Source organism: Bos javanicus, chromosome 20 (genome assembly GCF_032452875.1).
Source record: "Bos javanicus breed banteng chromosome 20, ARS-OSU_banteng_1.0, whole genome shotgun sequence".
NCBI classification, from domain to species: domain Eukaryota; kingdom Metazoa; phylum Chordata; class Mammalia; order Artiodactyla; family Bovidae; genus Bos; species Bos javanicus.
In genome coordinates, this window is record NC_083887.1 from 39,606,998 (window position 1) to 39,728,893 (window position 121,896).

General features: G+C 43.7%; 4 protein-coding genes and 1 non-coding gene across 8 annotated transcripts; 3 read left to right on the forward strand and 2 right to left on the reverse strand.

The window, feature by feature from the left end:
• The first annotated feature begins 2,072 nt into the window (after positions 1 to 2,072).
• Positions 2,073 to 34,643, forward strand: C1QTNF3 (C1q and TNF related 3). 3 transcript variants are annotated; one of them, XM_061393772.1, is made up of 6 exons: positions 2,073 to 2,608; positions 11,712 to 11,823; positions 14,163 to 14,317; positions 19,900 to 20,029; positions 30,551 to 30,650; positions 32,509 to 34,643. In XM_061393772.1, the coding sequence occupies exons 1-6, from the start codon at positions 2,306 to 2,308 to the stop codon at positions 32,666 to 32,668; spliced, it is 960 nt and encodes a 319-aa protein (XP_061249756.1). In that variant the 5' UTR covers positions 2,073 to 2,305; the 3' UTR covers positions 32,669 to 34,643. The 3 variants fall into 3 exon arrangements, with proteins under 3 accessions (XP_061249756.1, XP_061249758.1, XP_061249757.1); XM_061393774.1 differs by having other exon boundaries at positions 2,073 to 2,389; XM_061393773.1 differs by having other exon boundaries at positions 2,102 to 2,569.
• On the reverse strand, positions 26,926 to 27,032 carry LOC133233842 (U6 spliceosomal RNA). The gene has a single exon (XR_009731890.1). It is a non-coding gene; the product is annotated as a U6 spliceosomal RNA (small nuclear RNA).
• Positions 34,644 to 47,261: 12,618 nt separating the features above from the next.
• On the forward strand, positions 47,262 to 62,683 carry AMACR (alpha-methylacyl-CoA racemase). Its single transcript, XM_061393778.1, has 5 exons — positions 47,262 to 47,622; positions 50,103 to 50,246; positions 54,230 to 54,390; positions 57,776 to 57,962; positions 62,231 to 62,683. The coding sequence occupies exons 1-5, from the start codon at positions 47,376 to 47,378 to the stop codon at positions 62,638 to 62,640; spliced, it is 1,149 nt and encodes a 382-aa protein (XP_061249762.1). The 5' UTR covers positions 47,262 to 47,375; the 3' UTR covers positions 62,641 to 62,683.
• An 8,601-nt stretch (positions 62,684 to 71,284) lies between these two features.
• SLC45A2 (solute carrier family 45 member 2) lies at positions 71,285 to 107,253 on the forward strand. 2 transcript variants are annotated; one of them, XM_061393776.1, is made up of 7 exons: positions 71,285 to 72,281; positions 74,111 to 74,287; positions 92,728 to 92,813; positions 97,308 to 97,451; positions 98,112 to 98,235; positions 103,508 to 103,713; positions 106,970 to 107,253. In XM_061393776.1, the coding sequence occupies exons 1-7, from the start codon at positions 71,753 to 71,755 to the stop codon at positions 107,192 to 107,194; spliced, it is 1,491 nt and encodes a 496-aa protein (XP_061249760.1). In that variant the 5' UTR covers positions 71,285 to 71,752; the 3' UTR covers positions 107,195 to 107,253. The 2 variants fall into 2 exon arrangements, with proteins under 2 accessions (XP_061249760.1, XP_061249759.1); XM_061393775.1 differs by having other exon boundaries at positions 71,286 to 72,281; positions 92,728 to 93,053.
• A 5,456-nt stretch (positions 107,254 to 112,709) lies between these two features.
• Positions 112,710 to 116,654, reverse strand: RXFP3 (relaxin family peptide receptor 3). Its single transcript, XM_061393777.1, has one exon. It carries the CDS (start codon positions 116,642 to 116,644, stop codon positions 115,268 to 115,270), a length of 1,377 nt encoding a protein of 458 aa, XP_061249761.1. The 5' UTR covers positions 116,645 to 116,654; the 3' UTR covers positions 112,710 to 115,267.
• Between the last annotated feature and the right edge of the window lie 5,242 nt (positions 116,655 to 121,896).

Sequence of the window (121,896 nt, forward strand, 5' to 3'; positions counted from 1 at the left end):
AAAAATTGGCTTAAAACTCAACAGCCCAACATCCGGTCCCATCACTTCATGGCAAACAGATGGGGAAACGATGGAAATAGTGACAGACTTTATTTTCTTGGGCTCCAAAATCACTGCAGATGGTGACTGCAGCCATGAAATTAAAAGATACTTGCTCCTTGGAAGAAAAGCAATGACAAACCTAGACAACATATTAAAAAGCAGAGACATTACCTTTCTGACAAAGGTCCATCTAGTCAAAGCTATGGTTTTTCCAGTAGTCAGGTATGGATGTGAGAGTTGGACCATAAAGAAGGCTGAGCACCAAAGAATTGATGCTTTTAAAGTGTGGTGTTGGGGGGAGACTCTTGAGAGTCCCTTAGACTGCAAGGAGATCATACCAGTCAATCCTGAAGGAAATCAGTCCTGAAAATTCATTGGAAGGACTGATGCTGAAGCTGAAGCTCCAATACTTTGGCCACTTGATGTGAAGAACTGACTCACTGGAATAGACCCTGATGCTGGGAAAGACTGAAGGCAGGAGGAGAAGGGGATGACAGAGGATGAGATGGTTGAATGGCATCACCTACTAGATGGACATGAGTTTGAGCAAGCTTCAGGAGTTGGTGATGGACAGGGAAGCCTGGCGTGCTGCAGTCCATGGGGTCACAAAGAGTCGGACATGACTGAGTGACTGAACTGACTGAGGGGGGAGTGGCCTGCTTGGAAGAAGCATTACTCCAAAGACCCCTGTGTTTGTGAACCAGTGAACTTTTGTTTTACTGACTCTCTCGCTCCATCCTCCATACCGAATCCTTTCTATGCCGAAGTGTGGGCTCTAGAAGCCGCTGTTCAGGCAGAGGCAGGAATGAGGCGTCCTGCAGCGAGAGATGGCTTTTGGTTCCCAGGCCCCTTTTGCTGAGTGAGGAGGACAGCTGTGAGCAGCTCCTCCCCTCTCTCCAGTGGCTGTCACCTCATCCTCAGGCCTGGCTTCCCCCACTGTGGCTTCTGACAGTGCTGCCTTTGTCCTCTTAGCATCACACATACTGGCCACTCATTGCCTGTAAGTCCCAGGGTCTCTTCTCACGGGGGAGGACAGTGACTTTGTGCTATGTGAGTGAATGAGCACTATTAAATAAAATGATGCGAAAATAGAGGCAGTTTTTAACGGCAAAACTATATGAGTTCTCTTTATTATCACAAAGAGCTTAGCGAGACTTCCCTGGTGGTCCAGCGGTTAAGAATCCACAAGAAGACGTGAGTTCAATTGCTGGTTGGGGAACTAAGGTCCCACACGATGCAGGGCAACTAAGCTGGTGCCACAACTCCAGAAGCCAGCTCACCGCAAGGAAGACCCAGCAGGCCAAGAGAAAAAAAAAGAGTTAGGAAAGTCCATTCTCTTTGGCTGAATTCATTAAAATGTGGCAAGCATCCTAAAGGCAATGACAGTTTTCTCCAGCCTGATCTACTTGGAGGAGGGTGTTTGGTTGGAATCTTTGCATTTCTTTCATTTTAATCAAGAATGTGTCAGAAGGAAGAGGAGCCAGAGACAATTTTCTTTTAATATGAAGCAGGATGTCAGATATTCATCTGGCCAGAAGCGACTTCATCCACTTTGATCTAACTCTGGCTTTTGAAAACTCCAGGGAAAAGGAAATGAAACCTACGATGGGGAGATGCTTTTGCTAAACCCAGAGACTCTGAACCTGAATCCAGCTCAGTGTTCTGGAGTCACCCAACTACCTTCTGCTGCCGGAGCCAGAACGGGAAATTAGTTCCTTTAAGTGGGGGAAATATGAACTGTATAATGAGAGTGCATAGCTCTCTCAATGGCCCTGAACACGTTCCCACTGCCATTTCAGATGGAACTGATGCAGTTAAGCCCGAATTTCCTGGCAAGCCCGGGAGGAGTTTTTTCCAAAAGACATCTTAGACCACAAAGGAGCAGCCTTTCCATGTCTAATCGCAAAAGCAAACCGCTGGACACATGCTGCCTGTTTCCAGCTGGTTGTGTATGTTCCCTTCACACTTTCACAAAAAAACGTGCCAAGGTGTGACATTTATGAACCCCACCAACTGGGAGCTGTGCACACAAATCGTTTTGCCTGTGGTATGGGAAAGTGATGAATGGGGCCCCTTCTGCCCGCGGAGGAGGACCGCTCTCCCTCTGGCTTGCCTGCTGCCTTATTTATTACACACTGAACTATAAAAACCGCCCGGCCGGAGGCAGCTCTGATCTCCAGCCCCTGGCGCTTGCCCGAGGAGACCACGGCGGCCAGAGCCCCAGCCGTCTTCCCCGGGAAGCTCTGTGGCTCTGTTGAGAACCATGCTGGGGAGGCAGCTCGTCTATTGGCACCTTCTGGCTTTGCTTTTCCTCCCTTTTTGCCTGTGTCAAGATGAATACATGGAGGTGAGCGGAAGAGCTAATAAAGTGGTGGCGCGAATAGTGCAAAGCCATCAGCAGACTGGCCGTAGCGGCTCCAGAAGGGAGAAAGTGAGAGAGCGGAGCCATCCTAGAACTGGGACTGTGGATAATAACACTTCTACAGACCTAAAATCCCTGAGGCCGGATGAGCTACCGCCCCCCGAGGTAGATGACCTAGCCCAGATCACCCCATTCTGGGGCCAGGTACTCGGAATTCTCTTTTAAGGGTTACTGTCAAAGCTTCATGAGTTTTGTTGTCTTTGCTCTTTTATTTTATTTTTTTTTCAGCTGTGATTCCCGGGAACAGTGCTTTCCAGAAGCTGGCTGAACTGCTCGCGGGTCTGTCTCTCTGGCTTGCTGTGGGATGCTAGGGGCGCTGGCAGTGTGCGTTAGACACTCAGCAGATGTAGCACTGATGTACTGAGATAAAGAGAAGCCACAGACGCCCCATCAGAAAGGGGAGTGGAGCATCAGCCCTGCTCTGCTGTGGTTTTGTTTCTTTCTTGCTCTGTTGGTGTGGAAAGGAGGAGGAGAGCTGACCTTTGCCGATAGACGGGTTGCTGGAGATAATCATTTACAGATCATAAATTGGACTTTCTTAATTCTTCCTGGCAGAGAGAAGCTGCCCTTTGAGTTTTTCATTTGATTTGCGAGTTTACTGTGACATTTCATGCCAGGCTTGATTATTTGATTTAATAGCACTCTATTTTCACTTTGTTTTAAAAAGGAGTTAAAACAAAAACATATATCTGTATTTAAAATGCAGACCTCATGCTATTGTATGACCCAGGGCCTACTAATCAGAGGATTTGTGTAAAATGCTGAGTATAAGCTCAGCATCTAAGGAGGCATCTTTAACTCTTTGAGGGTGGTATGGGAGTGAGTTCATGTTTTAGTGTAGTGAATAGCAAATGGATGAAACTCAATTTCGTTGAAAACATTAAGAACAGGAAGACACAGGTTTTTAACTGTCTATTTTTTTTATTTAAAAAATTTAATTGAGGTATATATAACATGATATTAGTCTCAGGTATACAACATAAGGAAGAAGAAGATTTTGATTTGCCTTCCAGGAATCAGCATGATGAAATCAGATGAGGGGGCAAGGAGAGTTACTCTGAATTATATGATTTTTGAACAGATAAATTTTACTATAAGAATTAACTGCTTCTGGTAGCTCAGCTGGTAAAGAACCTGCCTGAAATGTGTGAGACCCCAGTTCGATTCCTGGGTTGGGAAGATCCCCTGGAGAAGGGAATGGCAACCCACTCCTGTTTTCTAGCCAGGAGAATCCCATGAACAGAGGAGTCTGGTGGGCTACAGTCCATGGGGTCACAGAGTGGGACACGACTGAAGTGACTGAGCATGCAAAGCAATTGAGCATGCACACACACATGCATTGGATAGGCCCTGAAAACGTCCATGCAGCTGAAATCTCAGCCTTGCCAACCACAGACTGACGTGTGGGTTGAGACCGGTAGAAGATCACACCAAGATCACAGGCAGAAGCAATTGTGGATCTGAGACAAACCTGGACTTCTGACTTGACCACAGATACAGTTGTTCAAACCGTTCTGTGGGGCCTGGTTGAACTGGTGGAGCTGCGGGAGAAAAGATAAACTCCATACACAATCCTGTTTGTTTATTTATTTATTTTGGCCATGCTGTGTGGCAAGTGAGATCTTAGTTCCCCAACCAGGGACGAATCTGTGTCCCCTGCAGTGGAAGTGAGAAGCCCTAACCACTGGACCACCAGGGAAGTCCCCAGTCCTGTTTTTTGAAGGCCACTTTTAGAGATTATCCTTTCATCTGATAGTCTTTTGGCTGAAGAGTGATTAATACTGATTTGTGTTTATCAGTGGTGAAGATATCTGTGCTTTTGTCTGAGCCTTGATCTGGACTTTCCACTTCAGTAAATGGGCTCTCTGCTGGATCCTTCTTGGCCATGGCTGTGTGAGCCCCCAGAGGCAGCAGAAGGCAGATGAGGGCTGTCATGGGTCATTATTTCTTGGCATCCAGCAGGCCACTGAAATTCAAATTTCTGTTCCATGCTGCCTGCTAGCGGCCCTAGGCATCTAGCATATTAAAATCAGATGAGGTGGGTAAGAAGCCTTTTTGAGGTTTCCTTTTTTTTTTCTTTTGAAGGGGGGTGCTTTTAAACTCCCTTGGATTCCTACAGTATTTCCAAATCAGCCCCCAACAAGAGTCACTGTGGAGATTTAGCCACTGATACTCTAGAAGTTTTAGTACCATTCTCTGCCCATGGATATGGAGCCCCGTGTTGAATTTAGGATTTTTCTGTGTGCTTCCTTCTTTCCTCACTCCCCCAACTTCCCACCTCTTCTCTTAATCCTCATTCACTCCTTTACTAATCTTTTTTTTTTTTTTTTCCTTCACCAATCTTTTCCTGTGCTTCTCTGTGAGTCACATTTTAGGATGGGGATAGATACACTCAAGCTTCTATTGCTGAACAGTTCTGAAGGGCTCTCGTGGGGATAAATTAACAGATAATTCAATGCCATGTGATAAAGTTCACACACAAAAGACTGTTGGGAGGAAAGGGTCAAAATGGTGGTGGCTGTTGAGTTGAATCTCAAAGGATGAGACAAAAAGGATGGCTATTCACAGAAAAGATAAAATAAATTTGTGTGACAGGAAGAGCCTTGAGAGAGCCTGGAGGAGTGGGTGTCAGTGGAGTGCCTGGGCTGTGGGAGGAAGACACCCATGATTTTAGTGCCGTTTGATGGATTCTGTTGACCGGTTAAAAAGCTTAGACCTTATTTTGCAAGCAGAAGTTTTGTTCGTGCATAGCAGGGCAGTGAAGTCAGGGTTGTGTTCTAAAAAGAGGACCCTGGCCATAGGGTTTGTGCAAAGATGTGTAGAGGTGGGGGACCACTCTCCCAGGGAGACCTGCTCTCCCTTTTCCTGGCATTTTCTTCTCTGCAGCTCTTCACCATTTCCAGCTTTATCAACCTTCCCTGCTCTTCCTAGGCGCCTGTCTCTCCCTCCTCCACTTCCCTTCACTTTCTTTATCTTCGCTTTTCCCTTTCCACAGAAGGAGCCGTGGACCCTTTTTCCTGAAGTCATTTCCCAATAGTAGAGCTTCATTCTCGATAGCTGCCCCTAGGCCTCCATCTACAGAATAGATGAAACCCGTCTTAGGGACTTTCTTCCTCTCATACCACACATTTGCATGATCTTCGTGCTCAAATTTGACCTAATTTTGGGAAGAGTCAATAGCAAGGTGACCTGCAGAACTACCTAGAATGTGAATCTCCCTTGCCTGGGAGAAAACTTCTCAACTAACACATCCTGTCTAATTTGTTCCAAGGCTCACAGACATTGTTCCATTTGATTGATTTTTCAAAGACCAGGCCAGAGGGAGGACCGTGTTGTGAAATGTTCCAAGAGGGTTCTTAGGAGGGGGCCCACATAGTGATCAGAAATCTCTCCCTGTTTTGGTGGCAGCTCTGTGCTCTCAACTTCCCTGATGGCTCAGTAGTAAAGAATCTGCCTAGCAATGCAGGGGATGCAGGAGACACAGATTCAATCCCTGGGTCGGGAAGATCCCCTTGAGAAATGGCAACCCACTCCAGTATTCTTGCCTGGGAAATCCCACAGACAGAGGAGCCTGGCAGGCTACAGTCCACGGAGTCGTAAAAGAGTCAGACTCAACTTAGCGGCTAAACAACAACCGTGCTCTCCAAGTGCTTGGGTGTGCACCTCATCTCCTGGAGCTGATTTCCTGTGCCCAAACACTAGCCTTCAAAACAAAAGCTTTCTAAGTCACCATCTGAGGCTTTGGGAAAGACTTCAGTATCATTGTTTGTGTTATAGAGCTGGAAGGAAATTTCATGACCATTTTTACCCTGTCCTCTAATTTAGTGGACAAGAAAAATGATGTCTGGGAGAAAATGACTTCATGAAAGTCACACAGACCTGTAATGGGAGTTCTGGTCCCAGTCCAGTTCTCTTTCTGACATTCTTGGTTGTCTCAGTTTTTAAATTCTATTTTTAAATAAATGGTTCCACTTCAGGATTTTCCCTCATCCCCACCCGTCTCCTTCCCTTAAATTCATTATTGGCAGAGCTTAGAATTTCTTGGAGCTTAAAAATCTGTATTTCATATTAGCAAAATTATACCAGGAAATTACAGAATACTTACTCCTCAGATTTCATCTTTGGATTAGAAGGTGGGGCAGTCTGCAGTGTCTGACTTCCCAAGTGTCTGAAATCCCTTGTCTCCAACCAATTGCTTTGGCTAATTTTCTTTTCCTCTACCGGCTTCGTAGAAGGTTTTCGTAGACTCCCATACCTGTCCAGGGTTGGGTCTGAGGGACTGAAGACTAGACCAGGAGATTGGTCCAAATCCTAGCTCCTGAAACCTTGAGTCTGGGCTCTCAGCTGTTGCAGCTTTTGCTGGACTACAGATGAGGCATTTGTTTCTTAATATTATAACTAGGTGGGAACCTGTTTAAATAAAAAAGAAATAAGAGTCAGGGAAAAAATTCTAGCTTGTTTTATGTTTTGTTTGTGCAAATTTAGTTTTTAAAAATAATTTTTATCAGAGTATAGTTGATTTGCAATGTTGTGTTACTTTCAGGTGTACAGCAAAGTGAGTCAGTTATACATATACATGGGGTTTTCCAGGTGGTGATAATGGTAAAGAACCTGCCTACTAATACAAGAGACATATGAGGCTCTGGTTCAATCCCTGGGTTGGGAAGGTCCCCTGGAGGACGCGAAATGGCAACCCACTCCAGTATTCTTGCCTGGAGAATCCAATGGACAGAGGAGCCTGGAAGGCTCGTAGGGTTGCAAAGAGTAGGCCATAACTGAAGCAACTTAGCACACATACACTCTTTCTTAAAAAGTTATTTATTTATTCATTTTATTCTGGCTCCACTGGGTCTTCATTGCCATGCATGGGCTTTGGCTAGTTGCTGTGAGCGGGGACTCCTCCCTAGTTGTGGTGTTTGGGCTTCTCACTGTGGTGGTTTCTCTTGTTGCAGAGCATCAGCTCTAGGGCACGTGGGCTCAGTGGTTGCGGCGCACAGGCTCTGTTGACCCACAGCACATGGAATCTTCCCTGACCAGGGATCAAACCGGTCTCTTGCATTGGCAGGCAGATTCTTAACCACTGGACCACAAGGGATGTTCTATCCATTCTTTTTTAGATTCTTTTCTCATACAGGCTATTACAGAGTATTGAGTAGAATTTGCTGTGCTGTGAATGTCTAGAGGTGCAACAACGTGAAGCGCTGATACATTGTTCTGCTTGGATTTCTAATGGCAGAGAAAACTTGAATTTTAAATGACTTCTTCCTCCCTCCTTTTCTTCATTTCTCTCTCTTCCTTCCTTCCTCTCTCACCCCATCCCTTCCTTTTAAAAAATGAATCCCTTAGCAACAACATGCTATTTTCAAAAAAACTTTGATTTTTAATTGGTGTCAAGGAAAGTTTCCACAAGTTTTTTGTATGCTATCTATAATTAAAAGTTGCCCATTTAGAAGAGACTCAAAGTTTTATGAATGACTCTAACTCTTTTGCGGTTCAACTTCTGCAAAATCTCTACCTCCTTGACAGTAAGCCCAAATTTTAGACATTTATCATTGATACGTAAGTGTTGAACTCAGAGTCATATCTGAATACATTTAATATTCATTAAGCAAGGCTTCAACAGTACGTGAACCGAGAACTTTCAGATGTTCAAGCTGGATTTAGAAAAGGCAGAGGAACCAGAGATCAAATTGCCAACATCTGTTGGATCATAGAAAAAGCAGGAGAGTTCCAGAAAAACATCTACTTCTGTTTCATTGACTACACCAAAGCCTTTAACTGTGTTTATCACAACAAACTGTGGAAAATTCTTCAAGAGATGGGAATACCAGACCACCTTAGCTGCCTCCTGAGAAATCTGTGTGCAGGTCATGAAGAAACAGAACTGGACATGGAACAACAGACTGATTCCAAATCAGGAAAGGAGTACGTCAAGGCTGTGTATTGTCACCCTGATTATTTAACTTATATGCAGAGTACATCATATGAAATGCCAGGCTGAATGAAGCACAAACTAGAATCAAGATTGCAGGGAGAAATATCAATAACCTCAGATATGCAGATTACACCACCCTTATGGCAGAAAGCGAAGAAGAACTAAAGAGCCTCTTGATGAAAGTGAAAGAGGGCAGTGAAAAGCTGGCTTAAAACTCAACATTCAGAAAACGAAGATCATGGCATCTGGTCCCATCACTTCAAGGCAAATAGAAATGGGGAAACAATGGAAACAGTGACAGACTTTATCATTTTGAGTTCCAAAATTACTGCAGATGGTGACTGCAGCCATGAAATTAAAAGATGCTTGCTCCTTGGAAGAAAAGCTATGACATGGAGAAGGAAATGGCAATCCACTCCAGTATTCTTGCCTGGAGAATCCCATGGAGGGAGGAGCCTGGTAGGCTACAGTCCATGGGGTCGCAAAGAGTCAGACACGACTGAGCGACTTGACTTCACTTCACTTTCTAGACAAAGTGACAGATACTGTCGGTCACGAAGCAAGATACGTGGTGTGGGTCTTCTCCCCCCGGCTGTCTCTCATGTGGACGTCCCGACCCCGAGTGTGTCCCAGCCGCCTGACTCGGCCTGTCCGAGCAACTGGTGCCTCTTAGGTCAAGATCCTTGTGGACAGAGGGGGACATGCACGATTACTTGAATTAAGTGATGGTTACAGAAAACAGAAGATGCTCAGTCGCTGGAAGTCTGGAGGCGGGCTTGCTGTGCACATGGGCTCCTGAGGACCCAGTGCCCACGGCTGAGCTGCCTCTGGGGTCACAGCCCTGGAGCCACTTTCATTCTCGAAAAGTTCACCAGCTGCGCCCACTGGGTCTCGGGCTGCTGTCAGACAAGGCTGGTGGTCTGAAGGGAGCCCTCCTGAGCTGAGGGCAGGAGGTACCATGTGGACGGAGTCTTCAGTCCTCACTGCACTTCACCTCCAGTGCGTTCTCCTGACACTGCTTCCAGCAGAGCATGCTCTTCCCAGAGCCGAGCTCTGCGCCTCCCCTGACGACAGGCACAGACGCAGGTGAGGGGAGAGCACAGGGGCCTCGGGCAGGAAAGGGGCCACGTCTCACCTCAGCACTGAGGAGGGGTGAGGGGTGGAATCCAGAACACGCCAACCTCCGTCAAGGAGGCACAAAGAAGCACTTTTACTCTGAGGAAATGGACAACTAAGACATCAGGAGAAACAGGAGGCCCAGGAAAACAGCGAGCTGCTGTCTGTCCCTTTGGAGCTGGCAAAGGACCCAGCCCCTCCAGACTCAGTGGGCGAGGAGGTGTCAGCCTGCCGTGGGCAGGAGGCGTCAGCACGCGCTCTGGCCGTGGGTCACACTTCAGCCTCGCGGTCTCCCGTGAGCGTGTGCCCCGTGCATTGGGAGGGCCCCGCAGGACACACCAGTGCCGCATCTGACACCAGACACAGGCGGCGGTGCTGACGTCCCGGAGGCACCCTGGGACCAACCGGGCTTTTGCGGGCCCAGACTGCTACCAGTTACCACAGAGAACATAAATCAGCATTCTTTAATTCTGGTGTTTTCCTCAAGAAACCTTGAGTGGCTTTCGCCAAGTGATCAGAAGTCATGACATTCAATAGCACATTAAGACTGCCGGAGACCCACCAACCAGAACCAGCAAGGGCTTGGAACAGAGAAATCCCCGCTCAAAGGCAAAGCCGCCTGGGTCACCACTGAGCACTGCGCCCGGCCCGCCTCACTCCTCCTGCCATGGAGGACGTGGACCCCAGATCCCAGCCTCCGCCCGCTGCTCACAAGCAACCCGGCTCCCATTGGAGCTTCAGCACCTTCAGCCAGTGGGTTTGAGGATCCAGAGTTTAAAAATGTAAACGCTGGAAGGAAAGCGTTATAAAAGGGAAAAGGACGATGCCCATGCAGCAGACCACACGCGAGGAGGAAGACAAGCTCCAGGACAGGAGCCCCACCTGCTCTCCTCAGGCTCCTCAGTCCAGATGCAGAGCTCAACACCTCCCTCCCCAGGAGTCACAGGGCACGCCTGGGGCAGTGCACACACACACGCACATGGACACACATGTGCTCCAGGCCCTTCTGGCCAACTTGTAAACAGTACTGCTTTAGGAAGATTTAATTTCAAAAAATAAAAATAATAAAGTGCAAAAAAAAAAAAAAGAAAAGAAAAGCTATGACAAACCTAGACAGCATATTAAAGAGCAGAGACGTTACTTTGCCAGCAAAGGTCCATCTAGTCAAAGCTGTGGTTTTTCCAGTAGTCATGTATGGATGTGAGAGGTGGACCATAAAGAAAGCTGAGCACCAAAGAATTGATTCTTTTGAACTATGGTATTGGAGAAGACCCTTGAGAGTCCCTTGGACTGCAAGGAGATCCAACCAGTCAGTCCTAAAGGAAGTCAACCCTGAATATTCATTGGAAGGACTAATGCTGAAGCTCCAATACTTTGGCTGCTTGATGCGAATAACTGACTCATGTAAAAGACCCTAATGGTGGGAAAGATTGAAGGCAGGAAGTGAAGGGGATGACAGGGGATGAGATGGTTGAATGGCATCACTGACTCAATGGACATTCAATCCTGATTCAAACAATGCAATAATCACTTAAATTTTCAAGTGGAATATGAAACAGATCTGCATGTTAAAGGCAGAAGTTTAAAAAAGTGAAATTGCTTCAAGTTGTAAGTAATTAATAATAACTTTTTGGAGTCATGAATCTTAATTTTCTAAGGCAATTTTTGTGTGCTGTGACTGTTGGAAAAACTAGAGTTGCAATTTAAAATTTCTAAGAACTTTTAACATAGTAGTATCATGAATATACATAGTCTTAATTACTGTATTTGATGCTGGTAATTTTATCATTTGTGGGTCATCTACTCAGTTTAGCTATGTCTGAGACTATAGACAGTTGGAAAAGAAAAGGAATGTTTCCAAGTCTACTTCTGAAGGAGATTTCTCTTTTCCCATAGCTTCTGGAACATACTTTCTTGAAACACTGCCCCCATCCTCCACTCCCACTCCCACTTTCCAAGGAGCCTGTTCTTCTACCCACTCTGTTGTTTCCTTTGCCTTCTGATCATCACCTCACCTGAGCTATTCCCTGACTCCTTTGCCATTGACATACCCACCCCACACCTTCTTTTCTGATGTTGTTGTGGGTTGTTTGGAATTAAACTTACCTAGGCACCAAAGCCAGAGGAAATTCAAAAGTTCTAAGTACTCACATGTGCCTTTCTTTGAAGTTTCTTTTTGTGTCTTTTTTTTTTAAGTCTCCACAAACCGGAGGACTGCCCCCAGACTGCAGCAAGTGTTGCCATGGAGACTACAGCTTCCGAGGCTACCAAGGACCCCCTGGACCTCCCGGTCCCCCTGGCATTCCAGGTAAGGATGAGAGAGATGCGTTATCTCCAGTCTACTTGCAGACCATACCAAATCAGGAGCCAGGGGTGAACCTCAGTGATCTGGGATCACTTGTGTATGATCCAGAGCTTGCGCATGGAAAATCCAAAAGAGAGTGGGGTAGGCAACTGAGTTTACTGAGTCCATGAGGTAGAAGTATATAAGATATAGTATTTATTATCCATACCATGCACAGAATCCCACAGGCATTAGGCATACTGGGACCTCAGCCTACATGCCAGGAGGCCCTTCACCAGCGTGGAATGTGGAATCACTGGAGCTTAACAGGTTCATACTTTTGTTTCAGTGTTTCTGCCACTGTGTGCTCCATAGGGCACTCTAGATCTAGCCTTCTGGGGATTTGGGAAGTGAGAGTGGGGAGGAGAGATTGCTGGTCTGGGTTATAGTCATCTTCACAGTCCTTTTCACTGAATGACACATCCTTCTGTTTGATTCTAGGTCTAGCTGAGTTTGTCTTCCTCTAGCCTCTAGGCGCTCCATGCTCAGCTATCTCTCAGTTGACCCTTGTACTTCTCTTGGACTCATGGGAACATTTTTGGGCTAGAGCACCATATGGCGGCACGGGGTGTGCTGTCGAGCTCCACTGGGACCCTCTAGAGCCACCGCTCAGCCAAATCTACTCTACTGAGTGGGGCTCCAGGCATGGATCATTTGGGGAACTCGCTAGCCTCCTGGGTCAGGCAAGGAGAGGGCAGCCAGGTCCACGACCTCCAAATCTGAGGGCCTATGTGACTCTGTAGTCTCCAGGTCAATTCCTGGGAGTGCAACCTTTTCTCAAGGTTTGGCAAAAGTCCTCTTACTCTTCTCTTACTCCCATTGATGTTAGTAGTTAAAAAACAATGAGACTTAATTTTTCTTAATACCTTTGAGAGGCTTCTCAAACAAAACCAAATATAGAACGAGCAAGTGCTCTGTTAGACTTTATGATTAGTAGCTTGGAACCTATGTCACTGACCATCATGGGCAGCAGGCAGCAGGTGCAGTGATTAGGGGTAGGGAACATTCAGACCCTCCTAAAATCTTCTTAGGTCTACACTCTTCTGAGGCCAGAGGATGGACTGGCTTTGACCTCATGTTTCCCATCAGAAACAGTTTTGTCATCAGCACGTTAACCTGCAAATACAGTCAAAGTTCATCAGCATGGAAGAATTGCAAGCTTGTTATGAAACCTGACCAAAGGTGGCACACAAAATAAATGGCAGAAGGGCCTGGAATTCAACAAGTGTAAAAATAAAGGAAGAGGTGTAGAAATTCCCTCTGAGTAAAGAGTTGAAATCATTATCCAAGTCTTGCTTTCAAGATTATTGTTATAATTTTCATCAATGATTTACTTTTCCTTCAGTTATAAAAGTGGTACATATTATTGTAGAAATTTTTAAAAATGCAGAAAGTTATATAGGATAATACAAAAATCACTTGTGTTCCATCCACTTAGAAAAAAGATTGCTATTGTTTGGTTGCTAAGTCCCGTCCAACTCTTTGCGACCCCATGGACTGTAGCCTGCCAGGCTCTTCTGTCCATGGGATTTCCCAGGCAAAATGAATCACTGTAAAATATTTTTATGTAATTTGTTATAGTTTTTCCCCCTTTGGATAAAGCATGTTATATATATATACATATATATATGTATATGTAATATACATACCTACACGTAGTATCATGGGAACCCTGTTGATTCGTAGCCTCTTTTATCTAAAACATATGTTATTTAATATTTTTCTTCATCATTATTTTTTTTGTGACTATATAACATTATTTACTGGGATATATATATATATATACCATTTTTAAACAATTCTGTTTACAAATCCTTTATTATTATTATTATTTTGGCTGTGCCATGCAGCTTGCAGGATTATAGTTCCCTGGCCAGGGATAGAACTCATGCCCCCTACGGTGAAAACACAGAGTTTTAAGCACTAGACCACCAGTGAATTCCCTACCATTTTAAAATTTTACCCTTTCAGTATTGATGGACATTTAGGTGGTTTCTAATCTTTGCTATTATAAAGGATCCTTTGATAATCAGTCTTCTATGCAACTATTCTTCCAAGTCTTGCTTTATAGGAAAAATAGGCTTTAGAATCTGGAGACTTAAGAGTATTTAAGTCTGTTTTCATTGTTCCATTTAAGAGAGATCCTATTCCATGATGACCTCATGGCTGTGTTTAGGCTTGTTTCAAATGGTCCCCTTATGCCATTGAATCTGTATTATTGAAGAAAGGAACTATGTTTCTATAGAAATAGACAGTGAGTATGAGTGACTAGGCTTTCTCATGATGATGTCTGGTTGTTTAAGGAAACCATGGGAACAATGGCAATAACGGAGCCACTGGCCACGAAGGGGCCAAAGGTGAGAAAGGAGACAAAGGCGACCTGGGACCACGAGGGGAGCGTGGGCAGCATGGCCCCAAAGGAGAGAAGGGCTACCCGGGGATTCCACCAGAACTGCAGGTAAACCATCTTGGCACGTCTCCAGGTGACCCTTAGGGTCCAGGAGTCAGAAGGCTTGAGTGTTTTTTCATCCTCAGTGTTGAGTAAACAAACCCTGTCTCAATGTGTTCATCTCAGTCTTTTCACCACAGGATATTTGCCTAAGACCAATGCTGTCAAAGTGCTTTGAAATCATTCTTAGGGAGAAGAGAAATGTACGAAGGGTGAAATTCAGCACCCTCTTTAGACCAAATACAGAGTAACCCTGAACATCAGCTAATTTCCACTTTCCAAATGAAAACATATGTGCAATAAAAAGGTTTTTGGCAACTTGAATATATAAACTTTTAGATGCATGAAATATTATTAGACACTTGACCATCCCATTTATTTATCAATTTTGTTACATTTGCATGTTTAGGTCACACGGATAGATATTAATGCACAAATACTGCTGTCTATCAAATCAGCCATTAACTGCCATTGTGCCATTAACTTTTACTTAAATTTTCTCATCAGTATCTTCTTTATCACTAAAGACATTCTGAGCCCTTCACCTACATATTTCCAGACCAGACCATATTCACTTCAACTTAAAGTTTTTAAAATTCATTTATGAGGCTGTCATTGGACATTTTAATCTCAAGCCCAACTACCCATTTATCTGTTATTTCTCTTTTAAGTGATCTTCCGAAATTCTCGTTGTCAGTAACACCTAAAACTCGCAAATGTGAGATTAGGTCACACCAAGAAAATTACTAAGTCTGAGTTGCTTATTTATTTATTTATTTGGTTAATATTTTTAAAATGGACTCCTCCAAGAAACACCTATCAACACTGAAATCTAGCATTTTATATTGCTTGTTTCTGGCTGAAACGTCTTCCTGAAATAATAACTTGTGATTAAAATTAAGTAATTGAGAGAATATACTGATGAAATAAAACTTATATTTTAAAGCAAGTCAAGGAAAATTTATACATAATATTTTCTCTGCCCATTTGGGCCTCCTCTCTCCCCTCTAGTGTGCACTGTACATCTGCATTATGCATTAACCAGACCACGCCAGTGGCAGAAATACCTACTCGACCATAAAGCTCAATTTCTCTTCTTTTGACAGCAGACATGTAACTCCTTAGAAGATAACACTACTTACTTACAACCTTATTAATGTTACTAGCGATATTACTTGTATTCTGCCTATTTTACAAGATTATTGTTTCTTGCATTACCAGCAAGTGACTGAGTCTCTGATAAAAATAGTGATGACTAGGGACGGGGGAGCCTGGTGGGCTGCCGTCTCTGGGGTCACACAGAGTTGGACACGACTGAAGCGACTTAGCAGCAGCAGCAGCAGCAGCAGCAGGGAACTTGAAACAATTGACCAAATAAACAGTTCTGTAAGATCAATGATTGTAATAGATACGGAAAGAAGCAACAAGGAGGAACCATTTCTTGGACCATTACAGACTAGTAAGGCAGGTGGTCCAGAGGCTGTTGGCTACTGTTAAGTGGGCCTCATCCGGTAACAGTACATGGAGTGTCTTATCAAGGAAATCTTGGCTTGGCCTTGGAATGAGCATCCCTAGGGCAATGGGACAGTTGGTCACAAAATGCCTCCCAGACCGTGGTTGAAATTAAGGGCAAAAGGGAAAGGATTATAAAATAAAGAGTGTTGCCCACCAGCCAGTTCTATAAGAACCAAGTTGTTAGCCACTGCAGTCGCCGATCTACAGTATACCCTGAAAGGAATTCAAGGTGAAGATCAGGATGAAGTACTTTGTGCTCTTGGAAAACTGGCAGAATTGGCCATCAGACAGTTAAATCTTTTCAGGAGAGAATCTCATGGACCCAGTTTCCTGGATCTTCCCACACTTAGAAAAAAGCACTGAAACCAGTGACTAAGACGTCTGGTCCTCGAGAATAGCAGTCACCTTCTACTGAGATGCGAGTATGACAGCATGCACTCCTTCACCAAAACCACGTACACGCTGGTCTCTGCCCTGACCCCCTTACCTCTTCACAACAGTCCTCACGGCTTTCTGAAAGACTGTCTCCTGGGTTAGAATCCTCAGGTTGGCTCTAATAAAACTTTCCAGTTTCTTTCATAGATTATTAATGTTTTCATGGACAATACTATAACATGAGAAACTTTTAAAGAACTAGAAAGTACAGTAACTATCTGAAAGATCAGTGGGGGAAAACTGCCCTTTATTTGAGCACATGTGGTAGTTGATTACCCTTGGATAAATTCCATCATTTTTCTGGGTCTCAGGTTTTTTTTAAAGGGTGAACTAAGAGGTCCTGTGTGTTATTCAACCAGTGTTTGTGTTTTTGTAACTTTTTAATGAATGCTGTTTAATAATTTTAATAACCTGGGGTCTGGGTGCCAGTATAAATTTAGAAAGAAAAGGAGACAGATACGGCTGCCCAGGTTATTGTTAGTGTTATTCAGTTGCTCGGTTGTATCTGACTCTTTGTGACCCCATGGACTGCTGCACACCAGGCTTCCCTGTCCAGGTTATAGGTACCTAATAAGATGGATGATAAACATTCTCAGGGCTAGAAATTAACCCAAATGTGTGAATGGTTATATTCTAGTTAAGGGGCCCTGTAGTAGCCAGTTTAAGGGAGAACACCTTGGCAACTGTTACCTTTGCTCTGTCAGCTTCTTGACCCTAAAACCATAATATGATCATTTGGGAGAACTACAGTCACACATTTTGAAGGAAGCCTTAAAGAGGATAGAAGATTGGTCTTAGGCAGATTGTAAAGGAGGGTAACTTCTGGCCCTTGATCCCCATTCCTAAATCTTTCGTCTGACGTCACCCCTTCTTCATCTTTCTGCATCCAGTGCCCTCATGTGGTCCTTCTGACTGCCCAAATCCTTTCTGTGTTGATTCTCCCAGGCTTGCCTTCCCACTCTGCCCCAAGTCTTCCAGAACTTCACGTTATTTGCTCTTTCTTCTCTCACTCTTCTCACTTAAAACTTCCATTCATTCAAGAAGATAACCCCGCAAATGAAAGAACTTACTGATCTAGGGGTTTCTCTGGTGGCTAAGTGATAAAAAAATCTGCCTGCCAATGCAGGAGACGAAGGTTCGATCCCTGGCCTGGGAAGATCCTACATGTGATGGAGTAACTAAGCCTGTGTTCCACAACTACTGAGCCAGCATTGTAGAGCCCACGCTGCAACTACCAAGCCCCCTTTTTTGACTTCTGAAGCCTGTGCGCCCGAGAGCCCGTACTCTGCAACAAGAGAAGACAGTGCAATGTGAAGCCCACGCACCACACTAGAGAGTGAACCTCAATCCTTGGCTCTAGAGAAAAGAACATGCAGCAACGAAGAACCAGCACAGCCAAGAAATAATAATTTTATTTTTTAAAAAGAAATTATTGATTTAATTCACACTCAGTTTCAATGACTCCTTTGGACAGGGGATTGGCGTTGACTTTCAAATGTGACTCTCTAGTGGTGGCACCATTTCCACGTGTGGGTTATTCCCACATCACTGAGCACTTCCCCAGCACCACCTAGATGTCCTATGTGTGTGTGTGTGCTGTCACTCAGTCGTGACTCTTTGTGACCCCATGGACTGTAGCCCACCAGGCTCTTCTGTCCATGGGGTTCTCCAGGCAAGAATACTGGAGTGGGTTGCCATTCCCTTCTCCAGGGGATCTTCCTGACTTAGGGATTGAACCCACGTCTCCTGCATTGGCAGGTGGATGCTTTACCACTAGTGCCATCTGGGAAGCCGATGTCTTACAGTTCAGCTCAATTCTGACCCTTAAGAGTTCAGCCCTTTGAGACTGCTCCACCTTCCCCTACTTTAGGCACCAATCCAAGTTCAGGCTGTCACCTGTGCTTCTGTCTGGCTATAGATCAAAGGTTCCAGATGAGCCCCTCATTGGGTTTGATTAATGTACTAAAGAGGCTCATAGAAGAACTCAGAGAAACATTTTACTTACTTTCTCACCAATTTATTATAAAAGGATATAACTGAAGAGCAGCCAGATAGAAGAGATGCATAAGGCAAGATGTGGAGAAAGGGGGCTGAGAGGCACTCTCCCCAAATCTCCATGTGTTCACCAACTTGAAAACTCTCTAAAACTTGTCTTTTGGGTTTTAATGGAGGCTTCATTATTCAGGCATAAATGATTAAATCACTAGCTACTGGATTCTCTGTCCAGGCCCAGTCTTCTCTGCAGAGATCTGTCAGGGAAGGGCTGGGAGCAGAGAGGTATGGGGGATGGGAGGCACAGCTCAGTTCAGTTCAGTCACTCAGTCGTGTCCGACTCTTTGCGACCCCAAGGACTGCAGCACTCCAGGCTTCCCTGTCCATCACCAACTCCCAGAGCTTACTCAAAATCATGTCCATTGAGGTGGTTATGCCATCCAACCATCTCATCTTCTGTCGTCCCCTTCTCCTCCTGTCTTCAATCTTTCCCGGCATCAGGGTCTTTTCCATGAGTCAGTTCTTCACATCAGGTGGCCAAAGTATTGGAGTTTCAGCTTCAGCATCAGTCTTTCCAATGAATATTCAGGACTGATTTCCTTTAGGATGGACTAGTTGGATCTCCTTGCAGTCCAAGGGACTCTCAAGAGTCTTCTCCAACACCACAGTTCAAAAGTATTAATTCTTCAGCTCTCAGCTTTCTTTATAGTCCAACTCTCACATCCATACATGACTACTGGAAAAACCATAGCTTTGACTAGACAGACCTTTGTTGGCAAAGTAATGTCTCTGCTTTTTAATATGCTATCTAGGTTTGTCATACCTTTTCTTCCAAGGAGCAAGTGTCCTTTAATTTCATGGCTGCAGTCAGCATCTGCAGTGATTTTGGAGCCCAAGAAAATAAAATCTCTCACTGTTTCCACTGTTTCCCCATTTATTTGCCATGAAGTGATGGGACCAGATGCCCTGATCTTAGTTTTCTGACTGTTGAGTTTTAAGCCAACTTTTTCACTCTCCTCTTTCACTTTCATCAGGAGGCACTGAGAGTTCAAAACTTTCAGTTGGCTTTACAGGCAACCAGACCCTCCTGAGGGGCTTTTCCAAAATTACCTCATTAACGTAACAAAACACACCTTGATTGCCCTTAACACTTAGGAAATTCTGAGGATTTTAGGAGGTCTCTGTCAAAACTGAGGGACAAATATAAAATATATATTTATCATAAATCATAATGTCACAGGTGTCTTTTATGGAAAAAACACAAGGTAAATAAAATTAAAAAGTTATTTGGCTGAAGGACTTTTCAGATCCTTTAGTATATGCCAATGGGCATTTAATAACTGTACATAGAAGATTTCGTCAAAATTTTCCAGTATTATTTGCTAATAGAATTTTAATATCTCAAAAAGCCTTTTAAAGTCTAATGTTCACTGAAACCCATGCTCACAACTATTGATATATACTGTCATTCCAGTGGCTGCATAGCATTAAAATGTTAAAAATCACCATGATTCAATTTTTCTCCATAGATTAATGTTCATATTATTCCCACTCTTGCTGTTACAAATATTGTTGAAATAATACTTGTTCTGAAACCTTGTTTCTCTAAGATAAATTGCCTTTTACTTAACCTCTAACTCTTTCCTTAGATTGCGTTCATGGCTTCCCTGGCAACTCACTTCACCAATCAGAACAGTGGGATCATTTTCAGCAGTGTTGAAACCAACATTGGAAACTTCTTTGATGTCATGACCGGGAGATTTGGGGCCCCAGTATCAGGTGAGAGGTAAAAATAAATGAGTGGATTAATCAATCTAGCAACCAAAATGGGGAAGGAAGGAAGGAGGAAAGGAAGGGAGGGAGGGAGGAAGAGAGGGAGGAAGGGAATGAGTTCTCTGTATTTCTGGTTAAAACATACATATATATATAAAACACATACACATATATATATACACATACACACATATATGTGTATACACATACATACACACACATGTAAATATACACATATATACACATACATGGGGCTTAGACAATAAAGAATCTGCCTGCCATGCAGGAGACTCAGGTTTGATCCCTAGATCAGGAAGATCCTCTGGAGAAGGAAATGTCAACCTGTTACCGAAAGGGTGGTGGGTGGGGGAGTCTGGCTGCTTGCCACCAATAAACAGGCCAGGGGTGGAAAGGAAAATTAGCTTTATTTCAGATGCCAGCAACTGCCCATCCCCACCCCCACCCCAGGCAACCAATGGGGCAAGAGCTTTTATATACAGAAGGAGAAAGTTACCTGCAGAAACAGCACAGTCAGCTCTGACAGTCATCTTTAGTCATCTGACCAACATCATCTTGATTGTTGTAGGTACAGTTAATCTTCAGTTCCTGGTTTCCCAGGTGGCACTAGTGGTAAAGAACCTGCCTGCCAATGCAGGAGACATAGGAGATGCGGGTTTGATCCCTGGGTCAGGAAGATCCCCTGGAGGAGAGCATGGCAACTCACGCCAGTATTCTTGCCTGGTGAACTGCATGGATAGAGTAGCTTGGCAGGCTATAGTTCATGGGGTCGCAAACAGTTGGACATTACTAAGAAACTAACACTTTCACTTTTATACATACACATATGTATATGTGTGTGTAAATACATATACACATATGTGTATATATGCTATATATCTATAATATATATATAATTTTTTCCCTGTTGGATTTCAAAATAAATGAATTAGAATCTGAAAAGACAAAAATATTTTTTAAAATGATGACCATGTTTACTTACATTCTTAACTCTCATTTGAACTGAGAGTTCAGTGAGAGGGCACAGTTATCTCCGACTTGAAAAGACCCTTTAGATTATATTCTCACAATTTAAATATGTTATAACTGAGTTCATTGCAATTTAAACATGTCATAGCTGTGTTCATCCCTTCGCCTTGACCCCCAAGGAAGTTCACATAATTTTTTTAAAACATTAAAAAAATTTTTTGAGTACTTCTGTACTCAATTCCTATTGCTACTGAAACAAATTACCACAAACTACGTTTAAAACAACACAAAATTATCCTCTTATAGTTCTGGAGATTGGTAGTTCAGAATGAGTTCAACTGGGCTAAAGTCAAGGTGTGGCCAAAGCTGGTTCCTCTGGAAGCTCTAGTGTCTTGCCTCTTCCAACTTCCAGAGGCTGTCACCAGCCCCACAACATCTCAGGCTCTGCTTCCATTGTCACGTCACTTTGTCTTCTCAGATTCTGACCTCCTTGGCTCTTTCATAGAGATGGTGTGATTACTTTGGGCCTACCTCGACAATCCAGGATAAGCTCCCCATCATAAAACCTTAAATTTAATCATACCCACAAAATCCCTTTTGCCATATAAGGCAACAGTCACAGATTCTGGGGATTTTAGGACGTGAGTATGCATGCCTGCATGCTAAGTCCCTTCAGTTTTTCCCACTCTTTGCAACCCCATGAACCATACCCCACCAAACTCCTCTGTCCGGGGGATTTCCCAGGCAAGAATACAGGAGTAGGTTGCCATGCCCTCCTCCAGGGGATCTTCCCAACCCAGGGATCAAAGCCAGGTCTCTTATATCTACCTTCTGCATGGGCAGGCAGATTCTTTATCACTCGTGCCACCTGGGAAGCCCAGACATGAGCATATGTGGAGTCTATTATTCAGTCCCCAACAACTTTTTTACTTCTTGTGCCACAAGCTGCTTCAAGCTCATATTCCATTTTCTTCTGTCCCAGCTCTAGCAATACTCACTTTTCCAAGGAGCCGTGGTTCCTTTTGTTGAGGAGCGGTATTTAGAAGGAGAAGGAAATGGCAACCCACTCCAGTGTTCTTGCCTGGAGAATTCCAGGGACAGGGGAGCCTGGTGGGCTGCTGTCTACGGGGTCACATAGAGTTGGACATGACTGAAGTGACTTAGCAGCAGCAGCAGCAATATTTAGAAACAAAGACCCATGCTAAACATACTCATTGCTCTGAAGATGTCACTTCTTCTGGGTCCTATCCATGGGCAGGGCTGGGAAATACTATAAACTATAAAACATAACTATATTTATTTTTCTATCTATCTATCTTGTATGTTAAAAAACAGAAAGAAACATGAGTTAATTCTGATACCTCTGACTCAAATCCAGCACCACTGGCTTCATCCTAGCATCCTCTTTGTTTCTTTGCAGCTTTTTTTTTTGACAAGGAGAACCCCAACCCTCTTAATCTGTAATATATTTACTTATTTGTTGAACCACGGTCTATGGGATCACACAGAGTCGGACATGACTGAAGTGACTTAGCAGCAGCAGCACCAGTATACAAATAAAGTAGTTCAAAAATTGCACACCCATGTCCCATGAAAAATAAATTTACCAACTAAGGTGCAATGTTTGTATACATTTTTTTTCTTTTTATGGTATCTATTCAAAATGCCATCTTTAAAACCCTTGCTGTTGTTGTTTAGTGGCTAAGTTGTCTCCAACTTTTTTGCAACCCCATAGACTGTAGCCCACCTGGCTCATCTGTCCACGGGATTTCCCAGGCAAGAATAATGGAGTGGGTTGCCATTTCCTTCTCTAGGGGATCTTCCTGACTTAGGAATGAAACCCACTAGTGCTGCATTGGCAGGCAGAGCTGAGCCACCTGGGAAGTCCTTAAAACCGATCATCTTTTTTCTTCATGCCATTTAGTTCTGTTACTTCATTGATTTCATAATACAGTTAGATTCATTTGTCGTAATCTTATTTTGAGATTCTCTGATATTCTACTTGAGCTTTTAAAATTCTTCCTGCAGCAAAATGTATTCTTTGTGATGTACAGTTCTACGAGTTTTGACAAGTGCATAGAGGTATGTCTCCATCACTATTGTTTCAAACAGAACAAGCTTTCATCTCCCCATTTCCCTTGTGCTATCTCTTTGTAGTCAACCCCTGACAATGACTGATTGATTTTCCATCCCTAGAGCTCTAAAATATCATATAAATGGAATTGTCATATAGTCTTCTGGTATTAAATAGTAGAATATAAGTAACTTAACAAAATTAATTTAATATTTATTCATGTCTATGTATTAATCAGCAGTGTGTTCCTTTTTCTGATTATGTATTTCACTGAGTGGTGATATTAATTTATCCATTCATGAGTTAAAAAACAATTTAGATTATTGGTGAATTGACCCTTTATCATCATATAATGTTTCTATTTGTCCTTAATAATATTTCTGAGGTCTACTTTGTTTGTTCCCTGGTGGCTCAGCGTTAAAGAATCCACCTGCCAACGCCTGCCAAGCAGGAGACATAGGTTCAATCCCTGGGTCAGGAAGATTCCTTGGAGAAGGGAATAACTACCCAGTATTCTTGCCTGGGAAATCCCATAGACAGAAGAGCCTGGCAGGCTACCATCCACAAGGTCTCAAAAGAGTTGGACACGACTTTGCGACTAAAAAACAAAAACTGCCGGGGTCCAGCCCCGGTGGATCCAGGGAATTCGAAGGGGAGACGGCTTTGGCGATCAGGATACAATAGAATTAAAGATATAAAGAGTGGTTAAATAAGGATAGCTCAGTGAGAAAATTCAGTGGAGAAAAGAGGCTGAATAACTTGGTTTATGTGGAAAGCTAATAAAATTCCAAGATAAGGAATTTGTGTCACCTACGAAGGCCGCAGGCATCCTCCCGTTCTCCTGAAGGAGAGGAGACACTAAGGCCTCCCCGGTCGGATCTTAGAAGCCCAGGCAAAATTAGTAGGCTTGATGAGTCTCCATGCTACAGATGGGAATTCAGCCAGAAGGTGAGAGAAAGAACGACATGGGGAGACCAAGCTTCGGTGAACAAGGTCCGCACTTTATTTTCCAAAGTAGTTTTTATACCTTAAGTTGTGTATAGAGGATAATGGGGGAAGGGGTAGAGTCATGCAAGGACAGCAGTCCTTGATCCTAATCGAAGCCAGGCTTTCTTCCTGCAAATTTATCATATGCAAAAGTTTAGGTGATTTACATCATCTTCTGGCCAGGAGGCCTGTTAACATTTTATGACTCTTTCTTCAGAAAACTAATTTTTCTCTAAAGGTGATTATTCTAAAGTTAGGCGCCACCCTCTGAAAGCATTAGATAAAGTTGCATTCCTATAGGCCAAAGGTGTGGTGGGCTGTAACAAGAAAAGAATTAACTCAAGGGTTCAAGGTTACAAACATTAAAGCTACTACTTACATTCCTATACACCAATTATATTAATCAATACACTCCCAGGGACACAGTAGGTAAGGGATATGGAAACTTAGCAGCAAACATTGGCCCAACAAGTGAAAAACCCTTCACCAATACAATTTCTAATCAATCTTTTAATTGCTCAAAGGAATCTGTATTCCTTTGTAATCAGTGTAGAACATCTCATGCCTCTCATGGTTGGGAGGCTGTGAATAATCACATGTGGCCAGAAGAACCTGTTCAGGCAGGCTAGAGGACTTCCAAAGGAGTTTGTAGGTTGAAACACTCTTGTCACACCCAGGAACTTTATTAACTGGAGCTGTAAGTTAACTCTTTTTCAGAGAGAGGTGGTGGGGGACAGCCCCCTGTAAATCAGAGGTGTAGGTGAGAACACAAAGCAGTAAAGTAGGCAGACTCTGGTTTTTGGGGTAGATGCTCAAGAATTTCCAGGGGGACTCCTGAGGCTCGATCCCGCCTTTGTGTATGCTGAGCCTCCTTCCTCATGACCTTTGCCACGGGTGGAGTTCCTCACGCTGGCTCCCGGCAAAAAACTACTTTGTTTAATACATTACAGCTTCTTCAGTTTTCTTTTGGATAGTATTATGTATATATGTGTGTGTGTGTATATATATATATATATATATATATATATATATATAATATGTAATATTATATATATTATTACAAATAAGCCAGTCAATGAACTTATTCTATCTTTCTCGCTTTCTTAATTTTTAACTTTTGCCAGTTGAATCATTTGTACATTGTCAAGGTATAAAATAATTGCATTTTAGTTTATCAACATTATCCTCTTCTATAATTTGAACTTATCCTGTAGTTATATATATTCATTGTTCACCATTGGTCATTTTTCCAAAGTTTCCCAAACATCTCTTTATTAGCTAAACTTTGTCCTTTAATTAGAGATTCCCTAATAGCTCAGTTGGTAAAGAATCTGCCTGCAAAGCAGGAGACCCTGGCTCAATTCCTGAGTTAGAAAGATCCCCTTGAGAAGGGTTAGGCTACCCACTCCAGTATTCTTGTCCTTTAATTATTTTCTCAAAAAAGCTTATGACATCAGTATTCTCTAAGACTTTACCTGCTTTAAACTGTTATAACCTTGGCTGCAAATAAAAACGTTAGTTTATATATTTTTTTCTGGTCCTGTTTTCTGGCATTTGGTCTGGAGAACTCAGACATAAATCTGAGCTTTTTCCTCTTATAAATGACTTAATCTTTTTCTTGACTTCCCAAAGAATTCTTTATCTTCAAAGTTTAGTGATTTTTCCAGAAGAAATGTTAATCATTCTGGATCAAATTTTCCTGTTGTGTCTCTTCATTATGTGTATGGAACCCTTCTTTTTGTCCAGGAGAGTTTCTTTGAATTATATCTTAAAATATAAATACAGTTTTTTCTTCTCATTGTTGTACTAAGGTGAGGTGGCATTGGGAGCAGTTTGTCTTGTGTTAGGAAATCAGGCAATAATGGGCTATATTGTCTATAGCATATTTCAGTTATAATAAACCCAATTAAAAGTCAACTAGGTTTTTATCATCATAGACTGGCAGTTCCGAACAATGTCAGATATAAGATATTCTTACGTGCTCACAAACAGTACCCCGTCCATCTTAGTACAACACTTGTTAACTTTTTTAAGAACTCTGATCACACTTTGTTTTGTTTTTAACTTTCCTCTGTCTTCTACATGTATTATTTTCTCTAATTTTTTGGTGTTCTTTACTTCCGTTTCATGTTTGCTTTTTTCCATTGGTGGCACTAGTGGTAAAGAACCCACCTGCCAATGCAGGAGACACGAGATGCAGGTTCCATCTCTGGGTTGGGAAGATCCCTTGGAGGAGGTACAGACAACCCACTCCAGTATTCTTGCCTGGAGAATTCCATGGATAGAGGAGCCTAATGGGCTACAGTCCGTGGGGTTGCAAAGAGTCAGACACGACTGAGCGGCCAACACACACACATCCTGCATAGGCTTAATTGCTTCTTCCTAGGATTAATTCTCCTTTTCTTCTCCCAGTTCCTTCTCTCTTCTGCCTTGTTTCTGTGGTACTATTTTAACCTTTTCTGTGTTTTACATTAGTCTTGTCATCCTGGTTTTCAGTTCTTCCTCTTGTCTGATCATTTCTACCATGGGTTTCCACATTCTGTCTTACAATGTTCTTTCATAGAGGGATTTCCTTCATTAATATACTTTTAAACCCATGATGGAACCTTTGGTTTTATTTTCCATCTCCCACATGATGACATTTCTTCTTGTGGAGTATTCTTTATCTATTGATAATTTTTGTTCTTTTCTACTTTCTAAAATTAACTGATGGTTGATGGGTTTCCTAGATCAGCACTATGCCATAGTTTCTTGAAGAAGGGAAGGGACCTCAGCATACTTCTTGGCTTGGTAATTCAATGTATCCTCCCTTGCTGCCAGGGGACTCCTCATCTCTCTCTCTCTCTCTGTCTTTTTTAATATAGAATGCTTCATAAATGTGTGTGTCATCCTTGCACAGGGTCCACGTTAATCTTCTCTGTATCGTTCCAATTTTAATATATGTGCTGCCGAAGCGGGCACTCTCCATTTCTTTCAACTACAGCAGCTCTGTGTGTTTTCTGTGTGGCCACACTCTTCTGTCTTCCCAGACTACACCGGGTCTAGAAAAACATGAAGCCAGCCTTGCGCTTGCCAGTTCCTTTGCCTCCTATCTGCTGGCAGATCCCAGGATCCACCATTGCAGAAGGACTTTTCACACTTTCTGTACTTTATCTGGCAAACTTCCTCCCAAACATCACTTTTGCTTTATCCCGGCTCTGCTCAAGGGAGCTTCTTTTCAGCATCAGTACTTCAGAGTGACCCTTCTGTACTGGGGGTTAGGGGAGGGCACTTTCCTGGGAATTGTTTGAGATCTGCTGCCACTTGGCCTCCTCAAAATTCCTTGCCCAACCTCCATGTTGCCTCCGTGTGACTCTGCCTGCTATCACTGACATAGGACAGCACTTAACTGATACTTCAAGTTGATTGATTTTCTTTCCGGTCTCCTAGTTTTGCAGAGCATGGATATTTTTGGTGCTTGTTTTCAATTTTCTTTGTCTCTGTCTATGCCATTGAGAAGGAAAAGAAGAATATTCTGATGGAGGCAGTGGCCATGTTAGATTTGTCACAAATACTTTTAATGTGTGCTTTGATTTATTTTTCTACCCAGCTGAAGTCAGAAATGAGCTGACATATGAAGTGAAAGAAACGATCTTTCATCACCCTTCAGTTAGCTTTAAACCTTTTTATGTGATTTTCTGCTCTGAAGATTTGTGTTAAATTTTCCTATAACTGTTTTGTTAAACACTTCTAGATATGCCCAATGAGTGGTTCCATTGCTTTCAATGATTTTATAATTGAAGCTCAAGGATTTAGTTGTTTTTTAGAATTTTCTTGGGCTGGACATAATTTGGACAATAACAACCATCATTAGACTCCCACTTTACTGTTTAAACTTTGAGTTGATTATAAATGACCATATGAGAGTTATGGGACAGAGAAGGTTGAATTTCACATGAAGATGTAAAAACCAGAGTGAAAATATATTGTCTCTGATTTCAGTATGTTCCCTTGCAGAGAAAAGCCATGTGTGGATGTAATATAGATGCACTTTTATATTTCCAATTCTAGTCATTTCATTTATTTGCCATCTGGTTTCTTAGTGTTTCTAATATACCTCTACATCTATTTTTTTTTAATAGCAGTCATCATTTTTCTTCAGGAAAAGTAATATTTTTTTTCTGTCATTTTTATTCCCACTTTATCTTCTTGAGGCATTGAAAGTTGTGTGTGTAAGTAATAAGTTTTGTAAAATGCAAAAAACTGCACACGTAGAAATTATTTTATTTGAGTCTCTGATTTCTATCTGCCTTTATCTTTCATCTATAGATCCACCTTTAGGCATATGAATGGATGTGGCTTATTTTTATACTGTATCTTTTATTCTCAGCGCATTGAAAATGCAAGCCTGGCTCCAAATTAAGCAAAATCATACATCTCAATGGACATGAGTTTGGGTGAACTCCGGGAGTTGGTGATGGACAGGGAAGCCTGGTGTGCTGCAATCTATGGGGTCACAAAGAGTCAGATACGACTTAGTGACTAAACTGAACTGAACTGATAACATCTGTATGTGGTTCAACTTGACTCAGAGGCAGATGGATCAACATGGTAGCCTTATAGCTTCTCTTTTACTTGATTGCACCTTTGGAAAACAGCATAGAACTGTGTGGTGCTTTTTTTTTTTCCTTCCAGATGTTTCTGGGTTTTTCTTTCACAAAGTATACTATGGTCTGATTGTGTTCCCCCAAAACTCACATACTGAAAACCTGATGCCCAAGATGATGGGGTTAGGCATCACAATGAACTCTCATAAATGGAATTAGTGCCCTCAGAGAAGAGACCCCACAGAGTCTATAGGGTCCAGTCTGCTATGAGAGGACACAACCAGAACTCAGTGACCTGAAAGAGGGCCCTAACCTGGTCTTGGAATTTCAGCCTCCAGAAATTTATTTCCTGTGAGAAATAAATGTGTTGCTATTTCTAAGCTACTAAGTCTGTCTGGGGCTTCCCAAGTGGTGCAGTGGCAGAATCCACCTGCCAGTGCAGGAGATGCAAGAGACCCGGGTTCAATCCTTGGGTTGGGAAGACCCTCTGGAGGAGGAAATGGCAACCCACTCCAATATTCTTGCCTGGGGAATCCCATGGACAGAGGACCCTGGTGGGCTACAGTCCATGGAGTTACAAAGAGTCAGAGCAACTGAGCACGAGCTGTCTGTTGTATTTGGTTATAGCAGCTCAAATACATTAAGGCAAGGCTATTAGTTTAAACATGTAACATGGAAATCAGTAAGAATGTGCTACTTTATGTTCATTCATCTTTCTAAAATGCACTCTCAAAACCAAGATCATTTGAAGTTAGGAAGATTTTCCTTTTCATTCATCTCTCTACTATTGGATTCCTCTTAATCTTTCAGTAAAAGTATTTTCTAAACTGGTATTTAAAGTGAATCAGGTATATTAAGTTGCTTTCAATTAGCAACCCTAGGCCCTTACGAGAAAACTAACATATTTTAAAGTGTGTTGGTCTTTTTTAAATGAAAAGTGTTCATATTTTTAGTAGTAAGGTCACGCTGCTCAGTCAAAGTTCAATCTATTTATTGTACATAATTTCACCTACTTACAGTGAATAACATGAGAAATCGCTGCAGTCATTAGAAGTGATGAACGTTTCTCTGTGCCATATGACTTCCTTATCTTTGGTTAATGGTAGTGCTGTCCTTGGGTCATTTTGTCAGGCCACAGGAGGCCATGGGTACCTTCATGCTGGGCTCTCTACTGTGTTCATATATGTTCTGAGGAAGGTGCTGCTAATGGTTACTCTAAACCTAAGGGACAGGCTTTTATACCTTATTCTATGCACTGAGAAAGTCTCATAAAAATTTAAAGGAGTTTGAAGGTGCAAGCAGATAAATGGATACTCATAGGAATAAAGGCCAAGAAGAACCTACATAACAGGAATTCTCCAGTGGTCCAGTGGCTAAGACTCTGTGCTCCCAGTTCAGGGGCCTGAGGTCCAATCCCTGGTCAGGGAACTAGATCCCACATGGCACAACAAAGAGTTCTCATGCTGAAACTAAAGATCTCACATGCCGCAATGAAGACTGAAGATCCTGAGTGCTGTAACTAAGACCAAGGACAGCCAAAAAAAAAAAAAAAAAAAAACATGAAAAACACAAGCTTCCCTGATAGCTCAGATGGTAAAGAATCTCTTTTCAATATAAGAGACCCAGTTTCAATTGCTGGGAAGGGAAGATTCCCTGGAGAAGGAAATGGCCTGGAGAATTCCATGGACAGAAGAGCCTGGTGAGCTACAGTCCATGTGGTTGCAAAGAGTCAGACAGAACCAAGCAAAAAAAAAAAAAAAAAGAAAGAAAGAACCTACATACCACTTAGAATAGCAATAAATGAAATGTGAAGTCCAGTGACATGAATGTGAGGTCCCAGTCCTCAGTGTTCAATAGTTAACATAAGTGTGGATTCATATCTGCCTCTTCCAGGTGTGTACTTCTTCACCTTCAGCATGATGAAGCATGAGGATGTGGAGGAAGTGTATGTATACCTCATGCACAATGGCAACACGGTCTTCAGCATGTACAGGTAAGTGGTCTTTCCTAGCGTAGGTATGCACGCTGCCATTGTTTGCTCAAAGGATAGCCAATGTCGGGACGTGAATAGGATTCAACAGAGGCCAGCACAAACTTTGTTATCCAGAGCTCCCATACACAAGTACATGGTCAGATTACCGTTACTCTTTGTGGGGCAGTGAATCTGATAAACTTGAAAACATGCAGGTTGATAAGAGGTCTTAAGTTGATTACTAGCAACGCTCATCATAACTAATTATTTGCATTCTTTTCTTAACTCTTTCTTTCCTTCTCTCTCAGGCTTTCCTTCTCTCTCAGGCTTTCCTTCTCCTTTCCTACTCTCTGCTCCGTTTGCCTAGAGTTTAGCTCTCTTGATGGCCTTCTCTATCATCCCTGGAGCTGGCAGATTAAGAGCTGGGAACCAGTCTCCCTCTTTAGGCTGTGTTGCAATTCTGATGTTTATCTTAGCAACCTGGCCCTAAGGCTCCTTGGAGAAAAGTCCATATAAAAAAGAAAAAATGCACTTTGCTCTGATGTAAGCTTAAGATGTCGGAGAAGGCAATGGCACCCCACTCTAGTACTCTTGCCTGGAAAATCCCACGGATGGAGGAGCCTGGTAGGCTGCAGTCCATGGGGTCGCTAAGAGTCGGATACGACTGAGTGACTTCACTGAGTGACTTCACTTTCACTTTTCATTTTCATGCATTGGAAAAGGAAATGGCAACCCACTCCAGTGTTCTTGCCTGGAGAATCCCAGGGACCGGGGAGCCTGGTGGGCTGCCGTCTATGGGGTCGCACAGAGTTGGACACGACTGAAGTGACTTAGCAGCTTAGCAGCAAGCTTAAGTTGTAGAGAAGAGGCAGAGAGCCAACACCTTTCCCATAATTAAAGAAATGGGTGTTGAGAAACTGTGAAAAACTTTATGTTTGCTTTTTTTTATTTTTGATGATTTGTGGGGATTGCCATCTTTTTTTTCTTTTGGAACCTGGCCTCTAGTAAGATAGTGTATTTGAAAAGCCAAAAGAGAAAAGATGAGTTAGATAGGTGAAACTGCTACAACAAAGAGATCTAGAAGACTGTGGCTTGAACATATTAGAATTCTATTTTTCTTGGCTGGTTCCAGGTTGGGGAGCAATGGGGTTGAAAGAGAGGAGGAGAATGTGTGGAAGTTGGATGGAGGATTGCTCCAACAGGTTTCTGAGGGATGTGGGCTGGTAAAAGCTTTTCTGCCATCTGTAAAACTGACTCCCAAATTTGCACTGGTCATTATCATTGCCATAGTCAGAAGGTGGAAAGAACAACAAGCTTTGATGCATCAGACATTCTACTCCAAGTCACCACATTTTCCCAGATGGTTTTCTCTAACATGACAGGGATCTCCAGCTTTGAAGCCCACAATATCTATTTCCTCATTGCTCCATCCCTGACCATGAGCTGATGCAACATGTTTTAGTTTGGGTTAGGGCAGCACACTTCTTTAGATACAAATTCTATTGTTAGTTAAGGTGGATTGAACTGCTCTAACATTGACCCAAGGGCTTGAACATGATAGAAATTCCTTTTCTTTTCATGCCACAATCTTCAAGCACTCAGGTTTCAACAAAAGGTTTCCAAGTTCATTCTGGTCATTGTCATTAGCATTCCACACAGTCGTAATGAGGAAGGATCAAGGGGGATGGTTTGTGGGAGTTTTACTGGCCAGTTCTATAAGTGGCACATGTAATTTCTGCTCATGTGTCATTTAGAGAATTTAATCCAGATTATACCTAAATGTATGGGACTCTGGGAGAGAGCGGGGATAGATTTTGGTTAAGATCTGACTGTTCTCTTCAAAGACTAAGTAGTTGGTGCATTTTCTTTTTCCTTTTAGCTATGAAACAAAGGGGAAATCAGATACATCCAGCAACCATGCAGTGCTGAAGCTGGCCAAAGGGGATGAGGTGTGGCTGAGAATGGGCAATGGCGCTCTTCATGGGGACCACCAGCGCTTCTCTACCTTTGCAGGCTTCCTGCTCTTCGAAACTAAGTAAAACTATCAACAGACCAGCTCCACTATGGGGAAGACTTATCGCTGAGATGGTGTTGTCATGATCCAAGGGATTTTAGAGTTGATGGCTCTACATGTTGTATTTAAAAACATTTTTATTGGTTACATTGCTAATCACAGTACAGGTACATCAAAAATGTGGGATGACTCAGGGGCTCAGAAGAATAAACCACGAAACAGTCTTCCCAAGAGACCTTGACTAATATACCCAGCAACCTTTATTGCTCTTTTCTAGGCACCTAAAAGGGAATTCCCCTCTTCATACAGGTTAGAAATGATTGTTCCCATCAGAAAAGTCATTTGCAAAGAGTTTTGGCTGCTCTAATAACAGCTTTCAGGAACCCTTGAGGTTTGGGGTTCCTTATTCTTTGGAGCATTTCAGAGAATAGGGTGCAGTGATTATGGTGGGGACAAGAAAAGAATAGGGGGCACTTGCCTGAATCAAGGTACGAGAAATATTTGTAAAGTCTAAACTGGGGAGTAACACTTTGATCCAGTGGGTCAATATTCATGAATAAAGTAGATATTTTTTAGTAATTTCAGATAGCTTTTAGATAGCAGAAGTATTCACAATGCTCACAAATAATTGACTCCTTTTTAATAAGGATACTGCTATAATTAAATCTTGACTTCTAATAGCATTTATTTTTGGAAATAGAATTTTCCTATGATCCAAAATTGGACTTATTAGGTCAGATTATCAGATGGACCCTTTTTCCATTGGGTTTCTTGCATAACAATAGAGCTCTGTTGACTCTGGCCGGCAGTGAGTGCAGGTTCATATTGTGCAAATGTAATCACCTACTTTTCTGTCCGCTTAGAAATTAGCCTAATATTCTTTACACACACTGGCATGGAGTATTTAAGAATTGTAAACCCAGTCATATGCAGTCAAACTGATGTGTACAAAATATAAGGGCATTTCACTCAGCAGACATATCATAAAATTGCTTAAGCTTTTTTAAAAATAGAAAATAATATGGGAATTTCCTGGTGGTCCAAAGGTTAGGACTCAGTGCTTTCATTGCCAGGCCTGAGTTCAATCCCTGGTCAGGGAACTAAGATCCCACAAGCTGCATAGTAGGGCCAAATTTTCTTTAAAATCTGTGTATTTTAAAAAGTTATATGACTTCTTTGATTACCATATTTAATCCATTTTCATGGAGCAGCCATTCAGCTAGACTTTTGCCTATTCCTTTCCCAAAATCAATTCTGAAAGGATTAAATTTGCCACGAAAACTATACTCATGAGAATGTGCCATAAATTCTGATGATAGAACCCCAAATGAGTTCACTTTAAGCAAAGAATTATTGGAATATGAATTTACCTTGATGTTGAATCATATTTAAAATGCACTACAGAGATGTCCATCTAACAAATATTACATAATGAATTCCCTTAGAAGTAACAAACCCTTAAATTTATTTTCTGTTACAATTTGAATATTCACAAAGGCTTTTTAACTGTAAATTTACTTGTATTTGATTACCCCCCTATAGCTAGAAATGGAAATAATGAATGAGAGCTACCCTGTTAGCTAATTTAATGTGTTCCACATTCATGTCAGTCTTTGACTCTTTCCTTTTGATCTTCAAATACTTTGAAATTCTTCCTGAATCCATATGCAATGCTATTTTAAAGTGAAATGGATATTAGCTCTAAGGTGCTTGACAGTAATGTCTTTGTGATTTTGTGTATATTTTCCCCGTCCCACCTCACCCTGGTATGGGGTCATGGGGTTGAAGTTTATTTTTACCAAATTTCAAAACTTTCCTTGAAGTGCATTGCCAATAGGTAACTGAATGTTGCATGTTTTCCAGAAGGACTTTATATCTAAAGAGCATGCATTACTAATAAAGTGATTTAGAGTAAGATATTGACCTGGCTTTAAATAAAACTGAGGTAAGAAAAATGTAATAAGTATTACATGGAAATAAACCCACTTTTGTTAAATGTACTATTTTAGAATGTTTTTAATTAAGTTGAATAATCATGTAATTATAAGTCAGTATAGCATTCGGTCCCATCACTTCATGGGAAATAGATGGGGAAACAGTGGAAACAGTGTCAGACTTTATTTTTCTGGGCTCCAAAATCACTGCAGATGGTGACTGCAGCCATGAAATTAAAAGACGCTTACTCCTTGGAAGGAAAGTTATGACCAACCTAGATAGCATATTCAAAAGCAGAGACATTACTCTGCCAACAAAGGTCCATCTAGTCAAGGCTATGGTTTTTCCTGTGGTCATGTATGGATGTGAGAGTTGGACTGTGAAGAAGGCTGAGCGCCAAAGAATTGATGCTTTTGAACTGTGGTGTTGGAGAAGACTCTTTAGAGTCCCTTGGACTGCAAGGAGATCCAACCACTCCATCCTAAAGGAGATCAGCCCTGGGATTTCTTTGGAAGGAATGATGCTAAAGCTGAGACTCCAGTACTTTGGCCACCTCATGCGAAGAGTTGACTCATTGGAAAAGACTCTGATGCTGGGAGGGATTGGGGGCAGGAGGAGAAGGGGACGACAGAGGATGAGATGGCTGGATGGCATCACTGACTCGATGGACGTGAGTCTCAGTGAACTCTGGGAGTTGGTGATGGATAGGGAGGCCTGGCGTGCTGGGATTCATGGGGTCACAAAGAGTCAGACATGACTGAGTGACTGATCTGATCTGATCTGATCTGATGGTTTTATCTGGGGAGTGTGTAATTTCTCGATTCTGTCTCACTGCAGCAAAGATTTGAAATGGTAGACTAGTGTTACAGCTTGGTTACAGCTCAGATTTATTTGGCAAGCAAAGGAAAATACATCCATGAGGCATGAGGGCAGGCCAACCCAAAAGAAGAGAGGGGCTCAATTTTGGCTCCTCTTTTTATGTTTTTTCTCCTCTCCTTGAGCCTGCCCTCTGTAAATTAGGCTAGCCAGGAGGGCTGTTTGTTTCACCTGAGGTTCTCACTCAGGTCCTCAGATTTTACTTTGTTCCATTTTCGTGGGTTTCTTCCTTTTTTTGTCTTTTAGCCACTGCCATTTTGGATTCCTTTCTCCTATTCTAATTATATAACATTCCCCCCTCTAGAGATGGGAGGCCCAATTCTTTCGAATAGGGGCATCAAGGTCTCTCTGGGTACTTCCTGCTGAGCTGGGATGGTGAGGGGCTTTGGGCCTCCCCCTCTTGCTAGTCTCAAGCCTCAGAGTCTTTATAGTAGTGTTCATCTAAGGGTGAGTGATATTTTCTGTGGTCGGCTGTAGTTTTATATATCCTTATTGAACTGTCACTGCATGTTGTAGCTTGTTGACCTGGGCAGAGACAAAATGGGTTAGACAGTTGATAATACATGGAGCAATCATAAGCAGCATCAATATGGTGATAACAGGGATTAGTAGGGGCATTAGCCACAACCAAATTCCCCCTCGTCAGGAGAAGGATTTCCCAAAGTGAGATTGTAGCCACCCCGAGAACTCTCCAGCTCATTCTTTGAGATCCTGTAGGATCTGAATGTTTTCCTTGAGGACCACGAGACTTTCTTTAATTTAGCTGGGTGTATTTACCCAGAAACAGGACGTCTCATTCAAGATGGCTCAAGTCCCTCCTTGTTCAGGGATCAGATCTGTCTCCTCTCTATTTTGGAGTACAACACCTGCCAAGCTGTGTTGGCTCTTTAGAGCTATCCTAAGATATCTTATCCCTGGAAACTTAATTTTGGGGGTGTTCATTAGAATGGCACTCATTTGTAGTCTTGAATAGGTATCTGAGAGCTCCCAGGGGCTCACAGGTATATTGAGTGTGCTGTTATGTTTTCTTCCATGGCTTGACTCATGAGTAGTGAATCCAGGAGTCTTGTCCTGGTACCTTGACTTCTGTGGGGATAGAAAATACTAAAGGGTAGGGGCCCTTCTGTGTGGGCTGGAGTTGAGCCTTTGGGGACCCATCTTTCCAGACTTTAATTAGAACTTGAGTCCCTGGAGCATAGTGGCTCTTTAGAATCTTTTGGGTCCTGGTTGACACCCCACAAGCATATATCTTGTTGGAATTGCCCAGTGGCCATGGTATAAGACTGGAGGGTCTGAGCCTCTGGATCTAGGAAGAGGTCATTGACATAAACAAAAGGTCTCCCATATAGCATCTCATAAGGACTAAGACCAACCTGTTCCTTAGGGGCAATATGGGTGCAGAGGAGAGCTATTGGTAAAGCCTCCTTCCATCTGAAGGAGGTCTCCTGGGTTATCGTTTTTATTGCTGATTTTAAGAATTGGTTGGTTCTTTCTACTTTTCCTGAAGACTGAGGCCTCCAGGCACAATGGAGGCAAGAAGTAATGCCAATGTTTTAGAGGCCCCTTGGGTGACCTTACAAGTAATGATGTCCCACTCTCACTTTGTAATGACCCGGGCAGACCAAATCTCAGAATGATTTCATGGAGCAATATTTTTACCACCTCCTCAGCCTTCTCAGTCCAGTGGGAAAACCTTCCATACATCCTGTGAATGTACATATCATGACTAGGAGGTATTCATACCCTTGAGAAACTGGCATCTGGGTGAAGCCCATCTGCCAGTCCTCTCCTGGGTAGGTCCCACACTGTTGGATGGGCTGGGCCAGCTGGAGTTTTTGAGCTCCTTGGGGGTTGTTTGATTGGCAAGTAGGAGAAGAGGAGACTTCTTGCCTTGTAGTTGTTTGGAGGCCTGTTCCTTTGAAAGACCTTTCTAGTAATCTTCGGAGGGCCTTCTCCTCTAAATGAGTGGTGACATGTAAAGAATTAACCAACTTTCCACTAGACGGCCCCAGGCAGAAAAAGGAGTCCCTCCTTTTGGAACCACCCCATATGATCCTCTTGAAAGCCCTCACTCTTAGCTTTAAGAATCTCACCTTCAGTATATGAAGGAGTTTCTGGCAAATTAGTCTGTGGAACTAAGGTGGCAATGCTTATTAGGTCATTGTTCTGTAATGCTGCTCTCTTAGCTGCCTGATCAGCTGCTTGGTTCCCTCATGCCACTTCCATGCTCTCTTTATGCTGTCCTTTACAGTGGGAGACTGAAACCTCAGCAGGCAGATGGACTGTCTCCAGGAGTCTAAGGATTTGATCACCATACTTGATCGGGGACCCTTGGGTGGTCAAGTGGCCTCTTTCTTTCCAAATAGCAACATGTGCATGTAGCACCAGAAAGGCAGATTTGGAGTCAGTGTAAATGGCTACTTCTTTTCCTTTTCCCAGCTCTAAAGCTCAAGTCAGGGCTATGAGCTCAGCCAGTTGGGCTGAAGTACCTGGTAGCAAATGTTTAGCCTCTATGGTCTCAAAATTGGAGACTATTGTATATCCAGCTCTTCTTTTTCCATCCAAGACAAAGCTGCTTCCATCAGTGTACCAGATTTCCTCAGGATTGGTCAGAGGATCTTCTGACAATCCCTCTCAGGGTTTTGTCCAGTGGCCCAAGGTTTCTAGGCAAGAGTGAAAGGGGAGAGAGCCCTCGGGGGTAGGTAGGAAGGTAGCTGGGTTAAGAACCTCACAAGGGGATATAGTGAGGCCTGGATTTTCCATCAGCACTACTTGATATCTGAGGATCCTTTGAACAGACATCCATAAATGGCCTCTCTGATTCAGGAGTTGTTTCACTTGGTGGCTAGTAAAAATAGTTTGCCCTCAAGGGAGAGTTTTAAAACATCTTCTATCAGGACTGCAATAGCTGCAAGATTTCGAAGGCAGGGAGAGGTCTCTTCCCAATAAGCGAGTAGGACACTCAGGGACCACCAGAAACCGGTGGGAAAATATTTGTCCACCCCAGCAACAAAGTGCTCAGGTGAGTGTTTTTGTAATTGTTTTTCCTGTAGCACCCAAAATGGTACAGGTTTGAGAGGAGAAGGAGCAGGAGGTCAAGATAGAGTAAGTAGCAGCCTGTGTCAGTCAAGAAATTCTCAGACCTACCTGCCACATCCATTTGCACCCTTGGCTCCAGCCCCTTGATGGTTATCTGTGACAGGTGGGCTGGCTATAGTGGGCCACTTCAGTCCTGTTGAACCATCATGAGGGTAGGCTTGATGCTTGACCTTGAGGCTCTTGGCTCCCAAGGGCAAAGTGCTGCCCAATGTCCCATTTGATGACATTTGTAGCAAGCCATTTTAGGAGACTTGTCACAGTTTGGACACTTTTTGGCCCATTGTCTGGCCTGTCTACAGATTAGGCATTTGCCTCATGCCTTATCCTTCAAGGACTCGGGATTTGCCATAGGAGGCAAATCCTTGGAGGGCGGCCAGCATCTGAGCTTGCATTGTCTCTTTCCTTCTCTCTGTTTCCTGGGCCTTGGCCTCCCTCTCCTGTTCTCTGTTATAAGAGGTATTGGTGGCTGTCTGGACCATCTCATCTAAAGATGGAGCAGGGCCCTGCTGCTATAGCTGTTGTAACTTTATTCAGGTGTGTGATGCACGTTGGGACAGGAATTTGTCCATTAAAATCACCTGTCCCTCATAAGAGTCGAAGTCCAGATTGATAAACTTTTGGAGGGCCGCCTTTAGGCTTTTGAGAAAGTCAGTGAGGTTCTTGTTGGGCTACTGAGTTATTGCTGAGATAGGGCACAGTCCCACAAGTAATAGGCTTCCTTCTATTTCCATGGGTGGACTTCCTTAAGGGTGAGTCTTTCTTAAGCTTATCCTACCCAGTACTGTTGCAACTTGACAGTCAGGAGTCCCCGGGTCAGAGTGCAGATTCCCCAGGCAGGTTGAGGCATGACAACCTCCTGGAGATTGAATCCCCGGGTAGGTCAAGGCATGTCAGCCTCCGGAGAATTGGGTCCCTGGGCAGGTCGAGGCGTGATAACCTCCCAGGGACCAGATCCCTAGGTAGGTCAAGGCAGGTCAACCTCCTAGGACCCTGAGTTGGTGGATCCCAGAGCAGACTGAGGCGTGACAACCTCCCAGGGACCAGATCGCTAGGCAGGTTTAGGCAAGTCCACCTCCTGGGACCCCCAGGCTAGAATTAGGTATCCCCAAGGTCTCCCAACTGAAACCACAATCACAGAAACCAACCAGTCTAATCACATGAACCACAGCCTTGTCTAATTCAACGAAACTAAGCCAAGCTGTGTAGGGCCACCCAAGACCGACGGGTCTTAGTGGTGAGTTCTAACAAAACATGGTTCATTGGAAAAGGGAATGGCAAACCACTTCTGCCTTGAGAACCCCATGAACAGTATGAAAAGGCAAAAAGATAGGACACTGAAAGATGAACTCCCCAGGTCAGTAGGTGCCCAATATGCTACTGGAGATCAGTGGAGAAATAATCCCAGAAAGAAAGAAGAGACAGAGCCAAAGCAAAAACAACACCCAGTTGTGGATGTGCCTGGTGATAGAAGCAAGGTCCGATGCTGTAAAGGGCAATATTGCATAGGAACCTGGAATGTTAGGTCCATGAATCAAGGCAAATTGGAAGTGGTCAAACGGGAGATGGCAAGAGTGAACATCAACATTTTAGGAATCAGCGAACTAAAATGGACTGAAATGGGTGAATTTAACTCAGATGACCATTATATCTACTACTGTGGGCAAGAATCCCTTAGAAGAAATGGAGTAGCCAAAATAGTCAACAAAACAGTCTGAAATGCAGTACTTGGATGCAATCTGAAAAACAACAGAATGATCTCTGTTCATTTCCAAGGCAAACCATTCAATATCACAGTAATCCGAGTCTATGCCCCAACCAGTAATGCTGAAGAAGCTGAAGTTGAATGTTCTATGAAGACCTACAAGATCTTTTAGAACTAACATCTGAAAAAGATGCCCTTTTCATTAGAGGGGAGTGGAATGCAAAAGTAGGAGTAACAGGCAAATTTGGCCATGGAGTACAGAATGCAGCAGGGCAAAGGTTCATAGAGTTTTGCCGAGAGAACGCACTGGTCATAGCAAACACCCTCTTCCAACAACACAAGAGAAGACTCTACACATAGACATCACCAGATGGCCAACACTGAAATCAGATTGATTACATTCTTTGCAGCCAAAGATGGAGAAGTTCTATACAGTCAGCAAAAACAAGACTGGGAGCTGATTGTGGCTCAGACCATGAACTCTTTATTGCCAAATTCAGATTTAAATTGAAGAAAGTAGGGAAAACCAATAGACCATTCAGATATGACCTAAATCAAATCCCTTATGATTGTACAGTGGAAGTGAGAAATAGATTTAAGGAACTATATCTGATAGACAGAGTACCTGATGAACTATGGACTGAGGTTCGTGACATTGTACAAGAGACAGGGATCAAGACCCTCCCCAAGAAAAAGAAATGCAAAAGAGCAAAATGGCTGTCTGAGGAGGCCTTACAAATAGCTGTGAAAACAAGAGAAGCAAAAAGCAAAGGAGAAAAGGAAAGATATACCCATTTGAAGGCAGAGTTCCAAAAAATAGCAAGGAGAGATACAGTTTTCCTCAGTGATCAGTGCAAAGAAATAGAGGAAAACAATAGAATGGGAAAGACTAGAGATCTCTTCAAGAAAATTAGAGATACCAAGGGAACATTTCATGCAAAGATGGGCTCGATAAAGGACAGAAATGGTATGGACTTAACAGAAGCAAAAGATATTAAGAAGAGGTGGCAAGAATACACAGAAGAACTGTACAAAAAAAGATCTTCATGACCCAGATAATCACAACAGTGTGATGACTCACCTAGAGCCAGACATCCTGGAATGTGAAGTCAAGTGGGCCTTAGGAAGCATCACTATGAACAAAGCTAGTGCAGGTGTTGGAATTCCAGTTGAGCTATTTCAAATCCTAAAAGATGATGCTGTGAAAGTGCTGCACTCAATATGCCAGAAAATTTGGAAAACTCAGCAGTGGCCACAGGACTGGAAAAGGGCAGTTTTCATTCCAATCCCAAAGAAAGATAATGCCAAAGAATGCTCAAACTGCTACACAATTGCACTCATCTCGCACGCTAGTAAAGTAATGCTCAAAATTCTCCAAGCCAGGCTTCAACAACACGTGAACCGTAAACTTCCAGATGTTCAAGCTGGTTTTAGAAAAGGCAGAGGAACCAGAGACCAAATTGCCAACATCTGCTGGATCATCAAAAAAGCAAGAGAGTTCCAGAAAAACATCTTCTTCTGCTTTATTGACTATTCCAAAGCCTTTGACTGTGTGGATCACAAGAAACTGTGGAAAATTCTGAAAGAGATGGGAATACCAGACCACCTGACCTGCCTCTTGAGAAACCTATATGCAGGTCAGGAAGCAACAGTTAGAAGTGGACATGGAACAACAGACTGGTTCCAAATAGGAAAAGGAGTACGTCAAGGCTGTATATTGTCACCCTGCTTATTTAACTTATATGCAGAGTACATCATAAGAAACCCTGGGCTGGAAGAAGCACAAGCTGGAATCAAGATTGCCAGGAGACATATCAATAACCTCAGATATGCAAATGACACCACCCTTATGGCAGAAAGTGAAGAGGAACTAAAAAGCCTCTTGATGAAAGTGAAAGAGGAAAGTGAAAAAGTTGGCTTAAAGCTCAACATTTGGAAAACTAAGATCATGGCATCTGGTCCCATCACTTCATGGGAAGTAGATGGGGAAACAGTGGAAACAGTGGCTGATCTTGGGGCTCCAAAATCACTGCAGATGGTGACTTCAGCCATGCAATTAAAAGACACTTACTTACTTGGAAGGAAAGTTATGACCAACCTAGACAGCATATTGAAAAGCAGAGACATTACTTTGCCAACAAAAGTCCATCTAGTCAAGGCTATGGTTTTTCCAGTAGTCATGTATGGATGTGAAAGTTGGACTATAATGAAAGCTGAGAGCTGAAGAATTGATGCTTTTGAACTGTGGTGTTGGAGAAGACTCTTGAGAGTCCCTTGGACTGCAAGGAGATCCAACCAGTCCATCCTAAAGGAGATCAGTCCTGAGTATTCACTGGAAGGATTGATGTTGAAACTGAAACTCCAATACTTTGGCCATTTGATGCAAAGAGCTGACTCATTTGAAAAGACCCTGAAGCTGGGAAAGATTGAAGGCAGGAGGAGAAGGGGATGGCAGAGGACGAGATGGTTGGATGGCACCACTGACAAAATGGAGATGAGTTTGAGTAGACTCTGGGAGTTGCTGATGGACAGGGAGGCCTGGCATGCTGTGGTCCACTGCGTCACGGAAAGTCAGACACAACTGAGCAACTGAGCTGGCTGACTGACTGAACAACAACAACAAGGGCATTTGCCATGTGTCCCAAGGATATCGAGCTGTGTGCTGCTGCAGCTGGCAACTTTCAACATCCCCTGAGGTGAATTCAGGGTGGAAAAGGAGACACTCTGTGTTCCAAGGAGGCTAGAGGAAGATGTCTTTAAACAGCCAAATATTTACAGGGACTGATTTCATAATCCCAGTCTCTGCATTTCTTCATATCTAGGTCATCAGGTCCTTATGACTAGCAGAAAACTTTTGTAATGTAAGTGCTTAACTTCACTGAACTACCCCTTCACCAAAATCTTACATGTTGACCTTCCCAGACTACTTCTTTGGAGCAGTCTATCAGAGCTATCTGAGGTGCTGTCTCCCAGGCTGCAGTCCTCATTTTGCCCCCAAATAAAGTTTAACTAGCGTCTCTCACATTGTGCTTTTTTTTTTTTTTTTCAGTCAACACAACCCACCACAGTCATGGTTTTAATTTTAATGATCCCATCCTACGTGTCAGTGGGAGACCCTTCAATTTAGTACCTCTATCCTTCTGACTCAGACTCAGGTTCATGTGAATCCCTCAGAGATGGGCAGAGGTGTGTGGAAACTATGCAGATTTCTATCCTAATCAGTCTTCCACACTTGACCTTGAACATGATTCCAGCAGCCTGAGTCCTGTCAATTGCCTGAATTCAGCTTTCTCACACACTTACGTGAGTTTTACTTCATAGACTTCCAGTGAATTCTTTTGTATTCAAGCCAAGAATCTCTGTTGATCTAATAGGAAAGAATAGAAATGGGGAGACCAGTTAACACAATATGGAGTGCAAAAGTAAATTCAGAAAAGTGGGTGCAATGTAACATTGTTTGTGAAAATTAAAACCACAATTATTGTATATAAATAATATAGCTATAGCATTCATATGTGGACCATATGTCAAAATCATGGGAGTGCTTGTGCCTTGAACAGTGAGGTGAATAGGAGCAATGCTAGGTAGCTGCAGGTGAGCATTAAAGGAGACTTAAGCTTTGGAAAGAGTTGAAAGTAGCTGACTTTTGATCGATTCACTCTGTTTAGTACAGGGAAGTCCTGGGGGCCCAAACAAAAGGGCACGTGACTCCACTGGACTGTAGGTAAAGAAATTAATCATACTTGCTAAGAGGAAGTTGGTTGTTCAGGTGTTAAGTCCTGTTCAACTCTTTGTGACCTCACGAACTGCAACACACCAGGCTTGAGAGAATTTACTTATTGAATAGACTTAATGGTTATTCCTGGCCACAAGATTGATTCAGTTCAGTTCAGTTCAGTTTCTCAGTCATGTCCGACTCTTTGTTACCCCATAAATCGCAGCACGCCAGGCTTCCCTGTTCATCACCAACTCCCAGAGTTCACCCAAACTCATGTGCATCGAGTCAGTGATGCCATCCAGCCATCTCATCCTTTGTTGTCCCCTTCTCCTCCTGCCCCCAATCTCTCCCAGCATCAGGGTCTTTTCCAATGAGTCAACTCTTCGCATGAGGTGGCCAAAGTATTGGAGTTTCGGCTTTAGCATCAGTCCTTCCAATGAACACCCAGGACTGGTCTCCTTTAGGATGGACTGGTTGGATTTCCTTTGATTATGTTAAATAAACCCAGAATTTAAGAAACATGGTTCCATGGCTAAGTAACTTTCTGGAATAGAAAATAGTCTGTTTGGTGACCTGAGAACCTCAGTAGCGACCTCATTAGATCCTCATCTGTAACCATGGATCTGAGAATATATTAATTTGCAAGGAATTCCAGAAAAAAATAACAGACTGGGTGGCTTAAACAATAGAAATTTAGTTTCTCACAGTTTTGACAGCTAAAAGTCCAAGATCATGGGTCAACGGGAAGGCTTTCTTTTGAAGCTTCTCTTCTTGGCTTGCAGACGGCTGCCTTCTGCTGTGTCTTCACACGGTCGTCCCTTGGTCCTTGTTTTCCTAATCTTTTCTTATAAGGACACCAGTCCTATTGGATTAGGTCCCACACATATGACCTCTTTTTTGTCTTAATTACCTCTACAGGCTCTGTCTCCAAATACAGTCACAGTACTGGGGTTAGAACTTAAATATATGAATTTTAAAGAGACACAATTCAGCTTGTATTAAGGTAGAAAACTGATGGGCCCTAAGACTGGATAGCTGCTATTTGTCAAATGGAGTAAAATTGAATTTTTGTCCAAGGACAAAGCTAATGGCAGAAGCTGAGCTCTGCAGAAGTAAAGAGATAAGATGACCACTCTTGAGGTCAAGGAGAACTTCCCTGTCTGCACATGCACAGGAAGACTCCTTGGAGGTCAAAAAGGGAGGGGCTGCTACCCTATAATGAGTGGACATGCACCCACAGTCCTACATGGTGGGATCCATCTTAACAAAGAGTTGTGCACCCATCTTGGAGAGGGTCCTAGGACCAGTCAAGTGTGAAAAAAGAAACGAGAAAACTGGCCAAAGGTAAACAAAGACCTGGAAGAACTGTCCTATATAGTTGATTTCAACCACTTCACTACTGCATGTGTCATGAGAGAGGAGGCCCATACCCTTTCTCTCTGGGTCTGTATCTCTGCCTGTGTGTGTGCTCATTTCCCTCCAACTCTTTGCAACCCCATGAGCTGTAGCCCTCCAGGCTCCTCTGAGCATGGGATTTTTCAAAGAATACTGGAGTGGGTTGCCATTTCCTACTACAGGGGATCTTCCTGGCTCATGGATCGAACCCACATCTCTCTTGTGTCTCCTGCATTGGCAGGCAGATCCTTTACAGTTGGGCCACCTGGCTTTCCAGCTTCAGTCTTAAATAAATAAATTGTTTCTCTGAACGTTCTCTCACATGCTATGCTGTGTCTCTTATAATAAACTTTGTACCTGTTTTCACAGTTTTTGCCTCTTTTGAAGCATTCTCGCTTTCAAATGGGGGAAAGAGTCAGGGCCGCTGCTTCTGGCCTCTAACGCCCTGATGATCTGGTGGCTAGGAGTCCTGGTTTTCATCCAGACTACCCACGTTCAATTCCTAGGCAGGGAGCTAAGATCTCTCTTCAGGACCATTCACTGCTATCTCTCGAGATCAGTAACAGAGAGTATGTTGCCCATGCAGGAAGGAAGGGCCTGCAGTGTCAAGTGAGATTTCCAGGACCTCAGCTTTGTCTGAGAATATCTCTACGATCTGCATCTTTGACCTTATTAGTAAAGCTTAATGCTGGTAAGATATCTGATTCATGTGACTCTAATCATGGGTGTTAGCTTAAGCACTATCTGTACTGCTTATTTTTTAGACTGGGGTCACTATGAAATAATAGTACCTCCATCTATGGGTGTTTGCTAGAGTATTTTTTATACATTTATCTTTTACGTTTCTCAAAATCAAAGAGGGCTGGGTTAGAAAATTTATGCTTGAACAAAGGGCTAGAGGGGACAAATAGGTGCTAATTACACAAGGAAGCCATTAGAGTGATGTGGCTCTCATGCCTTGGCATCCTCTGTAAGCAAGCTGAATCTAACCTGGTCTGAGAGTCCAGAAATCAAAGTAGGAAACAAATCCAAACAGTCAACTAGGCAATTACATCTAGTCAATGAGTAATTTCCTTGCCTCAACTTTTCTCTATTAAAGTCTCTCCCTAGTTCTTGGAGACTCCAAACTGCAAGGAGTGGAGCTATTTGTTCTTATTTTATTGTACTTTTTAAAATGCACTGAAATTAAAAACGCCAAACTATTGTAGAAATGGCAGGTGACAAATTAAAAATATTTTTAAACTTCTCAGATTTGTCTCTGATGAGCACCACCTGCTCATATGTGCTTTTTATATTCCATGATAGCACACAAGTTTTTTGTGGGTGGTGAATAATCATAACTGGCACATTGCCTGCCATGTCACTAAACGAAGGGTCCATTGTAGTTATTGCCAGAGGTGAGCTCGTGAGCCTAACCAGCTCAGTAAAGAAGAGTGCCTTCCTTCCGACAGTCACGAGACTACAGTCACTCCCTCGGTGTGAAAGGGAGGAAACTAAAAAAAATAAAATAAAATAAAAAGGGAGGAAACTCAGGCTGCAAAAACACAGGATACTAACCCCAGATAGCTGAGAAACTAAAAACAACACTTTAACATTATTCTTAAATATTTATGTATTTTTCATGTTTTTCAAGGGCAGAGAGGTATAAACGGGTCCATAGAGCACAGCGGCTGGGAAAAACCATCCTGAAACATCCAGGACCAGCCATGGGCCCCACCCCCACCCCCATACCCCCAGGTCAACCCCTAGGGCACAATTTAGGATCCCCTAAAGTTTGCGATTTAGCAGCAACAGCAGCAGAGTTTTAAAATCTAAGCCACCTCAGGCCACTAACAGCCCAGATCCGGAGGCGGTCCGAAGACGCACTATTTCGCAGGCTCTGCGGCTGCGCGCAGACGCGTGGGGGCGGGGCCACGAGGGAGGGAGCGTGCGCCCAGGGCCTGGGCTGTAGAAACCGAAGTTCAGGCAGCTGCTGCTTCTTCGGTTTGGGAAGGAGACGCTGGGCCCATGGCGCTTAGGGGCATCACAGTCGTGGAACTCGCCGGCCTGGCCCCGGTTCCCTTCTGCGGTATGGTTCTGGCGGACTTCGGGGCGCAGGTGGTGCGTGTGGACCGACCCGGCACCCGCAGCGGCCCGAGCCGGTTGGCCCGAGGCAAGCGCTCTCTGGTGGTGGACCTGAAGCAGCCGCGGGGAGCGGCGGTGCTGCGGCGCTTGTGCGCCCGGGCGGACGTAATGCTGGAACCTTTCCGCCCCGGTGAGCCTCCTGCCCCTACGCGGGGCCAGAGAGGGGACGGTCCCCGCAGAAGGGAGGTCGCCGCGCCCGACCGCTTGGGGCTGCACCCCGCATACCTTTGCCCTGTTGCCACCCGAACCCTTTCCGTCCCTACTTTCTAGACCTTGCTGTTGCATTTGATGTTGCTGATCGTTCGCCCTCTGAGACGATCTTCCACTCTTGGAGTCCGAGATAATGCTGTTGTCCTCACTTTTCTTATACCTCTCTCTGACTCCTTCCCAAGTTCCCCCCCTTTTTTAGTTACTCTTTTGTGTTTGCGTTTCTTAATTACGTGAAGGTCATGAACCCTATCAGAAACAAACGAAAGCCATAGATTCTCTCCCTGGAAAACTGCATGTAGGTTCATAGTCAAACTTTGCTAAATTTTGGAGCTTGGTGTACCGGGGTAAATCCAGGCGAACACCTGCTGCCTTAAATGCTGGTGTTCAGGTTCCAGCTTCTGCTCAATTTCCTTTACACTCTGTTTCTTGCAACCCTTATCCATTTCTCTTGTTTTTATTTTTTATAGGCAGGTGATGGCCAAGTCTATAACTGTGCCCCCTTCTTTTAGAGCCACAGACTTCCAGAATAGGCAAGTTCTGCCCACTTCTATCTGACCGTCTCCTGGGCACTGCAGCTTCCACATATTCCAAACTGAGCCCCACGTCTTCCCTACTAAAATGTCCTCTCCTCTTTCTGTATCATTTCAGTGAATAGAACCAATGTCCACCCAGTTGCCTGAATGAAAAACTCCTACCTTTGTCTAGGCTCCCAAATCTTCCTTTTCCACCACCAGCTTTCAATTATCATCAGTCCCATCATTCTTCCTCCTTTCTGTGACTTCTGGATTCTTTGCACACCTGCTGCAGCTTCATTGATAACAGTTGTAACAGCCTTTTAAAGCTGATGTTTGGGTCTAGCACCACTTTGATCTTTCCTCAGACACCTGCTCTTGCTCAAGTACAAATCCCATTTGGTATATAGCTGGAAGTCAGTAAATGGGGAATGAATCAGCTATGTCGGGCACCAGGTGTATTTAAATGTGTGAGTGAATCCACCCTCAGATCTGAGATTACAACAATAATAATTTAGTAATCAGGATTGTATTATAATTTAATAATACACAACTTGAAATTGAAGGAGGCTCCACATGGGTAAATCATTTGTCTTAGTATTAGGGGAGAGGTGGAGCTGTGAATACAGATATAGCTGCAGGGGGTGTTGGGGTGGATTGAGGCTGATGTCTTTCTAGTTAGAGAAAGAGTTTAATTGAAGTATGGTTGATTTACAGTGTTGTGTTAATTACTGCTGTACAGCAGAGCCACTGAGTTACATATATATTCTTTTTCATATTTTCCATTTATCACAGGTTTATCACAGGATATTGAATAGAGCTTCCTATGCTATATAGTAGAACCTTATTGTTTATCCATTCTGTATATACTTGTTTGCGTCTGCTAATCCCAAGCTCCCAATTCATCCCTCTCCTATCCTTCACCCTTGGTAACCACCAGTCTAGGAATAGAATCCTTTTGTAACTTATCATAGCTTTGTGGAGACAAAGTCAGTGAGTTTTATTATCTAATTTTATATCTTTAACCCCAGGACTCTTTAGGTTCCCTGGCTTTAGCAGAATAAATATTGATTGACCCTTGAACAAACCAGGGCTAATCTGTACTTTAGTTACAGTGGTCCTCCACAGTTCCTCGGCATCCATCAACCACAGACTGTGTAATACTGTAGTATTTACTTTTGAAAAACTGCATGTCAGTGGACCCAAACAATTCAAACTCACCTTGTTCAAGGGTCAGCTGTACTCACTGATAACTTAAGAGCGATTAAATGCTGCTGTTGCTAACCCTTCTTCCACCAGATATTTATACTGAGCCTTTTTGTAGAGGAACTGCTGGGCATGTTAGAGGCTGTGGAAACAGATGAGGCATGAATCCTGCCAGAGGAGCATCTGAGCTGTTTGGGAAGCTGGAATATATACATGCATAAGTATAGCAGGCACCCATGCAGGCATAGACATAAAAGAGGTCCTGAAAGGAAAAGCAGCTTCCAAAAGTGAATTTTTGATCAATTAAAGACCCAGAGTAACTTCCAAAAGAACAGACCATTTCTAATAAATTACTTAGGAGCAAACTGGGGAAACTCTGAAGGGGCTGACTGAAGGGATGGAATGTCCACTCTGAAGATGCTTGGGTATGCCTGCAGGGATGTAGGGCAGTGCTGAAGGGAAATAGCATTCTTGGGGTGGGGGGATCTGCCACACATTCCAGAAATGGGGGCTTCACTATCTGGGTTCTTAATTACTGGCAATACGTTCATTATAAACTCACAACAAATGTTACCAGTTTTCCTTGCAAAAAAGTGCTGTTTTATATTTGCCACAAAGAAGGGATTATACCCATCTTCAATTCATGCTGTCCTTAAAAAATAAATGTAACTTTTCTCTTAAGGGGTAATGGAAAAACTCCAGCTCGGTCCCGAGATTCTGCAGAAGGAGAACCCAAGGCTTATCTATGCCAGGTTGAGTGGATTCGGCCAGTCAGGAAGGTTCTCCAAGGTGGCTGGACATGACATCAACTATTTGGCTTTGTCAGGTATGTTGGAAAAAAAAGCAATTTCTCTACACTCTTTTTTTTCCCCCTAGTCAAGATCTACAGTTACACATTAGAATTTTTTAAAGGCGAAGTTTGGAATATTTATTGGAATTAATAAAGAGCGTGTACTTCTTTAAAAAAGATTGGTTTGTCTTGGAACAGTCATTGTCAGCCTCCCTCTGATGATTCGATCGTAAGGAATCTGCCTGCAATGCAGGAGACATGGGTTTGATCCCTGGGTTTGGAATATCCCTTGGAGGAGGGCATGGCCACCCACTCCAGTATTCTTGCCTGGAGAATACATGGACAGAGGAGCCTGGCAGTCTACAGTCCCTGGGGTCGCAAAGAGTCGAGCAACTAACACTTTCACTTTCCCCTGCCTTAACACACAGGGAGGGGTAATACACTCACTAGTAACATTTACTGACTATGTTTGTGGAGTGAATTCTCCAACAAGCCCCTGCTAGGAAGTAGGAGACTTATTGGTAGTAGAAATGGTTGTACTGTAGTTTGCAAAGATACATTAATAGTTTCAATCTGGTACCCCCTTACTTTATTGTGAATTGTCGACTGAGTCATGATTTTAGAAATTCTATGAATACTAGAAAAAGCCCATGGTTTTCGCCTGTACAAACATATCTTGAAAGTGTTAACCACTCAGTCATGTCCAACTCTTCCTGACTCCATGGACTGTATCCCACCAGGCTCCTCTGTCCATGGACTTCTCCAGGTGAGAATACTGGAGTGGGTTGCCATTCCCTTCTCCAGGGGATCTTCCTGACTTAGGGATAGAATCTGAGTCTCCTGCATGGCAGGCAGGTTCTTTACCCTCTGAGCTACCAGGGAAGCTCTTCAGTTCAGTTCAGTTCAGTCGCCCAGTCCTGTCTGACTCTGTGACCCCATGAATCGCAGCACGCCAGGCCTCCCTGTCCATCACCAACTCCCGGAGTTCACTCAAACTCATGTCCATCGAGTCGGTGATGCATACAACCATCTCATCCTCTGTGGTCCCCTTCTCCTCCTGCCCCGAATCCCTCCCAGCATCAGGGTCTTTTCCAGTGAGTCAACTCTTCGCATGAGGTGGCCAAAGTATTGGAGTTTCAGCTTCAGCATCAGTCCTTCCAATGAACACCCAGGACTCATCTTTAGGATGGACTGGTTGGATCTCCTTGCACTCCCAGGGACTCTCAAGAGTCTTCTCCAACACCACAGTTCAAAACCATCAATTCTTCAGCACTCAGCTTTCTTCACAGTCCAACTCACATCCATACGTGACCACTGGAAAAACCATAGTTTTGACTAGACGGACCTTTGCTGGCAAAGTAATGTCTCTGCTTTTCAATATGCTATCTAGGTTGGTCATAACTTTCCTTCCAAGGAGTAAGCATCTTTTAATTGCATGGCTGCAGTCACCATCTGCAGTGATTTTGGAGCCCCCCAAAATAAAGTCTGACACTGTTTCCACTGTTTCCCCATCTATTTGCCATGAAGTGATGGGACCAGATGCCATGATCTTAGTTTTCAAAATGTTGAGCTTTAAGCCAACTTTTTCACTCTTCTCTCTCACTTTCATAAAGAAGCTTTTTAGTTCCTTTTAACTTTCTTCCGTAAGTGTGAAGTCATCTACATATCTGAAGTTATTGATATTTCTCCCAGCAATCTTGATTCCAGCTTGTGCTTCTTCCAGCCCATTTCTCATGATGTACTCGCATATAAGTTAAGCAACCCACTCCAGTGTTCTTGCCTGGAGAATCCCAGGGACGGGGGAGCCTGGTGGGCTTCCGTCTATGGGGTCGCACAGAGTTGGGCACGACTGAAGTGACTTAGCAGCAAGCAGGGTGACAATATACAGCCTTGATGTACTCCTTTTCCTATTTGGAACCAGTCTGTTGTTCCATGTCCAGTTCTAACTGTTGCTTCCTGACCTATATACCGGTTTCTCAAGAGGCAGGTCAGGTGGTCTGGTATTCTCATCTCTTTCAGAATTTCCCACAGTTTCTTGTGATCTACACAGTCAAAGGCTTTGGCATAGTCAATAAAACAGAAATAGATGTTTTTCTGGAACTCTCTTGCTTTTTCCATGATCCAGCAGATGTTGGCAATTTGATCTCTGGTTCCTCTGCCTTTTCTAAAACCAGCTTGAACATCAGGAAGTTCATAGTTCATGTATTGCTGAAGCCTGGCTTGGAGAATTTTGAGCATTACTTTACTAGCGTGCGAGATGAGTGCAATTGTGTAGCAGTTTGAGCATTCTTTGGCATTATCTTTCTTTGGGATTGGAATGAAAACTGCCCTTTTCCAGTCCTGTGGCCACTGCTGAGTTTTCCAAATCTGCTGCCCATTGAGTGCAGCACTTTCACAGCACCATCTTTCAGGATTTGAAATAGCTCAACTGGAATTCCATCACCTCCACCAGCTTTGTTCATAGTGGTGCTTTCTAAGGCCCACTTGACTTCACATTCCAGGATGTCTGGCTCTAGGTGAGTGATCACACCATTGTGATTATCTGGGTCATGAAGATCTTTTTTGTACAGTTCTTCTGTGTATTCTTGCCACCTCTTCTTAATATGTTCTGCTTCTGTTAAGTCCATACCATTTCTGTCCTTTATTGAGCCCATCTTTAAATTAAATGTTCCCTTGGTATCTCTAATTTTCTTGAAGAGATCTCTAGTCTTTCCCATTCTGTTGTTTTTCTCTATTTCTTTGCATTGATCGCTGAGGAAGGCTTTCTTGTCTCTCCTTGCTCTTTTTTGGAACTCTGCCTTCAAATGGGTATATCTTTCCTTTTCTCCTTTGCTTTTCGCTTCTCTTCTTTTCATACGTATTTGTAAGGCCTCCTCAGACAGCCATTTTGCTTTTTGCATTTCTTTTCCATGGGGATGGTCTTGATCCCTGTCTACTGTACAATGTCATGAACCTCTGTCCATAGTTCATCAGGCACTCTATCAGATCTAGTCCCTTAAATGTATTTCTCACTTCCACTGTAGAATCATAAGGGATTTGATTTAGGTCATACCTGAATGGTCTAGTGGTTTTCCCTACTTTCTTCAACTTAAGTCTGAATTTGGCAATAAGGAGGTCTTAGAATGACCTAATTCTAGATTTCTAAGAACCGTATTGCCGAGTAAAAGACGTCTCAAATATTCTGTGTGTACACATTTAAAGGTTGAGGAAAAGAGTGAGTGGAGAATTGATTTTTCATATCTATTTAAAAATGCAATTCCTTTTCTTTTTCTTGTATTTATTTTCTTGCATCTCTTTCTAATAAGAATGGAAGTGCCTTATACCATTGTTAAGTCATAAACTAAGTGGATAGCAACCTTCCTCCCCACACACACAACTCAGTGAATAAAAACTTAGCCATAGAATTCTGAAAATGTTAGTAGGAATAAAGTTTTAAAGAAAATAAAGACATTAAAAAAAAAAAAACAAGGAAAGGAAAACCATCTTATAAATATACCGAACAAGTTTAGGTTTAGAAAAGGATTAGATATTAATTTTTACTTACAACTAGTAGCTAGAGAGATTGGTTTCCCTTCTAAGATGTTCACGTATTTATTTAAAGTATACATTAAATGGGCTTTTTAACCCATTTACCACTGGATGGCTCATTGGTAAAGAATCTGCCTGCTAATGCAGGAGACACGTCTGGGAAGATCCCACATGCCATGGAGCAACTAAGCCTGTAAAGTACAGGCTTACTGTTGAGCCTGTTGTTCGAGAGCCCCAGAGCTGCAATGACTGAGCCCACGTGCCACAGCTACTGAAGCCTGTGTGTCCTGGGGCCTGTGCTCTGCAACAGGAGAAGCCACTGCAATGAGAAGCCCATGCACTGCAATTAGAGAGTAGCCTCCACTCAATACAACCAGAGAGAGCAACGAAGATCCAGCACAGTCAAAAATAAATAAATAAAAATTTTAAATGCACATTAAATTTACCCTTTATGGTCCTCCTTTTTTTTTTTTTTTTTCCCCATGGTATAGGTGTTTTATCAAGAATTGGCAGAAGTGGTGAGAATCCATATGCCCCGTTGAATCTCCTGGCTGACTTTGGTGGTGGTGGCCTCATGTGCGCAATGGGCATCATTATGGCGTTGTTTGAACGCACATGCTCTGGCAAAGGTCAGGTCATTGACGCAAGCATGGTAAGTGTTAACTGGGGAAAATGATAAGCCTAGCGTTTGTTCCTAAGGTTGATACATGGCTGCCTCAAATCCTCTTTTGAACAAGACAGGAGATAAATTGAGATTTGAAATTTGAATCCAAGTTACCAAAGATAGCCTTCTCTTTAAAATAGCTTCATATGTTTGACATGTGTCAGAATGTCATATTTTGACCGTCTGTTTGTGGAGTCAACTTTCTAAACTGTTCATGACTCACTTGATTACTACGTTGTGTTTCAGTGATTTTCCCCGTCTTATGTCTTGTGCTTTGAATGTGATTTTTAAGAGATCTTCATTCAAAACTGGGCCCAGGAAGTCTCCTTTAGCAGGAAGAGGAGATTCTTGATGATGCTCAAGTAAAATGGACCAGTTTAGACCTTCCTGCTGCACTGTGTAGCGAAGATTTGAATGTCAGGCTGCTTCAGTGTCGTCTCTCTCACACACGGAGCACTTGCTTCATGTTCTCTTAGGCACTTCTCCTATGTGATTTCTCCTAATCCCCAAAACAACAATTTCACTTGGAATACATTGTTTGTTTGTTTGTTTCCAGTTCTACCTGTTTATTGCTACCAACCCATCTCCCTCCAGACCCCTCACACATGGGCACTCAGTTGTGTGACCCCCATGGACTGCAGTCCATGAGGCTTTTTTATCCATGGACTTTCCAGGCAAGAATACTGGAGTGGGTTGCCATTCCCCTCTCCTGGGATACATTGTTACTGAACCGAGTTAGACCTGTAACAGGGATTCCCTCATGGCTCAGCAGGTAAAGAATTCACCTACAGTGCAGGAAATATAGGAGATGTGAGTTTGATCCCTGGGTCAGGAAGATCCCCTGGAGGAGGAAATGGCAACTCACTCCAGTATTCTTGTCTGAAAAATCCCATGGCCAGAGGACCCTGGTGGGCTATAGTCCATGGGGTTGCAAAGAGTAGGACATGAGTGAGCAACAGACCCATAAAACTGTTAGGACATCTTTTTTCAACACACTCATCAGCGCATTCAGAACTTTGCCTGAGTTCTCACAGCTAGTTGATGAGAGCCGTCTAGTGCCACTATACAGGTTACATTTGGACCTATCTTTGCTGGTAGGCTGGAGAGTGGATTTGATGAAGACAAGACTGAGAGATAAAGGCAAGTACTAAAATGGTCAATGATAGACTAGGTCTGGATTTAAGGATTCACATTTGGCAGTGAAGGGAGAGGAAGGAATCAAGGATCGCGCCCTGATCTCTGACTTAGAAGACCCAGTGGATGGTGGCTCTGGTACCCTGGGGAGAACCACTGAAGGAGGAGGCTGATTGGAGGGGACATATATCTTATTCTTTTAGACGAATAGTTTCCAAATGACTTTAGCAGCAGAATCTGTGACCTAGGCCTGCCCATGATGACCTGGAGTCATCTCTTCATCAGACTGTTCCCTTAGAAACTGTAGAGTTAGGGCTTCCCAGGGGGCACTAGTGGTAAAGAACCCACCTGCCAATACAGGAGATGCCTGAGACTTGGGTTCAATCCCTGGGTTGCAAAGATCCCCCTGGGGGAGGGCATGGCACTACACTCCAGTATGCTTGCCTAGAGAATCCTCATGGACAAAGGAGCCTGGTGGGCTATAATCCATTGGGTCACAAAGAGTCTGGATGTCAGACAGGACTGAAGCAACTCAGCATGCACGCACATGGCATGTGGGGTCTGTTTTACTGTGTTTACTCCTGACCTAAGGGAGCGCTTCTGACCTGGGGGACTGCGTGTTGGCATTCAGGCCATTGGCCTATGTGATGAGAATAATATAAAAAGTTGGGAAACTGAGGCTGCAGTTTCCCTGCCTCAAGGGCTGTCATCTGTGGCAGCACATGCTGCATTTGGATGAGGGGGAAGAGAGGTATGTGCTTGGTAGCCTGTTGATGAGATAAGGATTATAATTGCTGTGTCTTGTCCTGTGTCCTTCTATGGCGCCAAGTAAAGGTGGAGTTAGATTAGAGCCTGTTTGTATCCTGAGTGAGCCAAAATAGACCCATAACACTGTAAGGACATCTTTTTTCAATAGTCTCATCAGTACATCCAGTGTATGCTGCTAAGTCGCTTCAGTTGTGTCCAACTCTGTGCGATCCCGTAGACGGCAGCCCACCAGGCTCCCCCGTCCCTGGGATTCTCCAGGCAAGAACACTGGAGTGGGTTGCCATTTCCTTCTCCAATGCAGGAAAGTGAAAAGTGAAAGTGAAGTCGCTTAGTCATGTCCAACTCTTCGAGACCCCCATGGACTGTAGCCTACCAGGCAGATCCATGGATTCAAGTGTTCATGAGCTTCCTCAAGCTAAAAGAGAAAACTGAGACGTATCTAAAGATGGGCTTCCCAACTGGCACAGTGGTAAAGAATCCACCTGCAGACCCTGGAGACAAGGGTCCGGTCCCTGGGTTGGGAAGATCCCCTGGAGGAGGAATTGGCAACCCACTGCAGTCTTCTTGCCTGTTAAATTTTGTGTTTGTTTCGTAGCCAGAATCCGTGAGAAATCGCATGCTCACGGTTGGGGCCTTTCTATTAATAACCTCAGAGATGAGGATGCTTTGCTGGCCTTCTTCCTGGAGTGCCAGAAGGACAGGGAAGTGTTCTTTAGTTAGCTCAGTGCGTCTAGTCTCATGACAATCATACCGGAGATGTGAATCCTTTTTATTTCAGGACTAGTGGGAAGCTGGCATTCCCAAACTAGTTTGTCTGTACTCAGCAAACCTTTATCACCTGCCAGCCACATTGTTATGTTTATTCTGTAACTTTCTAGTGATAATTAAAGTTAAAATATGTTAAATATTCAAATTTGTTTTTCTTGCGCTGGGTATCAAAACTAGAATCAACTAAATATAACTGTCATGCAATTTACCTTTAAAATGTGATCTGCTTCATGTGTTTGTGTGTATGTGTTTATAAGTACTGAGATCAGATGATAGATTTTTCAAAAACCTTTTTCTTTATTTCAGCTTTTTTATCCTGACCATTTTTAACATATATAAAAGTAAAGAGAATATATAATTAGCTTCCTAATGGTGAAGTAAGCTTACTAGTGAAGCTAGTCTCACTTAGCTTCAGAAATTGTCAACATTCTGCCAGTCTTATTTGAAAAGAAGAGCAGAAGTAGTTCCTCGAAGTCTCTTCTGAACAATATTCCCTGATCTGAATAGTGCAGGAGCTCTATCATAAACCTGTCCTCACTCACTTTCTCTAAATATTCAAAGAAGTTGTATAATTAGGTATAATCTTTCTATATTCTAAGATAAACATTTTTATACAAACATTTTTTTAAAACCCAAGTAGGAATCAGTCATAATTTGTATAGTTGCATTACCTGGATTCACGTTGTATTCTGTTTCTTCAAAGGTGGAAGGAACAGCATATCTAAGTTCTTTTATGTGGAAAACCCAAGAAACAGGATTGTGGGAGCAGCCCCGTGGACAGAACATGTTAGATGGTGGAGCTCCTTTCTATACAACCTACCGGACAGCCGACGGGGGGTTCATGGCTGTCGGAGCAATAGAGCCCCAGTTCTATGAGCTGCTGATCAAGGGTGAGTAACTTTTCAGGAACCTCTTTTCTGTGGATGTTTTCCAGCCTCTATTTTGGGGTCTTTTGAAGTTCATGATGTCTTTTATTATATGTATATACCCACTTTATAACTAGCCTAATGATGGTCATCATTATATTGTGAGGCGCTTCCCCCATCTTTTAAATTGACAAGTAATTTTATAAAAAAGGTCTATAAATAGCTCAGATTAAAAAGATCATAATCCTTTTTGTGGGCGTTCAGTGTTTTTATTACCTTTCATACTCAGTGCTGTGCTAAGTCTCTTCAGTTGTGTCCAACTCTGTGCGACGCTATGGACCATAGCCCGCCAGGCTCCTCTGTCTCTGGGATTCTCCAGGCAAGAATACTGGAGTGGGTTCATGCCCTTCTGCAGGGGCCCTCCCAACCCAGGGATGGAGCTCAGCTCTTCTGTCCCCTGCACTGGCAGGCAGGTTCTCCACCACTGGTGCCGCCTGGGGAGCCATACTCAGTGGTGCTGGATATTTATCCTGCCCGTTGCACGGCCACAGTCTGTTCTTGCCTGGAAATGATCTGCTGGTTCTACCAGTTTTTATTCCTTGATGGATAGGTGTCCCTCCTGGTACTTAGTAATGGGGTCACCAGAGCACAGAGAGACTTTGGCAAGTGAGAGTTTGTTGGGATATGTCACCGTCACCTGATGCTTCTGCGGTTCACCTTTCTTGCAGATTCTTGTCTTACTGATATGTTGCCACAGGTTAGCAGAAAAATTTGGGATCCCTTCTGCCCTGACTGATAATTGGACTGAAGTTATCTTGTCCCTGTGAAATGTGAATCTAAAGTTCACTTCACAGATTATTTCATTTCTAAGAAGTTTTAGAATATATGCTGAAGCGGTGTGACAAGCACATGTGTTGCAGCACATTTATCTTCCAGCTTTAAGTTTGGAGTTTTATGTCTGATAGCTTTTCAGATGCAAAATGCTACTCAGAGTAGTCTGTATGTTGCTGGAATGATGGTTTTTGTAAGCATCAGAATGCATTCTGTGATCAACTATATTACCTTCCCTAACTTAACTGTAAGTTAGAAGAACGATAGAACAGAGAGGTGTGGACAAACTCCCACATCGGTAATGATTTTTTTGAGTTAGTGTTAATTTATTATTTCACCGTACATTTTGAGATCTTTGAGACCATAGCTTTATTTAGCTCTCAGTGTCTGAGCATAAATACACAAGGTTTTTGTAAGGCTCAGAATCCTCTGTGCTATGTTTCTAATGCTTCCAGGGCAAAGAAATCTGAAAATACTGAGACTCTCATGACATAAGATTCTTGTAGTAAAGGCAATAGAGAATTTTTTAAAGTTGCTTTAAGATTTCAAAATATTATTAAAAGAAAGCCAGGAAATAAGTGTTGGTGAGGATGTGGAGAGATTGGAACCCCATGCGTTACTGGTAAGAATGTAAAATTATACAGCCATTGTGGAAAATGATATGGTGACTCCTCAAAAAATTAAACATAGAATTACCATATGATCCAGCAATTCCACTTCTGGTTATATATCCAAAAGAATTAAAAGTGGGAACTTAAACAGATATTTGAACAGGGACTGGGGGAAGCAGAGAATAGAGTGTTAGTGTTTAATGGGTAAAAGTGTTAGTTGCTCAGTTGTGTCCAACTCTTTGCAACCCCATGGACTGTAGCCCTCCAGGCTCCTCTGTCCATGAAATTCTTCATGCAAGAATATTGGAGTGGGTTGCCATTCCCTTCTCCAGGGGATCTTCCCAACCCAGGAATTGAACCTGGGTCTCCTGCATTGCAGGCAGATTTTTTACCATCTGAGCCACCAGGGAACCTGGTACAGTTTCAATTTGGAAAGATAAAAAGTTCTGGAGATGAATGGTGGTAATGGTTCCAGAACAATATGAATGTACTTAATAACATAGTACTATATTCTTGCTGCTGCTAAGTCGCTTCAGTTGTATCCGACTCTGTGCGACCCCATAGATGGCAGCCCACCAGGCTCCCCGTCCCTGGGATTCTCCAGGCAAGAACACTGGAGTGGGTTGCCATTTCCTTCTCCAATGCATGAAAGTGAAAAGTGAAAGCGAAGTCGCTCAGTCGTGTCAGACTCCTAGCAACCCCATGGACTGCAGCCTACCAGGCCCCTCCGTCCGTGGGGGGACTCCAGGCAAGAGTACTGGAGTGGGTTGCCATTGCCTTCTCCAGTGGCTAAAATGGTCAATTTTATATTTTGTATATTTTACCACAATTTTAAAAAATGAAAAAATTCAAAATAATGTATTTTTTATGAAAAAAGTGTAAACAATACAGAATTTATAAGGTAAGAGGTAAAAATTATCCCTTGTCCTTCTACTTTAGGAAAGTTTGGAATGTGGCCTTTAAGAATTTTCCCTGTACACATACAGACACGATTAAATTTTTTAATAATCTATATAATATAAATATATTATAATTTGTATAATATAAATATATGTATATTATATAATTTTTATAATATATATATAATTATATACATTATATTATATATTTATATAATGTGTAAAATACATAACCACATGTTTATAATTAATACTTTTTTAATTAAAAAATATAGCAAAGACATCATTTTTTGTCAATACCGAATATCTTCAGCCTCACCCTTTTAAATAGCAGCCATGTTGACACAGCTGGTGTGTCAGAGTCAGGGGTAGAAGTGTTCTGATTTCTAGAAAGAGTCGGACACAACTGAGCGACTGAACTGAACTGAACTGATTCCGGTGTACAGACCTGTGCACCTTAACAAACCCGTGTAACCTTAAGTTTAGTGTTTGTTGGAGAACTGTTGGCTGCACTTCTAGTTGATGATTCTGATCACATTCTGATTAAAAAAAAAAAGAAAACTTTATAAAAGCATGCATATATGTTTCCAGCAGTTAGCCGTGGTCTACTTACTTAAGCGCTTTGGCTAACTGCTCATTTTATATGCTTCTTAATCACAGAGTTTGGGACAATCAAGAAGAAGAAAGCAAAGTGAAAGACATCCTTAGAAATATTTCTTCATAGGTTACTGTGGTAAATCTGAAACTATGGCTTTATATCTTTCCTGGTTTTGAATGGGACAGGTGGCTACAGAGAACAATGTATTTGCACAGGTGTTTTTTCACAGCTGTTCAGAATTATGTGAGTTCTTATATCCTTACATCCCTAAAAACTCTACGAAGAGCCTATAGTATTCCTGTCTTCTTACCTCTGTAGGCACTTCTGCATCTTCAGAGCAGCTTACAATTATTGGTCATTGTTTTTCAACACTGTAGATAAGGAGAGGATGAAAAAAAATGAGAATTGCTCGATTAACTTGGCTAAACTTATGCAAAATATTATGCATAATTTAAATTTAGAAACCCTCTTATACAAGAGGGAATAAAAATGAATTACACCAAACCCCAAAGGCAAAGTTGCCCTTTGGGTATAATTTAATCAGCACTGGAGTTGGGGTGTATCTACAGGGGTGGGTGGGTTCCTGTAGTCAATAAAGGGAGCACAGATCAAGTCATGGACTGGAGAAGCCATCCTTCTTGTGATATTCCCTGGCAAATCCTCTCATCTTCTCTGTCCCTTGTGTTGAGGGGCCCTTCAGAACTCTTTGTACTTGAGAGAGAGAGTCTCTGTGTCCCTGTTGATTGGCTGGCTGATAACTTGCTGTCATGTTTGCTGTTGGAACAATTTGCATGTATCTTTGGGCTTCCCAGGTGACTCAGTGGTAAAGAATCCACCTGCCAATGCAGGAGACTCGGGTTTGATTCCTGGGTCAGGAAGATCCCCTGGAGAAGAAAATGACAACCCACTCCAGTGTTCTTGCCTGGGAAATCCCATGGACAGAGGAGCCTGGTGGGCTACAGGGGGTCACAAAAGAGTCAGACACAGCTTAGCGACTGAGCACACACATGGCAGATAATAACTTCATGACAAAGTCTCTTTTGGAAAAACTTCTCAGAGGGAAGAAGTTGATTTCTGGAAACTAGACAATTAAAAATAGACTGCTTTTGATGAAATGTAAATAATAAGATCTTGCAAAGACTTAGAAAGTCTGTTTTGAGTCCTGTTACGCTACTGCCTTCTCCAGCTTTGGCTTCAACTTCAAATTGAGTGAATTTCTTCTCTTGACTCATTTGAGAATTCTTATAAAATATCCCATTTGGGGCAAGTATGATGAGTTCAAAACTCATTTGCGCTGATTATATTTACTGCACCCAAAGCATGGTGATTTAAGAAATTCTGTTTTTCTCTCAGGACTTGGGCTAAAGTCTGATGAACTTCCCAATCAGTTAAGTATGAAGGATTGGCCAGAAATGAAGAAGAAATTTGCAGATATCTTTGCAAAGAAGACAAAGGCAGAGTGGTGTCAGATCTTTGACGGCACTGATGCATGCGTGACTCCTGTGCTGACTTTTGAAGAGGTTACCCATCATGGTCACAACAAAGATCGGGGCTCGTTTATTACTGATACAGAGCAGCGTGTGAGTCCCCGCCCTGCTCCTCTGCTGTCCAACACCCCAGCTCTCCCTTCGATTAAAAGGGATCCTTTTGTAGGAGAACACACTGAAGAGATTCTTAAAGAATTTGGGTTCAGCCAGAAAGAGATCAATCAGCTTAAGTTAGATAATATTATTGAAATTCATAAACTTAGAGTTAATCTCTAAGTTCCAAGCCCCACAGTGCAAACGAATGTGAATATTGCATTTACAGTGTAATATAAAAAAATCGTGTGCATGGAAACTTGAAAAAACAGTATCACAGTGGTCTAATTATTCTAATCAGGAAACAAGACTGATTATACAGTAATGACGGAATTCTGAAAATGGTTATCATGGCTTTTGATTTGGGAATATTTTTAGTTTGCCTGTACTAAATTGTGGCAGTTTTTCTGCCTTTCAATTTACTTGATAGGTTATATTTGTCAATTTAAAATGCTTATATATTTATAAAATACTTGAAATGCTTTATTCCCCATAAAGTTTACTCCTGCTTTTAAGTTTGTGAAAAGCTTTCCAGAAAGTTCTTTCAGTAGCACTAAAATAGCCTTTTGTTGCTCATTGAAATATTTTAGGCTCTACTGTTAACCAGAATGAATGTCCTTAGGTGGAAAAGTCCGATCCTTTTAATTTGGTAAGGAAACCATTCAGCTGGTGTCTCTGAATTAAAATTGTAGAAAATGTCCTTGAGGTTTCCTTCAGATAACTGCCACCTCTCCATCTAGACCAGCTCCTGTATATAACTGCTTGTTATTAGCATCATCCACCTGTGTCTGTTTATCAATAAACTGTACCATCATCCATTTGAAAGTCTTACTAGACTTTCCCTCCTCTTACTAGTCTCCAGCTTCCACTCCCAGTATGTCTACCTCTGTCTCAATAGACCCCACAGTTTACCTATCACTTCATTTGGCCACTGTTCAAATGTCCCTTACAGAGAGTCCTTTCCTGATCCCTGTCGAAAATAGCAACTGCCTTATCACTCACTCTCCCGGAACCCTGTTTCATTTTCCTTCATACTGCCTATCACTACTGACATTGTATGGATTAACCCCTGCCTCATTCCTTCTTTGGAGAAGGCAATGGCACCCCACTCCAGTACTCTTTCCTGGAAAATCCCATATACAGAGAAGCCTAGAAGGCTGCAGACCATGGGGTCGCTGAGGGTTGGACACAACTGAGCGATTTCACTTTCACTTTTCACTTTCATGCCTTGGAGAAGGAAATGGCAACCCACTCCAGTGTTCTTGCCTGGAGAAGCCCAGGGACAGGGGAGCCTGGTGAGCTGCCATCTGTGGGGTTGCACAGAGTCGGACACGACTGAAGTGACTTAGCAGTAGCAGCAGCAGCATTCCTTCTTAATTAGGGCGTGTTAAAATGGAAACTTTATGAAGGACTTTGTAGGTTTCATTCATTGCTCAGTTCCTGGTTCCTGGAATAGTGCCTGGCCCATATTGGAAATTTTGTGAATATTTATTAAAGAGATGAATCTCAATAGTGAAGTGCTATCAGTTCCACTTTCAGAGCTCCCATCTCCTTCCCTATCCCCATCTTCCATTGCTTCTTTCATCGAGACTGTATCACTTCTTCCTTGGATTACTGTTCAACTTCCCTTCCCAGCTTTACACCCCTAGTATCATTGCCTTCAATTTCCACCCCCCAACCTTAGCAAGATCTGGAATCTCATTTCTACATAGCACAACATCCAAAAGAAGAGAGGGTCTCAGGAGCCCTCTGCAAACCTTATCTAGTGTTTCCTTTTGTTGTTCAGTCACTCGGTCATGTCCTACTCTTTGCCAACCCGTGGACTGCAAAACACCAGACTTCCCTGTCCTTTACCATCTCCTGGAGCTTGCTCAAACTCATGTCCATTCAGTCGGTGATGCCATCCAACCATCTCATTCTCTGTCATCCCCTTCTCCTCCTGCCTTCAATCTTTCCAAGCATCAGGGTCTTTTCATATGAGTCAGTTCTTCCCATCCGGTGACCAAAGTATTGGAGCTTCAGCATCAGTCCTTCCAATGAATATTCAGGACTAATTTCCTTTAGGATCAACTGGTTGGATCTCCTTGCCATCCAAGGGACTCTCAAGAGTCTTCTCCAATACCACAGTTCAAAAGCATCAATTCTTCAGCACTCAGCCTTCTTTACAGTCCACCTCTCACATCCATACAGGACTACTGGAAAAACCACAGCTTTGACTAGACGGACCATTGACAAAGTAATGTCTCTGGTTTTTAATATGCTGTCTAGGTTTGTCATAGCTTTTCTTCCAAGGAGCAAGCATGTCTCCTTGGGTCAAGTTAAGTCACAAGCCAGCCCTATACTGGTCTTTGGTGGAGAAGGTAGGATTATCCATAGATAAAACTAACCTGCTCCTGGAGCTCCCCTGGACTCAACTTCCTGGAAGCGTGTGGGTGTTTGAGGGAGGGGTGGATTCTGGAAGTTGGTCCAGATTCCATCAGGATAGAGGAGTAGAGAATTTATGTTAACATCTCTGACATGCAGTATCTCAATTGCTTTTTGCCAATCACAAGAGGAAGGCAGGGTAGGTTTCTATACTTTATAGATGCGGACACAAGGCTCAGATGGTCCTAAACCTTCTTAGTTCACATGTCCCTTAGTGTCTTGATTTTTTTCATGGTGCCCCTAAGCCAAAAGAAATACATAATCATTCCGTTTGTAAATAATTAGGTCCCAATAACTTAAGTATTTTTGTTCTAACAACTTATTAGCTGATTGAAAAATATAGTGTACACACTTGAAAGAAGACATTTATTTTTCATTCTTTTTTAAAAATTTTAATTTTTTCATTCTTTTTTAAAAAATTATCATTGATTTACAACATTGTGTTTCAAATACAGCAATGTGATTCATTTATGTATATATATTTCTCAGACTATTTTCCTTTATAAGTTATTACATGATATTGAATATAGTTCCCTGTGCTATGCATGGAGAAGGTAATGGCACCCCACTCCAGTACTTTTGCCTAGAAAATACCATGGACGGAGGAGCCTGGTAGGCTGCAGTCCTTGGGGTCGCTAGAGTCGGACACGACTGAGCGACTTCACTTTCACTTTTCACTTTCATGCATTGGAGAAGGAAATGGCAACCCACTTCAGTGTTCTTTCCTGGAGAATCCCAGGGACGGGAAGCCTGGTGGGCTGCCGTCTATGGGTCGCACAGAGTCGGACACTACTGAAGCGACTTAGCAGCAGCAGTGCTATGCAAGGATTGTAAATCTTTATTTTACATATAGTAGTTTGTATCTGTTAATCCCACGCTCCTAGTTTATCCTTTCTCTACCCCTTCCTCCCCTTCCTCTTTTGTTAATCATAAGTTTGTTTTCTATGAGTGTGTTTCTGTTTTGTATATATATTCATTTGTATTATTTTTTAGATTCCACATATTGGTGATACTATATAATATTTGTCTTTCTCTGACATTAAGTATAATATTCTCTAGGTCCATCTATATTGCTGCAAATGACAATATTTCATTCTTTTTTTTATCACTGAGTAGTATTCTATTGTATATATATACCACATCTTCTTAATCTAATTGTCTGTTGATGGGCAGTTAGGTTGTTTCCATGTCTTGGCTATTGTAAATAGTGATGCTATGAACATTGGGGAGCATGTATCTTTTCAAATTAGAGTTTTTGTCTTTCCTGTCTATGTACTCAGAAATGAGATTGCTGGTTCACATGGTAGCTCTATTTTTAGTTTTTAAGGAACTTCCATTCCTCCCCCCACCATGGTGACCTCACCAGCACACACCGCCATCAACAGTAGGATGGTTCCCTTTTCTCCACACTGTCTCCAGCATTTATTAGACTGGCCATTCTGACCAGTGTAAAGTGATATCTCCTTGTGGTTTTAATTTCCATCTCACTAATAATTAGTGATATTCAGCATCTTTTCATATACCTGTTTGCTATCTGTATGTCTTTGGATAGATGTCTGTTAGGTCCTCTGCCCATTTTTTTATGTGAGTTGTTTGTTTTGAGATGTTGAGCTGTATGAGTTGCTTGTATATTTTGGAAACTAGGCCCTTGTTGGCTGCATCATTTGCAAATATTCTCTCTCATACCATAGGTTGGCTTTTCATTTTGTTAATGGTTTCCTTTGCTGTGCACAAGCTTATAGGTTTGATTAGGTCCCATTTGTTTATTTCTGCTTTTATTTCTATTGTCTTGGGAGACTAATCTAAGAAAATATCTAAGAAAGAAATGATTTATGTCTGAGAATGTTTTATCTATGTTCTCTTCTAGGAGTTTTATGGTGTCATATCTTATATTTAGGTCTTTAAACCATTTCGAGTTTACTTTTGTATATGGTGTGAAGGAGTTTTCTAGTTTCATTGATTTACGCACATAGCTATCCAGCTTTACTAACACCACTTGTTGAAGAGACTGTCTTTTCTCTATTGTGTATTTTTGCCTCCTTTGTCTAATAGACTATAGGTGTGTGGGTTTTTTCTGGGCTCTGTGTTCTGTTCCATCTACATGTCCATTTTTGTGCCAATAGCATGATATTTTGATGACTATAGCTTTGTGGTATTGTCTGAAGCCTGGAAGGGTTATGCCTTCAGCTTTGTTCTTTCTCCTCAGGATTGCTTTAGCAATTCTGGGTCTTCTGTGGTTCCATAAAAACTTTAGAGTTACATTTTTCTAGTTCTGTGAAAAATGTCTTGGGTATTTTGATAGGGATCACACTAAATGTGTAGATTGCTTTGGGTAGTATGGCCATTTTAACAATATTAGTTCCTCCAGTCCAAGAGCATGGTCTTTTCCATTTCTTTGAATCATCTTCAGTTTCCTTTATCAATGTTTTATAGTTAACAGCATATAGGTCTTTCACCTCCTTGGTTAAGTTTATTTCCAGGTATTTTTAAATGCAATTTTAAACAAGATTATTTTCTAACTTTCACTTTCTGATAATTCATTGTTAGTATAAAGAAATGCAACAGAGTTCTGTGTATTAATCATGTATCCTGCTACCTTGCTGAATTCATTTGTTGGTTCTAATAGTTTTTGTGTAAAGTCTTTAGGGTTCTCTGTACAGAGTATCATGTCATATCCAAATAATGACAATTTTACTCTTCCCTTCCAAATTTAATACCTTTGATTTCATTTTCTTGTTTGATTATTATGGCTAGGACTTCTAATACTGTGTTGAATGGAAGTGGTAAGAGTGGGCATCCTTGTTTTATTTATGAATTTAGCAGGAAAGCTTTTAGTTTTTCACTGTTGAGTGTTATGTTGGTTGTGGGTTTGTGGTAAGTGCTTTTATTATGTTGAGATATGTTCCCTCTATACTCATTTTGATGAGAGGTTTTGTCATGAATGGATGTTGAATTTTTCAAATGCTTTTTCTGTGTCTATTGAAATGATCATGTGGTTTTTGTCTTTTCTTTTATGTTAACGTAATGCTTCGCATTGATTTGTGCTTGTTTAACCATCCTTGTGACCCTGGAATAAATACCACTTGATCATAGTATATGATCCTTTTTATGTATTTTTGGGTGCAGTTTGCCAATATTTTGTTGATGATTTTTGCTTTTCATTAAAGATATTGTCCTGTGATTTTCTTTATTGGTAATATTTTTTTGTCTGATTTTGGTATCAGGGTGATGGTGGCTTCATAGAATGACTTTAGGAATGTTTCCTCCTTTTTAATATTTGGGAGTAGTTTGAGAAGGATAGGTGTAAGTTCTTATTTGTATGTTTGGTAAAATTTCCCAGTGAAGCTGTCCAGTCCTGGACTTTTGTTTGCAAGACGTGTTTTGTTTTTTGTTTTTTAAAGTATAGGTTCTATTTCACTTCTAGTGATCAGTCTGTTCACATTACCTGTTTGTTCTTGACTCAGCTTTAGTAGATTGCATTTCTGTTGTGTTTGTGGAGGGAGTTAAGCTCAACATCTTCCTACCCTATCATCTTGATTTTCCTCCTTATATCATTTTTAATCACTAATGGGTCATAAGTGCCTATTGTACACTGTGCAGCTTCTCATGTCTTGGAATCAGATTGGATGTCAGTATCTTCGTTTTCTGTTCCACATTGATATTTGTAATGCTTCTTATGTCTGTGGAAAACCCAGCTTTACAATAATCTAAAGTCAGTGAAAGGATTGTAGTGCAGTCTTATGTTGCGAGTATGAACTGTTTCACTCTTCCTTCAGGTGTTATCTGAAAGATGTTGAGTTTCACTGTGTTTACTGCCTTAAAAATTTTAAATCTCCTGAGATATCCCTTTGAGTTCATTGTGGCTCCCTGGGTTACCTTGGCACACAGTTTGAGAAATACCAGTTTAAGTGATCTACTCAGGGAAATACAAGAAGAAACAGGCAGAACCAGCATTTAAACTTTAATATTTTGACTCCAAGTCTTGTTCTTAGACCATTTTTACTGTCTTTCCTATGAGATCATGTTTCCCTTGCCACGAAGACTTTCATTTGAATTCAATGTCCAACAAGGAAAATACAACCCACTAGAAGTCTTCAAAACAGAGGAAATTAATATCACCAATTATTACATTAGTGATAAAAGAGATGAGAAGCCAAGGGAGGCAACGCAGATACAAGCAACCATAGGAATCTAGGAACACTCCCATAGGTGCAGGATCGATGGGAAAGGTAGTGTTATGGGGACCCAGAAGCTAAGGTTGGCAGCTGGACCCACAGTGGAAATGCAGCCACTGCCAGAGATGTCTCAGGACACAGAAAGAGGGGGAGGAAGTATCCTGATATCTTCCTTTCACCTGCCTCCTGTCTTCCCACCAGTTCCTCCCACTAGACAAATCTACCTGGAAGCTAGAGAGCAAGGGAACCTGGGAAACGTAGTCCCTTAGGTATGGAGCATAAGATGAGGAGGAGGGAATGGATCTGAGCAAACAGGCAGTTGACCAGCACTGCAAAGTGTAGCATATATACTTTATAATTCCTTTAGCAAACATTTACTGAGGACCTACTAGGTGCCAGGTATCATGCTAGATGCCATATGAGCAGAACAGACCTGATCACTGCTCATTAGAGAATCAAAGACTAAAACAGAAGGAAATGACAGATGAATGGATAAAGAAGTTGTGGTACATATACACAATGGAATATTACTCAGCCATAAAAAAGAATGCATTTGAGTCAGTCCTGATGAGGTGGATGAACCTAGAACCTATTATACAGAGTGAAGTGAGTCAGAAAGAGAAAGATAAATATCATATTCTAATGCACATATACAGAATCTAGAAACATGGTTCTGAAGAATTGATTTACAGGGCAGCAACATGGCAAATAGATGGGGAAACAGTGGCTGACTTTATTTTTCTGGGCCCCAAAATCACTGCAGATGGTGATTGCAGCCGTGAAATTAAAAGACACTTTCTCCTTGGAAGGAAAGTTATGACCAACCTGCTGCTGCTGCTACTGCTAAGTTGCCTCAGTCGTGTCTGATTCTGTGCGACCCCAGAGACGGCAGCCCACCAGGCTCCCCCAACCCTGGGATTCTCCAGGCAAGAACACTGGAGTGGGTTGCCATTTCCTTCTCCAATGCATGAAAGTGAAAAGTGAAAGTGAAGTCGCTCAGTCGTTCCCGGCTCTTAGCGACCCCATGGACTGCAGCCTACCAGGCTCCTCTGTCCATGGGATTTTCCAGGCAAGAGTACTGGAGTGGGGTGTCATTGCCTTCTCCAATGACCAACCTAGACAGCATATTAAAAAGCAGAGACATTACCTTGCCAACAAAGGGCCATCTAGTCAAGGCTATGGTTTTTCCAGTGGTCATGTATGGATGTGAGAGTTGGACTATAAAGAAAGCTGAGCACCAAAGAATTGATGCTTTTGAACTGCGGTGTTGGAGAAGACTCTTGAGAGTCCCTTGGACTGCAAGGACATCCAACCAGTCCATCCTAAAGGAGATCAGTCCTGGCTGTTCATTGGAAGGACTGATGTTGAAGCTGAAACTCCAGTACTTTAGCCACCTGATGAGAAGAGCTGACTCATTTGAAAAGACCCTGATGCTGGGAAAGGTTGAGGGAGGAGGAGAAGGGGACAGCAGAGGATAAGATGGTTGGATGGCATCACCGACTCGATGGACATGGGTTTGGGTGAACTCCAGGAGTTGGTGATGAACAGGGAGGCTTGGCGTGCTGCGGTTCATGGGGTCTCAGAGTCAGACACGACTGAGTGACTGAACTGAACTGAACTGAACTGAAAGGAGAAACAGACATAGAGAATACACTTATGGACATGGGGAGAGGGGAGGAGAGGGTGAGATGTATGGAAAGAGTAACATGAAAACTTACATTATCGAATGTAAAACAGATAGCCAACAGGAATTTGCCGTATGGCTCAGGAAACTCAAACAGGTGCTCTGTATCAACCTAGAGGGGTGGGATAGGGAGGAAGGTGGGAGGGAGGTTCAAAACGGAGGGGATATATGTATACTTATGGCTGATTCACGGAGAAGGCAATGGCAACACACTCCAGTATTCTCGCCTGGAAAATCCCATGGACACAGGAGCCTGGTAGGCTGCAGTCCATGGAGTCCCTAAGAGTCGGACATGACTGAGCAACTTCACTTTCATTTTTCACTTTCATCCATTGGAGAAGGAAATGGCAACCCACTCCAGTGTTCTTGCCTGGAGAATCCCAGGGACAGGGGAGCCTGGTGGGCTGCCGTCTACGGGGTCGCACAGAGTTGGACACGACTGAAGCAACTTAGCAGCAGCAGCAGCAGCAGCAGCAGCATGGCTGATTCATGTTGAGGTTTGACAGAAAACAACAAAATTCTGTAAAGCAATTATCCTTCAATAAAAAAAATGAATTAAAAAAACGAAAAAAGCAGGAGAATAAACAGAACTATGTCAAGTATGGAAGAAAAATATTGCAGTGCTGTGGGAGAGTTAGTAATTTAGAAGGGGCAGCCTCTCACTATTTTTAAGTCTAGTTAATTGACTCGATGTGTGTGTATGTAGAAAACTTGTGTTCAAGGAAGGACAGAATATTATATCCAGAAAAAGTTTAGAAAAAACATTGACCCCCTTCATACTTAACATCTACATTATAGGGCTTTATTGTCCCAAAGCTATGTGTGATTGTGTGTAAATGTGTGTGTGTGTGTGAGAGAGAGAGAGAGGCAGAATCAGAGAGAGAACAGTACAAAGGAAGATTCCTTTAGAAACACATTCAAAGGAGCCAGAGGGCTCCCAGCTGGCTAATCTCCATCATGCTTTCCTGGCCCCTCCCCCTTCCTTCTCATCATAACTTGTGATCTTAGAGGCATGAAAGAATTTGAGCCCCGCCCCCAGCCTGGCCGTCTCTGCGGGCCGTGCAGCCAGGCTCCATGTCAAATCCACCTGGGAGCGCGAACCCCAGGGCCACGGAGACGGTGGTGGGCTTGCAGGCAGGTTCCCCGCCCAGTGGCCATGGGCGACAAGAGCGGGCAGTCTCCCCTACGCACCTATAAATCCCTTGATGAGGAGGGCCTCTTCGGCTCTGCGGAGCTGCCCAAAAGACCCACGGGGAGCCTAGTTATGCACAGCATGGCCATGTTCGGCCGGGAGTTCTGCTATGCGGTGGAGGCGGCCTACGTGACTCCAGTGCTGCTCAGCGTGGGCCTGCCCAAGAGCCTGTACAGCATGGTGTGGCTCCTGAGTCCCATCTTGGGGTTCCTGCTGCAGCCCGTGGTGGGATCGGCCAGCGACCACTGCCGGGCCCGGTGGGGCCGACGGAGACCCTACATCCTCACGCTGGGCCTCATGATGCTCCTGGGCATGGCCATGTACCTCAACGGGGATGCGATCATATCAGGTCAGTGGACTGCACCTGGTAGGCTAGGTAGGCTGGGTGGGAGAAGGTCCTGTTATGCAACTCAGGACAAGGAGAATGCAAAGTTCTTTCTGTGACAGTCAAAAAATGGTTAAAACTGATTCCCTAAGTTACATTGAATTTCCACCTTTGAGTGACCCAGATTCTGTAGTTAGGCACCTTTACTTTTAGAAACGTCAGGATACATTATTTTTTAATTGTTGTGAGAACTTAAAAATGGGATTATATTTTTACCTATTTTATTATCTTATGTATTGTTACGTTGATCAATTATGGGGTTTTGTGTGTGTGCCCACCACACCTTATTTAGGACTTTCTCAAATTAACCAGCTGCCTAATGGCTCCATAAATTTTTCCAATAAATGTGTGTCCAAAGAAGAGTTAATGATGTTCACAGCTTTATATGGAGTCTTGTAACAGGTACAGGGCATCAGCCTGGCAGCTCAAGGGGACATTTTTTCATTGCAAATCATGGACATAGACCTGATGGTGAGCACTTTTTCTAGCCATTAAACAGCTGCTGATTAATCAGTAATTGGTGGTAGTATATATCACATTGAAAGAAAGAATTGTTAAACTTAAAAATAGCACACATTTTCTGACCATTAACTCTCAGGGTAGCAGAATGGATGATAATGAGCCATGATAATCAGTTATCATCTCTATGTATTTAAAAGTGGGCATGAATCTATAAATGTATATTTCTGGAAGAATTTATATAAAAAAAAAATACCTGAAAAGAAATTTTGCCTCTAAGGAAGGGTGCTAAAGGCCTGGGGGTGAGAGGGGGAAGTTAAGCTTGTCGTTCACTTATTTTTGTAGTGAATTTTTAAAATCAGGTGCATATATTACACGTTTTCTTAAGTTTAAAAAATAAACTGAAAGCATGAGAAATAGTTATGAGGGGGTGAATGAACAGTGGTATGGTCATAGGATGAATATCATTTAGGTGTTAAAATTGTGACATTGCTCTTCATCCACCGAAAGGCAAAGGTACGAAGAGAGTTGGTTAAAGATGCTCACTTACAACCTGCTCCCATTACTCAGTGCTCCTCCAAGCCAAGCCCTCCAGCCTGTGGCATCAGCCTCACTGGAGGCTGATAGAGATGAAAATTCCCAGGCCCTACCTTCCGCCTATTGAGGAATCATAGGAGACTCATGGTAGGTGAGGCCCAACAATCGGTTTTAACAAGTCATCCCGGTAATGGTTAAGGAGCTAAAGTCTGAGAAGCACTGCATGAGGGCACAGATGCACACCTCTCTCTATTTTTGTGCATAAAGGGATGTCTGAAGGATGACCATCTCTTGGGCCTGGGATCTTGAAGTATTTTCCCCAGCTTTCCTATATGGTTGGAGTGGTTTACAGTCAGTACATATACTTTTTTAAACCGGTTTATTTAAAAGAGAGATGATTCACATACCATAAAAGTCACCATCTAAAAGTGAACAGCTCAGTGCTTTTCAGTATATTCTCAAAGTTGTATAACCACCACCGCTATCTAATTACACAACAGTTTCGTCTCCCCTCTACAGAAACCTGGTAGCCATTAGCAGACACTCCCCATTTCCTTCTCCCCCACAGTCCTAGGTAACTGCTCAATCTACGTTCTGTCTCCAGAGAGCTGTCTTTTCTGGACATTCACTGCATGACTTTTAAAACTTGAAAAAATAATGAAGCTGTATTTTATTTGGAAGAGCAAACACAACGAAAGAGTAGGGAGGTAATATGATGACAGGAAGTTTGTGTGGAAATAAAAATGTGGATTGTTCTAAACCGGGATTTAGGAGACCAACGGTTGTTTCTCTTTTAGCTTTGATTGCTGACCCAAGGAGGAAGCCGATTTGGGCCATAAGTATCACCATGATAGGTGTGGTTCTCTTTGATTTTGCTGCTGACTTCATTGATGGGCCCATCAAAGCCTACTTGTTTGATGTCTGCACTCATCGAGATAAGGAGAGGGGCCTCCACTACCATGCCCTCTTCACAGGTAGGGAATATCCAGAAAGTCTATCCTTCAGGTCTCCGGGCAGGGAAGCCCTTCCACTGAAGCCATCCAGTGTCTCAGCACTCAGATTTTTTGAATGAATGGATCTGTTGATGCATCACTCCCATCACGTGGGCTCTGTCTTCCAGGGCATTCCTCTTGTGACCAGGCTTTGGAGTTTCTGCAAAGGAAGTTTGTAGGAGAGCTCTCTGAAGAGCCATGTGTGGAGACATTTACAATGAAATGAAAAGAAGCCTTGTAGACTTCATATTTTGTTTTGTTCTTTAGTCAGTAATGTGTATCATCAACATTATTTAGAAGCTTGCAGCTTCTTGGGCCCCTCTTCCTGTTATTTTAATTCAGCAGGTTCGGGGTGGGGCCCAGAAATTTGCGTTTTTAATGACTTTCCCAGATGATTCTGTGGCAAGTGTCCCAGGAATCACATGAACCACATTTAAAAACAGAAATAGGAACAAACCAAGCAAATACAAAGCCCCAAGTCTTAGGGACTTCTTCCTTTTTTAAAATTTATTTACTTATTTGGCTGCACTGGGTCTTAGTTGCAACAATCAGGGCCTTTAGTTGCCCCATGTGGGATCTAGTTTCCTGACTGGATCGAACTCCAGGCCTCCTGCATTGGGAGCTCAAAGTCTTAGCCATTGGGCCACCAGGAAAGTCCTAGAGATGTCCTAGTTATATAAACAGTTGGCAAATCCTCAACCTCCTGTTTTGGAAAATGCCATGCCAAGAGGACACTTCTTGGGGCCATTGCTGGCCTTCTTTTGTAGCTGTTGGGCCCTTCATGTAGAGCAATGCTACTAATGTTCAACATGCATTTCTAGAGCTCCATTTGTTGTTCAGTCACTCAGTCATGTCCCACTCTTTTCAACCCCTTGGGCTACAGCATGTCAGGCTTCCCTGTCCTTCACTATTTCTTGGAGCTTGCTGAAACTCATGTCCATCGCGTCGGTGATGCCATCCAGCCGTCTCATCCTCTGTCATCCCCTTCTCCTCCTGCCCTCAGTCTTTCCCAGCATCAGGGTCTTTTCCAATGAGACTGCTCTTCACATCAGATGGCCAAAGTATTGGCATCAGTCCTTGCAATGAACATTCAGGACTGATTTCCTTTAGGACTGACTGGTTTGATCTCCTTGCTGTCCTTCCAGTTGGGACTGTTCTAGAATTGGGGTGTCATCCACAGGACAACAGCATGATCCTGTCCAGGGAGCATTGTTAGGTCTAGATGTAAGGACTTTATTTCATTTTCTCCAAGGCCCAGCCAAGGTATTTTTATTTTATGTTTTGTCTCCTCCCATGGTCAGATATGTCCCATGAGAAACAGAATCTTGAATTTTGTTCAGATTATATCTGCACAGCCAAAAGCAGGCCTGCCCACAGAAGCCGTTCAGTCAACAATTTGTTGTTTGTGCAGATATTTGAATGGTGAACACTGGGAAGAATGGGGCTGCCCGGCAGAGAGCGGCCTGGAGGAGCAGGAGTCCAGCCCATCTGTCTGGGACCCCTGAACACTTTGTCTACCAGCTGGAAGGTCCCAGAATAGAGATTCAAACTGCATTCTCCTAACTTAAATCCCACAATTCCTACTGCTATGTAATAATCTGCTGAAATTAATTATGATATTGCGGGAGGCTTTTTGGCTTTTGAACCTGACACGTTGAGAGTTTTGTTGCTCTAAGTACTTTGGGAAATGTGGTCACTCCTTCCCAGCTTATATCAGTGTTAGTCTTGGCCTAACAACCTTTGCTTTGCTGCCTCTGATATTAAAAGACTGAGCTCTGTACTTTGGGAACTTTTCCAGGGTTAATACGTGGTAGTATTTCTGTTGAGTTTGATAAAATGTCTTGAGGTTTTCTTTTGATATTAGTGTATTGTGGTTTCAGCAAGCATATAATTCATGTGACCTCATTTCAGGCTTTCACTGTATCTTGTCTGAGCTTTCGTACTTACCCTTTAACTGATTTTCCAGTCTCTAATTTTTTCCTATTCCAATTGTGCTAACACACAGCTTCTAGAGCCACATTCCTAAAAGACAGCTTTGACTGGGACACTTTCATGTTCAATGACCCGCAGTGGCTCCTGTTGACAAAAAAATTAATGAATTAATCAATAGTCAATTTAAGAAAGAAATAGAGAATTTTATTCAAGTCAACCTAAAGATTATAAATTGGGAAACAGTCTCTCAGAGAGCTCTCAGAACTATTCCTCCCATCAGAGGTCAAAGCACAGTGAAATATGAGACAAAGTGTTGTACATCTAATGACGTACTGACAGTTTATGTAGTCCAGGTCTGCACATACAAGGCGAGTAGTGGGTCATTGTGACCGCTTAAAGGATTGAGAAAGGACTGTTATCTGCTAAGGAGTTCCCTTGCTGGTGCCAGGAGAAAGTTGCTGCTGTCAAGGAAGTATTCCTGTGACTTCTATGGCTGTGCTCTGATTAATATATTAATGGGAAATAGACGGGGAAACAGTGGAAACAGTGTCAGACTTTATTTTTCTGGGCTCCAAAATCACTGCAGATGGTGAATGCAGCCATGAAATTAAAAGACGTTTACTCCTTGGAAGGAAAGTTATGACCAACCTAGATAGCGTATTCAAAAGCAGAGACATCACTTTGCCAACAAAGGTCCGTCTAGTCAAAGCCATGGTATTTCCAGTGGTCATGTATGGTTGTGAGAGTTGGACTGTGAAGAAAGCTGAGCGCTGAAGAATTGATGCTTTTGAACTGTGGTGTTGGAGAAGACTCTTGAGAGTCCCTTGGACTGCAAGGAGATCCAACCAGTCCATTCTAAAGGAGATCAGCCCTGGGACTTCTTTGGAAGAAATGATGCTAAAGCTGAAACTCCAGTACTTTGGCCACCTCATGTGAAGAGTTGACTCATTGGAAAAGACTCTGATGCTGGGAGGGATTGGGGGCAGGAGGAGAAGGGGGCGACAGAGGACGAGATGGCTGGATGGCATCACCGACTCAATGGACATGAGTTTGGGTGAACTCCAGGAGTTGGTGATGGACAGGGAGGCCTGGTGTGCTGCAATTCATGGGGTCGCAAAGAGTCGGACCTGACTGAGCAACTGAACTGAACTGAACTGAACTGAAAGAACCCTCTGGGTTCAGAGTACTTGGAAATCTTCTGGGCTAGAGGTTCTCTAACTTGTAGTCTGAGAGTCTTTACCTTTGCCTCGGTCGGACATGACTGAGCAACTGAACTGAACTGAACTGATCATGCAGATGCATATTGCACACTCCAGGGGAGGGAGGAGGCCCAAAGGGGAAAGTGTTATATTTAAATCTAGGCCCAGCAATTCCAAATGTTTTTCAAATAAGTGTCAAAGGGTTCACTGCCAAAATGTTCTCCAGCATGTTTCTGAATTTTTTTTTTTTTTTTTAAAGAAAAGACCCTACTGGCTTCTGGGAATTTTAGTCCTCTAACTTTTTCTGTCTTATGTTTAAAGATAACTCTACCTGCCCTCCACCCCTGGTGTATGTGATAGCCATGCTGGGTTTAGTGGATCCATCTCATCCCTTCTGGATTCCCTGGTAGCTCAGTTGGTAAAGAATCTGCCTGCAATGCAAGAGACCCTGATTCACTTCCTGGATCAGGAAGATCCCCTGGAGAAGGCATAGGCTACCCACTTCAGTATTCTTGGGCTTCCCTGGTAGCTTAGACAGTAAAGAATGCGCCTGCAATGGGGAATACTTGGGTTCGATCCCTGGGTTCGATACTTGGGTTCGATACTTGGGAAGATCCCCTGGCAGAGAGCATGGCAACCCACTCTAGTATTCTTGCCTAGAGAATCCCCATGGACAGAGGAGCCTGGCTGGCTCCAGCACCTGGGGTCGCAAAGAGTCAGACACAACTGAGTGACTAAGCACAGCACAGCCTCATCCTTTCACCTCATGCCTTTACCTCTGGGGCTGTGGAACCCTCACTCACCGGAAAGAAAGGAAATTCCTCCCTCGAGTCAAAATGCTTGTAACTGAGGATCTGTTGCTATTAGTAAATTAACCCGAGGCCTTGCTCTCCTGAACAGCAGTCTCCATTCCACCCAAGGAGGCTGGGATGAGGGCTGATGGTCAGTAAAGTTTGTGCCAGTTCAAATCCTGGCTCCTCCTCCTGCCCAGTCCCTAGTGTTTCTGAACTTCTGTTTCTTCTCAGGGTTGTGAATCTATCCACCATGTTAGTTACTAATATCCTGGCAATATATTGGGGCTTCCCTCATAGCTCAGTCGATAAAGAATCTACCTGCAATGCCGGAGACCTGGGCTTGATCCCTGGGTTGGGAAGATTCCCTGGAGAGGGCAATGGCAACCAACTCTAGTGTTCTTGCCTGGAGAATCCCATGGACAAAAGAGCCTGGCAGGCTACAGTCCATGGGGTTGCAAGAAGTGGATGCAGCTTAGCAACTGAATCACCAACCACTGCCACCATTCTGGCAAATGGTCTCAAGCAATGGTTCCTGAGAAAGGAACTCTTTAATAGGATTCAGCACCAAATGTATATATTTACTATATGTTCTCCATTCCCACCAGGCTTGCAAAACTTGCGTTTGTTTGTAATGACTTGGTAAGGAACTTGCCCCGAGTGCATCTCTGGAAGAAGAATGGGTAACGTGTTAGGCTTAGCTTCTTTTGACTGTTTGGTTTCTTTAATACTTCAAAGTTTGCATAAAAAATGCTTTTGAAACAAATACTCAGAATAGAAATAATTAAGAGCTAAAAAAAGAGTTCTAAAAATGAAGTTTAGATATGAGTCCCTTTGACCAAATGTATACAAGTGGAAAAAGGCTGTGTTTCATGGTAGAGTCGATTTTAACTCCTCCTTCAGGCTTCATTGCTGCATGAGTGGATTTCTTTCATTAGCTGAGTTTCCTTTGAAGTTTCTGCCCCTAGTGAACTTTCATGTCTCCTCACTCAGGCAGGAAAGGATGTGGCCAGAGCAGAAACCAGGGTACAGGAATTTCAGCTTTGAGGATGACATGGATAACTTTGGGCGAAACAGATAAGGTCTACAAACTGCCATTTCTTATCCCAATTCAGCACCTACCTCTCGAGGAATCTCAAAGGCAGGTTAGAGATAGGAGCCCCTGAGGATATTTTTTCATTTACTCAATACTGTGTATGTGCTTAATCACTCATCTGTGTCTGACTCTTTGCAACCTCATGGACTGTAGCCCGCCAGGTTCCTCTGTCAATGGAATTCTCCAGGCAAGAATACTGGAGTGGGCTGCCATTCCCTTCTCCAGGGGATCTTCATAACCCAGGGATGGAACCTGGGTCTCCTGCATTGCAGGTTAATTCTTCACCATCTGAGCCATGAGGGAATTGTCTACCAGAAATCTCTTTCCCCAGATACCAACTGGCTGGCTTGGTTTGCTTCCTCTCTTTGTTACAATCTCTGGTCACATAGCCCCTCCTCAGCGATTCATGATTACTTGATAATATATTATTTATTCATTTGTTTGTTGTTTATTATCTGCCTCTAGAGCCAACATATAAGCTATCTGAAGACAGGAATATTTCCTGTTTGTTCCAAAATCACTAGTGCTTAGAATAGTCCTGGAAATATGCTGAAGAAATATTGATGAGACAAATATTCTATTTTAACATCCTCCTTTTACCTGTGAGGAAGCTGTGTTGCTGAGAGGTAAGTGACTAACTCAAGGTCACACAGCTGGATGTATGTACTAAGTCGCTTCAGTCACGTCCAACTCTTTTCGGCCCTATGGACCATAGCGCACCAGGCTCCTCTGTCCATAGGGTTTTCCAGGCAAGAATACTGGAGAGGGTTGCCATGCACTTCTCCAGGGCATCTTCCCAACCCACAGATCGAACCTGGGTCTCTTACGTCTCCGGTTTTGGCAGGCACGTTCTTTACCACTAGCGCCACCTGGGAATACAGCTAGTGGAAGATATTGAATCAATCTTTATGTCTGAAATGGAAGTGAATCCCCAACCCAAGGGCTTCCCTCATAGCTCAGTTGGTAAAGAATCTGCCTGCAATGCAGGAGACCGGGGTTTGATCCCTGGGTTGGGAAGATCACCTGGAGAAGGAAATGGCAACCCACTCCAGTATTCTTGCCTGGAGAATCCCATGGACAGAGGAGCCTGGCAGGCATCAGTTCATGGGCTTCCAAAGAGTCAGACACAACTTAGCGACTAAACCACCACCCCAACCCAAATGTAGTTTAATTGTGTCTGTGTTGAGCCCCATTGGCCCAGGATGGTGAAAACTTAGTGTCAGTCCCTTTGGAATACTCTCCTACACCTTTCCCTGAGTCTTGCATCTAAAAACTTGGAGCTTAGAGTGCAAAAGTTTCAGGTAGCAAGGATCTGGGTTTCAGTATCATGTGTTCTCACTGGCATTTACTAGGCCGTCCTTGGTCCTGCGTTTCCCAGTTGTGAGGCTGAACTGGTCACAGTCACATTCTTGCTCATCCTTGTCCACAGGACCCCTTCAGAACCCCCAGGATTCTCAGCTCCCCACCACCCACATGGCATCCTGCTCTTCCAAGGCCTACAGATGTGAGCTGCAAACTCTCCATGCTCTGGTTTCCTTGTCTCTAAAAGAGAGGTGGAAATTCAGTTGAGCCTTACTATTCAGGGATTCTATATTGTGAAGTCATCTGCTTACTAAAACTTACTGGTACCACCAAAATCAATACTTGCAGCTCATTCTCCAACATTTGCAAGCATCTACAGAGTGGAGGAGGAAAAAAACCAATGCGACTCACCCAGTGTGCTTGCTTCCAACTGTGGTTGAGCAAGGTGACACTCTGCCTTCTTGTTTTGATTCTTACACTGTAAACAGATGTCCTTTTTGTGATATATTTAGTGCCATTTTTTTTTTCTTTTCTGTTTTTTTTTTTTTTCTTGGTTATTTCAGTATCTAAAGTGGCTCCAAATGTGGTGCTGAAGGCACTGCTTGGGTTCATAAGTGCAAGAATGTTGTGATGTGACTTCTGGAGAAAATATGTGTCCTAAATGTTGTTCCGGTGTGAGTTACAGTGCCGTTGGCCACAGGCTATTCAATGAGATATCTTTAAACAGAAACACATGTAAAATAAGGTTCTGTGTTGTTTCACTGATGAAAACGAAGACTTGAGGCTCACAGAAACTTAATCTTTAGGGCAGGAATTTACTATTCACCAATTCAGGGTTTAAGGAAACTTTCTGGAACGTAACTACTGGTAATAGTAAGATGCAGCGGTAGTAACTTCCTCAAAGGGTGGTTGTGAGGATTAAGTGAGTTGTAAACGTCAAGCACCTAGAATGGAGCCTGACACTCGGGCTCATCTATCTCTACCCACCACAGAGCCCTTGCTTCCTTGAATTCTGAATGTCCCCCTGGGGTCTTCCTAGGAAATAAAGTGTTGATCCCTTCTGCTCTTGGGTTCTTCAAGCCATCTGGGAGGTTCTGCTCCCCACCCCTCATCCTCCTATGCCATCGAGGTCCAAGGATCGAGGAGCAGAACCACTACAGCTTTAGGGACACACCAATTCACCCTTCGTGAATGCTTTGCCTACCCTGGGAAGCCTTGTTCTTAAATCACTTTTTTTTTTTTTTTTTTACTGAATCTGTTGCAGTAAAAAAGAGAATGGAGGAATGCGTTTTTCTCTTTTCCTTTCCTGAGAAAGTGAAGTCGCTCAGTCGTGTTCAACTCTTTGTGACCCCCTGGACTATAGCCTACCAGGCTCCTCTGTCCATGGGATTTTCCAGGCAAGAGTACTGGAGTGGGGTGCCATTTCCTTCTTCAGGGTTTCTACCTGACCTAGGGATCAAGCCCAGGGCTCTCACATTGTAGGCAGATGCTTTACTGTCTGAGCCACCAGGGAAGTCCAGTGAAGAAGATAAAAGAGAATAGAGAGCAGGCCTGAACAATCCTAACTGGTCCTAACTCTGCATGTCTACAGTTTAAGTTTGCTTTTCTTCCCCCTAACTCTGCAGGAGCTACATTTCTCACCAATTTTACCTTTGACTTTATGCTAAATACATCCTGCATCTAGTTTTTACCCTTACAACATCCTTCCCTTTGTAGTTACATATCAGAGCCACCAAACTGCCAGACTCAATTACTGGGTTACTGACACCAGACTCTGACTGTCTTTGAAACACTGCAAGAGGAAGAAATCAAGATCCTAACACCTTTGTTCCTCATCCCTGACTCCTGACTAAGCCCCTAGACTCCCATGGAGAGGGAGCATTGTTCTTGAGGCATGAACCTATTGTCTTTCCCTCTCTGCTGGCTGAGAATTAAAGCCACCTCCCTATTTCCTCCATACTTGGTCTCCGTATTTTTTATTCAGCTCCGGTGGGCTAAGAGAGCCAAGGTTTTGGCCAGCAACAAATCTACCATCAGTGCCTTTGGAGCCTAAGGGCTTCTGAAACTCAGAAGCAAGGAGACACGTTCTTATTTCTCTGCTTTCTACTTTCATGTTCTTCCCCAAAAGCAATGAGCCTGGCTCAGTTTGAACATGAAGGAAGGGCCCAGGGAAATACCAGGGCAGTTGTGGGTGGACGGAAGCTGTGGTCAGCACTTAAATATATTTTCTCACATCTCTTAGGAGATGAGTTGCCTTGCAAATCTCAAGAAATGTCAGGTCTTGGATGCTCAGTCTCTAGAAGGGAAGTCATGTCTGCCTGGTTCATTGCTGTGTCTGCAGTGCCCAGCGCAGTTCTTGGTGAGAGTTGGTGTTCCATCCATTTCTATTGATTAAAAAATATCTCTCATACACACACACACACACACACACACACACACACACACTCCTAGTAGCTGATACTTATGTTAAGTCTCTGGGATTTTGTGTGTATGGTGTAGGTAGGAACTAATCTGACACCTTCATTGCTATTTTCTCAACACACAGAAAAGAATCAGAAGGACTCTTCCATGAACCTTCCAGGAATGCAGGGTCTTTCATCTGTCCCCTTGCTGAGGTACTGAAGCCGGCAGCACACTGATAACTCTCTTCTCCTTGAGCTCTTTCTCCATTGCTGTTGAGGTTGTTTAGTCACATGCCTGAAGCCAGGAAAACAATTACAGATGCATGGTAGGTGCAGAGTTTGACTCTTTAGATTCCTTGTTCCTGAAACTCTCCCAGTTTCCCATTTTACCTATTACATGTTGTGTTAGTCACCCAGTCGTATCCGACTCTCTGTGACACTGTGGGTTGATTGTAGCCTGCCAGACTTCTCTGTCTGTGGAATTCTCTAGGCAAGAATACTGGAGTGGGTTGCCATTCCGTTCTCCATGGATCTTCCTGACCAGGGATTGAACCTGGGCCTCCCGCATTGCTGGCAGATTCTTTACCATCTGAGCCACCAGAGAAGCCCTTTACTTATTACAGTTGTAGATTACAGAAAGAAATAATACATATTTCTGTATGCTTGGACTTCTTCCAGGAGGAACCATTGTTTAAGCTATATTGTTAGATATGAAATACACTGCTGAGCCATTCATTCCAGGGGGTTGGCTCTGGTGTGAGTGACATCACAGCCTGGCTCTGTCAGGCTAGGACAAGAGCTAGCTGGACCCTTCTTTTTGCAGAGGCTGGTTATCTAATGTGGTGACAGATGCCCTTGAGATGCCCCAGCTTATCATATGGCCAATAGCCTGGGGACTGACTCCAAGAGCCCCAGGAAGGCTGATGTTGGCAGTAGAGATAAATGTAACCTTGATGTAAATGTGGGAGCTGATGTTAGCCTTTGTTGCAACTTTGATGACTAGACTTTGTTTAGGAGACTATTTTGAAGATAAAATCCTTAGTTTAAATAGAGGATGTTAAAAAGAAAGCTTTCAGTAAATTCCTACAGCCCTCTGCTGGGCCTCATCAGACCTGAAGGTGTGAATAGATAAATGTTTCCATCCAGAGTTTTAAGATGCTGCCTAGTAGAAATGGCATCCCACTTCAGTATTCTTGCCTGGAGAATCCCATGGGTAGAGGAGCCTGGTGGGCTACAGTCCATAGGGTTGCAAAGAGTTGGACACTACTAAAGCAACTTAGCATTCAGCATGGCCCCACTATTCAGCAAGGCATACTGTTATAACTTTTAGCTGTGTCCCGCAGTAGTGCTGAGACAAATGAATTAGTTTTGCTTGTTTTGTTTTTTCCTCTTTCCTGAGAGAAGAGAGGATTGGAAAATTTTTTAAGATACTTGTAGCATGTTTTACTTAACTGATTAGTGGAGGAACTGATTGGGAAGACAAAGAGTTTCCCCAAGTTCTTTCAGGATAAATTGTGTGTGTGTGTGTGTGTGTGTGTGTGTTTAGCAAAAGAAAAAAAATGCTAGATTAGATACAAACCTGATTAACATTCTACAAGGTAATATAACTGTAGCTCCTCTATAATAGTCCTACCAGGTTATGAAAATATGGTTACAAACCTTATTAATGTCTGCAAATTATCCTTAGTTTTACAGGATTATACATCATTGCGCTTTATCAGTTGTGGCTTGTTGGTCAAATATCAGATGAGGGTGGTTCAGGTTGCTTAGAAATTGCTCTATCCCCTGAGTGCTCAAAAAGTGATATTTGGACTAACAGGGGTGGATTGGCACTGGGGAGCTTGAAAGGAATGCAGAGCCTTGGGTTCTACTGCCATCTTTAAAATCAGAACTTATGCTATAGACTTCCCTGGTGGCTCAGACGGTAAAGTGTCTGCCTATAATTTGGGAGACCTGGGTTCAATCCCTGTGTCAGGAAGATCTCCTGGAGAAGGAATGGCAACCCACTTCTGTCTTCTTGCCTGGAAAATCCCATGGACGGAGGAGCCTGTTAGGCTACAGTCCATGAGGTCGCAAAGAGTCAGATATGACTGAGCGACTTCACTTCACTTCACATGCTATCGATTGAATGTTTGTGTCCCCCTCAGAATCCATATGTTGAAAACCTCATGCCTAATGTGATGATGTTGAACACAGAGTGCCTGATGAACTATGGATGGAGGTTCGTGACATTGTACAGGAAACAGGAATCAAGACCATCCCCAAGAAAAAGAAATGCAGAAAAGCAAAATGGCTGCCTGAGGAGGTCTTACAAGTAGCTGTGAAAAGAAGAGAAGCCCAAAGAAAAGGAGAAAAGGAAAGATATACTCGTTTGAATGCAGAGTTCCAAAGAATAGCAAGGAGAGATAAGAAAGCCTTCCTTAGTGATCAATGCAAAGAAATAGAGGAAAACAATAGAATGGGAAAGACTAGAGATCTCTACAAGAAAATTAGAGACACTAAGGGAACATTTAATTCAAAGATGGGCTCAAAAAAGGACAGAAATGGTATGGATCTAACAGAAGCAGAAGATATTAAGAAGAGGTGGCAAGAATACACAGAAGAACTGTACAAAAAAGATCTTCATGACCCAGATAATCATGATGGTGTGATCACTCACCTAGAGCCAGACATCCTGGAATGTGAAGTCAAGTAGGCCTTAGGAAGCATCACTATGAACAAAGTTAGTGGAGGTGATGGAATTCCAGTTGAGTTATTTCAAATCCTGAAAGATGATGCTGTGAAAGTGCTGCATTCAATAGGCAGCAAATTTGGAAAACTCAGCAGTGGCCGCAGGACTGGAAAAGGTTGGTTTTCATTCCAATCCCAAAGAAAGGCAATGCCAAAGAATGTTGAAACTTCTGCACAATTGTACTCACCTCCCACGCTAGTACAGTAATGCTCAAAATTCTCCAAGCCAGGCTTCAGCAATTTGTGAACCATGAACTTCCTTATGTTCAAGCTGGTTTTAGAAAAGGCAGAGGAACCAGAGATCAAATTGCTAACATCTGCTGGATCATTGAAAAAGCAAGAGAGTTTCAGAAAAACATCTATTTCTGCTTTATTGACAATTCCAAAGCCTTTGACTGTGTGGATCACAACAAACTGTGGAAAATTCTGAAAGAGATGGGAATACCAGACCACCTGACCTGCCTCTTGAGAGATCTGTATGCAGGTCAGGAAGCAACAGTTAGAACTGGCCATGGAACCACAGACTGGTTCCAAATAGGAAAAGGAGCACATCAAGGCTGTATATTGTCACCCTGCTTATTTAACTTCTATGCGGAGTACATCATGAGAAACACTGGGCTGGATGAAGCACAGGCTGGAATCAAGATTGCTGGGAAAAATATCAATAACCTCAGATATGCAGATGACACCACCCTTATGGCAGAAAGGGAAGAGGAACTAAAGAGCCTCTTAATGAAAGTGAAAGAGGAGGGAGAACAAGTTGGTTTAAAGCTCAACATTCAGAAAACTAAGATCATGGCATCCAGTCCCATCACTTCATGGGAAATAGATGGGGAAACAGTGGAAACAGTGGCTGATTTTATTTTGGGGGGCTCCAAAATCACTGCAGATGGTGATTGCAGCCATGAAATTAAAAGACGCTTCCTCCTTGGAAGGAAAGTTATGACCAACCTAGATAGCATATTGAAAAGCAGAGACATTACTTTGCCAACAAAGGTCCGTCTAGTCAAGGCTATGGTTTTTCCAGTAGTCATGCATGAATGTGAGAGTTGGACTATAAAGAAAGCTGAGTGCCGAAGAATTGATGCTTTTGAACTGTGGTATTGGAGAAGACTCTTGAAAGTCCTTTGGACTGCAAGGAGATCCAACCAGTCCATCCTAAAGGAGATCAGTCTTGGGTGTTCATTGGAGGGACTGATGCTGAAGCTGAAACTCCAATACTTTGGCTACCTGATGTGAAGAGCTGACTCATTTGAAAAGACCCTGATGCTGGGAAAGATTGAGGGCGGGAAGAGAAGGGGATGACAGAGGATAAGATGGTTGGGTAGCATCACCAACTCAATGGACATGGGTTTGGGTGAACTCCAGGAGTTGGTGATGAACAGGGAGGCCTGGCGTGCTGCAGTTCATGGGGTCGCAAAGAGTCAGACACGACTGAGCAACTGAACTGAACTGAACTGAACTGAATGTGATACTGTTAGAAGATGGAGCCTTTAGAAGGTGATTAGGTCATGAAGGCTCATGAACGGAGTTAGTGCCCTTGGAAAAGTTGCCCAAACCAGTTCCTTTGCCACTTATGCCAAGTTAGTGATGACAGTTAGAAGATGGCTGTCAATGAGGAAGTAGGTCCTCACCAGACCACATCTGCTGGCACCTTGATCTTGCATTCCCCAGTCTCCAGAACTGTCAGAATAAGTGTCTGGTATTTATAAGTCATGAAGTTTATGGCATATTTGTTATAGCGGCTGGAACAGACTGAGACAACCTGTATCATGACGAGGCATCGTGTGATTCACGTGCACATTAACGTTTAAGAAGCCCTGCTTTATAATGAGATTTTTAAGAAATAAGGCCCTTTTAAATAGTTTTTGCTCTTTCCAGCTTTGAGATACTTATTTTTTCCACAACAGTTGCCATAGGCCACACTTAGTCTTAGTACTCAGTGTGATTCCCTGATTCTAGTCACTGGACCTAGAATGACTAAGTCCTTTCTGCCAGCTCCAGGCAGCTGTCAGCTTCTCTTGCCTCTGAGCAAGGCTTTGGGATTAAGGTTTCTGTAGGAAGTCAGTAGCACACTCCATTTGAAACCTGGTTCCCTGGTGGCTCAGATGGTAAAGGATCGACCTGCAATGCAGGATACCTGGGTTCAATCCCTGGGTCAGGAAGATCCCCTGGAGGAGGGCATGGCTACCCACTCCAGTATTCTTGTCTGGAGAATCCCATGGACAGAGGAGCCTGGTGAGCTACAGTCCACAGGGTCGCAAAGAGTCAGACACGACTGAGGGACAACGCTTCCTGCTTCCTTCCTTCTTCTGCTATCTGTGCTATTGCTTTATATGTATTGTCACACTAACCCTCACAAGACCCATATAAGGAGGCATCACTGTGCCCACTTTCAGAGAAGTGCCCAAGGTCACATGGTTAGAAAACACACAAGTGGGCATTGAAATCAGCATAATTATAAACCCTCCCTTCTATGTGTTCTCCTGTCACCCACTGCAGCCTGCAGTTCTCTTATCTAATTCAACTAGACCAGCTGCAAACATCCTTCCACCTCTAAAATCTCTGGATTCCTTGATTTAGTGAACTCTTAGGAGCTTCATTGCTAATTAAGAATTCTATAATAATTAGTAATAATAAACTCATCAAAGCGCCTCTATTCTGTTTGAATATCTAGCTCACAGTTCTCTATTTGTTACAGTTTTTATTTTTTTAAGTAGCTGTTTGTTTCGGAGAAGGCAATGGCACCCCACTCCAGTACTCTTGCCTGGAAAATCCCATGGATGGAGGAGCCTGGTAGACTGCAGTCCATGGGGTCGATAAGATTTGGGCACAACTGAGCGACTTCATTTTCACTTTTCCCTTTCATGCATTGGAGAAGGAAATGGCAACCCACTCCAGTGTTCTTGCCTGGAGAATCCCAGGGATCGGGGAGCCTGGTTGGCTGCCGTCTGTGGGGTTGCACAGAGTCGGACACGACTGAAGTGACTTAGCAGCAGCAGCAGCAGCAGCAGCAGCAGCAGCAGCTGTTTGTTTATCTGCTTCTTCTCCTTGGAACTATCTTCTGGGGAGGAAAGGATAGAGGTGCTGTGTCTTATTTATGTTTATATCCCCAGAAGCTAGTAGAGGTTTTCTGTATAAATTTAGTACTCAAATATTTATTGAAGTACATGACGTGGGTAGACATAAAACTAGACTAGGAAACCCTCCAATTGTAGCAGTCAAGTGTTCAAGTCAGTATCTAATATAATCCACCATTATGATTATATCCATATATTTATATTCATAAAATAAAACCAACATTCTATTTGCACAGTGGAAGGTTTATTTCGCACATCAGTTCTTTCAAATGGGCAGGGATCTTCTGCTCTGTATTTCCTCTGCTCAGTGGAAAAGTAAATTTGAAGAAAAGAGGCATACACGATAGGAGAACTTAATGGCAGTATAACAACCATTGATCTAGTCACAAATGGTAGTTTTGAGAAACAAATATATACATTTTGCATAGCATCAATTAAGAACAAGGGTTCTCAGTTGGTGCCCATTTGTCCCCCTGGGGGACATTAGACAATGTCAGGAGACATTCGTGTCTGTTGACTAGAGGAGAGGTTGTACTGGCATCGCATGGAGGAGGCCAGACATGTTGCAAAACATCCTACAATGCACAGAACAGCCTCCAACAAAGACTTCAGTTCAGTTCAGTTCAGTTCAGTCACTCAGTCATGTCTGACTCTTTGCAACCCCATGAATCGCAGCACGCCAGGCCTCCCTGTCCATCACCCACTCCCGGAATTCACTCAGACTCACGTCCATCAAGTCAGTGATGCCATCCAATCATCTCATCCTCTGTCGTCCCCTTCTCCTTCTGCCCCCAATCCCTCCCAACATTAGAGTCTTTTCCAATGAGTCAACTCTTCGCATGAGGTGGCCAAAGTACTATCCATCCCCAAAATGTCAGTCATGCTGGGACTGAGAAACTCTGGTCTAGACAGACCCTCCAATAGAGCTAGGCTTTTAGTACATTTTGTTTGGTTGACTGCTTGGCTCAGCACAGACATCCTCGGCATCTCCATGATTGAATAAAGATGGATCTAATGGTGATCCATGCATCACATGTCCCAGAACTGCCCCCTGAACCAGCAACAATGTAACCACCTCCAGGGCTTCCCTTTCTTCCTGGGGCCTACCAGGGCGCCTACCATCCAAACAGGTCACTCTATGTACCATGTATCTGTTTAAATACATGCACCTCACCCATAACTAGACTACATATTCCTTGTTAGCAGAGAACATATGTTTTTTTCATTGTAACCCATTGGCCACTGTTCCCCATAATTCTGCCTTAAAATGCGTTGTCACTCAGAGCATGACAATGATGTGCTTGGAATTCAGTGGTTAAACATTTGTTCATCTGTAAATACTCTCTATGGTAAATTGCAATTAGACAGACTGTGAGGTGACTAGAATCATCCATTCTTCCAACATTCTGGATAAATTAGGATTCATATTACCTGGCATTCAGATTTGTGTTCCTGGGATCAGGGTTTAGGTAAGTTTAAATGTTTAAGATTTGAGAGAGAATTCCTTAAGCTCTGTTTTATTCCTTAATTCTCTGATTTGTGAGAATATTGTATTTTTTAGGTTTTTTTTTAAAAAAATTATTTATTTATTTGGCTCCACCAGGTTTTAGTTGTGGCTTGAAGGATCTTCGATCTTCTTTGCAGCATGTGGGATCTTTTAGCTGCAACATGCAAATTCTTAGTTGTGGCACGTGGGTTCTAGTTCCCTGACCAGGAATTGGACCCAGGCTCCCTACACTGGGAGAGGGGAGTCTTAGCCACTGGACCACCAGGGAAGTCCCAGGATGTTGTCTTTACCTGGCAGATAAAATGGAGACTTTGCTGCTGCTGCTGCTGCTGCTGCTAAGTCGCTTCAGTCGTGTCCAACTCTGTGTGACCCCATAGACTGCAGCCCACCAGGCTCCCCCGTCCCTGGGATTCTCCAGGCAAGAACACTGGAGTGGGTTGCCATTTCCTTCTCCAATGCGTGAAAGTGAAGTCACTCAGTCGTGTCCGACTCCCAGCGACCCCATGGACTGCAGCCTACCAGGCTCCTCTATCCGTGGGATTTTCCAGGCAAGAGTACTGGAGTGGGATACCGTTGCCTTAGAAAAACAAACACAAAGCTGATCTGACTAGGTAGATAGATATTTCTCTTTGGTAAGACAGGATGGAAGGTTGATGTTTAAAGATATTTGCAGGAGGATCGGCCCTACACTTCGTTGTAGGTAGATGTGTTTGGCATCCCTCTGCTTACTCCCCTGGACATCCTCCGACCCCATGGTATGCTCCTGCTGCAGCCCAGCACTCTTGGATGTCACTGGTGCCCACGGCCAGGCAGACCATCTGAGGAGCACTTACTGCTTCAATATTGAGACCTGCAATAGCTTGTCTGTACCAGGAGCACTTGCTTTTTAAAACAGGAACCCCAAAGAATGAATCACTAATGGCAGAATTTCAAATGTTAGGCTGTAAGGGCAGAATTCTTTTTGAGAAATCGCTTCTCAATGTCCCTCAGATCACACTGTCTTTAAGTGTAAGCAGATAAGGCAAGCACTGGAGAAAGCAATGGCACCCCACTCCAGTACTCTTGCCTGGGAAATCCCATGGACAGAGGAGCCTGGTAGGCTACAGTCCATGGGGTCTTGAAGAGTCAGACACGACTGTGCGACTTCACTTTCACTTTTCACTTTCATGAACTGGAGAAGGAAATCGCAACCCACTCCAGTATTCTTGCCTGGAGAATCCCAGGGATGGGAGCCTGGTGGGCTGCTGTCTATGGGGTCACACAGAGTCGGACATGACTGACGTGACTTAGCAACAGCAGATAAGGCAAGCACCAGAAAGACTTCAGGTCAGGATCCTGGAACAGGATAACAAGATTTTTAAAAATTCATACTTAGGGATTTACCTGGTGGTACAGTGGCTAAGACTCCATCCTGCCAATGCAGGGGGCCCAGATGAAGGAACGAGATCCCACAGGCCAGAGCTAAAGAGTTCAAATGCTGCAGTTAAAGAACCCGCATGCCACAGTGAAGACTGAAGATCGCAAGTGCTGAAACTAAGACATAGCATAGCCAAATAAAGAAATAAATATTTTTAAATTCATATTTAAATTTTTGTTTTTATTTTTTCTGTGGCTATCAACTGGTATCAAGTACCTTTAGCTTTTGTTTTCTATTTTGTTTTATTGAAGTATAGTTGATTTACAATGTTTCAGGTATACAGCAAAGGGGTTCAGTTATACAGAGGCTTTTTCAGGTTCTTTTTCATTATAGGTTATTACAAAATATTGAATATAGTTCCCTGTGCTATATAGTAGGTCCTTGTTTTTTTATCTCTTTTATATGTAGTAGTGTGTATCTGTTAATCCCAAACTCCTAACTTATCCCCCCAAGTCACACTTTTAACTTGTCATAGGGGAAAGAAGAGAGATTCCAAGGCTGTTTGATCTTTGCAAACTTGTGTCACCCTAAGAAACTTATTAATAGATCAATGACAATGCAATAATTATATTTTATTGCAATCAGAAACTAGGGCTCTTAGGGCCAGGAGTTTTAGTTCTTAAAGCCATGTTGAGAGTACAGTTTAGAAAATCATGGGACTTCAGATGGTGGCAATGTTTACTAAGTGCTTACTATGTGTCTAGCATGTTACTTTTTAAAAAAAATCATAATCCCCATATTATGAATGAGGAAGTTCAAGTTCACAGCAAGTGTATACTAGAGCCAGGCCTTGAACCCACACATCCAGCCCAGGTGTCTTAGCCTCTCCCTGTGTTACTTCTCCAGTTATAACCAGGCCACCTCTGCTGTCCTCAGGGAACTTTCCCACTAAAGTAGAGGGCCTGCACATGATGAGAGAGAAGACAGTTCTAATTAATGCTAATACAGCTCCTTCTTTCTTTGCAGGTTTGGGAGGTGCTCTCGGTTACCTTTTGGGTGCCATTGACTGGGCCCACTTGGAACTGGGAAGACTGCTGGGCACGGAATTCCAGGTCATGTTCTTCTTCTCCTCGCTGGTGCTCACTTTGTGTTTTATTATCCATCTGTGCAGTATCCCTGAAGCCCCACTTAGAGATGTTGCAAAGGACATTCCCCCACAGCAAGCCCCCCAGGACCTTGCCTTGTCATCAGACAAAATGTACGAGTATGGGTCTATTGAGAAAGTAAAAAATGGTTATGTAAACCAAGAGTTGGTGCTGCAGGGAGGAAAAACCAAAAACCCTGCTGAACAGGTAAAGATGCAAGTTCCTTTTTATTTACTCAGGAAAAATACTCTTATTCTTTCCTTGTGTTCATTCTTTTAACATTGCTCCTTGTCTTTGTTTTGCTTGATTATTTGATGTAAAGAGTTTTGTTATCCTCAAATTGAAATTTTGTGAATCTACCAATTGAATCTGCAAATGCCCATTAGCTATTATCCCTTGGAATTAAAACTTTGCACCTAATAGAAAAATGTGTGCATTTCCCTCTTGTCCTTCTGCCTCTGACTCTTTGCAGACCATCAAATCAGGGAAGATGAAGCTGACTGTAAAATGTTAGGCCATAAGATAAGCCTGGAATTATCCATCCTCAGGCTAAATTAGGATTATAAATTTGTTATTCCAAATAACAGCATCCCCAGTTGGCAACTGGAGGAACTAAGAGGCTATTGGGATGGAGCCTTCATTTTATTTTGATCATACAGTGAATAGAGAAAATAGGAGAATCTAGGCCTCCATAGACCTGCTGAGACCTTGGGGCTCCAGACTGCCTGTGGGAAAACATTTATACTCCCTGCTAGTATCGGGTAGGATGGAGCCCCCTTGCTCTGTGGTTCTGCAAGGCAGCAGCATGGGATTCATGGAATAGCTACACAATGGAAGCCATTTGATCATTAGATGTGTGTGTTTTTGAAGCTTTATTTAAGACATAATATATCAGATAGAACACACATATATATACAAAATGAATGTTTTTTCCCATTCCCTGAGAGAAGAGAGGATTGAAAATTTGCCATAAAGGATATTTACAGATGAACAACTGTTTAACCACGAAATTCCAAAAAGACAGCATCCTTATCATGCCCTGCGTGACAAAACATTTTAAGGTGGAATTAAAGGAAACAGTGGCCAATGGGTTGAGATGAAAAAACATATATTCTCTGCCCACAAAGAATATGTAATTATGGGTGATGTGCATATATTTAAACAGATCAATGGCACATACAGTGACCCATTTGGATGGTAGATGCCCTGGTAGGCTTCAGGGAGGTGCCCTGGAGGTGGTAACACTGTTGCAGGTTCAGAGGGCAGTTCTAGGATATGTGGTGTGACTAGATCACCTCACCATTAGACAACCATGCTCTTTATTCGATCATGGAGATGCCAAGGATGTCAGAGGTCATTTGCAGAACCAAGTGTTTAACTGCGAAGAATTTTCTACAATGGAGATTGTGGGAAAAGCTATGCAGACACAGAGAAAAACAGAAAGGATATACACCCAAAATGGTCATTGAAATTATTGTCTTTGTGTGGTGGGCTAACAGGTGGTCTTTATTTTCTTTTCTAAACCCTTCAGTGTATTCAGCATTTCTGTAATAGACACGTATTACTTTGAAAATAAAGAAAAAATAATGTCAGGGTTAAAGGAATAAAACCAGACAGAGTTTACTTCAGATAAGTAGATACGATAGATTATGACTGCCTCTTTGCCCTCTTTGCATTGACTGGCTCTCAAAGAGTCACCCAACAGAGGCTGTCTCAGTCTGCCCCGAGGCTGTTGTGATGACTGAATGAAATCAAGTGTGTGCAAGTCTTTTGAAAGGCATAAAACCCTCTACACCATTAGGAGAAGAAATGCATCAAATACAATTAACTTGTATCAGCATATGCCACATGCACAACACTGTAGGCTCTGAATGCTTCTATTACATAGGGGAAAAAAAAAGAATAATATATCTTAGGCTCAAAGTCAAGCACCTGACTGCTATTCCAATAGTGCATCTCGGGAGCTTCCAGCTGAATAGTGGGCATCTCCACAGTGTCAGGTCCTAACTATTCTTGTTTGTCAAAGTCATTACTTTCCAAAATGAGGGTGGCTGTGCAATTTGAGAACTGGGATTTTTTTTTTTTAATGTCAAGAGGCCTGAATTATTTCATTGTTCAAACTGCATACCATAAAAATCCATCTCTATTTCCTCCCCACCATCAGTTGCTCAACATTTAGTCTCCTTCCGAGGGTACTTTTGTGCAGTTCTGTCTCCCCCTCATGGCTCTGTTCATTTTTCATTTATAGATCCATCATGACCCAATCTCCAGTTGACAAATACATGCAGTAAAACAACTCCCAACAGCTCAAAATCATCGCAAGGGCTTTACTAAGGGAACTGATGAGTCAGTGAATAAGATGCTAGCTGAATTTTCATTCTGAGTTAAAATATCCAGAAAGACTAAGTATTTATATTCACAGCTTTTACAGAAAGGCATAATTTTGAAGCTTTTATTTATTTTGGGGAGAAAGGAAAAAATTAGGTTAACAATGAAAACAGGCTGAAATTATATATAAGGCCAAAGCATAAATTAATATTTGAAATGAGGCTGGTCAAATTCACTTTTTAAATTTTTGAATTTTTGGAAAGAAGGGAAAGAAATTAAAGATGAATCACGTGGTCTGAGATATGAAAATCAGGCTGTTATTCCTCAGTCTATATCATTAATTGTTTCTTCCTGTAGTCAAGGGAAAAAGTAATAGTTCTACGTTGGATTTCTGCTATGGTCACCATTTATTTAGACAAATACCATGTGCTACATGCAGAAAATATTTTTTTCTTTACTCCATAGTAATGTCTATGTATTTTTTTAAAAATACTGAGTAAGTAGAAAAAGTCAGTGGAGTCATGGTCATTAGGTTAAATACTATAAAATCCACGGAATAAAAACTCAACTTGTACAACAACCCTACAATGAGTGAATATAATTTCCTGCATCAAAGAAGTAAAAAGCATTATCATAGAAGATTAAGAGTTATAAAACAATTTTCTCTTATAGTTAAAATGGAAAAATCTTGGGAGACTATCTTGTAAATAAACTAGCTAAGATCCAATTTTATTATGTCAAGATTCAGGACAAATAGAAATCAGACAGAAAGAAAGACCCATCACCCTACCATGGTTAATGTTTTCTGTCTCAGTGTCTTCAGGGCAGCTGATTTCTTAATATTCCCGAGATATTTTTCTTCTCTCATATGACAAGCTATTAAAAGCTGTTTCTTTTACTTCAAAACAGTTGTGTTAATAGTTCAATTTTTTTCATTCTCTCAAAGCTACTGACACCAATAAATTACAGCCTCTGGTTTTAACATAATTCAAGTCTAGGTTAAAGAATTAGGGGGCATATGTATTCATCTTACATGTGTCTAGTTTTGTGCATATGTGTATGATCTACAATGTTCTCACTTCTGACTAGACTTAGGGCTCATTTACACATGTTGACTGATGGCAGGATCCAGAGAAATATACCAGGAGGAGGTACCTGACCCAGAGCAGGGAGCTGATTGGCTCGATGTAGTAATTTTCTACTGCAGCATAACAAACTACCACGGATTTAGCAGCTTAAAGCCACATGCATTTATTATCTCAGAGTTCTGTAGGTCAGAAGTCTGGGTGGGCTCAGTCAAGTGCTCTGCTCAGGGTCTCACAAGGCTGAAATCAAGGTGTTGGTGTAGCTGCCTTCTCATCCAGAGGTTTGAATGGGGAAGAATCAGCTTCGAGCTCATGCAGGTAGAAGCCAGCTTCTTGTGGTTGTCGAGGTCCTTGTTTTCTTGCTAATTGATGACCAGGGATCAGTCACTTCCTGGAGGTCACACTGAAGTTCTCCCCTGTAGCCCACTTTACCTTCAAACCCCAGCAATTCTTGTACTTTGAGACTTTCTGGCTTCCCCTTCTGCTCCCAGCCAGAGAGAAACCTATGCTTTTTAAATGGTTGATATGATTTCATTAGGGTCACCCAGATAATCTCCCTGTTTATTAGCTTGAAGCCAACTGGTTAGTAACCTTAGTTACTTCTGCAAAATCCTTTTGCCATAGAATAGAACAGAATCATGAAGACAGAGAGTATAGAGGCCATCTTGGAATTTGGATGACCAGATTTTAAGAATCAAGAGATCTAAGAATTATAACCATCTAGGGCCTCACTTAAATCCATGAGCTTTATCCTTATACAGTGGTTCTGTCATTCAAAGACAGGAGGTTTGATGGGTGGCTCTTACATCTTGGCTTAAAGCAAGTCTATTTCTAGTCCCTTCGCTCTTATGTCCTTAAAGCCCTGATATAGGCCTGAAGCTGTGAAGTATCTGCACATACATAACAAAACACCTCCTATGAGAACACTCCATGGAAATCATGGTGCCATGCCCAAATGGTGTGACCTTGTGTGATGGACTACTAATAGATCCCACAGTGGGCTGTGTGTCTACACTGAATGTCACACCTGTTTGGTGTTTTATTCCAGACTCAGAGGACAATGACCTTGAGGTCACTGCTGAGGGCATTGAGGAGCATGCCCCCTCATTACCGCTGCCTTTGCATCAGCCACCTCATTGGATGGACTGCCTTCCTGTCCAACATGCTCTTCTTCACAGACTTCATGGGCCAGGTAACAGACTTGTCTGCACACGCTCTTTGTCTCACACACCGATCGCTCCATCAGCACCTATGGAGCTTCTGAGCACCTCTAGGATGGGCACAGTAAGAGCAGAAGAGAGAGTACCTTCAGGGAGCTGGCTTATAAACAAGTTCCAGAGGGAAGTTTCTACACCCTGAACAGTTAGAAGACACTATGGGACCAGTACTCGATCAAATACAACAAATAAGGAAAATTTGAGGTGAGCGGTAGTGGTCACAGCAGGCTTAATAAAGGAGGGGCAGTGTGATTTGCGTCTTGAAGGGTGAGTAGGAATTGGAGAGGGAGGGGACGGGAAGGAAACATTCCAGTTGGAGATAGGACTGGCATGTGTGGAGATGAGTCTGAAGCCTGTTGGCTGTACCAGAATAGGGGTGACAGGGTTGCCTAAGCCAGGTGGAGCCAGATGTTAGACAGGAGGAGGGATGTTCAACATGTGAAGGATGTTTAGATTGCAGGCAGTAGGCATTAAGTCCTCCTGAGGGTCCTTGAGTGGAGGTGTGAAAGGATGAAAGGGTGACACAGACACCCTGAGGTCTGTGCCCCCAGCAAGGGGAAGAGACACAGAGCACATGAGAAGGGGTCCTTACCAACCTGCACTGGGAACTCAGCGGCCCCAAATCTCTCTTGCAGATCGTGTACCACGGGGATCCCTACGGTGCCCACAACTCCACAGAGTTCCTCATCTACCAAAGAGGGGTCGAGGTTGGATGCTGGGGCTTGTGCATCAACTCTATGTTCTCCTCACTTTATTCTTGTAAGTAAGCCTCCTCCTCTTGAGGGTGTCTTCTAAGGGCTCTGGTCTAGCAGAATCTTGGACTTTATTTTTGGTAAATATATGGAGATCAGGAAAACCCTTTTCCCTTAGAAGAGACTTCATCAAGTAGCCTTTTCCCAGTGAATCCTGGGTACAATTCTCCACAGCAATTACTTTGTAGTTGGAATCAGGGGGCTCCTGATCAAGATATTTTGGGAAATAAGAGGAAACCTTGGAAACAACATGGTAAAGTATTGGATGCGTGAAGGATCGTCACGGCCAAGATGACTGATTAACAGCAGGTCTGGGTTCTGCTGCAGTGAGATCACCATGAGGTTTCATAAGTACACTTATTAATCTAGACAGAAAATGGGAGGGATGGTTAATATGATAGGTGACAAAAGTAACATAACCTTAGCTCTGATCAGTAGGGTGGTATGTTATAGGAGCCCTCTTCTAGATTGAGAAGGACAGCTTTTCTTCTCAGGCATCAGCTTTCCATGGGGTCTATTAACTTCACCCACCCACCCCCAACCTTGGCTAAATTTATCTATGGGGACACTGTATTCAAAGGGATTTCTGGGATTGGATTTAACTATGTCCAAATGGATGTCCTCTAACTTTAGGGCATCACACAGGCTCATTTTGTGCTTGCTAATTTGTATGGAAATCTCCAAGTGCTGTACACATTGAGTTAAATGAAAACTCAGGCCTTTAAAATGTATGCAGGTCCCTCATTTGGAATGGAAATTTGGAAGCTTCTTCAGTATTGTGGGAAAAATAGCTGATCCGCAGGGCAGAGGTCCAGACTTTGGACAGGCCGAGGGGACAGCAGGGTTATGGCCCAGGTGGAAGCGGGGGAGGCAATGGAGGACAATCCGTGGTACCATTCCCAGGGGCATCGTTCTGTCACTGAAGTGTGCTTCTTGTTGGGGAGGAAAGTGAATGTACACAATGTCCCCTAGCCTGGCATTTAGCCCTTTGCCCAGCTAAAACACAGCTAAAAACCTGTTTTGAGGTCAAGAAAATCTCTTTAAAGTATAGCCCAAGTGGGGAAAGGGGACCTAATATAAGCATATCCATGAACCCCATAATCATCAGATCAGATCAGATCAGTCGCTCAGTCGTGTCCGACTCTTTGTGACCCCATGAATCGCAGCACGCCAGGCCTCCCTGTCCAACACCAACTCCCAGAGTTCACTGAGACTCACGTCCATCGAGTCAGTGATGCCATCCAGCCATCTCATCCTCTGTCGTCCCCTTCTCCTCCTGCCCCCAATCCCTCCCAGCATCAGAGTCTTTTCCAATGAGTCAACTCTTCGCATGAGGTAGCCAAAGTACTGGAGTTTCAGCTTTAGCATCATTCCTTCCAGAGAAATCCCAGGGCTGATCTCCTTCAGAATGGACTGGTTGGATCTCCTTGCAGTCCAAGGGACTCTCAAGAGTCTTCTCCAACACCACAGTTCAAAAGCATCAATTCTTTGGCTCTCAGCCTTCTTCACAGTCCAACTCTCACATCCATACATGACCACAGGAAAAACCATAGTCTTGACTAGACGGGCCTTTGTTGGCAAAGTAATGTCTCTGCTTTTGAATATGCTATCTAGGTTGGTCATAACTTTCCTTCCAAGGAGTAAGCATCTTTTAATTTCATGGCTGCAGTCACCATCTGCAGTGATTTGGGAGCCCAGAAAAATAAAGTCTGACACTGTTTCCACTGTTTCCCCATCTATTTCCCGTGAAGTGATGGGACCAGATGCCATGATCTTCATTTTCTGAATGTTGAGCTTTAAGCCAACTTTTTCACTTTCACTTTCATCAAGAGGCTTTTTAGTTCCTCTTCACTTTCTGCCATAAGGGTGGTGTCATCTGCATATCTAAGGTTATTGATATTTCTCCCGGCAATCTTGATTCCAGCTTGTGTTTCATAATCATAAAACCATAGAATTCATTATTTTAAAATTTATGGTAACCAAATAGTGGTGGCTTGAAGCTTACGTTTCCTTAGCAAAACTCTTTCTTCCCCTTGTTGTTCAGTTGCTGAGCCATGTCTGACTCTACAACTCCTTGGACTGCAGCCAGGTTCCTCTGCCCATGGCAAAGAAAACTGGAGTGGGTTGCCATTTCCTTCTCCAGGGGATCTTCCCAACCCAGTGATTGAACCTGCATCTCCTGCATTGTCAGGCAGGTTCTTTACCACTGAGCCACCAGGGAAGCCCTTTGCCCACCTTGGGCTTCCCAGATGGCATTAATGGTAATGAACTTGCCTGCGAGTGCAGAAGTAAGAGACACAGGTTTGATCCTTGGGTCCAGAGTATACAAATTAAGAAGAAGGGAAAAAAAAAAAAAACTTGCAGGAGGACAATCAGGGAGCATTAGACTGAAAGGATTTAATAACTTATCCATCTCACTTTGTGCTTTCAAGATGTAGGGCAACTATTTACTACCATCCTCATTCTTTTAAGAGGAAAATATTTTTCTAAAAGTCATTAGCCTTTTAATTTTATGTCAATTTTAACTTGTTCTCCTCAAAGAATCCCTCCCAGGGACTCTTCCATTATCTACGTTGAGCTCCTACATGAATTTCATGGCTTTTGAAAATTCAAGAGCATGTTATTTTTTAGAACCTTTCTACTTAAAATCTCTCTATACAAGAATCCCTCCTATTTTAATAGTTTTTGAAAGTTATATTAATGTATAAACCTGTGATATTCCTAAGACAGTGAGTTAGAACTAAAATATTCTCTATAAAATACCAACCTTTAAGCCCTGCCTAAAGATCTTCAGGGGCTCCCATAAGATAGAGTGGAGGTCCTGACCTTGGTGCTCCAGGACTCACCGTCTGGCCTGGCTCATTCTTGGACCTCAGTCACTCCCAAGCAGGAACTCTCCCAATGACCCACTTCCCAGCCGGTCTCATGTCTGTGTATTTATATTTGGTTTCTTCCGCCTAAGCTGCTGTTTCTCCCTCCCTACCCAGCCAGACCCAACTCCAAAATGCCCCTGTTTGTGCCATCTCTCAAGTCTTTCCCTCTGCACTCCAATCCACTCTGGGCAGAATCGATCATTTGCCGCAATTCCAGAGTACACTAGATAACCCTGTATTTTGGACTCATCTATCCAGAGGGACTTTGGTAGGGCAATCTGGCTGCTGAGGTAAGAGATGGGGGATGGCGATAAAGGACTGTTTTAAAGCTCCTTTTACACAGCAGGTACACTTAGATTGATGAGTATAGTCACACTGAGTACTGAAATATAGCCAATTGTTCATAGCATAGACTACTATTCAAAGCTGAGGCCTTAATCAGTCATTTCTCTCCAACCCTAAGGAGAGGCACAATGTTACTTAGTATCAGACACAGCAGAGGGCAAGTCAACTTGGCTGACAGTTACTGATTTCGCTTCATAAATAAAGCATTCTTTGCCAGATTTTCAGTCTTTATAGTGAAGTTAGTTGTGTTTCCAAATATCTTTTTATCTATCACCTTTTGCCTTCTTTCTGGTTGGCCCATCTACTTGGTGAGAGCATTTACCTAAATAATACTGATGGTATCTTTCAGGTACTGAGACAACTTATATTCCACTTTCTGCATGAATGCAATCATTAAGCAAACTAGATTTACACTGCTTTTATTCTCAGCCTTGACAACACCCCTCCAAGCATGGCATGAATTTAATAGAGGAAGCAATGTTGTTCCTTTAACATTTCAGAATTCCAAATTGATACCAATGTAATACATAATAGATACAAATTTAATTCGCCTGCAATGCAGGAGACCCTGGTTCAACTCCTGGGTTGGGAAGATTCACTGGAGAAGGGGTGGCCTACCACTCCTGTATTCTTGGGCATCTCTTGTGGGTCAGCTGGTAAAGAATCCACCTGCAATGAGGGAAGCTTGGGTTCGATTCCTGGATTGGGAAGATCCCCTGGAGAAGGGAAAGGCCACCCACTCTAGTATTCTGGCCTGGAGAATTCCATGGACTGTATAGTCCATGGGGTCGCAAAGAGTCAGACATGACTAAACGACTTTCTCTTCACATATTTAATGCATAATTGATATAACAATAATACAAATGGAATACAGATGAGGTTTCTTGTCTATGCAATGTAAATCTAATAATTATTTCAATAGACATGGGAAATTTCACTCTTAAGTAGGCACATTTCTAGCTTCTATCATGTATCTATCTCCTGGATTCATTTGTTCTAGAAGCATGGGGTAGAGGAAAGATAAAACTATGGATTAAAATAAATGATTAAAAAAGGAAGATAAAACGTTCTTAGGGATTTTCCCTACTGTGGTGAAAAACAGGAAAATATTTTAAAGCAAAATTTTCAGTTTTAAAGAATGAGCTGTACCATAAGTCTTTTATGAGCAAGCCAAGTTTACCTGCTTCAAGGAGACCCCAGTGAAAAGTCAACCATATTAAGCAAAGTCTGTGTTTTTGAAATTATGATAATCCATGTTAACTTGATGTCTTCTGTGTGCTTGGCATTCGGCTGGGGGATTTCACAGCTATTTTACTTCATTTGATCCTAGTAACAACCGCCAGCAAGGATTTTACTAGTTCCATTTTTCTGATCAAGAAGCTGAGGCTTTGGAGAAGTTACAGAGCTTGTCCAGAGTGTGAGGGTGCCAGCGATGGGGAGGTGCCTGGCACAGCAGGGTCCCCTGACCGGACCGGGAAGGGCTGGTATCTCAGGGCCAGTGTCGGCAGATGACGTACCTTCTTTACCTGCTTCTCAGGTTGTGGAGACAGCATTCGGATGGGGCAGAAAAACTCAATGTCTCAGCTTATTCCATAAACTCTGGTTATGCTCATTTCCTCCAACCTGACTTTGGGTCAAGATAGACCTGGATTGTCATTTTGGTCCTGCTGGGATAGATCCCTGTGAATTAGAAAGAACTGCACTTTTCTCGCATGTCCTACAGCCCCAGGGTCCCATAACAAAGGTGGGTTTTCAATCATCTCTTCTGCATCTTGTGGCTATATACAACTGCCCACTACGCAGTACCTGGTCCTTCCCTGCAGAAAAGAAAATCAACCCAGGAAAGCAATCTCCAGCTCTCCTTTATGCAAAGGATTCAAAACTGATTCCCAAAACCAGCTGTTTTCAAGCATAGATAAGGGGGTTCTTTTGTTCCTGACTCAATATCAAAGGGAAGATTTAAAAAAACAAAAGTGAATCTTCAAAAGCAAAGGTTGTCTGAAATTATGAGACATTGTGAGGCACTGCCAGCTATAATTTCTCCCTCTCTTCTCCCCACAGACTTTCAGAAAGTGTTGGTTCCCTGCATCGGATTAAAGGGTCTGTACTTTATGGGGTATTTGCTGTTTGGCCTGGGAACGGGATTCATCGGGCTCTTCCCGAATGTCTACTCCACCCTGGCCATGTGCACCTTGTTTGGCGTGATGTCCAGCACCCTGTACACAGTACCCTTTACCCTCATCGCTGTGTATCACCATGAGGAGCAGGTTTGTGGTCCAACCCCAGTGCTGAGTGACATCTGGAGCCCCCTGGGAAGGCGGGGGAGGTGGGGGGGGGTACTTGGGAAAGTGTAGAGCAGAGCTGGAAAATATGGGTTCTTGAAACTGCATCACTAAAATGTCCAGCCAGATGCTACGATGGCCTGGCCAAGGCATGACCACGTTCCCAGCCCACCCTCTCCTCCTTACTCTGAAGCCCAGTGCACTTGGGAGCAGTCAGACAGGCACCATTACTCCCACTTGTCAGATTGGAAAAGGGAGGGTTGGTAATGCTGAGAAGCCAGCCCACAATCACACAGAGACAAAGCAGCGGAAACTTTGGGCTTCTGACATGTGCCATGCACCTGCAGTCATTTCTGGGTGCCACAGCGAGGGCCCTGGCCCTCAACCACTACAGAGGCTCGGTGCCATTTCTGGGAGTTACTGGTTGAGCAATATTTTCCTTGGAAATGGGGTTTTAGTAAGTCACGCCCTGTGTGCAGGGAGGAAAGCTGGTGGCAGCTGGTTAACTCTCTAGCTGCCTCAAGGGAGGCCCGCCCCATCTCCGTTTCCATCTGGGAATTCAAGCCAGAGGGCAAGACACCACGTGGCCCTAAAAAAGCATTAGGTTGGGAATTTCTGCTCTAAAATTACCACCTTTTCTTACCAAAATATGCAACTGTCCCCCTGAAAATAGGCTTACATTTCCCCAAATGTAAAAGCTAAAGAGAACAATTAGCTTATTCATCCCAGCAGGAAACTGCAAAAACGCTGAACGCATGTCCATGTGACTAGAACACTGGCCTTCTTTTTTATCATTTGATCTGGCAAGCGCAGTGGGGCAGGGTTGCACTAGGTGTTAAAACCTTTAAACAAGAGTTGTAGCTGTCCTTACCCCTGGGAGACATTGTCACTAATGTTTCAATGCATGGTAGGCACTTAGCTGCTAGAGATACAGCTGGCATTAAGAACCGCCCCTCCAAGACAGAGTTGTATGATACTAGGCCCCAAACACTGGAGAAGGCAATGGGAACCCACTCCAGTACTCTTGCCTGGAAAATCCCATGGATGGAGGAGCCTGGTAGGCTGCAGTCCATGGGGTTGCTGAGGGTTGGACACGACTGAGCGACTTCACTTTCACTTTTCACTTTCATGAATTGGAGAGGGAAATGGCAACCCACTCCAGTGTTCTTGCCTGGAGAATCCCGGTGACGGGGAAGCCTGATGGGCTGCCGTCTGTGGGGTTGCACAGAGTTGGACACGACTGAAGCGATTTAGCAGCAGCAGCAGCAGCAGCAGGCCCCAAACACAGAGGCTATGGACTCAGAAGAACCTGGATTCAAATCGTCCCTCCCCCATTTGGCAGCTATGGGACACTGGGGAGTCATAAAGTGGAAAAAATAGTCATTCAGTTGTATCCAGTTCTTTGTGACCCCATGAACTGTAGCCCGCCAGACTTCTCTGTCCATGGAATTCTCCAGGCAGGAATACTGGAGTGGGTTGCCATTCCCTTTTCCAGGGGATCTTCCTGACTCAGGGATCGAACCTGGGTCTGTTGCATTATAGGCGGATTCTTTACCGTCTTCGTCACCAGGGAAGCCCAGAGATCTTCTCCATTTATTTACTAAGTGTCACTCAAAATGAGTTCACTTTTAGATGGGAACTACAATGACATGGTTCAGCAGCCACAATGATGTGCACGCGTGAATCAAATGGCACCTGCCTACCTCACCCTTCACGCTTTCCCTATTTCCCCCTACCCCAGGCCCCTACAGGTAACCATTTTCTTCAGATTTTTGTCTGTCTTTCTAGTATTTTTGAATGAAAATCTAGCAATTACAAATTGCATTTTCTCATTTTCCTTTTCTTATTCAAAGGATACTATGCATTTTCCTGCACAATGATTTTTTTAAATTTAATAGTGTAGGAATTATCATTCAGACTCATAGAGCCTTAGTTTTCTAATCAAATGGGAATGATACACCCGCCTTATAGAATTGTTGGAAAATTAAATGAAATGAGATAGTATAGGTAATCTGCTTATCATAATGCCCCTGGCACCTTGCAAAGACTCAAAAAATGGTAGGTAGTAGTAGTATTGTTATTATGAGGTTAACGATAATAATATGGGCCTCCCTGATGGCTCAGATGGTAAAAAAAAAAAAAAAAAGTCTGCCTGCAATGAAGGTTACTGGGGTTCAATCCCTGAGTCAGGAAGATCCCCTGGAGAAGGGAATGGCTACCCACTCCAGTATTCTTGCCTGGAGAATCCTCATGGACAGAGGAGCCTGGCCGGCTGCAGTCCATGGGGTCGCAGAGAACCAGACATGACTGAGGGGCTAACACTTAGGGGCTTCCCTGGTGGCACCATGTGCCTCTGGAAAGGTGGTAAGCATGAATGAAATAACGTAAGTGAAAGAGCCTTGCTCAAGCCCTAGCACGTATATGATACCTGACAAATGGCAATGTTATCAGCCAATTCAGACCAAATGTCAAATAGTAATTAAACATTAATCTACTAACCAAACAACAACCCTATTTTAAAAGGTTGAATTGCTTTTTTATGTTGCCTCACCTAACATATATCTGTGATTCAACATCCTCCTGAAAGTGTTTGAACTTTCAACTCTAAGGAAGGGATGAAAAGGGATATTTATTGTTCCTAATCCACTGTATCTATTGAATGCTTGCTGCTAAGTCGTTTCAGTCGTGTCCGACTCTGTGCGACCCCATAGACGGCAGCCCACCAGGCTCCGCCATCCCTGGGATTCTCCAGGCAAGAACACTGGAGTGGGTTGCCATTTCCTTCTCCGATGCATGAAAATGAAAAGTGAAAGTGAAGTCACTCAGTTGTGTCCGACTCTTGGCGACCCCATGGACTGCAGCCCACCAGGCTCCTCCGTCCATGGGGTTTTCCAGGCAAGAGTACTGGAGTGGGTTGCCATTGCCTTCTCCATTGAATGCTTAGGAAGAGAGAATTTTGTGTTCTTAATCATTTAACTCTCATAGTTAATATTCAAGATTTTGTGGCAGGTAGGGGAAAGGCAGGGGGTGGAGCTTGAATCAAATAGCAGGGTCCTAAGGTTGTGTTGGAACATGTTTGTGTGCTGTGACTACGTTGGCATTGCAACAGCAGAGTCGTGTGTTTGTAACCACAGCTGCAAGTATCTGTTATCTGGCTTTCTAAAGAACAAGTTTGCTTGCTGACTCTGCCCTATGGAACAGTTGGCATAGATCAAATGCTGTTCCTGTTCTTGCCTTGCAGAAGCAACGGGCCCTGGGTGGGGGCCCGGATGGCAGCAGCAGAGGGCAGGGCCTGGACTGCGCTGCCCTCACGAGCATGGTGCAGCTGGCTCAGATCCTGGTCGGAGGTGGCCTGGGCCTTCTGGTCAACACGGCCGGCAGCGTCGTCGTCGTCGTGATCACGGCCTCTGCGGTGGCGCTGATCGGCTGTTGCTTTGTGGCTCTCTTTGTTAGATATGTGGATTAGGTCAATAAAGAGACATGGTCCCTACTTTCAGACACAGTGGCACATGCAGCATGAAATCAGTCTTTATCTAGCTCTGCGTGTTTTGTATCTGCCCTTTGGATGCCACGTATTATGACTTCAACTGCAGTTGCTGCTGCTGCTGCTAAGTCGCTTCAGTCGTGTCCGACTCTATGCGTAACTACCCCTTATTCCCAGCCAGCTCTGTCCACATCAGTCTCAGTATTTCAAGCATGACTTGTCTTAGGACAGACTGGGTCATGCCTCCATTCGCTGGTGGCAAAGGGCGAGTATGGTGACAGCACCTCCTTGCAACTTTCTCCCTGAGTCACTGCAGTGGAATGGGGAGGCAGGGTCTGTTTTCCACAGGGCATTTTAGGCCTTGATGAAACCTGAGACGCCGACTAATACACACTTGTGATGCTGGAATTTATCCTGTGATGTGATTTTTTAATTTTTATTTTTTAACTAGGGGTCCATATATAGACAGGAAGGTTATATTTTTCATCCAATGCATCATTATGCAAAATAAGGCTGGTGATTTGAGGTATTAATTCATTCATATTCAATTCATATTTAACTCACTCATAATTAATTCATGTTAATTTATACTATCCCTACAAGTCTGCTTGAACATCTCATGCTAGAGGATTTCCCACTTAGAAACAGCTCATCTTGTTGATATAGTAAAAATCTTTCTCTCTAGCCTGCACTTTTGTTCCAGCCCCTGGAGTCTCAATGGAAGCCTTTCAAAGAACTGCCTCCTGTTTCTCCTGTGATCCTCTCTTCTCCAAGTGAAGCAGCATTTCTCAGCCATACCCCTTGAAGTTCATGATGGCAGCATGGTTTAACAGAAAGACCGTGAGCTTTAGAGCTGGGCTGGTTTGGGATCCTGGCGTTGCTGCTCCCCAGCAAGCTACAGAACCTCAAAAGCTGCACTTGTTCCTCTGTACATTTGGGGTAATATTGAGTTAGCCAAAAAGTTCGTTTGAGATTTCTGTAACATCTTACGGAAAAAACTGAGGGAACTTTATGACCCACCCAATACTTCCTACCCCAGAGAGTGGTGACCATTTGTAATACCTAAGCCGTACAGAGTGCTTACCACCATTCTCAGCATTTTACCCATGTTAACACAGCAATCTTGGGAGAACCTGCTGCTACTGATCTCCATTTTCTAGATGAGGAAACAGAGGCAGAGAGGTTTATAGTTCTCATCTGAAGCTACATAGCTCCGAAGTGGCAGAGCTGGGCTTTGAACGCAGGCACTTGGGCTCTGCTGTTTCCTATAAGAGCAGCACTCAGCCTGGAGGCTGGCCGCTGGTCTGCACTTGATACATGACAACCATCGTCGTTATTTTTTAAAGATTCACCGTCCTGCTTCCTCAGGCCTAGATCTCCCCATCACCTGTCCTTCATAAGTGTTTTCTATATAATTCAAGATGTGCCTGAGTGGTGCAGAATGATTTGCCCACATGTTTCTCCAAGTTAAAACATGCTATATGGTTCCTTCTCCTGCCTCATCTTAGAGCTGGTTGTGTAATCGCTGCCTCAGATGAATTTGTAGATTATGGAGACCTCCCATGCTGGAAGGAAATTTGGAGACACAAAATGAGCTGCTTTTAGAACAAGGACATGGGGATTCAGGCTGTTGTCTGGCTTCCTGGTGCATAGCAGAATGGAGGGTTCGGTAGCATGGCCAGGAGCCTGCAGTGTAGGCTCATTTGGGGAAGGGGTACTGCAAAGGAGAACTGTGCTCAGGGGTTCTTTGGGTTCCCTTTCACAAAACCTCTGGGGGAATGAGGGGTGCAGGTCCACTCCTAACGTTTGCATTTGCAGGGCCTGGGGGAGAGACTGCTGATGAAGGCCCCTCCCTCCCTTTCTCACCCTTAGCCCAGTCCAGCACTGTGAGGGCCCCTGTGGGCACCTTGACACCTGCACGTCCATAGCCTTCCCAACTCCCCACCCTTTACCACAACTGCAAACAGTCACCCTCAGCCTCCCCTCACACCTAAGGGTGCACAGACTCAGCGGTGTCTACCACCTTCAAAAGGAAAGGACCCACGAAGCCCTTAGAGACTCAGAGCCATTTAGATGGGGAATTCGACGTCTTGCACACCAAAGCATAGCCTGGGGGGTGGAGGTGTGGGGCTCAGGCTCCAGGCAGCTCCATAGATTCCTTGCTATGTGGGAAGGGGTACAGGTGGGAGTGGAGGATTGAGCAGCACTCTCTAGTAGGGGACCCGGGGTGGGGGTCCTGGCTGCCCAGGTCTGATGGCTCCAGGCTGCAGTTCTCTTGGTTGCCTCCCTTTTAAGAGCCTGATCTCTGTGCTCTTGGGTTGTAGCAGGGGGAGTGCTAGGGTGTGGGGTGGTATTTCTGGGGTACCCCTGTGGATCTGAGCTCTCTAGCTGTGTAGGGTGGGGCAGGAGAGGAAGGAGGGCAAGCCTTACACCAAAGTGGTCACTCCTTCCTTTCCCTGCCCACACTTGCCACCTGCAGAACACACACAGCTTCCTCATTCAGCACCAGGTTCTCTGGGTTCCCACAGTTTATCCCATTTTCTCCAGATTAATTTTTTTCCAGACTGAGCTGAGCTTTCTTCTCAGACCTCAGTGTGCTGTGGCTCCACTGATCAACCTCTGAGCCTTGTCTCCCTCCTGTTCACAGTGGCACTTATTTTCTGTCCAATCCAGGCCCCCTGCCTTCTATCAGTATGTGTGTGTGTGTGTGTGTGTGTGTGTGTGTGTGTGTGTTTGCGCACGCGCGCACACGTTTGTGCTGTTGCTTCAGTCGTATCCAACTCTTTGTGACCCCATGGACTGTAGCCCTCCAGGCTCCTCTGTCCATGGGATTCTCTAGGCAAGGATACTGGAGTGGTTGCCATGCGTTCCTCCAGGGGATATTCCCCACCAAGGGATCGAACCCCATGTCTTTTGTGTCTCCCGCATTGGCGGGCGGATTCTTTACCGCTAGTGCCACCTATTGGAATGAAAGTGAAAAGAAAAGTGAAAGTGAAGTCGCTCAGTGGTGTCCTATTCTTTGTGACCCCATGGACTGTATCTTGCCAGACTCCTCCTCCGCCCATGGGATTTTCCAGGCAAGAATACTGGAGTTGGTTGCCATTTCCTTCCCCAGGGGATCTTCCCGTCCCAGGGATCGAACCCTCGTCTCAAGCACCGCAGGCAGACTCTTTACCATCTGAGCCACCAGGGACGCCCACTATTGGAATATACACTCACAAATGAAATTATTACATTCACCAGCAAAAAGATCCCATCTTCCCCAGTCTTCCTTCCTCCTTTTCCCCCTCATGTTATCCATCCAAGAGCAGCAAGGTCATGACTGACTTAGAAGAGGACCCAGGGAGGACACCTGCTCCCAATCCCACACAGGACCCCTGCCCTGGGCCTAGGATGAGAATGAGCCAGTGCTCTCAGGGCCTCACATGACACAGGAAAGGAAAGGAAAGTGAAGTCACTCAGTCGTGCCCGACTCTTTGAGACCCCATGGACTGTAGCTTAGCAGGCTCCTCTGTCCATGGGATTGTCCAGGCAAGAGTACTGGAGTGGGTTGCCATTTCCTTCCCCAGGGGGATCTTCCTGACCCAGGGATCAAACCTGGGTCTCCCTCATTGCAGGCAGACGCTTTACCATCTGAGCCACCAGGGAAGTTTTTCCACATGACACAGCACACAGCCTTAAGAAAGAAACAGCATCTGGCCACCTCCCCTGCCTCACCTACCTGTTCTTGACCTCTGCAACATTTGGAAATGGAATTATTTGCTGATTTCAGTGTGTATCTTCTGATCATTTCTCCAAGCCACTGCTCTGCTGATTAAAGATTTTGAAATGAATGACTGGGTGGGCTGGAAGGGTGACCTGCAACTGAGAGCCGTCTTCCCTGGACCCCCAAGGAAGTCAAGAGTAGTCATCTGTGGCCAACCACAGGGCATGGTCTTCATTACAAGTGAAACTCTTTTCAGATGGAACACTGGGTGGGCTATGGGATAGAAAAAGGAGCTAGAGCACACAGACACACTCTTTCTCTCTCTCTCTCTTTCTCTCACACACACACACACTCACACACACTCACACTTAAGTGATACTTTACTCCTTGAACTCAACTTCATTGAGATTTGAATGAGCAGATGAATCCAATTTTAAAAGACTTTAACCACCTTAAAGACTTTTAAAGGCTTTTAATCTACCAGGGCTTCCCTGGTAGCTCAGCTGGTAAAGAATCCACCTGCAATGTGGGAGACCGGTTTGATCCCTGGGTTGGGAAATCTCCTGGAGAAGGGAAAGGTTCTCACTCCAGTGTTCTGTCCTGGAGCATTCTATGGACTGTATAGTCCATGGGATCACAAAGAGTTGGACACAACTGAGCAGCTTTCACACTCTCTTAACCACCTTTGGGAACTTAAGTACTTGTTCTTAGTATACCAATTACATATCCCCTCTGGGACAAAATTGTCCTGTTCCCAGACAAATAAAGCAAGTGCTGGGACATTTACATTCTTCCTAGAAATCCCAGTAAATCCTGCAGGAGAAAGGGAGGCCACACTGCTTTGCTTCTCCCTCCATGCACCTGGCCTTCCAACCTCAAAACCTTTGATCACTGAATTTCCCCAGCTTCAAATGCCCTAGCTATGCACCTACTCTCTGTCTCAATTGCCAGATTGCCCATCTAAATTGTACTCATATTCCTAAGAAAGTGACGTGAAAGTGAAAGTCGTTCAGTCATGCGCAACTCTTTGTGACCCCATGGACTATATACAGTCCATGGAATTCTCCAGGCTAGAATACTGAAGAGGGTAGCCTTTCCCTTCTCCAGGGGATCTTCCCAACCCAGGGATCAAACCCAGGTCTCCCACACTGCAGGCAGATTCTTTACCAGCTGAGCCACAAGAGAAGCCCATATTTATAGGTCCATCTCAAATACTGCTTTGTCCAGGAAGTCTCTGATTCCCCAACAGAATCAAGTTCTCCATCCCTGTGTTCCTGTAAACAGCACTTCTTTTAGCCCTTACTATGATATTCAAAAGCAAGAAGATCAAACCAATCAATCCTAAAGGAAATCAACCTTGCATATTCATTGTAAGGACTGATGCTGAAGCTCCAATACTTTGGCCACCAGATGTGAAGAGCTGATTCATTGGAAAAGACCCTGATGCTGGGAAAGATTGAGGGCAGGAGGAGAAGGGGATGACAGAGGATGAGATGGTTGGATGGCATCGCCGACTCAATGGACATAAATTTGAGCAAACTCAGGGAGATAGTGAAGGACACAGAGGCCTGGAATGCTGCAGTTCATGGGATCAAAAAGAGTCCGACACAACGTAGTGACTGAACAGCAACAACATGACATTTAACTTACTATCCCACGACTCATTTGCCTCATGTACATGGTACTGTCCCTTTCTAAATGTCAGGAATGTGTATGTAACCCCAAAACTCAACACAGAGCTAGGCACACAACAAGCATTCAAAAAAAAAAAAAATTGATGATCTCAACTGGATTTGACCATTTCCTTGTTGATGCTTTTGTCCTTGTGTAGATAGGAGTTTTGGTCTTGGCTCCCTCTAGCCATGTTCTCAGAAGTCCACAGATGTGGGTGGGGACAAGGTGACTCTTTTCATAGAGTTCTTTCCTGAAGTCCTTGCCCCCACCCCTTCTGTTTTTCTAGTGCCCATCATACCAGAAGTACACACTTCAACATACTTTCCAAAAAACCTTGGGCAACCCACACATTGTTTATTATTAAATTCCAAACAGCAAGTTGCTTAATAAAGAGAATATCTCAGTAAGTGTCTAATATCAGTGTAACACAGAGATACACTACCATGCTACTATTTGTTCTTTGTAGGTGTTTACTTGTTCATTTACTTTATATTTTGGAGACTTGGGATTATAGTTCAATGTTTATTAGCCCACTGGTTCTCAGTATCAATAAGTTTCCATCCTAAATGGCAAAGAGAGGCTAATTTGACTACGTAGCATTATTCTGTTTTCTAAAAAAGCTACCTCCTTCAAGCCTGCTCAGGATTGAGGAGGTCAAACAGCTTTTGTGTTTGTGGCAGGGTCTTAATTTTTGCACTGTGTGTGTTACATAAAGCGGGACATGAACGCTGGAGCTGAGGAGTTCACATTTTGAACCTTAAATCTCAGACAGTCCTGGGAATTTCCAACAAAATCACAAAGTAATTTATGGTTCAAGAGGCTACAGAAGCAGATGTGCTTGTATAGTGATGATTTATGCTATGAAAATAAGCACACCAGTAGGTGCCCACATTGCCTGTTTGTGATCTCAAACTAGGTCGCCAAAGAGAAAAACAGTAGCACCTCTGTCAAAACTGGCAGCTGGATGGGTAGATCATTCCATCCCGCCCTCTGAGCAGCCTCAAGAAAGGACTATACTGCTGTGACCAGAACAGAATTGTCATGAGAAAGGTGTCACCCTTCAGAAGGTCCCGTTAGACTGGGGGTTATGGAAAAATTCATCATGTGTGTCAACGTGCTGAACACTCTTTAGAATGAATGGAACTTGGTTAAGGTAGAGTCCTATGGGAATTCTGATGCTTGCCTTCTCTCCTCAGTGTTATGAGCAATAAGAAACCCCACACCTGAAATCCTGGTAATTCACCCAGAACAGACTCTCCCTTCTCTTTCCCCTTCAGCACAGAGTTTACTCGAGTCTCCCATTCCCCTTCCTACCCCACAACTCCTCTGGAAAGATCAGACTCCGGCTTCCGGGAATTTGGTTTTCAGAAACCACGTTTCTACAGCATCTCTTAATCTTGTGTCTAAGCCTATAAGAAACGCGGCCGACTCATTCCTCTACTTGCTGGTCTAGAGCCTCAATCAAACACGCATTCCGATTCCCAAAGAGTGAGAGGGTGAGGCTGCAGAAAAGTCTCTACTCCCAGTGGCGTGTCTCCTCAGACCTGTTCAAATTGCTCCTGGGCACAGCTCACCTGCAGTGCACGGACCCGACCCGAGCGGACACAGTGTCTCCAGGCACCCGCAGGGCTCTCAAGGGAATCCAGACGCCCAGCTTCCAGCGCAGGGCGCACTCACTTGCTGTTGGAATACCAAGCGAGCACGTGCCCCGCCCCGCTTCTCCTTGAGAATCCCAGGGACGGGGGAGCCTGGTGGGCTTCCTTCTATGGGGTCGCCCAGAGTCGGACACGACTGAAGCGACTTAGCAGCAGCAGCAGCCTGAAGTCTCTCTCTTCAGCCTCTGTAACCTCACTGAGTCCGCTCACTCTCGCAGGGAAGCCACTCCCCGGCAAAGAGCTCTAGTACACGCGAGCGTTTTGGTTCCGGGGACCCTTGGGCGGTGCAGAGTCCCAGTTCGGCTCCGGGTGTGCGCACGCTCCCGGACCCAAAAGATAAACCATACGCCTCACGGGAGGTGGCTCTCTCTCGGTGCATTTCTCCCGCGGGCGGAACAAGATTGTCACGTCTTTCTTTCAACTCCGAAAAAGTTTCCGGGTCCCATACTTTAGGCCTGCCCGCAGCCAAGTAGCAGATCAGACCTTCGCGCCGCGGCTGTCCCAGAACCAGAGCGCAAAGGTTTTGAGGGTGGCTCCCCCGGCTGCGTGCACCTTGAGGACTTTTTCAAGAGCTGCCCCCCAAAAGTTTCTGTAATACAAGCGCTCAACTGTCTGCGCACCATTTGGCTGAGGCCACTTCCTCGACCCCGAATTGCTCTACATTCAGGATGCCTTTCTCCCCCTTCTGGGCGCCCTACACTGCCCAGCCTACACTACATAGCCTAAGAGGAGGAAGGGGGTGCGTGTAGAGAGAAGGGGAACGGAGGCTGATGGCTTGGGCCTGTAAGGTTGAGCTCGGCCCCTTTGCCAGCTTCGTCTCTCCACTTGGGTTCTCAGCCTCCCCTCTCTGGAGGAGGTCCCCAACCTCTTCTTAGGCTGCTCCTTTGTGCTCCTCTCCATCCTGCTCCCTCCTAAACTCTTGATCCGGAGGTCCCCCTCGCATCCCTTCACCCGCTCTGCTCTTTTCCATCCAGGAAAAAGCGCTTTGCAGTTTGCGTGCACCCTGGGCTTCGGCCCGCGTCAGTAGACCGAGCTGCTGGGCAGCAGGTCATAGCGCCCGCCGCTGTAGACCACCACGCCAGGCGGGTAGTAGAGCAGGTCGGGCTCTGCGGCTTGGTGGAGAGGCGCCAGGGCCTGCAGTCCCTGGTCCTCCGGCTCGGGCTTGGTGGTGGCGGTGAAAGGGCGCATGCTGGTGAGAGAAGGCGACGCGATGCGCCACAGTAGGTTCTTGAGCGCTTTGCGGAACTCGCGGCGTACGAGGCAGTAGAGGATGGGATTGAGACAGCTGTTGGAGTGCGCCAGGCACACGCTCACGGGGAACGCGTACACCTGGCACAGGAAGTACTCTTGGCTGAAGGGCACCGCGTTGAACTTGATGAGGATGCTCCAGGTGGTGAGCGCCTGGTTGGGCAGCCAACACAAGAAGAAGGACAGGACCACGATGGTCACTGATTTGGTGACCTTGGAGCGTCTCCGAGCGCTGGCTCCGGCCAGGCCTCCCCCGGCCGCTGAGGCTCCTCCTTCGGTCCCTGCCACGCGGTGGTCGGAGATGAAGCGCACCAGCAGCAGGTAGCACAGGCTGATGATGCCTAGCGGCAGCACGAAGCCCAACAGCACCTTCTGCAAGTGGTAGAGGCCCAGCCAGAACTGCCTGTCGCGGCCCAGCAACCTGTCGGGGAAGCGCACCAGGCACAGCTCCTCCCCCATCACCTTGACCGTGGTGGAGAAGATGGCGTTGGGCAGCGAGGCCAGCGCGGCGGAGGCCCAGATCATCGCGCACAGTGCTTTGACGGAGAAGCAGCAGCTGTCCTCCAGGCTGCGGCCGCAGCAGTCGCCCCGGCTGTACCCTCGGGTCCGGTGGCTCTTAAGAGCCGAGGCCACCGAGTGGTAGCGCGCCACGCTCATGGAGGTGAGAAAGAAAACGCTGGCATACATGTTCATGGACGTCACTATGGATACGATCTTACACATGGCCTTGCCGAAGGGCCATTTGAAGTCAAGGGCGTTTTCCACGGCCCAGAAGGGCAGAGTGAGCACGAACTGGAAGTCCGTCAGTGCCAGGTTGGTCACGAAGAGGTTGATGGAGGACTTGCGCCAGCCCTGCTTGCTCTTCATCAGGTAGAGCACCAGCAGGTTGCCGGTCAGCCCCAGCGCGCAAACCACCCAGTACACCACGCTGACGAGGATGCGCACCCGGGCCTCGGGGTCCGCGCTCTCCGCCCCGCCGCCGCTCGGGGGGTGCCCCGGCGCCGCGCCGTCCGGCAACTCCAGCCCCAGCTCCCACCACAAGTCCTGGAGCTGCAGCGACGCGTTGCCGCTGAAGTTGGCCGCCTGCAGAAGGTCCGGGATCCGATCGAAGAGTTCTGTGAGCTCGTGCCCGCCAGCCGCCTTATTCATGGTGGCTGGCGCGGCTGCCGCGGCCACCTGCCCGCGCTGGTGCCTCTAGGTCATGTTTCGGGAGATAGCTCCTAAGGGGAGTCCGGCTCTCCCGGGGTTCCGGCGCACGCGGGGGCTTGCAAAGTAGCTGTGGAAGGGAGCGCCTAGGAACCGGGCGCCAGGCGCGTCCCCGGCGCGCGGAGCTTGGCCTTGGGCGTGAAAATGGGCGCCGAACGTCGGTTCTGGAGGGGTATTGGAGAGTAGAGACGCACAGCTCCCAAGGCGAGCGAACGGCGTCGAAAGGTTGTCCGGCCAAGGCTGGAGTCTGCGGGTCTCTACTGTAAAAACTCAGATTTTTTGCCCCCAGCGTTTCCCGCTGGCACTAGCGCGTTCCCTCCCTGCAGCTCCAGACCGCTCCTGGGGGCCCGCTCTTTCCCTTTCAAATACCTTTGCAGGTTTCCTCCGCAGCTGCTCCGACGAGGTTTCCGAAGAGAGTTCAGTCTACCTCGCTGAGACGCTGGAGGGCTTTCGATGCCGGCCTCGCTGCCTCGCTGCCTCGCATCTCCGTCTCTCCGCTGCTGTCGACTCGCAGTGAGTTGCCAGCCGCGTTGCCGTGAGTTGTATTTCCACCCGCACAGCCGAGGCTGCGGGCTCCCGAAGAGCATGCGTAACCCTAGCGCCAGGAGAGGGGGCGCTTTCCGAGGTGCTGAACTTAGTCGCACGCGCCGAGCCGCGGGGCCAGTCTCCCTTTTCAGTTTCAAAAGGTCGTAAAGTCCTTTATTTCCCTCTGTTGCTGGAGAAAGTCGGCTTTGATTTGCGATCGCTTTTCCTTCCTCATCCCCCAACATAATTATGAGAATTTTTTCTTTCTCAGTTCCAAATGCACAATCTTCTGCCCATTTTTCTTTTTTAAAAGCAACGATAGTTGTCTCTTTTCATGCCCATACATTAAATCAGATGGTGGGCTCTTACTGAATACCCAAACGCCAGCTCCACTTCCCCTTACTAATAGCTGACTGTAATTGGCGTCTGTGGTTGTCAGGATTTTCAAAGCGTCTTCATGTAACAGAACTCTGGGTTCAGGTGTTGGTATCTGCTTTGGTGTATTCTGAGAACTGAAGCTAAGCAGAACATGTAATTAATTGGTGCGCTAACCTCACAGGCATTAGATGCTTAGCTCTTAGCCCACAGCTCTTCAATAGATTGTTTACTCACATTCAACCACACTCTTTTTAATCTGATGCAGTTGGAAAAGAGGTTTTCATAGGGCTGTTTTTTGGCACCAGTACCCACACTACTATTATAATCAGAACTCTTAACCAGGTGTTGTTTGCTTGTTTGTTTGCTTCAAACCAATGGAAGTAAAATTTAAAGACTCTTCTAAGTTCCTTTGGGCAAAAGGAATCAATATAAACCATTTGAGTCACTTCTTAAATTGCAGTTTAAGTGCCAGATCAACTGCTCTGGAGTAAAATGTACGCTTCTTATGAAACACTTAAGAAATTTGAAATGTTTTCCTCATTGTGCTGGACTAAACGGAAACAAAAGTATATTAAATGTAATTGTCCTCACTCTTGCAGAGCGCCTGACTTTACTTACAGAGACAAAAAGGTTATGACTTTAAAGCAGAGGAGATAGAAAAGCATACTGAAAAACAAACAAACAAACAAACAAACCACGGTATAGCTCAGTTGGTAAACAATCTGCCTGCAATGCAGGAGACTCCGGTTCGATTCCTGTGTCGGGAAGCTCTCCTGGAGAAGGGAAAGGCTACCCACTCCAGCATTCTGGCCTGGAGAATTCCATGGATTGTATAGTTCATGGGGTCGCAAAGAGTCGAAGACAACGGAGGGACTTGCACTTCACTTCATGCAAAATTAAGAAGAGAAAAGGAAACATCATGATTCCAAAATCGGAGCACAGTTCCAGAGAATACCTTCACTATAGTCTCGGTATTGCTCTGTTTACCCGCTAGGGGGCGCGAGAATTTTAATAAAAACAAGTGTTAGTCGTTCATTTGTGTCCGACTCTGCATGGACTGTAGCAACTCTATGGACTGTAGCCCGCCAGGCTTCTCTGTCCAGGGGATTTCCCAGGCAAGAATACTGGCGTGGGTTGCCATTCCCTTCTCCAGGGGATCTTTTCGAACCAGGGATCGAACCTGCGGCTCTTGCATCTTCTACATTGCGGCCGGATTCTTTACCACTAAGCCACCAAGGAAAACAGAAACAAAGGCAAACCACTTCCTTTGAGAAGCTGTAATCTGAAGAAGCTCAGCCCTTCTCTGAACTAATATAACACACAAGTTGCTTCTGTGCACACCTCTTATCCCTGCGTAAGTAGCCTCTTCTTCAAGCTCAGTTCTCACTCCAATTTTTACTAGCTTTTTCTCCATCAAATTTTTATTTCTCCTTTAGTTAAAAAAGTTTAAAAATATTTCAAGGTGCTGTTGAAAAACAAGGAAGCCTGGGATATACCCTGAAAGCCCTTTGCCTCAGTTTCCTCCTGTGTACATGGGAGGAATTGTGGTTTTCAAATATTCTGAGGATAAGTACTGAGCAGGTGACATCTGAGTCGGGGGCGGTGGCGGGGGGAAGCTTCCTAAAATGTAAGTTGCAGCTCTCCTCCCAGCCCCATGTGGTCACAGAGATTCTGATTCAACGAATCAGAGTTGGAATTGGAGTTGGAAAGGGGCCTAACAGTCTATACTTTAAACATTCTTCTAGGTGATTCTAACTTCCCCCCAAATTTGGGAACATTTGGATTAATTTTTATTCGTTCTCTAAGCTCTCCATGTGCAAACATTTAAGTCCCAAAGAAATCTTAATTTTCAATGTTGGTTGATCCTAGGATTGGAAGCAAAGAAAGAAAAGGGGGTCTTGCTGAATTCCTTAATAATTACATTTAGACCCAATAATGACATTTCCTTCATTGTAGGATGAGGGGACCATGTGCTCCTGAGATCTGCCAGGCCTTAAGTACTTGGCGGGCAAGACAGACTGAGGCCCCAGGAGAGGCTATTCCCAAGTGCGACTCCCAGAGAATGTTGCTGGAGTGCTTCTGAGCCTACAACTCTCTTCATTTCCAAATCTGTGTTCTCTGAAAGTGAAGTACAAGTTGTGTGCAGGAATTTATAGTATCACTTAAGGAAGTCTGTGTTATGGAAGCAAGATGGTCTTTTTTCAAATAAGTTCTTTTTCAGTATGACCTTAAGATATTTTAGACTGTATTTCTTAAAATCATGGGCCATGTTTTTCTCAGACAGCATCTAATATATTCAAAGAGAGAGGCATATCAGTTATGGTCAAATATCATTTAGGTATACTGTTAAAATATTACCAAAATCTTACCATAAAAATTCCTAATGGAAAATTTGGAAAACTGTCAAATTTTCAAAGGGTATGTAGATTTATAAGGATCAACCCTGTGGAAAAATTAAAAGAGGGGCTTTTTTAGTTGTCTGTTTTTAATAAACCAGCTATGATTCCTTCCCTTGCCCCATGAGTCTAATTGTTAAGTTTTATTGCTGTGGATCCACTCATGGCAATCTGTTTTCCCAAGTTAGTGTCTTTGCTAAAAAATGTTCTTCTGAAAGTTCTTCCTCTATTCTCTTCTCTCTCTTCCCCAAATTCAATGTATTTCGATGTTACCTATACTGCTTAAAATTACTAGTAAAAGGCTACTGTTTTTTGGGATTTTTTTCTGAATTCTCTAAGAAATAGGTATTGATCCTTTCCCCTCTTGAGTATCATTGAGCCCTCTATCAGCACATCTCTTAAGGCATGCCTTTGATCAAGGAGTGCTGTGGCTCTTTCTGAATATTTCAAGTGTCAGTCTTGCAGAGCAGGATGTATATTGCTGCTGTCTGCCCTTAGTGCTGAGCCTAGGATTTTCACATGTATGAGCACAGAACACATTTATAGATTGGGCTCTGCATTCAGATGCAATCTTCCTACTAAGGCAGTGCCTTTAAAAAATAACTCGAAGTTTTTCTTTTTTTTTTTTTTTCGAAGTTTTTCTTAACTATCCACTCCTATAGAGTATCCAAGTCCAACTCCAGGACAATTGATTTATTTAAAATATGTTTCACTTTTTCCTACACTATGTGAGTGTGAATATATCCCCAAATTTTCTCTATCTTAAGAGTATTAATGAATGTGTTGTCAATGAGGTGCATGTGTGTGTGCTCAGTTGTGACTCTTTGGGCCCCCCATGGACTGTAGCCCATCAGGCTCCTCTGTCCATGGAATTTTTTCAGCCAAGAATACAACCCAGGGATCGAACCCCTGTCTCCTGTGTCTCCTGCACTGCAGGCAGATTCTTTACCCGCTGAGCCACTGGGGGAAGCCTAAGCTTTACCTCCAGCTATAAAGCCACCTGCATACTAAAGCCACTTAAAAATATTGATGCCGAGGACTTCCCTGGTGGTCCAGTGGTTAAGAATCCACCTGCCAATGCAGGGGACATGGGTTCGATCCCTGGTCTGGGAAGATTCCACATGCCCTGGAGCAACTAAGCCCACGCTTAGGTTCACAACTACTGAGACCATGTGCCACAGTTACTGAAACCCTTGCACCTAGACCCGTGGTCCACAGCAAGAGAAGCCGAGGCAGTGAGAAGCCCTTGCACCACAGCAGAGAGCAGCCCCCACTTGCCACGACTAGAGAAAGCCTGCACACAGCAATGAAGACCTAAAGCAGCCAAAAAAAAAAAAAAATTAAATTAATTTAAAAATATTGATGCTGAGTGCTGACCTTACACCAATAAAATGGGAATCATTTGTTAAGAGCAAGATCTGTAGTTCTATACGGCTTATTATTAAAAAATTGCAGCTCCCTTCCAGCTGTGCCCTCCATATTTCTTCTGCCCAGAGGCACATTCAAATCTTTTGATTCGTTTGCTATATACTGCATAACTCTGATTGAAATGCTTGTATTGCTACTTTATTTTTTCATTTTAGGCATGAATTTTTTACTCCTTACCATGGACGGTGAAAGTTTAGCTTTTTTTCTGACACACACTCTCCTTGTAGTTCTGCCAGCCTTCGGACACCTTCCAATTTCGTTGTATTATACTTTTGAAAGATCCGTCCCCAGCGTTCACACTGCAATGACTATGCAAACATTAACAACTGAGCCATAGAGTATATGAGAGCTATTCTTTCCTTTCATAGCTTTCTGTCTCCAATGGAATTAATAATTATCTTTGTTACTATGGTAGGAAAGACCAAGTCAAAGCTACTAGAACTGCTTCTACCTACCAAAATACTAAAC

What these genes read in the sequence shown, in the direction of transcription:
- SLC45A2 (XM_061393775.1), top strand. Translation starts at nt 71,753, where the DNA reads ATGAAAGAATTTGAGCCCCGCCCCCAGCCTGGCCGTCTCTGCGGGCCG. An exon ending in CCAAAAACCCTGCTGAACAG is followed by an intron (nt 93,054 to 97,307) that starts GTAAAGATGCAA and finishes GTTTTATTCCAG; the next exon opens with ACTCAGAGGACAATGACCTT. An exon ending in TGTATCACCATGAGGAGCAG is followed by an intron (nt 103,714 to 106,969) that starts GTTTGTGGTCCA and finishes CTTGCCTTGCAG; the next exon opens with AAGCAACGGGCCCTGGGTGG.
- AMACR (XM_061393778.1), top strand. Translation starts at nt 47,376, where the DNA reads ATGGCGCTTAGGGGCATCACAGTCGTGGAACTCGCCGGCCTGGCCCCG. An exon ending in GCTGGAACCTTTCCGCCCCG is followed by an intron (nt 47,623 to 50,102) that starts GTGAGCCTCCTG and finishes TTTTCTCTTAAG; the next exon opens with GGGTAATGGAAAAACTCCAG. An exon ending in CAACTATTTGGCTTTGTCAG is followed by an intron (nt 50,247 to 54,229) that starts GTATGTTGGAAA and finishes CCCATGGTATAG; the next exon opens with GTGTTTTATCAAGAATTGGC.
- C1QTNF3 (XM_061393772.1), top strand. Translation starts at nt 2,306, where the DNA reads ATGCTGGGGAGGCAGCTCGTCTATTGGCACCTTCTGGCTTTGCTTTTC. An exon ending in TCACCCCATTCTGGGGCCAG is followed by an intron (nt 2,609 to 11,711) that starts GTACTCGGAATT and finishes TTTTTTTTTAAG; the next exon opens with TCTCCACAAACCGGAGGACT. An exon ending in ATTTGGGGCCCCAGTATCAG is followed by an intron (nt 20,030 to 30,550) that starts GTGAGAGGTAAA and finishes TGCCTCTTCCAG; the next exon opens with GTGTGTACTTCTTCACCTTC.
- RXFP3 (XM_061393777.1), bottom strand. Translation starts at nt 116,644, where the DNA reads ATGAATAAGGCGGCTGGCGGGCACGAGCTCACAGAACTCTTCGATCGG.